This window comes from Sorghum bicolor, chromosome 8 (genome assembly GCF_000003195.3).
Source record: "Sorghum bicolor cultivar BTx623 chromosome 8, Sorghum_bicolor_NCBIv3, whole genome shotgun sequence".
Taxonomy (NCBI): Eukaryota; Viridiplantae; Streptophyta; class Magnoliopsida; order Poales; family Poaceae; genus Sorghum; species Sorghum bicolor.
In genome coordinates this window covers 34,604,039-34,748,217 of record NC_012877.2, presented here as the reverse complement: position 1 = coordinate 34,748,217, position 144,179 = coordinate 34,604,039, and the positions used below count along the sequence as shown (strand labels likewise).

At 44.3% G+C, this 144,179-nt stretch overlaps 1 protein-coding gene and 2 long non-coding RNA genes across 9 annotated transcripts in view; 2 read left to right on the top strand and 1 right to left on the bottom strand.

Annotated features, from left to right (window-relative positions):
• The window catches only part of LOC110429876, a 1,488-nt gene extending 86 nt beyond the window's left edge, over positions 1 to 1,402 (top strand). Inside the window, exons 1-5 of one of the 3 annotated variants that reach the window (XR_002447057.1) lie at positions 1 to 316; positions 431 to 520; positions 616 to 674; positions 1,184 to 1,248; positions 1,363 to 1,402. The exon at positions 1 to 316 is cut by the window's left edge and continues 86 nt beyond it. This is a non-coding gene — a long non-coding RNA (uncharacterized LOC110429876). Of the gene's footprint in view, positions 317 to 430; positions 521 to 615; positions 675 to 1,183 lie in introns of all 3 variants that reach the window. The other 2 variants (XR_002447056.1, XR_002447055.1) reach the window with 2 other exon arrangements.
• LOC110429800 lies at positions 30,670 to 33,749 on the bottom strand. Of its 5 annotated transcripts, none has more exons than XR_002446960.1 (7): positions 33,513 to 33,748; positions 33,149 to 33,443; positions 31,766 to 32,808; positions 31,546 to 31,663; positions 31,174 to 31,312; positions 30,982 to 31,051; positions 30,670 to 30,887 (listed from the first exon to the last, which is right to left on the bottom strand). It is a non-coding gene; the product is annotated as an uncharacterized LOC110429800 (long non-coding RNA). The 5 variants fall into 5 exon arrangements; XR_002446961.1 differs by having other exon boundaries at positions 31,174 to 31,663; positions 31,766 to 32,103; positions 32,700 to 32,808; XR_002446962.1 differs by having other exon boundaries at positions 31,174 to 31,663; positions 31,734 to 32,808; positions 33,513 to 33,749.
• Positions 45,061 to 115,133, top strand: LOC110437559 (uncharacterized protein K02A2.6-like; the record flags this gene model as incomplete). Its single annotated transcript, XM_021466031.1, has 5 exons — positions 45,061 to 45,335; positions 45,406 to 45,589; positions 113,277 to 113,673; positions 114,058 to 114,181; positions 114,317 to 115,133. Coding segments are annotated over exons 1-5 (1,797 nt in total), but the record flags the coding sequence as incomplete, so codon positions are not given.

Below are 144,179 nucleotides of genomic sequence, written 5' to 3'. Positions count from 1 at the left end.
CCACGCGAGCCCCGTCCTCGAGCGCCGCCCGCGACCGCTGTGATCTCGGGCGCAACTAGCACCGTCGCGGCCATCGAGACCGCGGCCACCTCCCCTTATCTCCGTACTCTTGCATCTCGAGTTCTCGACCTCAACGGCGGTGAGTATCACGATGATGGCGTTGCTGGGCCGGCAGATCGGGGTGGCGGCGGTAGCTACCGCGTTCATTGCCCTCGCGGCGTTTGGATCTGCCGCATCCTGGCTTAAATCCTTCGTGAAGTCCACTGTCTCCGCTCAGCGCTCATGACGTTCTTATCTTCTCCAAGTCATACTGCCAGTACGATCCCTCTCGTCCTTAATCTTTAGATGCTATCTCGTCTTTTTCCTTGCAGAGATGCAGATTCTAAGTTGTGTTTCTGGGTACGATTGTTGTGACGTCGCTCCAATCTAGCTTGTAGCGTCCCGGCGGCGGAGGTGGCGCGACATCCTAATGGAACGGGCACCGTGATGTCCGGCGGCGTGTGCTCATCCTCCCTTCCTGGTTGGAAAGCTTCACGATTGGATGTTTTCTCCCTATATGCTTTGTTTGATCTGATTAGTTGTTTTATACGATTTTGATCTCTATTCGGATTGCAGCGAGATTGCATTCGTCTAGCAGAGCATCATGTTGCCATTGACTTCTAAGCCCTTCTCAGGTATTGACAAATGCCTTCAATAGATATGTTTTGCCCATTTCTTCCCAATATCTGCATATCGAATAGGGTTCTCCTTGAATTCAGTGATCACATATTAAGCCAGCAACTTGTGATCAACATATACCACGATAAGAAGATTGTGATCATAATGAACTAGCAACAGTCAGTCTAATATAAACTGAAACTATTTTTTTCCTTCCTTAGCTATTTTTCCTATTCTTTGAATCTTGCTAGCAAAATTAGCCAATACTTACTAAGGTTATATGATGTAAATTTAATTTTCCATTACGGGATGTATAATCTGGCCGATGTTGGTGAAGAAACATTTGTTTACACGTTCATGCAGCACACATTTGGTCTGGCAATGTATGGTTATTGGTGTCACTTGCCTTCATTGTTCTCATCCCAATTTTGTCTCTAATTCAAAGATAGAAGTGCACATTTCGGAATCCATACAATATTCTGATATCTATTGTCTATTTTGTAACTTTATTTTTTTTATTCCGAAGGGTTAAGAATGAGGCTTGAGTCTACATATTTGTACGAAGTCCAGTATTGGTCACTGCAGTTGAAGGTTACTCTGATGTATATATTGACTACTGCCATTGAGTCCAGGTTTCTCTATTTTTACTACTACCATTGAAGTCAAATCAGGTTGTGTTGACACCGTTTTTGGGCACGTGTCTAGGATGGCAGGATAAGGTGGCAGTACGATGTTTACAAAGTGGGTTGCCGATGAGGATGGTTGCCGATGAGGGAGAAGTTGAACGTGACTAAGTCCACAGGCAGTAATATGGTGCCGATGGCTAGATAAGAAAGTCTGCCGATGACTATGGCAAAGGGTCTGCCGATGATGCAAAGAGGGAGTCCGGAAGCTGCCGGTCGTTATGTGGAGGAGTTTCGGTTTGTCACGAGGAATAGTTTTGTTATTTCCTTAATTATTTGCATCGTTTTGTATACGGATTCCGTGTAATTTGGAATTCAAATTCTAATCGTGTCTGGTTGTAGCTCTTTGAGCAGGGTATAAATATAGACCCTAGGGCCTTGTAATAAAAAATCAATCAATGAATCAAACACACGTTTTTACTCATATTCCAGCATTTACTTTTCAACGACTTCGTCATACTTTTTCCTTTTGTTACGAGTTCTTATGAATTCGTCGACTTAAGCTCGGCGTGTTCTCAAGTTCCGCGTGAGTACCTCTTAGCCGTGACATCCGGGCGCATCGCTGTTGTCAGGACTAAAGTATTCGAGTTATCACCTTTGCCGATAGCAAGGTCAAATCGGCTGGCACGCCTTAACGTTTGAATCGGGTATTAGCCCTTTGTGTTTGCAGATCAGTTTTGCATCAACACATCTTTTGGCACGCCCAGTGGGACAGGATTCAAGATCAAGATCAACATGTCGATCTCTGACCTCGATCAAGAGAACGCCATCCCCGTGACGGAGGCCAACCTCAAGGATGAGCAGAAGCAAGCTATTGCCCAAGCCATGGAAGAGTTCAAGCAGCAATGCCTGAGGTCTTTCAGCATAAACAGGAGCGGCGAAGTGGTCCAGAAAGATGCACTGCCGGCACCACGGCAGGTTACCTTTGACGCCAATCCTGGCAAGCTTCAAGATATGGTTGACTATGCCATCAATCGAGCGTTGATTAACCAAGCTGGTGTACTGTCTAATACGGTTTTCAATGCCGTGGCAAGAACTTTCAAGGAAGGACAAATCCCACCAGATTATGTGGGCCCCTCCCATCATCAGCCAACGGCACCAGAGGTCACGGCTCCATCGGCTGCCTTGACGACTGCAAGTGCACAATCTCCCGTCCCTCCAAGTACATCGGGGACTACTGGTGCACTATCTATGCCGATGACAACCAACCCACAAATTTCAGTTGGGCAGCATAAACTGACAACAGATATGTTGGCATCGGCAATGTCAGGGTTGACTCTTCCTCCCAACTGGTGGGGTTACGGTATGCCTCCAGAGTTGACACCGGGAACATCACAAATAACTGACATGAGGGGCAAAACTCCTATGACATCGGCACCTCCCAATGCGCCGGTGAACCAGAGTCCTCGGTATACCACAACTACTACTGCAAGGCCTCACACTGGAAATCCTCAAGATTCAATGTTCCAGATGCCCAACGCATCGGCAGAGTCAATGCTGATGCAACAGAGGTCTATGGCCCAGTCGGGGTATGTCAATTCAACGACGGTACCCAATTACCAATCATCGGCAGCACCTATGCCAATGAACGCTAATAATGGATGGCTTGGACAGCAAGCCTTTCCACAATCGCCCTAGCAGAGTTACCAGACTACAGGGTTCCAGCAAGGGTAGGTCTATCCCGGGTTCCAAGGTCAGGGGATTCCCAACCAGCCAATGAATTTTGGACAGCAACTCGGAGGACAGCCAATCGGTGGACAGCAGTTTGGTGGTCCGCAGATTGGAGGACAGGTGATCAATACAATGTTCTGTGCAGATCACGTCCCGAACAGACACGTGGAGGTTCGCCACCAAGTGCCAGATCCGCAGCCGCCTCATCGGCAAGATGCCGATGCATATTGGGCCGATAAGATTGCTGAAGTAATGAGGGAACAATTTGGGATAAAACCCAAAGTCAAAACTTATTCTTATCGGACACCGTATCCTCCCGCGTATGATTTGATCCCGCTTCCACATCGGTACAAGGTACCGGATTTTACAAAGTTTTCCGGGCAGGACGACACGTCAACCATGGAGCATGTCAACAGGTTCATCATTCAATGTGGAGAGGCTGGTAACAGGGACAAATTGAGGGTTCGTATATTTTCATCATCATTGTCTGGATCGGCCTTTACTTGGTTCATATCATTACCTCCTAACTCAGTAATTACTTGGGCCGATCTAGAGAAGCAATTCCACAAATACTTCTTCTCGGGGGTTCATGAGAAGAAGATCACCGACTTGGTCAAGTTGAGGCAACGTAATGATGAGTCGGTTGAGGGTTTTGTGCAGAGGATACGAGAGGTCAAGAATAAATGCTATAGCTTGGTTCTGGATGATCGGCAGCTAGCCGATTTGGCTTTCCAGGGTTTGTTGCCACATATCAGGGATAAGTATGCCTCTCAGGAGTTCGAAAGTTTAAGTCATTTGGTGCAGAGGATTTCTGATCAAGACATCAAGCCTTTCGAGCCTAAAAGAGCATGGAATAGGAAAGTGTCATTTGTCGATGAAGCAACAAGCTCAGATTCTGATGAAGAACCAGTAATCGGCTTGGCAGAGTGGGTAAAAAACAAGAAGCCGATGTCTTGTCCTTTTGGGCAGAAGGAACCAGAGAAGTTTGCTTTTGACACCGCTAAGGCTGATAGGATATTTGACTTTCTACTTCAGGAAGGTCAGATCAAACTGTCACCTAACCATGTGATCCCATCGGCAGAAGAGTTGAAGAGGATGAGATATTGCAAGTGGCATAATGCAACTTCCCATGACACCAACGAGTGCAAAGTATTCAGACAGCAGCGGCAATCGGCTATAGAGTCAGGGAGAATCAAGTTTGACAGTTCCAAAGCCCAGAAGCCGATGAAGATAGACCAACATCCTTTCCCGACAAACATGTTGGATGCTAAGGGGAAGGCTAAGGTCTTAACATCGGAGACAGCTGAGAAGAGTGCATCGGTAGATCCTCAGCATCAAGTTACTACTGCCGATGCAAGAAGTAAGGGCTTGGTCCAGGAAGGAACTAGCTCAGGAAGGCCTCCTCGATCTGGTATCGTCATAACTCATAGAAGGCCTCGAGAAAAATGGCAACAACGGGAAGATCGGTATCGGCGCCAGCAGGAAGATGATCGACGGGAAGAAGAAAGACGCCGACAGGAGTGGAATCGGCACAGGGATCATTGGAATTGTCCATTCTTCATCCATTGTTGGGAGGAAAATATCAAGCTTCCTAATGTCAGAGACTGCCCTGAGTGCAACGGTTATGATCGGTACGATGGGATCGATCGGCATTATCATGATGATGAACGGCGATTTAATGGGCCGATCAGAGGAAGGGTGTCAGTTCATGACCGGCTGGGGGGCAGATTTAGTGGGCACGACAGACTTAGTGACCGTGTCCAGTATTTTCCCAGGAACCAAGAAGAGCTCGAGGAAATGGCTGATGCGCGGGTTCCCGATGAATTCATATTTTGCAGGGATGCTAACACGCATCGTATGGAGTCAAGGGAGAACCGACGCCCGACGGCAAGGCAAAGGCCACTTCCTCCATGGTGCCCTGGAGGATTAACCAAGACACAGAAAAGGAGATTGCAACATGAAAGGCAAGAAGAGCTAAACAAGGGAGAGAACTCTGGAAGTCGGCAGCCATCAGACACTAAGAGGGAAGGTCCATCGGCAGGCGTCAACATGGTCTTCATGTTGCCGATGGAGTTTCTTGCACCAGCCAGTGATGATGAGTTGGAATTTTCTGATCAGATAGCTCAGTTGGCTCTGGATCCGATGACGGCTATCTTTGAGAAACCTGCCGATGACGAGAGGCAGCATCTTAAAGCTCTGTTCCTCGAAGAAAGGGTTGATGGGCAGCCAATGACCAAGATCCTAGTTGATGGTGGAGCTGCTATTAATATTATGCCGTATGCAGTATATCGGAAGCTTGGGAAAGGGGATCAAGATTTGACCAAGACCGATATGATGCTCAAAGACTTTGAAGGAAACGTGTCTCCAGTCAAGGGGGCGATATGTGCAGAGTTGACCATCGGCAGCAAAACCTTGCCGACAACTTTTTTCGTGATCAGCGGAAAAGGTGCTTACAACTTATTATTGGGAAGAGATTGGATTCATGCCAATTGTTGTATCCCATCTACAATGCATCAATGCTTGGTTCAGTGGGTAGGTGACAAGGTTGAGATTGTCCCAGGAGATTCTTCTTATGTTATCGCATCGGCAGAAGCGGATACTTACGAAAGGACCAGGTGCATTTCAGGAGAAGTTTGGGAGAAAGATTTTCTCAAAGTTGCCGATTATGAGATTCCACCGATCCAAGCAGTCGGTTCTGACGACGGTTTTTAATGGATAGATTCGCCGATGATGGAAAATTAGGCCAGGGATTCACATCGGCCGATGATTTGGTAGAAGTAGATATAGGTAGTGGTGATAAGCCTAGGCCTACTTTTATTAGTGCTAAATTAGATCCTGAGAGTAAGCAACAATTGACTAGTTTGTTAAAGGAATATAAAGATTGCTTTGCTTGGGATTATACCGAGATGCCTGGTTTAGACCGATCAATTGTTGAACATCGGTTACCCATCAAGTCTAGATTTCGGCCACATCAGCAACCAGCCCGCCGATGTAATCCTAACATTCTACCTGATATTAAGGCCGAAATCACCAAACTTATTGAAGCTAAGTTTATTCGGCAGTGTCGGTATGCCGAGTGGATTTCCAATGTTGTTCTGGTTTACAAGAAGAACGGGAAGCTTCGGGTGTGCATTGATTTCAGGAATCTCAATAAAGCTACGCCGATGGATGGATACCCAATGCCTGTCGCCGATCTACTGGTTGATGCTGCGGCTGGTCATCAGGTCATCAGCTTCATGGATGGTAATGCAGATTACAATCAAATATTCATGGCGGAGGAGGATATTCCAAAAACCGCATTCAGGTGTCCTGGTCATGTTGGGCTATTTGAATGGATAGTCATGACTTTTGGGTTGAAGAATGCTGGTGCTACTTATCAAAGGGCTATGAATTTTATATTTCATGAGTTCATCGGCAAGCTCATGGAGATTTATATTGATGATGTGGTGGTTAAGTCTGGAGATTTCTCAAAGCATCTTGCCGATTTACAAAAAGTGTTAGAGTGCACAAGGAAGCATGGATTGAAGATGAATCCCAACAAGTGTGCATTTGGTGTATCGGCAGGGCAGTTTCTTGGTTTCATGGTACATCAGAGGGGTATTGAAATTAGTCGAAGATCTATTGATGCCATCAATAAAATAGTGGCCCCTACCAACAAAACCGAGCTCCAATCCTTGATCGGCAAGGTAAATTTTATCAGGAGATTTATATCGAATTTGTCTGGTAGGATTCGTGCTTTCAGTCCTCTTCTTAAATTGAAAGCCGATCAAGAGTTTATTTGGGGAGAAGAACAGCAGTTGGCTCTGGATGAGATCAAGAAGTATCTAGTAAATCCTCCAGTTCTAGTTCCACCTCAACAAGGGAAGCCCCTCAGATTGTATTTATCTACCGATGGATCGGTTATCGGTTCAGCTTTAGTTCAAGAATTTGAAGGGAAAGAAAGGGTAATTTATTATTTGAGTAGGAGGTTGATTGATGCTGAAACCAGGTATTCGGCCATTGAGAAACTATGCTTATGCTTATATTTTTCATGTATCAAGCTGAGACATTACCTGTTATCGGCCGAATGCACTGTTGTTTGCAAAGATGACGTGGTCCGATACATGCTATCTATGCCGATTATGAGTGGTAGGATCGGTAAATGGATTTTAGCGCTGTCGGAGTTCGATTTGCGTTACGAATCGGCTAAGGCAGTCAAAGGGCAGATTATGGCCGATTTTGTGACTCAGCATTGCGGTCTAGTGGAAACCTTGGAAATTGTACCCTGGACGCTCTTCTTTGATGGATCTACCTGTGACCGGGGGGCAGGAATCGGCATTGTATTAGTTTCCCCTAAGGGGAGGAAGTATGAGTTTTCCTTGCCGATTGTTGCCACATCAACAAATAATCAGGCTGAGTATCAGGCTCTGATCAAGGGATTGGAGTTGTTAAGAGAAGTTCGTGCTGATGCTGTTGAAATATTCGGGGATTCTATGTTGGTTATAAATCAATTGGCCGGAAGCTATGAATGCCGAAGTGAAGTTCTCATAACTTATTTCGAGAGAAGTATGCAACTGTTAAAGGAATTCAAGGATTTCCGATTGGAGCATGTTCCCCGATTGCATAATGAAGACGCTAATCGGTTAGCTCAGCATGCCTCGGGATATCAGCCAATGATTAATGCGACATCGGCAGTCGGTGCCGGTGATTGGAGGAAAGAAATTATTGATTATCTAAAAGATCCATCCAAAAAAGTTGAAAGACGGGTTCGATTTCAAGCAACCAAGTATGTGCTCCTTGAAAATGAATTGTATTATCGAACTATCGACGGAATTCTTCTCCGATGCTTGGGTGATGATGAAGCTAGAAGTTTGATGGGGGAAATCCATGAAGGAGTGTGTGGAGCGCATCAGTCAGCTTTTAAGATGAAGTGGATGATTCGAAGGAATGGATATTTTTGGCCAACCATACTTGAAGATTGTTTTAAATATTTCAAGGGATGTCAGGGTTGTCAAAAGTTTGGTAATATCCAGAGAGCACACGCATCGGCTATGAATCCTATAATAAAGCCTTGGCCGTTCCGGGGATGGGCCATCGATCTGATCGGCCAGATTTATCCACCATCTAGCAAAGGGCATAAGTTCATTCTAGTTGCCACTGACTATTTCACTAAGTGGGTTGAAGCTATTCCTTTGAAGAAAGTCACATCAGCCAATATGATTGATTTTGTGAAGGAGCATATTATTTACCGAATTGGGATTCCCCAAACGATTACTACCGATCAGGGCACCATGTTCACATCGGGGGAGTTCGATGAATTCGCAATCGGTATGGAAATTAAAGTGTTGAATTCTTCTCCTTATTATGCTCAAGCCAATGGGCAGGCCGAAGCGTCTAACAAAGGAATTATCAAGCTTATTAAACGAAAGATTGAAGAAAATCCTAAGCGGTGGCATACATTATTAAATGAAGCATTGTGGTCTTATCGGATGGCTTGTCACGGATCGACCAAAGTATCACCCTATCAATTGGTGTATGGACATGATGCAGTGTTGCCTTGGGAAATTAAGGCTGGATCTAGGCGATTATCTTTTCAAGATCAATTAACTTCCGATGGTTATGCCACTTTGATGACCGATGAATTGGACGATCTAGCAGGGCATCGGTTAAAAGCTTTAATGAGTATAGAAGAAAATAAGAAGAGAGTTGCTAGATGGTATGATAAGAAAGTGAAGGCTAAACAGTTTGCCGATGGGGATTTGGTATGGAAATTAATTTTACCAATTGGGACCAAAAGTTCGAAGTTTGGAAAGTGGTCTCCTAATTGGGAGGGTCCTTATCGGATAAGTCGATCGGCTCCTGGTAATGCCTACATTCTAGAAACCCTCGAAGGAATTGAATTTCCCAGAGCATTAAACGGCAAATATTTAAAGAAGTACTACCCCAGTATATGGGTCGATGCATAGAAGTTTAGGTGCCGAACACTCCTATCGGCTGGATCCAAATGCTTGGGGACAAGACTTGGTGTTTCAAAAGTTTAGGTGCTGATAACAGTCCTATCGGCTAGACTAAAAGCTGAGGAAGCAGGAAAGCGCAGATATAATGCCGATGGAAACTCTATGTGTTAAGCAGCGTCTGGATTGCCGATATAGCGCGTAGCCGAATTTGGTTGGCTGCTTCTATCTCCTTGACGTCATCATCGGCAGAACCTTCTATCGGCTTCAGCTTCTTCTTCAGTTGAAGTGCCTTGCGACCATGAGCATTTCGCTCGTGCTCAAGAAGCCTGATGGTCTCTGGCAATTGGCTCTCTTCCTGTTGGGCTTGGGACAGAGCGTTCTCTACTTCCTTGAGCTCCGCCAACAGGGATTCTTTTCTTGCCGATAGATCGGATATCTTCTGCTTCAGCGCGTCTCCAGAAGATCTCAGGATACCGATGTTCTTGTGCTTCTCATCGGTCAAAAGCTTCTCTTTCCTCATTTCATCGGAGAGTTGAGTCTGAGCGGCTCTATCGGCAAGACGCCGAGAAGCTCTCTGGTACTGCAGCTGGCGACTCTCCAGATGAGCGGCTTGGAACAGGATTTCTTCAACATCGGCTGGGATTTGGCCTCTGAGAGTTCTGAATAGGGTCTTGATAGGGTCGGAATCATCAACCAATTGCGCTGTGTCCTGGTGAAGGAGAGCTGACAATTCTTCCAGCCTGACCCTGATCTCTGCCGATGTGATGCCGACCGTCTAAGAAGAGCTTGCTTCTTCACCTTCTTCTTCAGAGAGATCGATGGCGAAGGAGAACAGGCTATCGGGAGAATCTTGTTCCTGGGAGGGAAAGCAAAATTAGCTCATACTCAGAGAATCGGCAAATAGTGCTAACGGTAAACGGTGACTTACTTGCTTCAAAGCGATCTCTTGTCTTTGACTGAGAAGTGCTGACGGAGCTGCAGGCTGATCGGCCAAAGATGCCGATGGAGCTACAGGTTGATCGGCTGAGATTGCCGATGGAACGATATCAACTGAAAGAAGACAAAAGGAGTTATGAGACTAAATAAGAATAAGTTCATCGGTAGCGATATTGTTAAAGTATGTTACCTGGAGGAGGGACAACGGTTGTCTGAATCGGGAGAACTGCCGATGGTATAACTGGACCCACCGGGCCAGTTGTTTGTTCACCCATGTCAGCTGATGTATCTTCTGTTTGAGATCCTTCCTGTTGGGGTTCTTCTATCTGTGGTGCTTCCTGCATAGGTGGGGGAGATGGTGCTTGCTGTGGCTGGGCTTCTGAAGAAGAAGGAGAAGACTCCACCGGAATTGGAGATACCGGAGGAGGAGGGGGAGTTGCTACCTTCTGGCGCTTTGTTCCAGTCTTAGCACCCGTGGTGCCCTTTCTCTTGGGTTGGCTAGACTGGGGGCATCGGTACTCTCACACCTGGCTTTCGCCGATGCGCCGGTTTGCTGCAATAATGAACAACAGTTTATAAGCATAAATATAGCCGATATAAAGATAGTCAGCATAAAGGAAAAGATTTGACAAATTGCCTTGAAAGCCCGCGCAAGAGTGGGAGCAGCTACCGTTGGTGATGTCTGGGTTCTTCTGGTGGTGACTTTCCTGAGGCGTACATCCCGATGCACGATGGAAGCTAGAGTGGGAGCATTGTGGTCGATTGAGGAAATCGGGCCTGATGGAAACAAGTTGATCGGCCTGCCACTCCTGCTAACCAATGGAGGAATATTGTCAACCTGCAAAAAGAATACAAGGGTAAGCTGCCGATGGAGGTAATATTGAGAAAATGAAACGTTGGTTTGAGTTACTTACAGTGTCATCAGGAACTTCGTATTCGGAGTCAATCATGCCGCGGTATGAAAGTGCCGATCTGCAGAATAGATGCTCTTTCCATTCTGCCCACCATAACTTGTATGCGTGAGTGATAAATGCAGCCGAAACCCATTCTGACAGATCTACATCTATATCGGCGTTTGGTGGTAGTTGGGCTGCTCGAGTCCACTCAAGAAGGTTGTTGATAGTTTCTCTGGGTTTTATCACATCGGCATAAGGAAGTGCAATCGGCAACTGGCCGAAAGCTACCTGGCGAGCTAATGCCGATGGATTGTAAAATTCGTAAGTTTGAGGGGAGGTTTTTGTGCTACCAAAGAAATTCACTGGAATGATTCTGGGAGTCACAATTGCCATCATCACCTCATTGTCCCTATCGAGAGCTTCATCAAATGGATTGAAGGTCAGAGGGAGCATGCTATCTGGGTCATCATAAGCCAACCATGGTCGTTCGTCTCTGGTCAAACCCTCATACAGAGTCTGGAAGAATCGGCCGATCTGATCTGGATTACCCCCTGAACCAGGCAGAACTATGACAGCTTCGCCAAAGTTCAAGGGGGCGCGTGTTGCCGATTCCTCTTCACCCAATACATGGTTTTCAGCTATATCTCTTGGGAAACGCTGTGTGAACAGGTTGAAGTTGAGACGCTTGTGCAGATGCAGATTGAGCCACATGTTGACAAACCACCAGGGGCCTCCCAAGTTGCCAGTGGATTGGCCGAGCAGAAGTTTCTGGGCTACTTGTTGGAGAAGGTGGTAAGCAGCGCCAAGCAAGTATCGGCCGAGAGGGAATCGGCCACAGTTAGCCAGTCTTTCTGCTGCCGATAGGTAGACATAAGTCGGTCCTGCCGATCGACCACAGAATACAAACTTGTCCAGCCACATGTTCAGAAAGGTGGTTTGTTCCTTTATGGTGACAGATCCTTTCCCACGGTACTTCTGAATGTACCCCGACCAACCGCCGATAGCGCGAGTCTCCACTTTGGCACTAGGGGCAGTATCAAAAAAGTGGGTGCTATCGGCAGAAGATATATCTAGACCAGTAAGCATGGCTACATCGGCAAGAGTAGGAGAAGCAGGGCCGTGGCCAAAGGCAAAAGCATTGAGGGTGTCTGACCAAAAGTAGGATGCAGCTATCAGCAGTGACTCGTTCCTATGCATATCGGCAATGGACAATCTAATGCATTGGGCTAGATTCCTTTCACCCCACTGAACTTCATTAGAGTTGCTGACCCTCAAGAACCAGTCTTTCCACCCTACAGTTGGGCTGGGCCAAGAGCGGAAGGTGTCCTTCCACAGATCTAAGGAAAAATTTTCGGCTCTGAAGGGGATCCTGTTGGTTTCTGCGTTGATAAGGTCAGTTGGATCTGGGTCCCCTAGAGGGCCGAGGCATTGAAGGTGTGGTTGATCGGTGGGGATGACAATTTTGTTGGACAATTCCTAGTGATTTTGGGCGTAAAAAGAAATACAAAGAGGAAAGAAAAGGAAGATGTTCAGTAAAATGAATTGCGAGTGAACAGGGATATGAAGAAAAATACAGAAGACGGGGTGGAGATTTGACCTCAGGGACGACGAACCCGACGGCCATCTTGCTGCGAAGGAAGCGTTTGAAGGCGCCGAAGTTGGTGAAGAGGGGTACTTGTCGGAGACCTTAGGAGTTTTTGGTGGCGCCGCCGCTGGAAAAGTAAAGTTGGGTAGTAGAATGGTGTGATGGGGAAGGAGTACCCAAGAAGGAACTATTTATAGGACAAAATGGGCAAAGGCAAATCCGACTTATCTCTTTGCCGCATCCGAGAAATCCGAGGGTACTCAGGTGGATATGGTAACTGTTCGCACGGTAATCCAGGGATTGTGCAGGTGATTTGACGGGAAGCGGTCATTATCTGAAGATATTTTACTGTGCGATATCTCCTGGTCGGTCCATCGGCAATATTCTATAACGGTCATATTGCCGATGGGCGGATAGAGGGGAAGTAACCGTTTGTGCGAATATCCTGGTCAGAACATCGGCAGATCTTTGTAACGGTATTGTTGCCGATGTACGACTGAGAAAAATGCCCGTTTAGGAAGTTGGGGATTTCGAGGAATCTGCGGAGGAATAGGATCAGAGTTGTTCAGATTGAGGTTGTCGGTTACCAGATTAGGAGCATTAATTGCGGGAAAAGACATCATTACTGCAGAGAATTTTGGAGCATTAATAGTTTTATACTCCGAAACTGGGGGGCATGTGTTGACACCGTTTTTGGGCACGTGTCTAGGATGGCAGGATAAGGTGGCAGTACGATGTTTACAAAGTGGGTTGCCGATGAGGATGGTTGCCGATGAGGGAGAAGTTGAACGTGACTAAGTCCACAGGCAGTAATATGGTGCCGATGGCTAGATAAGAAAGTCTGCCGATGACTATGGCAAAGGGTCTGCCGATGATGCAAAGAGGGAGTCCGGAAGCTGCCGGTCGTTATGTGGAGGAGTTTCGGTTTGTCACGAGGAATAGTTTTGTTATTTCCTTAATTATTTGCATCGTTTTGTATACGGATTCCGTGTAATTTGGAATTCGAATTCTAATCGTGTCTGGTTGTAGCTCTTTGAGCAGGGTATAAATATAGACCCTAGGGCCTTGTAATAAAAAATCAATCAATGAATTAAACACATGTTTTTACTCATATTCCAGCATTTACTTTTCGACGACTTCGTCATACTATTTCCTTTTGTTACGAGTTCTTAGGAATTCGTCGACTTAAGCTCGGCGTGTTCTCAAGTTCCGCGTGAGTACCTCTTAGCCGTGACATCCGGGCGCATCGCTGTTGTCAGGACTAAAGTATTCGAGTTATCACCTTTGCCGATAGCAAGGTCAAATCGGCTGGCACGCCTTAACGTTTGAATCGGGTATTAGCCCTTTGTGTTTGCAGATCAGTTTTGCATCAACAGGTTGCAATGTGTATATTGACTTTTGTTCCTTTACAAATGCAGTGGAAAAAATCAGTTTCAATTTCATCTCATAGGGCAAAAGAAATAGCCATAATGACAGGACCACTGCAACAAGAATTATATTATTTTTCCTGGTTTACAGCTATCTTGTACGCATTGCCAATTTGTTTGAGATGGAGTACATGTTTATACATTCTCCTGTTGGTAAAGAACAAGGTAGAAAAAATGGACTCCTTTTCACTTTTAGACTACATATGTTTCCTATGTTTGATGATGGATTAGCAATTGGTGAACTGCTACAGTACTCATTGCTGGGAACTGAGAAGGTTGCTGAAAGTGACCTTACTGAACATATTCTTATGGTCATGGAACTGACTTGATGGTGCATGACGTGAATGAAATATCTGGACAAGCATAGGCTAAGAGAAGTTCAATCAGCAATCAAGGTTTGTGGTATATATAATTTTCTTTAAGGCTATTGAGTGAGTTTTTTCTTTTTGGAAATTGGGACAGTGGAGATAAACTTTTGGATGTAGATTGCCGTTGATGAGTACTGATTATCTGCTCTACTGGCAGCAAAAATTTGGATGGAATGTTATCTCACATTGTAGGCAAAGGACAAGGCTTGTTTCTTTTTGGGTGCTTCAGTGCTTTTCTACTATTCTGATTCTGATAATCTGAATATCTGCTCTTCCCAGAAACCATCTTGTGTGAGCTCTCTGATTTTCCCCAAATTAATTTAGTTCATAATACAGGTTTTGCACAATAAGAGATCCGGCTGCATAGATATGTTTGTATTTTGTAAGCCTATTTTTTGTGTTAGTTTTTCCATTGCTCTGAGCTATCTGTATTAGCAGGGGCAGAAGGGAGATTGGTAATCTATAGACAGCATGTGCAAGTTTCACCATGTGCTGAAAACAATTGCTGAAAACATGCGGACTAGCTGCTTAAAAAGCACAAACCAATTCTTCAAAAAACCGAAGTTATAAACATTTTCGGATTAAGGTGCCATTAGATGCCTACATTCTACTTTTCCATTTATAAATTCATATGTCCAACATAGGCATTTTGATATGGCATGCTTGGTCATCAGAACTTTTTCATAATAACTTTATTCATAATTTGGAATTTCTTTGTCTATCTTGTTAGTGTACTAGCAAAAAATAGTACTAAACTGCAGGGCTTATACCTCAGTGTAGTCATCTGATTCTTTAGAATGTGCCATAGGAGATGAAAGGGTGGAGGAAATCTCCTTAAGCTGTTGCAGTTTACCTTTTCTGTTTCAGCTCAATTAGTTTCCATTCTACTTTCCTTACTTCCTTTTTTTTTCTTTTTTCATGTTTTGACCAACTCATGTGAAGATAGCTTTGTGACATAATGGCTTTATGCCATTTAGACCTGGTTTTCAAGCTAACATGACAATGCGGGCAGGAACACTGCAGTGGATGGAGTGTTGGCCTGCTCTAAGGTGGTCGGGCATTACTTTTGTTTTTCTATAGATGGTGAGACAATATTTTGATCTCGGGCATCTACCTTTTTTCCCTTCAATTTTAAGATTTGTCAAAGCTATTCATACAGAATGAGTTGTGATGTATTAAGAATTGTCAAGACTATCCATGTAGAATGAGCTGTAATTTGATCAACTTTATAGCAAGTGGTGAATTTGAATAGTTAGTATCTTCATGTCAGATATATTTTAATCTAAATGGACAGTTGGGAAATAACAAAGAACACAGGAATATATTCATATTTTAAGTTTTTTTTTGATAATTGTTTAGGGGCCTGCGATGTCTCATTCTCTGTGACAGTTAATTTATAAGCTTTGTTTTTTAGATTAAATGTCACTTTAATGTTGATATTTAATTTTACATCATTGTTATTTTATTGTGCGATCTATGTGTTTTTATTATAAAAGTTTAGTTATCCCGTAGCAACGCACGGGCACGCTACCTAGTATAGATAAAAAAGTAACTAATTGCATAGTTTGTCTATAATTTATGAGATGAATCTTTTGATGTAGATAATAAAACAGATAAAAGTTACAAAATTGACAATAACCCCGTTGCAACGCACTGCTCGATGTCCCTCATTGCCACATCATCTCTGTCGCTAGTTTGCTGTTCCCGTCCCTCACCCCTGCACTTCTCTCCCAAACTCAGTCCTTTCTCTCTCTCTCTTCTCTCTCTCCAAAAAATTAATTTGGTGCGGCTCTTATCTGCCATCGCAAGGTGTGGTCACCAACGACTCATCTGCTTTCTCCCTCCACCAAATCCAGCATAGCGGCGAGCGGGCAAAGTGCTTTTAAATTTATAACTTTCGGCGTTGTCGTAACAGTATTTTGTAGTTTCGCACACTTTATACTCAATCTTATGACTCTGGTTTGGATTTGTTTCTCTCCCCTTAATGTTGAGATATTAGCTTCAGTATATCAGTTGGCCGTTTCTTTTTACAACAATTAGAGAGTTTTTATTCGCCTGCTCGACGTGCGCGGTAGGCGGATCTCCGGCAACCTGACCTCCATCGCTTGGGGCGACATCCAGGCGGCTGCGGGGTCTGCGGACCAAAGTTGGGGCCGCCTCTTCTTCCTCGTTGTCGTCGTCAACAATTCTGATAAGCCGGCGCCGCTTGGGCGCTCGGGTGTCCGAGGTCGACCCCTGGCCCATTATGGCAAGAGTCAAGTCTTTGATGCACTTTCCTACAGAGGCTACCACCTACAACAGGCGCTGTCGCCTTGACAGGATACGACGTAGACTGTCCTATGATCCTTCGTCGTGTGTTGACGATGGTAACTGCGCTTGTCCTTAGCCTTTATGCTAACTAATTTCATAAGGACTGATTGCAATGAAAAATATATTTGCCCTTTAATTCTTCTATTCTGGGGTGTATAGCTGCTTCCAGAGGCCCATCAACTGCCCCATTTTCACTTGATAGGGCGTATGTCGATTCATTGAAAGGTGTGTCCCTGCTAGCTTGTGTAGTATGGTTCCGGGGTGTTATGTGTTCCCTAATTGTTTTCTTCTGGTTCGGTATCATGTAGAGATGTATCCAGAGAGGTCGTACTACGGCGGGCCAACAAATGAGTGCCCATATTGTGGTGCTATCTTTTGGTTTCAAGAATGTGTGAAGAGTGCCTCTGCTGTCACAAGGCGAAAAATAGTGTACAATCTTTGTTGTAAAGGTGGTAAAATTAATTTCAAGTCTTATAGGAACCCACCTAGACCTCTGTCTGACTTGCTTCGATTTGATGGAGATGCACGTACAAAAAGATTCATGAGACAAATTCGATCGTACAATTCCCTTTTTGCGTTCACCTCCTTAGGAGTAGCTGTTGATAAGACGATAAACAATGGCACTGCACCTTATGTGTTCTAGATAAATGGTGTGGTCCATCACCGAATTGGTACACTATTACCACAGCGGGGATCCCGGCCTAAATTTGCGCAACTATATATATATGACCCCGAACATGAGACTCAAAATAGATTGCACATGTTTACAAACGATGACTATGCTGCTTGTTGGGTATTCTTAACATCATTACCAAAAGTAGACTTAGTTTTCTAATTCTGATAACAGTGCCAAAAATGCCAAACCTATCCCTCATACCACTTAAGCCAAGTTGTCATCCCCAGCATGACATGAGAGACGCGGTATTGAAATATGCAATTGCTCTTCTAAATAAATAATAAATGGGACTCCAAGCGCACAGATTAATACCGATGTAGCATTTTAACCGGGAAGTATTCCAGGTATCGTTATTTATATTTTTACCACTGGGAAGGGATTAGCAACCATCAATATTGATTATAGAATGGAATATGAGATTGAGTATCTTTCATTGCATGTATAATTGAGAACATTTATCTAACTCTTTCATACAAGGGTAAGTGTCACATAAAAGATATATGAAGTAATGAATAGTGACAAAGATAATTAATCTGATCAGCATAACTTAGCCACATAATAAATATGATAAGCACCTCAATTAGATATTCTAGAAAGTCATTAGTATAGAATTAGAACGAACTACAAGAATATTTCCTAAGTTATTCTCAACTATATAGTCTAGCATTATCATAGTTAGTGCAAGCATACTTAGCAATCATTGCAAGACAAGACTACGCCCATGCATAGTGATATTAACAAGGTAAATGAGAAACATAGCAATCACTCTCCTGTAATAATATTGCTCCGCTAGCCCAATACACGAGAGGGGGACTATATAAGAATCAATGAAGCTGTCACTATCACGAACTACCCCACGATCTGGCATATTGGGTACAATCGCAGATAAATACAGTATAAGCACCATGCCTACACAATATCTATCATTTACCTATGGATCCGATGGATAAACGCTATACGATCCTAAACATGTATAATCTTGAATATTAACAAGTAGAGCAAAGTCATAAGCAATATATTGAAGTAGAACAAAGTCATATTCATAATATTGAAGAACAAAGATGATTAGAAGAACAATTAGAAGAACAATTAGAGAATTACCAGGAATCCTCTTGACAGATCCGGAAACCAATCGAAGGTTGACTCCTTCTAGTTCTAATCCTATGTAGCTATGCTAATCTAGATGTCTAATTGATGTGGTGGCTCTAGGCTTGATCAGAGGCTTCTTCTCCCTTGAGGAATAATGAATTAGGGTTGAGAGGCTCTCTCCTCCAGGGGCCAGGGGGTTCGGTTTTATAGTCCCTTCAAGTGAATATGGGCCGTTGGATCAAACCGACATTGATTGAACGGTTATCCTTGATCCTTTAGGTCAGTGGAGATTGATCCCGAAAGAGAGTCCTGTTTGGAGTCCAACAGGGGGCGGGCACCCAGGTCAACTGGGCGGGCGCCCAGTGCCTGGCTACGTTCGGCCTCCGCTTCCTTCCCATGGCTTCTGGAGTCTTCTAGATGTAAGATAATTACGCGGCACGTTGATATCTCTATGTAATCCCGACATGTGGGCCTTTCTTCCGTATTTTCTGATAACCCCCTGCAGAAATAGACAAACACCAAAACTCGTGGAATTCTGTCAGATAAAACCCTAAGTCTGGATGTCGATTTCATTTGGATCCTTTTCTTTGTTTATTTGATAATTAAATTTGATACTTAAGGACCGTCAACACTGCTGACCAACCAGAACCAGCCATAGCGATATCACTTTTAAACATGCTAAACGAGCATAATCAGCTTGTCAAGGCATTCCGATGTGCTAGAGAGCGTCTAGAACAGGAAGGTGATCAAAAGCTAACACTACGATTACTTGGCTGCAACACAAAACATGATGTGCAGTATAATTTACCCTCGAGTGGTGAGATAGCTGCTATAATTGTAGTGATTACGCCGCTCATGAATACACCTATGTCGTTCTTGTGCATGATAAACAATATGGGTTAAAACATGTGTCCTGTCTACACCCATCCTATATGGCCTTGCAGTATCCACTATTGTTTCCATATGTTGAGCATGGCTTCCACCTTGGCATTAGATACTCAGACATTGATTATAATGATGAGACAAGCCGTAAATATGTCATGATGCTTGAGTTTGTGCGACGTCACTTGCATTATAGATTAAATGAGGCGAACCCTTACACTTGTTACGGTAGACTAAGTGACCAATTGATTGTCGATGCATATTCAACGATTGAAGGCTCTAGGCTAAAGTACATAGCAGACAACCAAAGAGACTAAAGGTCCGAGTCTGTGCAAGGAATATCTGATGCTGTTGATAAGGGTCTAACCAATGCTGATTCCGTTGGAATAAGAGTGATCCTACCTGCCAGTTTTACTGGTGGCAGGCGATATCAAGTGATGAATTACCAAGATGCGATGGCCATTTGTAGAGTGTATGGCCCTCCTAACCTATTTGTTACCTTTACATGCAACACCAAGTGGAGAGAAATAGCTGATGCCTTGCGCTTTGAACCTAGACAACAACCATGCGATCGTTCTAATGTGGTTGTGCGGGTCTTCCACATGAAAGTTGATGAGTTCATGGCAGATATTAGGGAAGGTAGGACATTTGGTCCTGTCCGTGCAGGTAAGACATAGAGCAAATTGTTATCTCTTGTGTTCTCTGCTGGTGTTCCTTACGTTCGACCTTTCTTATGCAGTCCTATATACTGTTGAGTTCCAAAAGCGTGGCCTACCTCATATACATTGTCTTGTTTGGTTGGTTGCTTCTGGTTCTGAATTCAGTGCCTCCACTATAGATGGCTTCATTTGCGTTGAGATCCCTGATCTTAGCATTGACCCACTAGGCTATGTTTTGGTTGATGAATTTATGATACACGGTCCATGTGGCCATTACAACAAGAAGTGTCCATGCATGCGAGAAGACAAATGTTCAAAAAACTTTCCTAAATCCTTCCAAGATGAGACTACATTAGATGACTTTGGGTTTACCATTTATAGACGAAGGGATGATGGTAGGCATGTTATTAAGAATGGGGTTAAGTTGGATAATAGGAATGTTGTTCCATACAATTTGCACCTATTAAAGAGATACAATGCGCATATAAATGTGGAGTGGTGCAACAAATCAAACATGATTAAATACCTATTCAAATATGTCACCAAAGGAAATGATAGGGCAAAGGTTTATTTTGAGGTTACTGCAAAAACTACAAACGCATCGCCTGGACCTCAATTAGCCCCACGTAATGAGGTCCAGGAGTATATGGATGCTAGATTCCTATCTTCTTGTGAGGCTCTATGGCGTGCTTTCGAATATGACATCCACTTTAGGGTGCCTCCTGTAGAGCGACTGACTGTGCATCTTCCTGGCCTCAACCATATACGATATGAATCTGGCACCAACTTAAGAGCATTGCTAGACAGTCCTGCAGCAAAGAACACAATGCTGACTGGGTGGTTCGAGGCTAATTCGAAGTACATAGAAGCTAGGCACTTGACTTATTGTGATTTCCCAAAAGAATGGTCTTGGGACGCATCTAAGCAATGTTGGAGGCAGTGGACCCCTTGTGCTAAAATTGGACGTATATACTATGTGCACCCTGCTGCTGGAGAGCTGTACTACCTATGCATGCTTCTAATGATAGTTAAAGGAGCGACAAACTATGCTGATATAAGAACGTTTAACAATAATGTATATCGTACATTTCGCGATGCGTGTGATGCAAGGGGTTTACTTGAAGGTGATAATGAGTGAAACCTTTTGTTTGATGAGGCGGTAGTATCTGCATCGGCATATCAGCTAAGACAGTTGTTTGTTACTGTTGTTCTATATTGTTCTGTAGGTGATGTTCGTGTTTTGTTTGATAAATATTGGCTTTACTTTACGGATGATATACACCGCAGGCTTAGAGACGCTCTTGGAAATCCACACTATGTCGTTCCACACGAACAACTCATGACCTTACTTATACAAAAACTTACACATGTCTTTGCGTGTATTGGTGGCAACATAAATGATTATAACCTACCAAAATTGACGACACATTATGACAGCATGTATGATAATAGGCTAATCAATGAAGAACTAGATCATGAACCACTGATGTTGTCTATGCATGCCGCGTCTTTAGTTACACAGTTAAACACAGAACAGAGACATGTATTTGACACGATAACCAACCGAGTTTTGAGTGGCTCACCTGGGTTTTTCTTTGTGTGTGGCCATGGTGGTACGGAGAAGACTTTTTTGTGGAATGCTATAATCGTGAGCTTAAGGTCCGAAAAAAATAGTACTTGCAGTGGCGTCATCTGGTGTGGCTTCTCTGCTGCTACCGAGAGGACGTACTGCACACTCAATATTCAAAATACCTTTCGACCTAAATGATGCTGCTACATGTAGTGTGAGAAGGGGTACTATGCTTTCTGAACTTATACAGGTAGCTTCCCTGATTATATGGGATGAAGCGCCTATGACGCACCGACGTTACTTTGAGGCTCTAGAAACGGCTATGCGAGATATCCTTTCTAAACATGATCCTGCAAAATCGATCATACCATTTGGTGGCAAGCCTATTGTTCTAGGAGGTGATTTTCATCAGATTTTACCGGTTGTGAGGAAAGGCTCACGATCTGCCATAGTTGGTGCATCCATTACAAACTCTAGACTTTGGCAACATGTTGTTCTATTAAGACTGCACACAAACATGCGACTTCTTAACCCCTCTTTAGAAGAGAGCAAACGAGATGAGCTAGAGCGATTTAGCAAGTGGGTCCTAGCTATTGGTGATGGTACTGCTCCTGCTGAAAGGAAAGGAGATGAGTGTGAGGCTTCCTGGGTTACTATTCCTAATGATTTGCTAATACATACCACTGGTGATAAAATTGCAGCAATAGTGTCTGAAGTATACCCATACTTTTTGATGAACTACAATAGTCTTGAGTATTTGTCTTCACGTGCTATTGTCTGCCCGAATAACATTACAGTTGATGAGATTAATGATTTCATTGTCTCGCTCATCCCTGGTGATAGTGTGCACTACCTAAGTTGTGACACTATATCAAAAATCATCAGAACACATACCAGATTTTGATGTGCTCTACCCTACCGAGTTTTTGAATTCTATTGATGTGAATAATTTCCCTTGCCACAAACTTGTATTAAAGAAAGGTGTCATATTAATGTTTTTACGAAACCTGAATCAGAATATGGGGCTCTGTAATGGCACAAGGCTGCTTGTTACAGAGCTTGGACAACGCTTGCTGCAGTGCATAATACTGACAGGGTCTAAGATTGGTGAAGAGGTTTTTATACCAAGAATCGCCCTTAATGTTGACGGTCCTTAAGTATCAAATTTAATTATCAAAATAAATAAAGAAAAGGATCCAAATGCAACCGACATCCAGACTTAGGGTTTTATCTGACAAAATTCCACGAGTTTTGGTGTTTGTCTATTTCTGTAGGGGGTTATCAGGAATTATGGAAGAAAGGCCCACACGTCGGTTTACATAGAGATATTAACGTGCCGTGCAATTATCTAACATCTAGAAGAGTCCAGAAGCCACAGGAATGAACGAGAGACCGGACGGGCTTGGGGGCAGGGCGCCCGCCCTGGCCTCAGGGCCAATCAGGTTCAACTTCACGGATCATGCTCCACCGACCTAAAGGATCAAGGAAAACCGTGCGATTAATGTCGGTTTGATCCAACGACCCACATTCACTTGGAAGGACTATATAAGCAGACCCCCTGGCCCCTGGAGGAGAGGACCTCTATCCGTCTGAACCCTAATTCATTATTCATCTTGGGAGAAGAAGCCTCTGATCAAGCCCTAGAGCCACCACATCAATTAGATCTCTAGTTTGGCATAGCTACATAGAATTAGAACTAGAAGGAGTCAATCTTCGATTGGTTTCCGGATCTGTCAAGAGGATTCTTGGTAATTCCTCTATTGTTCTTCAATTGTTCATCTTTGTTCTTCAATATTATGAATATGACTTTGTTCTCCTTCAATAAATTGATTATGACTTTGCTCTACTTGTTTATATTTGCAATTATATTGTTCTTAGTTTATCATAGTTATATGCTTGGCTTAGTTAGATTGGAATTATATACATGTTTAGGATCGTATAGCGTTTATCCATGTGTACAGTGGGTAAATGATAAGTATTGTGTAGGCGTGGTGCCTATACCGTATTTATCTGCGATTGTACCCTATATGCCAGATCGCGGGGTAGTTCGTGGTAATGACAGCTCCATTGATTCTTATATAGTCCCCCTCTCGTGTATATGGCTGGCAGAGCAACATTATTACAGGGGAGTGATTGCTATGTTTCTCATATTCCTTGATAATATCACTATGCATGGGCGTAGTCCTGTCTCGCAATGATTGCCAAGTATAATTGCACTAACTATGATATGCTAGACTTTATAGTTAAGAATAACTTAGGAAATATTCTTTTAGTTCATCCTAATTCCATGCTAATGACTTGCTAGAATATCTATTGATGTGCTTATCATTATTATATGTGGCTAAGTTATGCTGATCAGATTAATTATCTTTGTCACCATTCATACTTTATCTATCTTTTATGTGACATTTATCCCTGTATGAAAGAGATAGATAAATTCTCTCAATTATACATGCAATGATAGATACTCAATCTTATATTCCATTCCATAATCAACATTGATGTTTAGCAATCCCTTCCCAGTGGTAAAAATATAAATAACGATACCTGGAATACTTCCCGCTTAAAATGCTACATCGGTATTAATCTGTGCGCTTGCAGATCTCAATTATTATTTATTCAGAAGAGCAATTGCATATTTCAATACCGCGTCTCTCATGTCATGCTAGGGATGACAACTTGGCTTAAGTGGAATGAGGGATAGGTTTGGCATTTTTGGCGCCGTTATCAGAATTAGAAAACTAAGTCTACTTTTGGTAGTGACGTTAAGAATGCCCAACAATCATTTTTGGCGCCGTTGCCGGGGAAGGTTGATTACTAATCAGGAATGAATATGGAATTTTGAGTCATCATTCGCACACTAATATGATTGAGATTGTCAATTCTCTCATACAGGTTTACCCCGATATTTTTCTATTTTATTTTATGCAGGGTAATGTATGAATAGAAGACATCTTCCAGGAAATTTTGTTGACAATCCCGAAGCGTTATTCAGGAAAAACAAGAGCCAAGCTCAAGAAGAGATCGTCAACACTTCAGCACGAAGCTTCATCCAATCAAGAAGATCACCGAAGTTTCACCCGGAACTTGTCTTCAGAGTTCGAAGTCATGGTGAACAAATCGATCCGCGAGTTCTCAACTCCCACTACGGACAACATCCGCACTGGACCTGCTGCAGAGATCAACGGCATCTTTAAGCTCAAGCCTGGACTTATCAACATGGTGCAATCCATCCAGTTCTGTGGGAAGGCACACGAAGATGCTAGTGCTCATCTCCAACACTTCCTGGAGATTTGCAGCACATTCACCATATCAGGAGTCCCCAGAGATGCTATACTACTTCGCCTTTTCCCATTCTCACTGTTGGGGAGAGCGAAGCAGTGGTTCTATGCTACAAAGGAGAAGAATACTACATGGGCACTCTGCTCCACGAACTTTCTACCTAAGTTCTTTCCCATGGGCAAGACCAATGCTCTCCGTCGGAAAATTACATGTTTTCAGCAACAACATGATGAATCTATTCCAGAAGCATGGGAGCGCTTCCCAGACTTACATCCTAGAATGTCCCCATCATGGAATGGAGAGCTGGCTACTGATGCGGACGTTTTATCATGGGCTCGGCGATAGTGCCCGAGAGACCATGGATGCTGTAGCTGGAGGAGCATTCCTATCACTCACCATACCACAAGCCACAGCTCTTGTGGAGAAGATGGCATCCAACCAAGGTTGGAATGAAGAGAGGACCCAGACACGCAAGAGAGGTGGAGGTATGCATCAACTCAAGGAGGTAGACATGCTGTCTGCAAAGCTAGACCTGCTCATGAAGAAGCTCGACGATAGAGCTAGAGATAAGAAGAAAGTTATGCACGTCTACGACTCTCACATGACTTGTGAAGAGTGTGGAGATACTGGACACTCAGGCAATCACTGTCCTAAGATGCTTGAGGATGTGAACTACATCATCATCATCAACAACAACAACAACAACTACAACCGTCCTCAACAAAATCAAGGTTGGAATCAACAGAGGCCTAACTACTCAGGTAATTATCAAGGTAACAATTCTTACAATAATAGTAATAATTTTCCACCTCTAAGAGAGTTAGCGTCTAATCAAGGAAAGCTAATGGATAATCTATCTAAGAAATTAGCATCCAATGATAAAATGCTAGAAAATATAAATAATAGAATGGATAATTTCTCTATTGCCATCAAGAATTAAATTAGCTTTAATAAAATGATTGAATCTCAGTTAAATCAAATAGCTGCTGCTGTTCCTGCTACTAACCCCGGTATACCATCACAACCGGAAGGATTAGAATCTGCAAATCTTGTAGACATGTTTGATACAGGTAACTACTGGAGTAACCCCATCACTAAAGTAACTACTGACCTTTTGCCGGTCAAGAGAGGCGATCCAGGACGCCCCGTCATCCCGATCTCCATCGGCATGGTGGACTTCCCAGAAGCACTCTGCGACTTTGGCTCTAGCGTCAACATTATGCCCAGGGTACTCTATGAAAAATTCCTTACATATCGTTTATTGGAAACAACCATGTGTTTGCAGTTTGCAGATTAGACGCTAAGTTTCCCAAAGGGAATATTGAAGAACCTCTGTGTCCAAGTTGGTACCTTGTACGCCCCAGCAGACTTCGTGGTGATAGAGACCGGTAATGATGAGAGGGCACCCATCATCTTAGGGAGGCCATTTCAGAACACCTCAGGAGCTGTCATCTACGCCAGTGCTGCCAAGATCAGTTTCTACATCAAAGGAAGAAGGAGACATTTTCCTTCAAGAACAAGACTACACAAATCCTAGAGCAATCCCGACATGAACCAACGAAGAGGACCAATAGGAGGAACAGGAACAAGCAAGTGTGGACCAAGTCAGCTAAGATGGTCACTGCAGTTCAAGGAGGTCAAGATCATCGACTTAAGTCACCATTTCTGACCAAGAAAGATGACCCAGGTATGCCAAGCATCTATTTCTCCATTAATAGGTATAACTTCTACAAGACATTTTGCGACACCGGATCGGGCGACAACATAATGGCCGCAGTCACCTATCAGCTCTTGTTCGGAACCATGCCCCTAAAACCGACATACATTCAGCTCCAGATGGCAGATGAGACATTCCGAAAGGTTGAAGGTATAGTAACTGACATCCCTGTCAAAATAGACGATCATTTTATCCATATAGACTTTCAGGTTATTGACATGGGAGAAGACGAGTACGATCCACCCATCATCCTTGGGAGACCATTCCTCAGCATCGTTAAAGCAATCATCTACATTAGAACTGGAGAAGTCCACATGCACTTCCCCTCAGAGAAGGTACGCCGCTATTTTACTGACCATAACTATATAGTTGAAGACTCTAAGCAGGTCAGGACAAGAAGAAGACGACGCAACTGCAACCAGAGGAGGCAAATCATCAAGGACGGATGGACAGACTACGAAGGAGAAGTGGTAAGGTCTGAAGACATACAGCTGGAACAGAACTGTCCTGAGGAGACCGTAGCACCGAGTCGGGTGTGGAGAGAAAAGATAGTTATACACGAAGAGGAGGCGCCGCCGGAACCACCGACTACGCCATCCAGTGAATCCCAGGACGACTGAGAAAACGGAGAGTCCCGTTCGAAGGACTTAAAAACACCGAACGCCTTGCCAAGAGGTAAACTTGGTAGTTATCCTTTTCTCTTCAATTATTTAAAATAGTTTCTTAGTTAATCAGGTTCATATCATCTCGAAAAGAAAATAAAAATGTTAAAAAATAGTAAGCCCCATGTGAGTATACAAGTGGCATAAAACCCATAACTACATTCACTGTAGTGGCATAAAAATAAAATAAATAATTTTTTGTGCTATATAAAAATGAAAATATAAAAATAGAGAGTAACATTTATTGAGGAGGCTCAACATGATAAAGGCTAGATATTTATGCTAACACCTAATCAGTTCCACAAAGCTTTGTTGTCTATTTGAGCTCCACAGAATTCAAGAATCAAGAAGACTAGCAGACGGAGGACATTCTAATCGCTGTCAGGGTACTGCCGACTTTCAAATACACCTCTGCCACATGCTAGCTACATCAGAAGAAATTACGTCAAAATTCAGCTTGGGAGAGAGCACCCCCATTTATCCCGCTAAGTATTTCTATCTACATTTATACTTATACTATATTAAAATATAAATATACATAACTATGAAAAACCAAATAAAGATTTTGTGCTTATATATATATATCTTTTTGCTTAGTATGCTTAATTAATAAATAAAGTGGCTATGCTAAACTGAATCTTAATAATAAAACTCTAGCATAGATATGATGAATAGTTGCTCTGCCTAATTTTTAAAATTTGAAGTTCTCTCTCTAGTTTAGACATAACTGTTATAATTTAAATCTTGCTCTAAACATGAACTTGTGGGAAGAGAACTTGAGCTGAAGTCTAAGTTGTTAACAGATATGATATAGAAAGGTTGAGCTGCTGCTTATCTGTTCCTAGAGATGCTAGAATTCTGGAAAATTTTATCTTTGAAAATCTTTAAAATAGCACATGATGAGTTCCTGTATGATGAGAGTTTGAATTCCTACCACAGCCATATATACATGCTTGCTAAGACTTTGAGCCACACATTTACTTTTTACTGCTTATGAGCATTGTGTGTGGTCAAGCTATGTAGACCCTTAGGAGCTTGTCATGTGGTTAAATCAAGATTCACTTGCACATTCACTCACACATGCTGCTTCTACTCCGGAAGTACGCATCCACATATATCCACCCATTTCCATCTCCATAACCACCCAAAAGAATTCTACTCCTAATCCGGAAGAGAATAGCCAAAAATATTTCTATTTTTCCCTATGAAATAAATGCTCGAGTTATCTTGGTTACTGCCACTTGCTATATTATTTCAGGAGATGAGTGCTCTAAAAAAAGAGAAAAAGAGAAAAGAAAAGATACGAGGAAATAAAAAGGGGCAAGTGCCCGGAACCTCGAAAGAAAGAAAAAGTGAGACGAGAGGTAAAAATGGACAAGTGTCCGATAGTAGAATTAGGGGTACAAGATACCTACTTGAGAGAAAAGTAAAAAGAAAATATAGAGAATCTCATTCTCCTCAAAAAGTTTCAAAAGAGCAAGAAAGGTATGTATCCCCTCAAAAGAGCAAAAGTAGAATTAGACTTTCACCATTGTTATCACCATCATCACCATACACTATTCATTTGCCACACATGCACATCTTGATTTGACTTATTGACTTGTTTCTTTGGATCCATGGTTTGACTATGCAATAAATGTCTTGTAAGTATGTATACTTTATCTCCCACCTATGAGCTCCAGATATCAAAAGCATTATTAGAGTTGGATGAGAGAGAAGGCAATGTCACTATGCTTGATACCACAAATACTACATACTTTGAGAGAAGGCATATACCATCACTGCCTTGGTAAGGATCCAGAAATACTACAAAAGAGAGATCTGAGAGAGTCATACAAGGAATCTCTGAGTTTTATTTGAAAATCTGCAAAAACTCCAGAGCTATAGCTGATCAAAGAAAAGAGACATGGCACTTTACTAGACCGTGACAGAAGTGACAGTTACAAGTCCCATGGTGAAAGGTAAAATGAGTAAGTTTTAAGTCTTGACAGTTTACTCTAACTCAGAGATAAGACCTCATTTGAAAGCATGTGTACCGTCAACTTTTAAAGGCAATACAACAACTTTTGATTCATCACTGAGATTATCCTTGCTCAGGGACGAGCAAGAGGTAAGCTTGGGGAAGTTTGTTGACGGTCCTTAAGTATCAAATTTAATTATCAAAATAAATAAAGAAAAGGATCCAAATGCAACCAACATCCAGACTTAGGGTTTTATCTGACAAAATTCCACGAGTTTTGGTGTTTGTCTATTTCTGCAGGGGGTTATCAGGAATTATGGAAGAAAGGCCCACACTTCGGGTTTACATAGAGATATTAACGTGCCACGCAATTATCTAACATCTAGAAGAGTTCAGAAGCCACGGGAACGAACGGGAGACCAGACGGGCTCGGGGGCAGGGCGCCCGCCCTCCCCCCTTGGGCGCCCGCCCTAGCCTCAAGGCCAATCAGATTCAACTTCGCGGATCATGCTCCACCGACCTAAAGGATCAAGGAAAACCGTGCGATTAATGTCGGTTTGATCCAACGGCCCACATTCACTTGGAAGGACTATATAAGCAGACCCCCTGGCCTCTGGAGAAGAGGACCCCTATCCCTCTGAACCCTAATTCATTATTCATCTTGGGAGAAGAAGCCTGTGATCAAGCCCTAGAGCCACCACATCAAATAGACCTATAGTTTAGTATAGCTACATAGGATTAGAACTAGAAGGAGTCAATCTTTAGATTGGTTTCCGGATCTGTCAAGAGAATTCTTGGTAATTCCTCTATTGTTCTTCAATTGTTCATCTTTGTTCTTCAATATTATGAATATGACTTTGTTCTACTTCAATATATTGACTATGACTATGCTCTACTTGTTTATATTTGCAATTATATTGTTCTTAGTTTATCATAGTTATATGCTTGGCTTAGTTAGATTGGAATTATATACATGTTTAGGATCGTATAGCGTTTATCCATGTGTACAGTGGGTAAATGATAAGTATTGTGTAGGCGTGGTGCCTATACCGTATTTATCTGCGATTGTACCCTATATGCCAGATCGCGGGATAGTTCGTGGTAGTGACAGCTCCATTGATTCTTATATAGTCCCCCTCTCGTGTATAGGCTGGCAGAGCAACATTATTACAGGGGAGTGATTGTTATGTTTCTCATATTCCTTGATAATTTCACTATGCATGAGCGTAGTCCTGTCTCGCAATGATTCACTTCAAGAATCCTGGGCTTCTGTGACAATCAGAATATGACGATCAGAGCCAGTTTCCTGTCACTGTCTGTCTATAGTGACAAACTAGTTGTCGTCACAGAAGAAGGTGGGTCACTAAATAGCTTTTGTGACCACCAGATGACATCGTCATTGATACAATGACAATAGTTCTCTTGTCATAGATATAGTGACAGGACAAAATCGTCACAAGTATTGAACATAAAATATATAGTGACATGGCCCATGTGACGTGTTAAATGACGTGGCAAGTGACGTTGCAATCCACACTAGGCCCACATAGCATGGGCTTTTTTATTTTCATTTACGATCAGCCCAAATCGCACAAATATTTTCGGTCCAACTACAAATTGACATTTCTTTTTTTAATACAGCCCAAAATTACAATTCTAGCCCATATTGTGGGCTGGCACAGTTAAAATTTAGTCACACATTATAAACCACATAACCAATCATATATAATTATTATATTATAATGTCGAGCCCATATACATCAAGTCAAATACATGACAATATGCTCATATTACAAAGTCACCAATTGTGGTACATTTGCATAAATAACAAACACCAAACCAGGCCAGGCTGCCATAAGATGCAAATAAGTAATAAATTTGGAAGTCAGGTCAAGCCACACATAGATCTCTTATTCCTTGCCTGCATCCAAGTTAGAAAACATACATCCATTAGAAAAAAGACTGCAAGAGAAGAAAGATATTTGGAACAGACGAAAAAACAATATTAAGCACACCTTATCTATGCCTTCTTTGGTCACATCAGCAACAAGCAGTACAGAAGTTTCTGTATATCTTTATTTCTCTCTGCCAAATGTGGCAAACTTTATATAGCATGTACCAAAGTAAAAAGATACTTGCATATACCATAACCCATTTTCTAGATACAAGCTACATGGCATTGAATATAAATTTAAGCAAGGGATTACCAAGTTGGAAAATGATTGCAACAACCTGTGCAATCTAAGGCTAGCAGCTAGCAACTGAAATTCATTTTGCATACTGCAAATCTAGTATTCATTTGAGATGCCACTGCCACCAGCCCACCACAGCCCATATAGACACTCACTAGTGAAGAGGCGCGCCAACGCGTGCACATACACAAGCACAAGAAAAATTGGGCACAAAGACAAAATATGGTGAGCAATATGGTACACAGATACACTCTGAAGATGTGTATATAACAAATGTGTTTTTGTGCCCCTAGACATTTTACAATCTCGTATTTATGCTCTGAAAAATAGAAAGAAACACTTGACTTGTTGTCACTTTTTTCTCATTATCTAGACTTCGGATCTAACCTGGATGGTAGAACAACGATGGCTATTCAAGTCTAGCCTGGATGAAGTTCAGTTTGTAGAGTTAAGAGTTCCACCTTTATCACTTCAACTGCAGCCATTCTTTTTTTGTAATCCCACCCTGTAGGAATAAACAAAATCTAATTAAGTGTGTAATGTTGAAGTTCTGGGCCTTCTGTTCTGATCATTACTTGGGTAATGATGTCATCAAAGAGACGTAAACCTGTTGAGGTAAGTGTGGACTGAAGTTGCTATCACAACAGCCTCAGTGTCACACTACTTGGTAGCCGAATCAGAGGAGACACCATCACCAGGACTTTTAGTGGCCGGTAATGATTCTCCTGTTAGCACAGACCACAATAAGAGGAGACAAAAAATGTGAGATCAAGACACCCAATAGGATGAAATAAAGTGTGAAAGTGACTGAATGTCAAAGATATAAAGGACCCCATTGCTCTACAATGGATCTTCGCGAAGGATCCGAGCATCTGCAGGAATGATATGTTTAAGTTTAATGCTGATTATATGTCCCCAGGCGGCCCAAGGGCCATCACGAAGTGCCTATTCACCAGTAACAAACATTAGTTCAGATTTGAAATATGCGTCATAAAGAATTCAAAATAGATATTCTAGAATTTTGTTCAGCAGTAATCATTTGTATGCACTTAAAATGATTATCTAGTAGGATTCTGTATGCACATAAGGATAGTTTTCCCTACAACATTAGAAATACTACTGTATTTTGGCTTCCTTATTGCTTATGCTGTCAAATTGCCGATTATACCTTTACGTACATGGTTACCAGATACCCATGGGGAAGCGAGAAGCAATGGCGCTAATCCATAGTTATCCTCCCAAAGTAATTTTGTAGTTTGTGTGGACAGTTTAGATAAACAATAGCACTGTTGATTTTTTTTATTGTGGCACTGTTATTTTTTGAACATGCAGAGCAAGCACTCAAATCTGCAAGGGTCTGAAGTATGAAGCAGTCTGTAAATGAAATGCTTATCCTATTATAATTACCTTCTTTTCTATCCTTGTGCAAGTAACTGGTCTGTGAATTAATTCCGAGCAGATCATATGAGGAAAGGAACATTGTTTGTAGCAGTAAACAAAACTAATATACACACAGATCAGGCTTGTGAAGGAATTCATACCTAAGAAGGTAATTATCCATCTGAACACAGCTAATATGGTTGAGCATGGCACCTTGACTTGCTTTGTTGGAAATGATGCACCCGAAGGTTACTATCCATCTGAATATACCTAATATGATTCGAACATAGAAGCATTACATCTGTTAGTTAATTTACAGATAGTCTTACACTTGTACTAAAACATCTCATGCCCTGGAAACAGCAATTGTTGAAGGGAAAAAATCGTACCAACAAAGTAACCAACAATCTACTCCAAGTGTTCAGTCAAACCAGAATAAAGGTACAGAAAAAATCTTGAAGGAAAAAGGAGTCAATTAAATCTTTCTTTTTACATGCTGTTATGAAAAGCTCAATATATCCTCTATTGGAAAAAGACAACTTACTCAGAACACATGAATAATGTTCAAAACAACATGCTGCTAATAAAAATTAAAGAAAAAAAGCAATACCTCAACAGGGAAATCCTGGCCGCATCTACAAAAGGCACCTCAGATTGCGACGCCCGGCCAGCAAAGCCCGTCGGAGGAACCAGTAGACGCCGAATCAGATCGACACTTTCGACCGACCAACCATCCTTTGCACAGGCAGCCACCATGGTGAAGTAGTGGCAGTCCAACAGAAGACGTCGTTGGATCTACCGGCCTTGGTCGGATCGAGGACAGGCGACCCTCTCCGCAACGCCCTCGGCTGGATCAAGGACAGACGACCCTCCTCCACCATGTTCCCCTTCCACACCATCTTCCCCTATAACCACAGGGGGGTCAGCACTAGAACGAATGCTTGGAAATGCAGATGCGTGATGTAGTACACTACCTTGGAATTGAGGCGTGGTCAGATCTGAGCTCACATTCTCAACTGGTGGCAGACGGCAGCACCACTACCGAGTCCTCACCACCATACCTACCTAGGACACTGGAGCCGTGCGTCAACACCTCAGATGGCCAAGGCCGCAGCGCCACCCCTGTCGACCTAGGCCATGCCACTCGAGAGAAGGCCGCGGCGTCTGGTGAGGAGGGAGGGGCGGCCTCTAGGGTTTCTGCTGGGAGGACGGAGGGATGCTATTTTTATACAGCGTGAGAGTATTGCTTGCCGTCCGATTGCAAATCAACGGCCATAAGATCATGGGCCAAACGCAATTGGGCCGACCTCTCATTATATTGTTGGGTTGTTTGTTTTTTAATTTTTTTGTAGAAATAGATTTAATTAGTTCTAAAATACAAAACATAATATATGATCCTTATACAAATCACAAATTTTACATGAATTTACCCCTTTTGTTAAAATCATTTGAATTTTTTATGGGATCATTATACACTAAAATCACGTTGACATGCAAGTATGTAGATTTTTCTAAACAATTTTAGATATTATCACATTTATTCTATGGTAATTCAACAGATAATTATAATAATAACTAAATTTAGTCAGAAAATTCTTGAAATCAACATAAAAATATATTTTGAGTCCTTTATTTTTCATTTGAGGTCTTTTATTGGCTAGTTTGACCTAGTTTGACCACTCAAATTTTGAAATTTCAATTTTTCACGGCTATGCGCACGTTTTCGGGACCCTAGACGGCCCCAACTCAAAAAGTCATGAATAGCAAGTTTGTTCAACTCATCAAGATCTACGTTTGATACATTGGACAATTTTTCATTTGACAAAGCGTTACGAAAGTGCAGTTCTAAATCCACAAGTCCCGCATATAGTTCATAAAGTCTATGTGTGATTCAAGACTGTGGCTAGAGTTTACAAACACTTTTTCAAATCCAAAAATGTCCTATGTATGAAATGTGTACCTTGATGAGCTCTAACTACCTTGTATTCAAAAGATTTTCATTTGAGGTCATTTAGTGTCTTGTTTGACCAGGTTTGACCAAGTCACGCCTTGGATTTTCGAAAAATGTGACTAGAGTTTACTAGATCTTTTTCAAATACAAAAATGTACTATGTATCAAAGGTAGACCTTGGTGAGGTCTAACTCCTTTGTATTCAAAAGTTTTTTATTTGAGGTCTTTTATTGGCTAGTTTGACCTAGTTTGACCAAGTCAAACATTGGTTTTTTCAGAAAAAACACTTTGACCGGACCTTAGATGGTCCCAGCTACAAAAGTCATGAATACAAAGTTTGTCCAGATCATCAAGACACACATTTGGTGTAATGGTCAACTTTTCATCTGAGAGGATTTGGACCACTCAAATTTTGAAATTTCAAATTTTCAGAGCTATACTCACGTTTTCGAGACCCTAGACGGCCCCAACTCGAAAAGTCATGAATAGCAAGTTTGTTCCACTCATCAAGATCTACATTTGATACATAGGACATTTTTGCATTTGACAAAGCGTTATGAAAGTGCAGTTTTAAATCCACAGGTTCCGCATATAGTTTCATAAAGTCTATGTGTGATTCAAGACTGTGGCTAGAGTTTACAAATACTTTCTCAAATGCAAAAATATCCTATGTATGGAATGTGTATCTTGATGAGCTCTAACTACCTTGTATTCAAAAGATTTTCATTTGAGGTCATTTAGTGTCTTGTTTGACCAGGTTTGACCAAGTCACGCCTTGGGTTTTTGAAAAATATGACTAGAGTTTTCTAGAACTTTTCTAAATGCAAAATTGTACTATGTATCAAAGGTAGACCTTGGTGAGGTCTAACTCCTTTGTATTCAGAAGTTTTTTAGGTCTTTTATTGGCTAGTTTGACCTAGTTTGACTAAGTCAAACATTGGATTTTTCAGAAAAAATACTTTGACCGGACCCTAGATGGCCCCAGCTACAAAAGTCATGAATAAACAAAAAATACATATTGAAAAACCTATTAAATGAATAAACAAAACAAAAGCCAAAACTAAAAAGAAAATTGGGGGTATGGATCTCCAGCCGGTGGCGTCTATCGTGGAGAAAGGGATACGATTTTGGCCGGCGCAGAGTCCCGCAGAAGGGCGTGGACTGTAGCCAGCAGCTGACCTGCAGCCTGATGCGTGCGAATGTGGTCAGCACACTGAGATGCCAAGTTTCGGATCTCTTTTTGCCAGCATCCAAGCTCCAGAATACAAAAACTGTCGAACACTCCCCTCTTATAGAAAAAGGGATTGGTCTTCAGTGGCTATCGCAGTTGGCTTAGGATGAAAACGTCGCAGGTCCCAGGTTCAAACCCTGTGGCTGCCGACATTTTGTTGTTTTTTTTTTATTTTTTTATCCAATCATATATGGGGCTATAACTATGGTGTTTTTTTTTGAATTTTTTTCATCCAATCCTACATGGGGCTCTAACTAGGGCATACGGTAGTGTGCACCAATGACTAAATAGGATAACGTAATATTTTAAAAATAATTATAATAGATTTATATTTATAATGATCAATTATTGTTACAATCTATCATCACAAATACCAATATTTTGGTGCTTTCTTTTAAAATTTTCTTCCTCCAATCCTACGTGGGACTAGGAGTTAACTAGGACGGAAATAATTCACCTAGGACATATGATAGTGTGCACCAATGGCCATGTGGGATAACAAGATATTTTAAAAATAATTATAATAGATTTATATTTTATGACAACTAACTATTGTCACAATCTATCGTCATAAATCCCATGCAGCTAGATGCTATGACGTTGTTTATGACGAAGACACAGTTTGGTCATAAACTTTTGTCATCCACTAAACAGTCGTCATAAACAGCCTGTGTTTATGACAGATAGGTGTTCTGTCATCTGGTAATCGTCATAGAAGCCCAGATTTCTTGTAGTGTATTGCCAAGTATAATTGCACTAACTATGGTATGCTAGACTTTATAGTTAAGAATAACTTAGGAAATATTCTTGTAGTTCGTCCTAATTCCATGCTAATGACTTGCTAGAATATCTATTAGGTGCTTATCATTATTATATGTGGCTAAGTTATGCTGATCAGATTAATTATCTTTGTCACCATTCATACTTTATCTATCTTTTATGTAACATTTATTCCTGTATGAAAGAGATAGATAAATGCTCTCAATTATACATGCAATGATAGATACTCAATCTATATTCCATTCCATAATCAACATTGATGTTTAGCAATCCCTTCCCAATGGTAAAAATATAAATAATGATACCTAGAATACTTCCCGGTTAAAATGCTACATCGGTATTAATCTGTGCGCTTGCAGATCTCATTTATTATTTATTCAGAAGAGCAATTGCATATTTCAATACCGCGTCTCTCATGTCATGCTGGAGATGACAACTTGGCTTAAGTGGCACGAGGGATAGGTTTGGCATTTTTGGCGCCGTTATCAGAATTAGAAAACTAAGTCTATTTTTGGTAGTGACGTTAAGAATGCCCAACACTTAACACTACAGATGTGAAGTGGACCTTCACGCTACAAAGGAGACAGTTTCCGGTATGAATATGCTATGCTATGACAATAAATAAGAGCCAGGGGCAGACCCTTTCAAGGGTTGGCCTTTACCTAAAAAACCTGTGTTTACACATGGCCAACTCTATGTGGCTGTTTCACGGTCGACTTCTAGAGGTGGCCTGAGAATTTTGATTGAAAATACTAATGGTTCATGTGGCTCAGAGACTCGAAATGTTGTGTATCGAGAGGTCCTTGATGCCGCTTATGCGGCGTCAGCCTAAAACTTTTGGGATGTGTTAGATTTTGGGCCTTGTTGTATATACGTGCTTTTGAAAATGTTGGCTTGCCACCTACATCTCTTATTTTGTGTTGGTTGTATTGGTTCACATGATGTGTATGATGCCTTTTAGACCAAGGTTCCCCTCTTTTGATCTAATCTTAATCTCGCGTATGAAACTTATTGTGACGTGACTGTTGTACTAATTCTACATCTCATTCTGTGCTTGTAGATGGGAGATAGGCTGATTCCTGGCCTTATGCCTGGAAACTGCAGTGAGACTATATGTGTGCGTGCCTCTAGGTTCCGGAACTTCTATGATCCACATGATGAATCAAAGTTGCTGCACAATGACCTGGTTTTGATTGATGAGGAGGTATGTTTTGTCACTTGTCTTCCTGTGCTCACAACATGTATGCTGATTATAAGATTATGTATATTGATGATAAGTTGTAAGATCCTTAGTTTTTACCATAGCTGCATAGTTTTTTTTTTACTATGGAACGTAGCTGTAAAATATAAAGTTACATGACATGCTGATCTCCACTTATTTTATGCAGGGAAACTGCATGCATGCACAGATTTACCCACCAGACCATGAGCAATTCAAGCCTTTGATAAAGGAAGGCTGTGTGTACAACCTGTCATACTTTCGGGTCAGGAAATCTGGATAGTACAAGCCAGTTGATAATGATCACATGATCAATTTTACAAGGTGGACTTCTATGGAGGAGGTCATTGACATCCCACCAGCTTTTCCTATGTATACCTATTCCCTTACTCCAATGTATCAGCTACCACAGCGTGTTGAGGTCAACAAATTCTTCACAGGTATACCTCTATATGCATAGAGATTGTGGTCTTAGCAAACCTACACAAAAAGCTTATGTGTGGTTATTCACCTATGCAGATGTCATTGGTGTAGTCACTACGCTCTCGAATGTTTCATCGATGCGGAGCAGAACACGCCAAAATGAAGTGCTAAAGAGGACGGTCACTATTTGTGATGCAAGGTCGGTCGCCCAAAAATATTACTCATTAACTCTTTAATGGATCCTTGTATATTATGATCGTATACACTATACTATGTATGGCTTCTTAATTCATGAACCATGGATGACAATGGTGCTTCACTGGATATTATCCTTTGGGGTGAGTGAGCAACTGTGTTCCCAGCTGAACAGGTCCATAGAGATGGAGAGGCCACCCCACAGACCGTGATATTTGTTGGGACTCTTGTGAAGTGCTTTGCAGGTATGTCTATTGTGTTACTATGTGATTGTTGCTATGAATCTACACCTAAATCCACCACTTGTTTCAGATGTAGTGTCATTGTCTGGGGGATCGTCATGCAAGTGGTACATAAATCTTGAAGTGCCTGAGGCAAAGGCCCTTGCAGCAAGGTGACATGCTCATCTAGATATTTATCAATTACATCTGCCATCGCCCTCTAAACCTGATCTAAATAAGAACAATGTCTCTAGCCCCACTCTAAACTATCATAATCTTGATGAACAGTGTGGCAGACATCTATCAACCAGTCAAATGGGATCAGCATATGGCTTCCAGTGAGCCTGTGGCTTTTGCTGCTGCTGAACATAAAAAGGTCCCCGACATCAAGATGCTCCATCCATTCAAGTACAAGGTCATATATTTATTCTTTCGTCTCATTTGTCTATGCTAATTCATAGCCTAATTAACATAAATTTCAAAATACGTCTCTACAGAAGACAAAGTGGCTGGTTACAGTGACAGTACTGAAGATTGATAAATCATGGTGGTATAATGCATGCAAGAAGTCTCTCAAGACAGCAAAACCTTTTCGTGACTCTTTCAAATGCACTGAGCCTAGGTGCGGAACTGTTGGTGTGCCTATCCCAAAGTCAGGCAAATGCTTCTACCTTTGTCTACGACTTGTTAATGGATGGCTTGTACCATAGGTAGAAAAGTTTTTGCTAATTGATCCTGCCTTTGCTCATAGGTACAAGTTGTGCATAGTTGCTGGAGATGAGACAGGTGAAACTGAGTTTGTCATTTTCGGACGGATTGCACAGCGTCTCACCAGAAAACCAGTTGATACTCTGATCGCAGATAATCCAACTGGTTTCATTCCAGATGAGGTCACAAAGCTACTGGAAAAGGTGTTTGTGTGGAATGTCACCTTCATAGAAAACACAATTACTACTGCGATTGTCTCTTTTCAAGTCAATACTATCGTGGCTCAACTAGATGGTGACAATGCTCTTTCAGTGACGCCAACAGGGTCACAGTCATCATCTCTCATGCTCTCTAAGGATGCTAGCAGTAGCATGCAGAAAACTCCTCAGAAAAGTTTCACCAGTGTTCTACCTTTGCCACCAGCTACCTCAGAAGCTAGCCATGCATCCAGTGACACACCAATCAAAATGCCTTTGTTGATCCCTGGAGCACCAGCTACACCGGACAGTTGCAAGGCCACTGCTGAGGATGAGGTAGGTTGTGCATGTTCATTTCAATACATGTTTTCTTGTGTATCTATCCAAAGTTGGCTTGTTACACAACTCTACCATATGTGTAGAATGCTATACATGATGGCAACATACTTGCTTTAACTTCAGGGATGGCTACTCCAAATCCTACTGATGCTCCAACAACTCGTCTTGTTTCACCTATGCCTAAGGTAGAAACCGCACCCGTTCATCCATGCCTTTCAAGCCTACCTGTTTACTAGGTTATAACATCTGTGGATTCTTGGATTGTGCAGGCTGTTGATGGTTCTAGCATTAACAAAGATAGTCTTGACAATTCTGAAATCAAGACACAGAAAAGTGTGAATAAGAAAAGGTTAGCACTACTGAAAACTAATATTTTATATATTTGCATGCCTATCGCATGGTGTCCTTACACTTATGCATGTGGTTGTTTACTTCTAGGACCCGCCCATCACCCAAAAGGACTGCAAAGAAACTTTTCTCGGATCAAGATACCATGGATGACTATAGAGCCTAGGTACATCCTTCCTTTTTCTATATGGTTTTGTGATTACATTTTCTTTCTAGGCTTTGTTTTCAACTGTTGCTACTCCTTCCATGTGTATATGATTTTCTTGGTCAATGAAAATAAATAATCAGAGTATCTATGGGAAAGATTGTTAATACATAGTGTTCCTTTCATGCTGGTATTTTCATATTTACATGGCGTGTGCCACTTGTGATAGGAAGATTTTCTTACTTCTCTTTATGGCTTTACACATCATGCCTCACGGTCTCTCCTGTTTTTACAGTGCAGCGACTGAGGATAACTAATCAGCAAAGGAAGGTCAAGGTGCTTTTGCACCTACCAGTAGCAGCGAAGTGCTCATTAGCGTGTATTTGAAACCTCGCTTGCAACTGATGTTCACTGCTCTTTTAGTTTCTCTATAGCTTTATATATCTGCTCTAACGATCACCCATGTATTTGGATCAGCATTCTAAGGTACCGGACTATAGTGTTCGGTAGCCGTGAATTCCGATCAAGAACTGTAATGGACCAGTATGTAATGTATTGCCGGATAGAACTCTAATGGCTACGGCAGCCATGCATATAGTGAAGGATTGTGTAATCTGTTGCTGAATAGAACCATAACAGCTGCGATGGCTATGCAACTCATGTTTGTGAATGCTCTATCTCTGCTAGATTACTCTATTGCTGATTCTATTTTATATCTTATCCATATATTTCTTTTCATAAATTGTTTTCCTTAAATCATTGTAGGGTGCCCGAAGGGCGCCTGATGTTCTAGTAAATTTCTAAAATAGGTCTGTCACATAAATGGCATAGAGAACAGGTCAGTGCTTTGTGTAGCTCTGAAGGCCTTCTATTTTCTACAAAGAAAAAACATATGATTACTAAGTTAAAATGAGCAAAGATTTTCTTAAAGATGCATGGATGTGCAGCTGTACCAATTTTTGCCCGTGTCATTAAGCAATAACCATGTGGAAATAAGATTTTAGTGCACTACTGATGTTGGAAGTTAAATTGTAGTTTTCTTTGCTGCATTCCAATTAGAACTAGGGATAGTACTTGCCATTCCACCTAAGGAGATCCATGCCTCACCATTCCATCATGTATCGTGCATCCTGTTACTTATCTAGCTATCTGAAGTTTTGCTTTAGAAATAGTTTGCAATTCCAAACCCCGACTGCGCACCACCCTGCTGTCTCTTCCTTGATGTGAGGTGAGATATTTCTTTCATCACCATGCAGCTACGCTTGTTTGCCTTTTTTTTCTTTCTATTTTTCACATGCTAATTTGCTCCTGCACTAAATGAATCTCATAAAAATGGAAGATATTATAATCATGTCTTGGAGCAATGCCATAAATGCATAAACATGCCTAACAAAATCTACATCAAATTTTAGCTATCCTTTTCTTTAAAGAAAAGCAAGAAATTTTCTTTAAACGGAAGAAAGAAAGAAAGGCAACAATGAATTTACTAATTAGACTAATCAGTGATTGGAACTGTCCACAGGGATTATCAAGAAAGAAAAAGCTTGCTTAATTTCAAGAACTTTGCTATTTGGATTAAGTGTCACTTCAATATTGATATTTAATCTGTGTGTTTTTAGTATAAAAATTTAGTTCTCCCGTAGCAACACACGGGCACGCTACCTAGTAGTTATTACAACTAGAGTCGAAAAGTAGCGGAAGCAAAGTAATTTTGAAACTAACAATGCCCTTATTTCAAATACATGCCAGTATCCAGGTCAACTCCAACAAAAGCAGTAAAGATGAGGTAACTAAGAAAGATTCTGCCCATGATCTCACCCCTCCACTATGGTAGGAGTCATTGTCGACGAAAGCTGGTCGGCAGTCTACCTTGGGGTATACCCACGGTAGTAGTTTATCGGTAGACGGTGCGCAAACTACGAACTCGATGGTGACGCAAGATACGGACAAGCTTTTTATCCAGGTTCGGCCGCCGGGTTGGCGTAATACCTACGTCCTGCGTCTGGTTGTATTGATTTGTGTTGAGAGAATATGATGTCCTAAGGGGGGTCCCTTGCCTCTCCATATATAGTCCGGAGGGCAGGGTAACACATCTGGAAGCTAATCCTAGTCGGTCACAATTACCATAGATAGTTCGATATCAATTCCTATTCTAACCGACTAGAATCCTGCTTGATCTTCACGTCTTGTTTCCTTGCGCGAAACTCCAGGCTGTCGGATCAAACCTTGAGCTTGTCTCGTAATGGCCAAACCCCCTGGCCCAAATCTGGCCGTAAGGGTATAGGGGTTTATACCCCCACAGCTAGTCCCCGAGCACCATGTATTGTGAAGTAACACGCCGTCTTGAGCTTCTTCGACCAGTGAAGCTTGACGTCTTCAATCAACACGAAAGTTGCCCAAGCAATTGCAACGGTATTTTGACCAAATCTAAAGATATTTGATCAAAATCTTCATCGAAGAAGCCAATTGTTCGAAGAATGCATGGTGCTCTTGAGAAAAAATATTTCTTTTCCGGTGAAGTGTGCCCACTTTACTTTTATGAAAAGTATGGATCCTTAAAAAAGCGAGCATAGTCACCGCAAGGTGAAGTGTGCCCACTTAGTCCCCGAGCCTGGTAGTAGGTGACGTAGGCACGTGGTGCCAGGGTCAAAAGAAAATTCCCCAAAGGAGTTTTGAAACTGAGATGCATCGCCAGATGCATCGTGCCGATGTAGTCCCCGAGCTTGCTGGAAGGCGAAGTATGAGCCTTGTAGCAAGGTCTAAAAAATTAAAATTATCCAGTCCCCGAGCGTCTCATGCTTATTTACCATCGAATAGACTTATCAATTTAACGAACTGGTCAACCAGTCCCCGAGTGTACAATGCCCGGAGAACGGTACAGCCCGCTGATTCCCAAACTGATAGACTAGTCGACCAGTCCCCGAGCATCAACCGCTCGGTGGTCGGTGCAGTCCCAACAAATTTGACGACCAATCCCCGAGCACTAAGCGCTCGTCAGTCGGTGCATTCCTTGAAGTTCCGAGTTTGATGGACTGGGCGACCAGTCCCCAAGCATCAAGTGCTCGGTGGTCGGTGTAGTCCTTGAGGTTCTGAGTTGATGGACTGGGCGACCAGTCCCCGAGCATCAAGTGCTCGGTGGTCGGTGTAGTCCTTGAGGTTCCGAGTTGATGGACTGGGCGACCAGTCCCCGAGCATCAAGTGCTCGGTGGTCGGTGTAGTCCCCAGATTGTTGACTCTCTACCATTTTTGTCTGGTTGTTTGGATGAATTTTACCACTTAAAAGTTGACGTGACGAGACCTCCTGACGAGATGTCAGATGTCGGCATGAAAAGTTGCGCCCAGCAACTGTACAGCCGCCCTTTGCGTGTTTTGAGAAAAGGAAACCATCAATTTGTACGAAAAACTCCGCCGCATTAATTGTTGATAATGATTGAAAACCGAAGCGCCGCGTCCGCCGTATGGCCCGCCCACTTCCCAAGAATGCGGGAAGTGGGAGGGGTGGAGTTGCGATTTATAAAATCGTCACATTAACCCCGCATTGCTTACCCTGCCATTGCCTTCGAGCTTTCCACTCTTGCCTCCTTCAATCCCCTACACCTTCCAAACTCAAAATCGCTCCCACACCTCCAATGGCGAAGAGCGACTCTAAGAAGAGGGCCGAGCTGATGGCCAAGGAGTGGAAGAAGTCCCGCAGCACCGCAAAGTCTCTCGGTGACCTCGTCGATATGGGGCTTCTGCACGGCCCGGAGCTCGGTGGCTGGAGAGCGCCGGAAGGAGAGAGCTTCCCCGACCCCCGTGCCAGTGAGATAGTGGTGTTTGAAGACTTTGTTAAGAGGGGTTTTGGGATTCATGTTCATCCCTTTCTTCAGGGTCTTCTTCTGTATTATGAGATCGGGATTTGCAATCTACACCCGAACTCAATCCTTCTTATTTCTACTTTTATCCATTTGTGCGAAGCCTATGTTGGCATAGAGCCGCACTTCGACCTCTTCCGCTATCTTTTTTGTTTAAGGAAGAAGGGAGCAGTTGGAGGCTCCAAGGTTGCAGGTGGAGTATACCTCAACCTTCGCGACGGGATGAAGAACCGCTACCTGCACTGTCCATGGAACACTTCCCTGACCGAATGGTACAGGAAGTGGTTCTATATCAGGGAGGAACTGGGTAGCTCCACGTTCTGCGACGTGGGATACATCCCTAAGAAGAGGGTAAGCTCGACCGACCGCCCGGAGTTCGACGGTCAAGTGGCGGACCTCATGAAGCTGATCGACTGGTCGCGCTTGGACGGGCTTGGCGTGGTCGGCAACTTCATTTGTCGTCGGGTGGTGCCCTGCCAGAAGAGGGTGCACTCGGCGTACGAGTACGCCGGAAGCCTGGACCCGACCAGGATGCGACCTGAAGTCTTGGAGAAGGCGGAGGTGCAGCAGCTATTGAATGAGCTGTTCAACTTCGCGGACGGGGGCTTCGTCCGTGGTAGTGATCGGGTGCAAGCCTTCAAGTTGGGGCGACCAGCACCTAAGGTATTTAACTGTTTATTTCTCCTTAGTATTTGCTATTGTCAGTTGCCAACTTGTATTTGCTACTTTTGCAGATCGGAGATGTTGACCGGTGTACAGTGTATGCGTCACTGGCACCCGGGATGGAGAACCCTGCGGGGGAAGATCCGCCGGAAGAGGACGCTGCTCGATGTACTCGGTACACCAGCAGTGAGGAGGAGCAAGCCCGCCCCGTCCCGACCACCGAGGAGAGAGTGGCGGGGAAAAGGCCAATGCCGGCGGATCCTTCGCCGGCGCCGACGCTACCGGCGGAGAGCAGCCAAGCGCCAAAGCGCCATCGGTTTGTTCGGATTACCGACGACGACGACGAGGAGGAGGCCGCACCGTCGCTGGTCCGAAGGCCTCATAGCCGTCCGGACACCATGCCGACCACTGCTGATCGGGTGGCCAACGACCCTCCTGCGCCTCGCGTCGCGGAGACGGGGGCACAGGTGCCGGCCGGCAGGGCTAGGAGGAGATTCACTGCGGCCCACCGCCGATTAGACCTGTAAGTGTTTGACTTACGTAGTTTGGCCTCTTCCTTTTTTTTTAAAAAAAATAGTACTTTGTTCCTTTAGCGCGGCGTCAGATGTGAACCCCGACCACCCCGCCAGACAGGGGGTGGTCGAGCCTACTTGCGCTACTGAGGACGCGGCGCCGCAGACCGAAGAGCAGCCCGCGGCTGTGGCCGTGCCTAAGAGCACCGAGGAGCTCCCAGCCGCGGCACGGACTACGGCGAGCGGCCCGACAAGGGTCGAGGAGGTTACGGGGATGCCTCCCCCGAGTAATGGCGTTGAAAGGGAGGGCAGAGCTCCGACCTCTCCCTCCGTCGAAGGGAGGGAGGTCCCAACGCCGCCCCGGGCAGGAGCCACTTCGACTGCAGGCTCCTCGGGCCTGGTCCAGGGGCCTGTAATGCCTGCGACCACCACCGGTGGCGACGCAGCGGGCGAGGGAACCCAGGCGGCCTCCGACGACGAGGTGGAAGAAATTGAAGGTCGTCCCCGTGATGGCCGCCAACACGTATATGTGTGGCGCCAACGCGGGGACCACTTTATCGGGCATGAGGAGCTCGCCGAGACAGAAGAGGCCGCAAGGGTGGAGCGCGCGGCCAAACGTCTCGTGGACGAAGTCAAGGTAAGTGATTCTTTGCACTGCTGTATATTTTGTGCGTTGTCTTGCTTGGTCGACATATATTCGTTTTGTAGGGCGCAATGAGAACGGCGAAGTACCGGAAACGGTGCTTCGACCAAATAGAAGGCATTGTGTCCGAGAACAAGCACTTGGCCGTGGAGGTGGATCGGCTTCGGTCAGAAGTTGGAGAAAAGGTATCCGAGATGAGCGCTCAGGAAGAGCACCGTCTCGAGCTTACCCGGCGCTTGGCCGATTAGTTTCGGCAGCGAGAAGGTTAGTCTCGCACTCCGAGGCAGCTGCTTGTAGCTGCGTTGGTTAACTCCGCTGACCAGAGGACTTATTCATGTAGGTTTGGAGGAGGAGGTCACACGCCTTCGACAGGAGAAAGAGTAGCTCAGCCAAGAGCTTGCCAGTGCGCTGGAGGCCGGGCGCCGAGCAGGGGAGGAGTTGGGTCGGAAGGACCGGGAGTTGTCTGGTAATACGCGCCGCCCCGTTATCTGCCGCTTATCGCTATTTTTGATATGTTGAAAATAACATCTTGCTTGACTTGCAGAGCTCAAGGTGAACGCCAAGAAGCACCTGGACGAGCTGGTCAGGGACCGGGACTCCTGGAAGGTCAATTGTTGTAAGATCTGGAAAGGAGTGTCCCCGGTCCTGGACTTGATCAGCCCAGAGCTCCCGGAGAGCCAGCCCCGCGCGCCGAAATTGACGCCAGTTGAAAAGGCGCAACGGGCATGGGACTGGCTTCAGCAGTTCGTGAAGGACGCTGGGGAGTTTGCTGGTGCGCACATCGTTAGCATGGTGCGCGCCCACTACCCCCTGGTCGATTTGACTAGGCTGGAGAAGGGGTACCCCAAGGAGGTCCGCCCGCAGGAGGCGGACGAGCTTCGGGGTGGTCTGCTGGACTTGTCGTCGACGGTGATCAGCGACATCAATCTATGCGGAGCGGCCACTCCCCCCGACCAGGCGGGTTCAGATAGGTCGGCCAGGGAGCTGTCGGGCGCGTCTATAGCGGGAGATGGGCGGTCGACGCCTGCGGTCTCGACCAGCCAGGCGCCGGTTTCCCCGACCCCTTCGTCCGGGCAGCAAGGCCAGGCGGGTGATCAGCCCGAGCAGTAGGCCAGTAGGATAGTCTGTAGGAGTAGACTAGTGTCCGCCCGTCAGGGTGTTTATTGTAAACTTTATATGTAAAGTTTGTAATAAAGTTTTGAATTTGTCATGACTACTATTTTGAGCGCTGTGAAGTTGTCTGAGTGACGTGTCACTGTATTTGATTCATGGTCGTTAAGATTTTCCGTCGCAGAGGATATTGTTGTTCTTCGCCGAAAGCTCTGCGTGTAAACAAAGTATAGCCAAAAAAAGAAAAACTTTTATTACTGCCAACTATAAGAGACTTACAAGCAAAAGTTACTAGAACTTATGGATAAAATCGGCGCAGTTTGTCTATGTGCCAAGAGTTAGGCACGCGTGTTCCGTCTGGATACGCCAATCTGTAGGATATAGGTCGTGTGACTTCGGCGACCACAAAGGGTCCCTCCCAGGGAGTGGATAGCTTGTGCATTCCTTCCTGGCTTGTTTTCCACCTGAGTACCACATCGCCGACCACGAAAGAACGGTCCTTGACGTTCCTGTTATGGTACCGCCTGACTGCCACAAGATACTTTGCTGTTCGGAGACAAAAATTTAGACGCTTTTCCTCCATGCAGTTGATTTCGAGTTCTCTGGCGCTGTCGGCTATTGACTGGTCGAAATTTTCAATCCTAGGAGAACTAAAGGTTATGTTAGACGGTAGGACTGCCTCGGCGCCGTAGACCATGAAGTAGGGTGACACTCCCGTGTTCCGACTAGTCTGGGTTCGGAGACCCCAGACCACAGCTGGTAATTCTTTCATCCATCGACCAGGTGCTCTGTCGTTCTCGGTGTACAGCCTTTTCTTGAGGGCGTCAATGATCATTCCGTTCGCACGCTCGACCTGACCATTTGCCCGTGGGTGTGCTACTGACACGTATTTTATGACTATGCCCCTGTCATCGCAGAAGTCCCAAAATGCGGTGCCAGTAAACTGAGTACCCAGGTCGGTGATTATGCTGTTCGGGATCCCGAATCTGTGTATGATTTGATTGAGGAATTCCACAGCCTTCTCGAAGGTCGCTTTTACCAGTGGCATGTATTCGATCCATTTTGAGAACTTGTCGATTAATACGAAGACGAACTTGAAGTTACCAGGGGCCGGTTTAAATGGACCGATCATGTCGAGTCCCCAGCAGGCAAAAGGCTAGGATGACAGGATAGTTTGAATCTCATGAGCAGGTACGTGGGTCCTTTTAGCGAAGAACTGGCACCCCTCACAGTGTCGGACCAGTTTTTCGGCGTCGTTGACCGCGGTTGGCCAATAAAATCCTGCTCGGAAAGCTTTCCCGACCAGCGTTCTGGATGCAGCGTGGTTGCCGCAGGATCCGGCATGTATGTCTTCGAGGAGTTTGATGCCATCATATTGAGATATGCACTTGAGTAGTACCTCGGAGTTTGCATTTTTTCGCATGAGTTTGCCGTCCACCAGTATGTAATTCTTTGATCGTCGAATGAGGCGTTCGTTCTCTGTTTTGTCCTGGAAACCCGTACCATCTGATATATACTTGATGAACGAGGCGCGCCAATCACGACCACTGGTTGTCGGAGTGGCATCGTCTATGAGCATGGCTTCCGTGGGTTGGTTTTCGACCAGGCCAGGGCCCACGCTTGGCTCATGGATGTCCTGGACGAAAACACCCCGCGGGATTGGGGCCCGAGATGACCCGAACTTCGACAACGCATCAGCTGCCTGGTTCTTATCCCGGACCACGTGGATGTACTCTATGGCATAGAAGTTGGTTTCCCATTTGCGAATTTCTTTGCAGTAGAGATCCATCTTCTTGTGGGTCGCGTCCCACTCCTTGTTGAGCTGGTTGATAACTAAAGCAGAGTCGCCATAGACATAGAGGCGTTTGACTCCCAACTCAACGGCTAGCCTTATGCTGTGCAGGCATGCTTCGTATTCGGCGACATTGTTTGATGCCGGAAAAAGGATCCTAAGGACGTAACACAGTTTGTCCTTGTTAGGCGATACGAAGAGTATCCCAGCGCCGGCACCGTTGATGTTCAAGGACCCGTCAAAGAACATTGACCAGTGGTCGGAGACGTCGGGAACGGGAGGCTCGTTGAGATCCGTCCATTCAGCAATAAAATCGACCAGGGCCTGAGACTTGACTGTGGTGCGGCTCTGGAATTCCAGGGAAAATGGGCATAACTCCATCACCCATTTTACAATTCTGCCGTTGGCGTCTTTATTGCGCAGAATGTCCCCAAGAGGAAAACTGGTGGTTACCAAGACTCGATGGCCGTCGAAGTAGTGCTTCACCTTCCTTGACGTTATTAGAATAGCGTACATGAGCTTCTGTATTTGTGGATACCTGGCCTTGGATTCGTTTAGGACTTCGCTTATGAAGTAAACGGGTCTCTGAACCTTGTAGACGTGACCTGGCTCATCTCGCTCGACCACTATTGCCGTGGAGACAACCCTGTCGGTTGCAGCAATGTAAAGGAGTAGGTCTTCATTGGGCTGAGGTGCTGTAAGAACAGGCGGGGAAGTGAGGAAAGCCTTAAGCTGGGTGAACGCAGCGTCGGCTTCCTCTGTCCAGGAGAACTTTTCCGACGCCTTCAAGAGTTTGAAGAATGAGAGGCCTTTTTCTCCTAGTCTTGAGATGAAACGGCTGAGCGCGGCCATACACCCGGTGAGCTTCTGAATATCTTTGACATTTTTAGGTGGTCGCATGTCAAGTACTGCTTTTACTTTTGAGGGATTCGGCCGTATGCCGTCGCGACTGACAACGTTGCCGAGCAGTAGACCAGAAGGAACACCGAAGATGCACTTCTTGGGGTTAAGCTTCCACTTGTATCTATTAAGCGCCTTAAAGGTTCGGTCTAGGTTGTCGATTAGGGTGCTTGCATCCCTTGTTTTGACGACCACGTCATCGACATAGGCCTCGACGAGGTCATCACGAATCTCGTCGTGGAGGCATTGCTGGATGGCCCGTTGATAGGTGGCTCCGGCGTTTTTGAGTCCGAATGACATGGTCGTGTAGCAATATGCGCCGAAAGGAGTAATGAAAGATGTTTTTATCTGATCGTCTTCCTTTAGCGAGATCTAGTGATAACCAGAGTAGCAGTCTAGAAAAGAGAGGAGTTCGCATCCGGCCGTTGAGTCGACCACCTCGTCGATGCGAGGGAGACCAAAAGGATCTTTAGGACAGTGTTTATTGAGATCAGTGTAATCAACGCACATTCTCCATTCATTATTCTTTTTGCGTACAAGAACCGGATTGGCAAGCCAATCGGGATGATACACTTCTTTTATGAATCTGGCTGCTAGAAGCCATGTTATTTCTGTCCTAATAGCCTCCTTTTTGTCACGAGTGAACCGTCGCAGCTTTTGCTTGATTGGTCTTGCGGTCTTCGAGACATTTAGGGAGTGCTCGATCAGGTTTCGTGGGACGCCGGGCATGTCTGCGGGTTTCCATGCGAAAACGCTCACGTTGTCCCTTAGAAACCTGATGAGCGCGTCTTCCTATTTGGGATCCAGATCGGCCCTGATGAGGGCCATCTTCTCGGGGCTGCCGTCGACCAGTTGAACTTCTTTATGCTCCTTGGATTTTGAATTCTTCCTGGCGGTCTCCTGCTCGGGTAGTCGGAGTTGGTCGGGAGGCAGCTGTGCGGCTTGAGTCGCTGTTTCTGCCATCTGGATTGAAAGGTCAATTGCTTCGGTGATCTTGAAGCTCTCTTCTTCGCAGGTATATGCGGTGTAAACATTGCCTCTGACGGTCAGGACGCCCTTCTCCGTAGGCATTTTGAGGACCAGGTATGAGTAATGCGGGACCGCCATGAATTTTGTCAACGATGGTCGGCCCAGTATGGCATGGTAGGTCCCATCGAAGTCGGCGACCACAAAGTTGACGAACTCTGTCCGAAAGTGGTCGGGCGTGCCGAATTGGACAGGCAATGTGATCTGTCCGAGGGGCACTGAACTCTGACCTGGCAAAACTCCCCAGAATTGAGCATCATAGGGCTTTAGTTGTGCCGGAGATATCTTGAGAGCGGGCAGGCTGTTGCGGAAGAGGATGTCAATAGAGCTTCCTCCATCCACGAGGACGCGCTCGAACCTGATGCTGTTGATGCAAGGGTCCAGGATTAGAGGGAAACGACCTGGCTCTGGTATAGCAGCCCATTGATCCTTCCTGCTGAAGGAGATCTCCCTGTGCGTCCACGGGGGAAATTTTGGGTCTGCGATCAGACCGTCGGTGCTGTCTATGTTGAGACAGGCTCTCTTTAGTAGCTTTCTTTCCCGCTTAGATTCGATGGAGACCTTGCCTCCGAAGATGGAGTGGACCATTTTGGTGGGACTGACATATTGATGTCGGGGGTCCCTGTCTTGGTCCTCGTCCTCGTCTTCGTGGTCATGCCCGTCCCGTTTTCCATTTTTCTTGGCAGAGTCGTCTTGGGCGGCCCGGCGTGTATAGATGTTTTTGAGGACGCGACACTCTTCCATAGTGTGATTAGACTTTGGATGCAGTTGGCATGGTCCCTTCAACGTTTTGTTGTAGTCTTCTTGGTAGTCCCGTCGCCCGTTGGGACGCTTGACCGTATTCACTTCATGGTCGTGGTCGCGGGGCACTTTCCTCTGAAATCGTCATGATTGTCGCGCCGCCTATCCCAACCTTCTCTGTGATCACGGTTGTCGGGGCGGCGGTGGTTCCTGTTGTCGAAACGACCGCGACTGTCGTCTCGGCGGGGAGGCTGGTCGGGACCTCTTGCATCGTCCCGGATTAGTTTTTCTGCGTCGCCGGCGTCGGCGTAATTTTTAGCCGTGGCGAGGAGCTCAGCCATCGTTGTTGGCCTTTTACGCAACAGCTTGTTCCTTAGTGCTTCATGGAAACGCAGGCCTTTGATGAAGGCAGAGATGGCCTCGTCGTGGGAAATCTTCGGGATCTTAAGGCGCATATCCGAGAATCGTCGGATGTAATCGCGCAGAGGTTCATTTTTGCTGTCCCTGATCCTTTCAAGGTCATACTTGTTTCCAGGTTGCTCGCATGTAGCGATGAAGTTGTCAATGAAAGCCTGGCGTAGCTCTTCCCAAGAGTCGAAGGAGTCCTCGGGTAGGCCAAGGAGCCATTGATGTCCAGCCTGGTCGAGGACTACTGGAAAATAGTTGGCCATGACGTGCTCATCTCCCGCTGCTGATCGGACGGCGATTTCGTAGAGAGTAATCCAGTTCTCTAGATTTTCCTTGCCATCGTATTTTTTGAGTTTCTCAAGCTTGAAATTGCGGGGCCACACGACCTGGCGGAGATGCGAGGAGAACTGTCTCAGGAATGGGGGGCCGTGTGTTGCATCGTACTCGATACGGCGCAGGTTTTCGTGAACTGCTCTCTCCGTGGCGCGCCTGTTGATGCGGTCCCGGGCATCTTTGGGAGGGATGTTATATCGAAGATCCCTGTGCTGGTTTACTTCTTGACCACGCCTGCGATTCTGCTCGGCGGTGGCCATCAGCGTCCCGACCGCCATCGTCACGTCGTGAATCTTTTCGATGGTTGTCGGGGGAACGGCTGCGGTGATGCCTGCTGGGCTGTGGTGAGGTCCTGCTACGATGAGTCTGGTCGGAGGTGGCTTCCGTATAAGAGACGACCTGGACTCTCTTGAGAAGAGTGGCTGTCTGTCCCATCGCGGCGATCAGGTGCGCTCGGACACTGGTTCGGACCCCCTGGCACTCAGGGGTATCAGGGAGCCGATCCAAATTAGCCATAGCGACAGCCACATTGGCGCTCGGCGTTTTGTAAACTTGCTGATCTCCGACCAGGTCAAAAGCGTCGCTGAGATTATGCGGCGGGATTTGACGTTCCTCATCCGCGCGTCGTCGGGTGCGATCGACGTTACGCTGCTCGCGGAGCTGCCTCTGCTCGTCTGTTTCTCCGTCAACGACTGGCTCGTCGGCGCTGACGTTGAAAACGATGTCTCCTCGCCGCGGTGGAAAGACCGGGAAACGAGGGAAGCCCGGAGGATGTGAAGGGAAATCCAGGTCGTAGTCCTCGTCTTCGAAGTTTATGACCTCGGTGGGGACGGAACCAGTGCTCGAGTTTGTGCTGGAGGCCTGACCGTCCCGTAGTTCTCGGATCGTCACCATGTTGACGTGGTGACGAGTTGGTCGATCGTTCCGTTTTGGCAGCCAACCCGCCTTGTTGAAAAAGGATTGGACGTGCCGTGAGTAGAGAGAGGCCGAATTGTTTAGACCGCAAGGGTAATCCTTCTCCGGGTTAACTTCGAGCTTGACGAATCGTCCCGTGGGAGTTGAGGTTATTGTCAGAGACGTTCTCAGCCGTTCGTGTGTAACGACACGAGTTGGCCTGTGGGAGTTGAAAAAATCCGCTAGAGCGGCTTGATCGGGCTGACGTAAGATCCCATCTACTAGTTGGGAAGCTTCGAGTATCTTGGAGTCGGCGCGATCAAGTGCTTGGAGAAGATCCGAGCAGTCGATCTCCTTCCCCTTGTAGCGTGGGAGTGGTGGTCGGGCACTCGGTGCCGTCATCCGAGTGGTCGGAGGCGACGTCATCCCAGATTGGATCTGGGTTTCTTCCGAAACCGTGGTCGTGAGACCACCGCCGTGCGTCGTCCACGTGATCTGGCCGACAGTGAACGTGAGGCCTTCGGGCACGGCCGCGGAAGCTGGAACTATGACCATCTTGTTCGTCGGAGAAGTTGTACGCACACCCCCTACCTGGCGCGCCACTGTCGACGAAAGCTGGTCGGCAGTCTACCTTGGGGTACACCCACGGTAGTAGTTTATCGGTAGATGGTGCGCAAACTACGAACTCGATGGTGACGCAAGACACGGACAAGCTTTTTATCCAGGTTCGGCCGCCGGGTTGGCGTAATACCTACGTCCTGCGTCTGGTTGTATTGATTTGTGTTGAGAGAATATGATGTCCTAAGGGGGGTCCCTTGCCTCTCCTTATATAGTCCGGAGGGCAGGGTTACAGATCTGGAAGCTAATCCTAGTCGGTTACAATTACCATAGATAGTTCGATATCAATTCCTATTCTAACCGACTAGAATCCAGCTTGATCTTCACGTCTTGTTTCCTTGCGGAACTTGTAACATCTCCGATGTTATGGTTACTAAAAACGGATCATATCATCATGAGCATTGCAAAGCATATTTGTTAAGCACATTAGTATGCATCAACTTAAAACAAGTTTACTTTGATTGCTTGAGCTTAGGGAGGTAGAGTGTGCTTATGTGGTGTGTTGATGCTTGTGTGGTTGCTAAAACCCTAGGGTGGAAGATTTCCGAGAGCTAGGGGGGGGGGAACCCCGATTTCTGGACCCTAGATTTGCCCCTTTTTCACAATTTAAAAACCAAACAAAATTTGAGGTTGAGTTCAAAAGCAAAGTTGTAGATCTTGTCAAGATGTACAACTTTGGTGTTTTGAGTTTTTGAAGTTTCAATACAAAATTCAAAGTAATTTTGAAAATACAGATTTCCAGAAAGTGTCCCCTTTTCCAACTTAAACCCCCAATTCAAAATCCATTTGGAATTTTGAAAAGTGGTCAACATGAAAGTTGTAGAGCACAAAAAGTTGAGCAACTTTCATGTTGGGAGTTTTTCAAGTTGTTATGCAAAATCAAAAGTAATTTTGGAAATCCTGTTTTGTCCCCAATTCAAAAATTTGAATTTCTTTGAATTGAGTTTAATTTCAAAACTGTTTGGCCAAATTAGCTATTTTCTACTCAGAATCAGCCCTGGCCACCAAAAGATGATTTGTAGCTTATAAAATTTGGAACAACTTTTGTTTTCACACAAATTTGACTCCAGTTCAAATTTCGGCTGAATTTCACAAAGTCCAGAAAAGAGGGGATAAGGGTCTCCTACAGTGACCCGATAGGGATCACCGGCTCCCTGTCCAGCACGGCCGCCGCGCGCGCAGCGCCGCGTGCGCGCGCGCAGGCACGCAGCCTGCCTGCCTGCTAGCGTCGCCAGGCGACGTGGACGCCCCAGGCTCGTTCCCTTCTCCCCTTTGAGCACCAGCGTGGGCGCCGCCGCGCGTTTCCTCCGCCCTGAGCCAGAGAACCCCGACGAGCTCCCCTCTTCAATTCACCATAACCACTCCTTCCCGAGCCAAATTGAGCAACCCAGCGTCTTCGTCACCTTCGTGCGGACCCAGTGCACCCCCAAGCTCCCTCTCTAACCCCCTCAAACGCCCGAGCTCCTCCCTCTTCTCCAACTCCGGCCGAGACCGCCGCCGCGGAGCTCTTCCCGTGGCCACGGTGTTCCAGTGAGTATCACACCCCGCTGGCGACTGTTTCAAGTTCCTTCCGTGCCCTGGTTGCTCATGCTCTCGCTCATTCTCCTTGAATGTGAGCAGGATCGCTGGAACAAGCTTGCCGGAGCCAGAGCTCCCGCCCGACGACACTGCTTCCGTCGCCAGCGGCTTCAGCTGCTTCTCCGAGCCTTGCAGCGTGAGCACCACCCTCCCCAACCCCTATGGAAGCTCGCTCGGCCGTCGGCTTGCACTCTACCGGGCCCTAGCGGCCGGCCGAGGGTCGGCCATGGCGGCTGCCCGCCCTTCTCGTGACCGAGGTGGAAGAGGTAGGGTAGAGCGTGGGTAGGGGGTGTCCACAGTGTCGCGGAGTTGAAGTGAAGCCGATGCGCACGCGCACTCCGGCCGAGACCCTCGCCAACGGCGGCCGGAGCCGTGGCCGAACCGCCGTGCGCGGTGAGGACGCAGCTGACGGGTGGGGTCGCCCCGTCAGCGTCCCGTAGAAAGAGGGCCTGACGAGCGGGACCCGCTCGTCAGTGACCGCTCAGAGAGAGGGGGGCAGCGCGCGCAGCTCGGTTGTGGGCTGAGCGCGCATGGGCCGGCCTGCGGGCCAAGATCCAGGCCGCCCACTGTGCAAAGATCTTTTTCTTTTTCTTTTTATGCAATTTTTGTTTGATGTTTGAAATTATGTGATAAATTGTGTGCTAATCCAAAAATGATGAAAGTTTTTGTATAGGTTCCATGAAGTGGGTAGAACACAAGAAAAATAGTGGATTCTGTTTTCTGGTAGTTTACATGTCTGTAAAAATTTGCTCTTTTAATTAGTGAATAAAACTTCTAGGAATTTTAATAATTTATTTGTATGTCCAAAAATCACGAAAAATTGTGGGGAGCCTCTGAATATTATTCCCTGGCTCCACACCAAATTTGGTGGCATTTGGATAATTTTTGATTAAAATACTAATAAATCCTTATTTAGCACTTAAATAATAATTCCAAAATAATTAAATAGTGATTATTTAGATCCTCATAATTAGGGTTGAGTGATTTTGGGATTGTGGGATGACCTGAGGTCATTAACCCTAATGACCTTTGGCATTTTATTATTATTTAGCCTTAATGCTTAATTACTGTCATTAGTAGTTAATTAAGAATTAATTAAGGTAAATAGGATTAATAATTAACTAATTTAAGATAATTATGAATTAAATAAAGTCTTAGTTTACAGATGCAACCTCTTGGGTAAAAACATTAAGATATTAAACAACTTTACTTATTGATTATGCTGTATTGCATCAAGAAGGCAAGTTGTACTCGATTTGGTCCTTCTTGCATATTTGTCATACGCATATCATGAGCATTCATCATTTTGCGTATAGTGTCCGTGACCGAAGGAGCGCCCGTTGAACCGAACCCCGAGGTCGGTGCTCCGTTCGAGGAAGTCGGATCCGAGACTTGGGAAGTCTCCGAGGGTCCCTCTCTGCCCTGCAACCAAGGCAAGCCCCAGATGCATTAACCCCTCCTTGGATGTTTTAAATCTTTATCACTTATGAATTGAAAATGCTGCATTAGATAGTTGAGAATTGGGTTAACCTACTTGCTGCATTTACTGCCTTGATATTTGTATCTTGTCCTTGGCACCTGTTTTACTTTAAAAACTGCGTAGTGATGCTTAGCCCTGCTACTAGATAGGTTTTCAAGCAAAGTTTGAAGGGTTGTTGTGGAATACACTTATGATCAATGATGTTTCAATTTGAGACCGGTCGGTGGACTTGCTTTAAGAATGGAGTCTTAAAGTAGTGTCTCCAACTGTGTCGATTAAGGACCGTTCCGTTGATGGCCTGCTGGGTTGAGAATTTATAGTACTAGCCACTTGCCCTCGGTAAGCCCGGTCTTGTGATCCCTCGACGCGAACAGCTACTCGCGCACTGGGAGTGGAAAGATGGCGAGAGTAACGTGTGCCCACCTTACGGATCTGAGATGACCAGAAAACATCTAGATCGGCTGTAGGATGGTGGGGTACTGTGCTCTCGGGTGCCGCGAACCTGGTCAAATTTGGGGAGAGCCTGACTTGGGTTGATATATGCAAGATTTGGTTCTACATATGTCGGGTGGTTAGGAACTCCAGCTGGATTGCTAAGCGATTCGAATCGTCGTTGCTCCCCGATTGGGAGACTCAATTCCTTCGACCCTCATCGTAGTTAAATATGCAACTGAATGATAAAATGAGAAAGGGAAAAATGTCTCATGAGGTTCGGATCCCAATTCCCGGACTCATAGCGACATGAAGCTATGGCCATCGATAAATAATACTTGGTGTTAGAACTAGGAACTCACGGATTCGTCTGTGGGGAACAACTAGTTAAACTGTCCTCGAACTCCTCGGCCTCTGCGGGAGAGGAATTCGCGGTTAAAACTTGAAAACAAGGATGCACTACTAGTAAGCTTTTAGCAAAACATTTTGGCTCCTTGCTCAGCCACCCCTTGTCTACCCTAAGCCTGCATCCCTAAGTTCTCCTCTTTTCCCATCGGGTAAGTCTTGTTGAGTACTCCCGTACTCAGGGTTTCAATACCCCTGTTGCAGGTGAAGCACAGGAGCCGACTTGCTTCGGACCCTGTTGTGTGACCGTCGTCGAGGTTGACGACGAAGAAGAGTGAGCGTGACCCATGGGCAGGGTCTGTAAATTTGTACTGTCTGTACTAAAGTTTCAGTTGCTCCGCTGGACCAAGCTTGTAATAACACTCTACTATTTGGAAGAACTCCTTTTGTAATTTAAGTTATGTAATACTTCCGCTGTTTTACTCTGAAATATTATTTTAGTCTTGTGTCGTTTGAGTTACTGCTTTATCTTCGCAACGAATGATCCTGGTGTTAAGGTGGCCACTTGCTATCCTGTAAGGGCGAAAAGAAGCAGTTCTCGTTGTTTGACCATTACTAGTGGTCAGAACGAGCCAGCTTGGTACGCCACAGGTAGCAGTGGAATGAGCGTCCAGCGATGCTCATCGGACTTCTAAGGTGGGAGGACTCCCGGCATCACCGTCAGAGGTCCTTAGGACAATGGCAGGTGCCGGTGGGCCCAAACACTTAGGGGGTTCTGCCACAGAACTCCAGGCTGTCGGATCAAACCTTGAGCTTGTCTCGTAATGGGCTAAACCCCCTGGCCCAAATCTGGCCGTAAGGGTATAGGGGTTTATACCCCCACAGTCATCCAACTCTTGTAGTAGCCATGATACATCACAACCTGCAACAAGTGGGAATAAACCCTGAGGACAAGAAGATACTCAGCTAGACTTACCTGTCATAAACTAGGAATAATATCACACCAAGGAGTATGCAAGGCTTTATTGGTGGGGCTAGCTTGACAACACTTTTTGCATAAAAAGCTTAAGTTACAAGTAAGTGACTTTTGAGGTATTTAGCTCAAGTTAATAATCATTAACCTGTCATCTACATTAGCACCTGTACTAGAGCAATCACTTGATTAAGATACAACAATAGTACCCATATTCGATGTGGCATTTCCAACATCATCATCATACCATAACCATCCAAGTGTTCCATAAACATTACTACGATAACGGGGCTCAAGTCAAGTGCTCACTGTCCAGGAGCGATGACGATTTGAATCGATTTCTAACCAGCTGTTGATTTATTCCCCACACAAACGACACTCACCAGCCAAAGTGAGCTACAAGTCACCATATTGCACTATCCAGAACCAATTTGTGGATTCGACAGGCATCGCCCATACTCGAGGACCATTTCGGCGACCGAGGTATCCAAGGTATACCAAGGTTGCGCGCCGCGCCCTCGTCAGTTTCCTCAACCATCACCAATACAATGCATGCATCAGGCCAATTCTCGGCCTGGATAGTGTTCAGGCTTCATGGTCCGAACAACTTATCCTTGCAGTTAAGTGTGGGGCATGCGTTCAACATGACAAGAGGACCATCAACGATCGGTCCTTAATCGACATAGGTGGGGATAGATAGGCACCTAAGACCTCCATGCCTTGTTGCTTCTCTATCATCGTCCCGCCCGGTCTCTAATTATCCATCATCATCACTTGGTTATCTCCATGATAACATCTATAGCCAACTTATCTAGGTATCCACCTATCTGGCTCAGGTGACAGGACATCACCTGGCTTCTACCGGTCTAAATGACTAAGCATTTAGATTCGATCCTGAATCTACATAGGGTTATAGGTATATTTGCTAGACAAGGAGTGATATATGCAGCAAGGGTTTCACTCAACTCCTATACTTAATGCAACAATATATATATAACATATATTCTCAGTTGCATTCAAAAGTAGTGGGAGACCTATAATGCTCTGGGTCTTGCCTAGGATTGATACAGAGTCAGTTCAGTTAGTTGCTCCATCTTGGTGACATCTAAGGTCACACCACTTGCTTAGTCCTTCCACCTTCGGGATGGGTCCACCAAACACCATCTTTGAGTTTGATTCCACATAATGTCCTTCGCATGGTTCATCTAGCGTACCTAGATGAGATGCAAGATGCAAGTGCATGAATATGCAGAATAGCAACACAAGATGCATCTCATAAAAGTATGCAAGACACAAGCATCTAAGTTATTTAACTAACATCACATAACTAAATATAGAGAGCAAACATATCAAGAATGACACTTGTTTAACAAGGTTACAAGTGTATTACTTAATCACCACTAAAGACATGGATCACACTTAGCACACACAAAGTAAAGTAATCAAGCATTCATGTATTTTCAGCAAATGTGGACATACATGGAGCAGCTCAGTAAATAAATCATAATTGGAGTTACACAACTCCAAAAATTATGCAACAGGAAATTCTGGAAAGATTATAAAATTATCTACAATTCATTGGTAGTCATCTTAGCATGATTAACAAGTTAACCAAGTCAAACATGCATAACCATAGAATCTGGTCCAGGAATTTCCAGAGAATAAGCATTTCAAAGGATAAACTTCATACCACTGTAGCTCTCAAACCACTTAGCCAAATGACATGAAACTTTACCACAAGACAGATTAGTAATTTATCTACATCTTTTCTATATACAAGTTTCACAGTAAACATCATTTGTATCATGGAATTAGTTGCATAAATAAAACTGCTCATGCTGCCCAAACAGTAGAGGTACAATTACAAACAGAAAACTAATAGGCAATTCAAAGAAGCATAACTGGAGTTGTATACATCCAACAAACATGATTCTTATCTTTATTGAAAGCTTATAAAGTTACCTACAACTTTCTTATTATCATCTAAAGATGATTCCACAGTTAACAAAGTCAATTAACTCCATGGAGACATCTCTGTCCAAAACAAAAACAGAATCTGTCATGCCACATTAAACAGCTATAACTTGAGTTTCACAAGTCCATAAATTATAGCTATGTACTTTATGGAAAGCTTACTAAATTGTGAACAACGTTTTTATAAACACCTAGAGCTAATTCTTCCACTAACAAGGTCATACATTACAAACAATGCAACTCTGTCTATTTATAGACAGAAACTGAAACAGTACTTTAAACCACTATAACTAAACATATGCTTAACCAAAAATTGTACTATTTAGCTTTCTGGAAAGCTTATGAAAAGTAATAAAACTCATATGTTTTCATCATGGCATGATTCACAACTTAACTGAGCCAAACAATACAAACATGCAGATCTACTCAGAAATAGGAGCAAAGCAACACAGGGCATTTGTTATTTTTATAGCTCTTAATCTATCATTTATAAATACATGAAACTTTTACCAGACATCAAATATCATATGAAAAGCATGTCACAATAATTTCACATTTATTTGAGCAATACTACTGCAGTTATGAAAAAGATAAATACAACAAGCAGTTAAAACCTAACTGCATAAATCTATTTTTACAGCTAAAACTTCAAACTAAAACATGTAATATTATAGATCTACTGCAAAGGATTCCAAAAAGTCTATATTTGCTATTTTATGACGTTTCTACAATTTATTATGATTTTCCAAAGTTCAGCCATATGAACTAAATCTGCAGGCATTATTCATATGAGTCATGACTTCACATCTGGAACCCTGATTTTCTTCGAATTTAAACCCGAGGTCCCTCACATGAATCAGAACAGAGGAGGACCGTCGGGCTCTCGTTTTCCAGCGAATGGAGGCCACACCGGCAGCAGGAACATGGTGGCGGAGACTTCACGGTCCCGTGCGCAACCGAGGGCTTCTGTGATGCGGCCCGGAATGGCTTGTGGGTCACCGGCCATGTGAGCGTCGGCATGGAGCAGAGCAGTGGCCATGGCATGAGAAGGCGGATGGCCAGCCGACGGTTGGTGCGGCTGTGAGCTCGGCCTGGAGGGGTGAGCCTATGCCATACCATGACGAGGGCAACGCAACAGCGCTCTCCATAGGACAGGGGGGAGTTGGGCGGCAAGCCACAGAGCAGAGCACCGGCGGCCATCGTGGCTCCGCTCTGCCATCACAGAGCGAGGGAGAGAGCGAGCCGAGGGTGGAGAGGGATGAGGAAGGCGCTATGGTGCCTCTCCAGTTTGATAGCCGAGCGTGGGGGCTCCTCGGCGAGAAGCAGAGGAGGAGGGGGTGCGCACTTGGGCATGGCAGCCACGTCCTCACCACGCGTCGCCCATTGAAGCGTTTCGTCGAGCACGTGGCGTGCGTCGGAGTAGCGAAGGTGGGAGGCAATTTTGGGCCTCTTCCTAGCAAAATTAGGAGATGGGCCACAAAGGACGTTTGCTCACCTCCTGATGCTCTACAACTTTGATTAAGGATGCTCAGTAATTAGATCAAGAGATTATGAGATAATTAGATGCCAAGTCACGAGTGTTAGTGTATTGATGGTGATTAGCAAAACCAAGAATTGATAGTCCAATCCATGGCAAACTTGATGCAACTTTTTACATGACCTTCTCTAAACAATTGTCCACAACTTTTATTGTTGGACCAACTTGAGTTGCTTAACAAAAACATGAGAACACAGCATGCCAACGGGTCAACGTCCGTTTAGCAATAAAGTAAACTTTTACTGGTTTGGGAGCTATTTTTGAAGATCCAAATGAACTCCAAATTTGATGACACTTGATCCATTATTTCCACCAAGAAGGGTACTCCAACTCATATTAAGGAATCCAATTGAGTTACCATATGAATTTGGATAATAAAAGGTCACAAAAAAGTTAACTCACTACGGTACTTCTAGGGACTTAGAATTATTTCTCAGGGCTGAAAACAACAGCTGATTCGAACTTCGAGCCTCTGTTTGAACTATTCGCAAGCTGATTTAGTTCTTGGCCCTAGAACAAGATTTTCTCTATAGAAGCTAAGCTAAAACATTTATTTAAGGTTAACCATGATAACTGCAATAGAAGTAAAACTTTCACTTTGGTCAAAGCAGCAACTTGATAAAGCTCAAAATAGTGTTTTAGACCAATTGAAGCATCTTCTTGACATAAGCTCAACATGAAACCTTCATGAATTTTGTTGTATAGTTTATCTAGAGTCATTTGGGTAAGGTTGTAAGGATTGGTTGATGACCCATGATTCTATTGCCTTAATAGAGCCATTCCAACAAGGATATAACTTATCATTTCATGTGACTTCTTGATTCCAAACTTCACCAAACTTTTCTAGAGACCAACATAGATAGGGATGGATATAAGACACATGAAAAAGGTTCCACTAGCATCACCCAAGCATATCTTTTGAAAAGGGCCTATATGTAAGCAAGGGTGCATCATCCAGGTCCAAGTTGGGGCTTATTGTCGTAGATTGACTGTGACCTCTTTGTTACCATTGAAGTTGTCATGTTTGATCTCAAACCTAGTACTTAGCAAGTGACAAACACCTGGGGTGTTATAGTGGGGTTTCTAGGTAGGGGTTGTTTATGAAGGTGTTAGTGCAACTGGTCAGAAGAAACGTGTTAAGGTGACCATGCAAGATTACTGTCGACATAGACTTCACTATAGGAAAAACCAACCAAACCCTTTTTATGTTATGGTGCCTTGTATATGCAAGCTAAGATTGATGCCCGTGCTTCTATCAATGATAGCTTTGGTACTTCAGAATCAAAGAAAACTACACATAGAGAGCCTACAAGGTATAGTAGATGTTATTGATAAGGGTTGCATAGATGGAGCTGAGATTGGTAAGAAAACTATGTCGCCGGCCTCACATATAGGTGGTAGAAGATACATGATCCAGAGCTACCATGATGGGATTGCTATATGTAAAGTGCATGGCCCCCTGATTTCTTTGTTACATTCACTTGTAATCCAAAGTGGCTAGAAATTTCTGCGGCGCTGTCGTTTGAGCCTGGCCAAAAATCAACAGATAGGGTAGATCCGTAGATATAGTGGTTAGAGTATATAACATGAAGCTTGAAGAGCTCCTCAATGATATAAAGACCGGGGCTATGTTTGGCCCAGGTAGTGCTGGTACGTTCTTTTATTGACCTTATGTTTCTTTTATGTTGGTGGAGTCCCTAGTGATGCTCATGTCTTTGATGACTTTCTATGCTTTCTTTATGTAGTTCTTCATACTATTGAGTTCCAGAAGTGTGGTCTACCACATCCTCACATCATTGTCTAGCTCACTTAGGACACCTCACACCCCACACCTGTTGTCATAGATAAATTCGTAAGCGTTGAGGTTCCTGACCCCCTTACAAATCCTCTTTCCTATGTGTTAGTTGCCGAACACATGGTTCATGGTCCATGTGGACCTAGTTATGAGACCTGTCCATGCATGAAAAATGGTAAATGTTCCATGAGATCCCCAAAACCATATTATAGTGAGACGACTGTAAGTGATGGTGGGTTTGCCTCGTATAGGAGATCTAACAATGCAATGTATGTGGAGAAAGGTCACAAATGGTTAGATAGTGGATGGGTTGTGCCTCCTAATATTTTCCTTCTGAAAAAATACCAAGCTCATATCAATGTAGAGTTGTGTAATAAAGGTATCGTCATTAAATATCTTTTTAAATATGTGACCAAAGGTCCTAATAATGGTAAAGTTTATATCCATAGGTTGAGAAATGGAGAAGTGGCTCCTTATGATGAACGAACCAAGACGATCAATGAAGTGAAGGAGTATCTAGAATGTAGATGCATTTGTGAGCAAGATGCCTACTGGCGCATATTTGGTTTTGATATTTATAAGCACTATCCATCTATGGAAAGGTTGCCTATGCATCTTCTAGACGATAATTGTATAGTCTATGAAGAGAATGCTGATATGGGTGAGATCACTGACCAAGAGATCCTTCGTAGAACAATGTTAACCTAGTTGTTTGTGGTGAACCAATGCAGTGCTAGAGCCCTAACTTATTGTGAACTCCCTTTAGAGTGGACATGGAATACCTCTTCTAGGTCCTGGGACCGTAGACAACAAGGCAGCTATTGGTGCAAAAGTTGATCTGCAAACACAAAGGGCTAATACCCGATTTAAACGTTAAGGCGTGCCAGCCGATTTGACCTTACTATCGGCAAAGGTGGTAACTCGAATACTTTAGTCCTGACAACAGCGATGCGCCCGGATGTCACGGCTAAGAGGTACTCACGCGGAACTTGAGAACACGCCGAGCTTAAGTCGACGAATTCCTAAGAACTCGTAATGAAAAGGAAAAAGTATGACGAAGTCGTCGAAAAAGTAGATGTTGGAATATGAGTAAAAACGTGTGTTTCATTGATTGATAGATAGATCATTACAAGGCCCTAGGGTCTATATTTATACCCTGCTCAAAGAGCTATAATCAGATACGATTAGAACTCGAATTCCAAATTACACAGAATCCGTATACAAAATGACTTAAGCAACTAAGGAAAACATAAAACTATCCTTCCGTGACGAACTCGAACAACTCCACAAACCGATCGGCAGCCTCCAGGCCCTCCCTCCAAATCATCGGCATACTCCCTTGTCATCGGCAGATCTCCTTGTCGTAGCCATCGGCACAGACATGTCACCGCTTATGGACTTGATCACGTTCGTTCATCCTTCCATCGGCGACCATCTCCGTCGGCAACTCTCCCTGCAGACCAAACACCACTGCCTTATCCTGCCGATCTATACTTTCACCGATTATGGACACGTGCCCAAAAATGGTGTGAACACATGCCCCCCAATTTCGGAGTATGGAATCATTAATGCTCCGAAATTCTCTGCAGTAATGATGCCTTTTTTCCACAATTAGTGCTCCTAACCTGGCAACTGACAGCCTTAATCCGAACAACTCTGATCCTATCCTTCCGCAGATCCCTCAAAATCCTCAACTTCCTTAAACGGACACTTCCATCTGAGCCGTGTATTGGCAATATTACCGTTACAAGGGACTTACCGATATACTGACCAGGACACCTGTATCTTATCTTTCCAAACGGCTATCTCCATATTTCCCCCAAATCGGCAATATGACCGTTACCAGGCACTGCTGATGGATCGACCAGGAGATCCCGCACAGTAAAATATCTCTGGATAACGACCGCTTGTCAAATCACCTGCACAATCCCTTGATTACCGTGCGAACAGTTACCATATCTACCTGAGTACCCTCGTATTTCGCGGATGCGGCAAAGAGATAAGTCAGATTTGCCCTTGCCCGTTTTGTCCTATAAATAGTTCCTTCTCGGGTACTCCTTCCCCATCACATCATTCCATAGCTCCAACTTCACTCCCTCGGCGGCGGCGTTATCCAAAAGCTCCAAGATCTCCGACGAAGCCCCTTCTTCACCAACTCCGAAGTCTTCACTCATTCTCTTTGCGACAAAATGGCTGTCAACTTCATCATCCCTGAGGTCAGTTCTTCACGCCATCCCTCGTACCCTTTTTTTTTCGCACTCCTGTTCATCCGCAGTCTTACTGAGAATTTTCTCTTCCCCCTTTTTTTTCTTTTCTACCTCCAAAACCACTAGGAATCAGCTAACAAAATTGTCATCCCCACCGATCAAACACACCTCCAATGCCTTGGCCCACTAGGGGATCCAGATCCAACCGATCTCATAAATGCAGAAACCAACAGAATCCCTTTTAGGGCAGAGAATTTCTCTTTGGATCTGTGGAAGGATGCTTTTCGTTCCTGGCCCAGCCCTACCGTGGGATGGAAGGATTGATTCCTGAGGGTCAGCAACTCTAATGAAGTTCAGTGGGGTGAGAGAAATCTAGCCCAATGTATTAGGTTGTCCATTGCCGATATGTACAGGAACGAGTCACTGCTGATAGCTGCATCATACTTCTGGTCAGACACGCTCAACGCCTTTGTCTTTGGCCATGGCCCTGCTTCCCCCACTCTTGCCGATGTGGCCATGCTCACCGGGTTAGATATTTCTTCTGCCGATAGCACCCACTTTTTTGATACCAAACCCAGTGCTAAGGTAGAAACCCGCTCCATCGGCGGCTGGTCAGGGTATATCCAAAAATACCGCAAAACAGGCCCTGTTGACATAATGGAGCAGACCTGCTTTCTGAACATGTGGCTAGACAAATTCGTGTTTTGTGGTCGATCGGCAGGACCAACTTCTGTTCATCTAGCAGCAGCGGAAAATCTGGCCAATGGTGGCCGATTTCCCCTCGGCCGATACCTGCTTGGAGCGGCCTATCACCTCCTCCACCAAGTAACTAAGAAGCTCTTGCTTGGCCAGTCTATCGGCAACTTGGGAGGCCCTTGGTGGTTTATCAATATGTGGCTCAATCTGCATCTACACAAGCGCCTTGAATTTAACCTATTCACACAGCGTTTCCCAAGAGACATAATTGAAAATCATGTGTTGGGTGAAGAGGAATCAGCAACACGTGCTCCCTTAAACTTCGGCGAATCTGTCATAGTTTTGCCTGGTTCAGGGGGTAATCCAGATCAGGTCAGCCGATTCTTCCAAACTCTGTATGAGGGCTTGGCCAGAGATGAGCGAGCATGGTTAGCCTATGATGACCTAGACAGTATGCTTCCCCTGGTTTTCAACCCATTTGATGAAGCTCTTGACCGGGATAATGAAGTGATGATGGCAATGGTGACTCCCAGAGACATACCAGTGAATTTCTTTGGTAGTGGGAAGACCTCTCCCTAGACTTATGAATTTTACAACCCATCGGCACTAGCCCGTCAGTTAGCTTTCGGCCAGCTGCCGATCGCACTCTGCTACGCCGATGTGATAAAGCCCAGGGAAACCATCACCAGTCTTCTTGAATGGATTCGAGTAGCCCAGCTGCCATCAAGTGCCGATACCAATGTAGACCTATCAGAGTGGGTCCCAGCCGCCTTTATCACTCAGGCATACAAGCAGTGGTGGGCAGAATGGAAGGAGCATCTATTCTGCAAATCGGCCCTCACATACCGCGGCATGATCGACCCTGAATACGAAGTTCCCAGTGATGCCGTAAGTACTTTCAAACCGATGTTTCAATTCTTTCAATCTTATTTCCATCGATAACTGACCCTTTGTGTGACTTTTCAGATCGATGACACTCCTCCATCGGTCAGCAGGAGTGGCAAGCCAATTGACTTGTTTGCATCAGGCCCAGTTTCCTCAATCGGCCACAAAGCCCCTACCCTGGCTGCTATCGTGCATCGGGGTATACGCCTCAAGAAGGTCACCACCAGGAGAACTCAGACATCACCATCGGTAGCCGCTTCCGCCCTAGCGCAGGCTTTTAAGGTAACTGCTAAACCTTCTCACCTATACCGATCTTACTTTGTCATCGACTGTATTGGTACTGACAAATTCCTTTTTCTGTAACAGCAAACCAGTGCATCGGCAAGAATCAAAGGCAAAGACGCCGATGCCCCCCAGTCCAGCCAGCAGAAGAGAAAAGGCACCAAAGGTACCAGAGCGCAATCGATGCGCCGGAAAGTGGCAACTCCTTCTCTTCCTCCGGCATCTCCTATTCCGGTGGAATCTTCTCCTTCTCCTCCAGAAACAGAGACTCAGCAAGTACCATCTCCTCCTCAACCGCAAGAAGTACCACAAGCAGAAGAACCCCAGCAAGAAGAACCTCAGCTAGAAGCACCCCAACCAGAAGACACGCCGGCCGATGTGGGCGAACAAACTACCGACCCAGCAGGTTCAATCATATCATCGGTAGTTTCTTCAATTCAGACAAGCATTGTCCCTCCTCAAGGTCACATATTTTTATAACATCATTGCCAATGAATTTGTTCCTTTTCAGCCTTATAACCCTCTCTGTTAACTTTCAGCTGACGTAGTTCCATCGGCAGTTTTGACCGACCAACCCTTGGCCCCATCGGCATCTTCAAGTCAAAGGCGAGAGATTGCCTTGAAGCAAGTAAGCCATCCAGTCTTCCACCAGTATTATTTGCCGATGCTTTGATCATGGAATGACTCATTTTGTCCCGTTTTCTTTCTCAGGAACAAGACTCCACCGACAGCCTATTTTCCTTCGCCATTGATATCTCCGAAGACGAAGGTGAAGAGGCAAGTTCTTCCCGAGCAGTTGGGATTGTATCAGCGGAGATCAGGGCTAAGCTGGAAGAGCTATCGGCTATCCTTCATCAAGATACAGCTCAACTGGTCAATGACTCCGACCCGGCCAAGGTTCTGTTCAAGATCCTCAGAGGCCAGATTCCTGCCGATGCTAAAGAAACCCTTTTCCAGGCTGCGCATCTAGAAAGTCGCCAGCTGCAGTACCAGAGAGCCACTCGGCGCCTTGCCGATAGAGCTGCTCAGACCCAGCTCTCCGAGGAAATGATGAAAGAGAAACTCTTAGCCGATGAGAAGCACAAGAACATCGGCACCTTGAAATCCTCAGGCGATGCATTGAAGCAGAAGATCTCCGACCTATCGGCAAAACGAGAAGCCCTGTTGGCAGAACTCAAGCAAGTGGAGGATGCCCTATCCCAAGCCCAACAGGAAGAAAGTCAACTGCCAGAGACCATCAAACACCTCGAGCAAGAGCGAAACACCCATGGTCGCAAAGCACTGCAGCTGAAGAAGAAATTGAAGCCAATAGAAGGTTCTGCCGATGAAGATGCCAAGGAGATAGAAGCAGTCGACCAGATCCGCCTACGCGCTATATCAGCCATCCAAGCGCTACTAAGTATGTGAACTCTTCATCGGCAACACACTTGTCTCTTCCCGCTCTTCAGCTTTCTTGATGTTCAGTCTAGCCGATAGGACTGTTATCGGCATCTTTTGAAACCTTAGGTCCTGCTCCAAACATTTTAATCCAGCCGATAGGAGTGTTATCGGCATTTAAACTTTTATGCATCGACCCATATGCTGGGGTAGTACTTCTTTAAATACTTGCCATTTAATGCTCTGGGAAATTCGACTCCTTCGAGAGTCTCTAAAATGTAAGCATTACCAGGAGCCGATCGATTTATCCGATAGGGACCTTCCCAATTAGGATACCACTTGCCAAACTTTGAACTTTTAGTCCCGATCGGTAGGATTAACTTCCATACCAAATCTCCATCGGCAAATTCCTTAGCCTTTACCTTCTTATCATACCATCTGGCAACTCTTCTCTTATTCTCTTCTATATTCATCAAAGCCCTCAACCGATGCCCTGCCAGATCATCCAATTCGTCTGTGATCAAAGTAGCAAAGTCATCGGCAGCCAATTGATCTTGAAAAGATAGTCGCCTAGATCCAGCCTTAACTTCCCAAGGCAATACCACATCATGTCCATACACCAACTGATAAGGTGAAACCTTGGTCGATCCATGACAAGCCATTCGATAGGACCATAAAGCTTCATTTAACAATGTGTGCCACCTTCTAGGATTTTCTTCAATCTTCCGTTTAATAAGCTTAATAATTCCTTTGTTGGACGCCTCGGCCTACCCATTGGCTTGAGCATAGTAAGGAGAAGAATTCAATACTTTAATCCCCATACCGATTGCGAATTCATCAAACTCCCCTGATGTAAACATAGTACCTTGATTGGTAGTAATTGTCTGAGGAATCCCAAATCGGTAAATAATGTGCTCCTTAACAAAATCAATCATATTAGCCGAGGTGACTTTCTTCAAGGGAATAGCTTCAACCCATTTAGTGAAATAGTTGGTGGCAACTAGAATAAACTTATGCCCTTTGCTAGATGGTGGATAAATCTGGCCGATCAAATCAATAGCCCATCCCCAGAACGGCCAAGGTTTGATAATAGGATTCATAGCCGATGCAGGTGCCCTTTGAATATTGCCAAACTTTTGACATCCTTGACATCCTTTGAAATATTTGAAGCAATCTTCAAGTATGGTCGGCCAGTAATATCCATTCCTTCTAATCATCCACTTCATTTTGAAAGCCGACTGATGTGTTCCACATACCCCCTCATGGATTTCCCCCATCAAACTTCTAGCTTCATCATCACCCAAGCATCGGAGGAGAATCCCATCAATAGTTCGTAGTACAATTCATCTTCGAGGAGCACATACTTGGTGGCTTGAAACCGAACTCGCCTTTCAACTTTCTTGGATGGATCTTTCAAATAATCAACAATTTCTTTTCTCCAATCATCGGCACCAATTGCCAATATTGCATCAATCATAGGCTGATATCCCGAGGCATGTTGAGCCAACCGATTGGCTTCTTCATTATGCAATCGAGGAACATACTCTAATCGGAAATCTTTGAATTCCTTCAATAATTGCATGCTTCGCTCGTAATAGATTATGAGAACTTCACTTCGGCATTCATAGCTTCTGGCTAATTGATTTATAACCAGCATAGAATCTTCGAAGACTTCGACAGCATCAGCATGAACCTCCCTCAATAACTCCAATCCCTTTATCAAAGCGTGATACTCAGCCTGATTATTTGTTGACGTGGCCACAATTGGCAGAGAAAACTCATATTTCCTACCCCGAGGGGAAAAATACTATGCCGATTCCTGCCCCCCGATCACACGTAGATCCAAGGTACAATTTCCAAGGTTTCCACCGCGCCGCGATGTTGAGTTACCAAATCGGCCATAATCTGCCCCTTAACAGCATTAGCCGATTCATAACGCAGATCGAACTCCGACAGTGCCAGAATCCACTTACCGATCCTGCCACTCATAATCGGCATGGACAACATATATCGGACCACATCATCCTTGCAAATAACAGTGCATTCGGCCGACAACAAGTAGTGCCTCCACTTGATACAAGAGAAATATAAGCACAAGCACAGTTTCTCGATAGCCGAATACCTGGTCTTAGCATCAATCAACCTCCTGCTTAAATAATAAATTACACGCTCTTTCCCTTCAAACTCCTGAATTAAAGCCGAACCGATGACCATCCTATCGGTAGACAAATACAATCTGAAAGGCTTCCCTTGCTGAGGTGGAATCAAAACCGGAGGATTCATTAAATACTTCTTGATTTCATCCAGAGCCAACTATTGTTCCTCCCCCCAAACAAACTCTTGATCGGCCTTTAACTTAAGAAGAGGGCTGAAAGCACGAATTTTACCAGACAAGTTAGAAATGAACCTTCTGATAAAATTTACCTTGCCGATCAAGGATTGAAGCTCGGTTTTGTTGGTAGGGGCTACTATCTTATTGATGGCATCAATAGATCTTCGACTGATTTCAATTCCCCTCTGGTGCACCATGAAACCAAGAAATTGCCCTGCCGATACACCAAATGCACACTTATTGGGATTAATATAAATCTCAATAAAATCTCTACCAGTTTGCCGATGAACTCATGAAGTATAAAATTCATGGCCCTTTGATAAGTAGCACCAGCATTCTTAAGGCCAAAAGTCATGACTATCCACTCAAACAATCCAACATGACCAGGGCACCTGAACGCAGTCTTCGGAATATCTTCTTCAGCCATGAATATTTGATTGTATCCTGCATTGCCATCCATAAAGCTAATAATTCGATGCCCAGCCGCTGCGTCAACCAACAGATCGGCAACTGGCATTGGGTATCCATCCATCGGCATAGCTTTATTGAGATTCCTGAAATCAATGCAGACCCGAAGCTTCTCGTTCTTCTTGTAGACCGGAACAACATTGGAGATCCATTCGGCATACCGACACTGCCGAATAAACTTAGCTTCAATAAGTTTGGTGATTTTGACCTTAATATCAGGGAGGATGTTAGGATTACATCGGCGAGCTGGTTGTTGATGTGGCCGAAATCTAGACTTGATAGGCAACCGATGTTCAACAATTGATCGGTCCAAACCAGGCATCTCAGTATAATCCCAAGCAAAGCAATCTTTATATTCCTTTAACAAATCAGTTAACTGTTGCTTACACTCAGAATCTAACTTAGCACTAATAAAAGTGGGTCTAGGTTTATCACCACTACCTATGTCTACCTCTACTAGATCATCGGCCGATGTGAATCCCTGGCCTAATTTTCCATCATCGGCGAACCTATCCATTAAAAACTTTCGTCGGAACCGACTGCTTGGATCGGTGGAATCTCGTAATCGGCAACCTTGAGAAAATCCTTCTCCCAAACTTCTCCTGAAATACACCTAGTCCTCTCATAGGTGTCCGCCTCTGCCGACGCAATAACATAAGAAGAATCTCCCGGGACAATCTCAATTTTGTCTCCTACTCACTGAACCAAGCATTGGTGCATTGTAGACGGGATGCAACAATTAGCGTGAATCAAATCTCTTCCCAATAGCAAGTTGTAAGCACCCTTTCCACTGATCACAAAGAAGGTTGTCGGCAAGGTTTTGCTGCCGATGGTCAACTCTACACATATTGTCCCCTTGACTGGAGATACGTTCCCTTCAAAGTCTTTAAGCATCATGTCGGTCTTGGTCAAATCCTGATCCCCTCTCCCAAGCTTCCGATATACTGCATATGGCATGATGTTGATAGCAGCCCCACCATCAACTAGAATCTTGGTCATCGGCTGCCCATCAACCCTCCCTTTGACGAACAGAGCCTTGAGATGTTGTCTTTCGTCATCGGCAGGTTTCTCAAAGATAGCTGTCATCGGATCAAGAGCCAATTGAGCTATTTGGTCGGAAAATTCCAATTCATCATCACTGGATGGCGCAAGAAACTCCATCGGCAACATAAAGACCATGTTGACATCTGCCGATGGACCTTCCCCCTTGGGATCTGATTGCTGCTGATCTCCAGACTGACCAGAGTTCTCACCCTTGTTTAGCCCTTCTCGCCTTTCGCGCTGCAACCTCCTTTTCTGTGTCTTGGTCAACCCCTCTGGACACCATGGAGGAAGTGGCCTCTGCCTTGCTGCTGGGCGATGATTTTCCCTTGACTCCATCCGATGCGTATTGGCATCCCGGCAAAATATGAATTCGTCGGGAACTCGTGCATTAGCCATCTCCTCAAGTTCTTCCTGGTTCCTGGGAAAATACCGGACATGATCACCAAGCCTGTCATGTACACTGAGTCTGCCCCCCAGCCGATCATGGATGGATGCTCTCCCTCTAATCGGCCCATCGAAGCGCCGATCATTATCACGATAGTTCCGATCGGACCTGTCGTACCGATTGTAACCGTTGCACTCAGGGCAATCTCTGACAGTAGGAAGCTTGATATTCTCCTAACAGCAATGGATGAAGAACGGGCAATTCCAGTGATCCCTATGCCGATTCCACCCCTGTCGGCGTCTTTCTTCTTCCCGACGATAATCTTCTTGCTGGCGCTGGTACCGATTTTCTCGTTGCTGCCAAGTTTCCCGAGGTCTTCTGTGAGTTATGACAATTCCAGATCGGAGAGGCCTTCCTGAGCTGGTTCCTTCCTGGACCAACCCCCTTCCCCTCGCATCGGCAGTAGTGACTTGATGCTGAGGATCCATCGATGCACTTCTTTCAGCTGCTTCTAAGGTTAAGACCTTGGCTTTTCCCTTAGCATCCAACATGTTCGTTGGGAAAGGATGTTGGTCAATCTTCATCGGCTTCTGGGTCTTGGAGTTGTCAAATTTGATTCTCCCAGATTCTATAGCCGATTGCAGTTGCTGTCTGAACACCTTGCACTCGTTAGTGTCATGAGAAGTTGCATTATGCCATTTGCAATATTTCATCCTTTTCAATTCTTCAGCCGATGGGATCACGTGATTAGGTGACAGTTTGATCTGGCCTTCCTAGAGCAGAAAGTCGAATATCCTATCGGCTTTAGCGGTGTCAAACGCAAATTTCTCCGGTTCTTTATGTCCAAAAGGACAAGACATCAGCTTCTTGTTTTTCACCCACTCTGCCAAGCCGATGACTGGTTCCTCATCAGAATCTGAGCTTGTTGCTTCATCAACGAATGACACCTTTTTGTTCCACGCTCTCTTGGGTTCAAACGGCTTGATGTCTTGATCAGAGATTCTTTGCACCAGATGACTTAAGCTTTCAAACTCCTGAGATGCATATTTGTCCCTGATGTGTGGCAACAAACCCTGGAAAGCCAAATCGGCTAGCTGCCGATCGTCCAGAACCAGACTATAGCACTTGTTCTTGACTTCCCGTATCCTCTGTACAAAACCCTCAACCGATTCATCATTACGCTGCCTTAATTTGACCAAATCGGTGATCTTCTTCTCATGGACTCCAGAAAAGAAGTATTTGTGGAATTGTTTTTCCAGATCGGCCCAAGTAATCACTGAGTTGGGGGGTAGTGATATAAACCAGGTAAAAGCCGATCCAGACAATGATGATGAAAATAGACGAACCCTTAACTCGTCCCTGTTACCAGCTTCTCCGCATTGAATGATGAACCTGTTGACGTGTTCCATGGTTGACGTGTCATCCTGCCCAGAAAACTTAGTAAAATCCGGTACCTTGTACCGATGTGGAAGCGGGATCAAGTCGTATGCAGGAGGATACGGCGTCCGATAAGAGTAAGTATTGACTTTGGGTTTTATCCCGAATTGGTCTCTCATTACTTCAGCAATCTTATCGGCCCAGTATGCATCGGCATCTTGCCGATGGGGTGGTTGCGGATCAGGTGCCTGCTGGTAAACCTCCACGTGTCTGTTCGGTGCACGGTCTGCACGGAACAATGGGTTGATCATCTGGCCTCCAACCTATGGACCACCAAGCTGTTGCCCGCCAATCTGCTGTCCGCTGACCTGCTGCCCGAGATTCATTGACTGGTTAGGGATCCCCTAATTCTGGAACCCGGGATAGATCTATCCTTGTTGGAACCCTGTAGCCTGGTGACTCTGTTGGGGCGTCTACGGAAAGACTTGCTGCCCAAGCCATCCATTGTTAGCGTTCATCGGCATAGGCCCTGCCGATAACTGGTAATTGGGCATCATCATTGAATCGACATACCCTGATTGAGCCATAGACCTCTGTTGCATCAGCATCGAGTCTGCTGATGCGTTAGGCATCTGGAACATTGGAGCTTGAGAATTCCCAGTGTAAGGTCTTGCAGTAGTAGTTGTAGTGTACTGGGAACTCTGGTTCATCGGCATATTGGGAGGTGCCGATGCCATAGGAGTCTTGCCTCTCATATCAGTCGTCTGCGATGTACCCGGCGTTAACTCTGGAGGCATGCCGTAACCCCACCAGTTGGGAGGAGGGGTTAACCCTGTCATTGCCGATGCTAACAGATCTGTGGCAAGTTTAATCTGCCCATCTGAAGTCTGTGGATTAGTTGTCATCGGCATAGACTGTCCATTGGTGACTCCCAACATGCTTGGCGGAACAGGAATGTCCATACCCGCAGCGGCCGTAGCAGCCGATGGAGCTGTGACGACTGGTGACTTTGGCTGGTGATAAGTGGGGCCTACATAATCTGGTGGCAATTGTCCCTCCTTGAAAGTTCTTGCCACGGCATTGAAAACCGTATTAGACAGTACACCAGCTTGATTGATCAAAGCACGGTTGATAGCGCTGTCAACCATCTCTTGAAGCTTGCCAGGATTGGACTCAAAAGTAACCTGCCGAGGTGCCGGCAGTGCATCCTTCTGAATCACCTCACCGCTCCTGTTCATGCTGAAGGACCTCAGGCATTGCTGCTTGTAATCTTCCATGGCTTTAGCGATAGGTTGCTTCTGCTCATCCTTGAGATTGGCTTCCGTCATGAGGATGACGTTTTCTTGATCAAACTCAGAAGTCGACATATCGATCTTGATCTTAAATCGGTCCCACTGGGCGTGCCAAAAGATGTGTTGGTGCAAAAGTTGATTTGCAAACACAAAGGGCTAATACCCGATTTAAACGTTAAGGCGTGCCAGCCGATTTAACCTTACTATCGGCAAAGGTGGTAACTCGAATACTTTAGTCCTGACAACAGCGATGCGCCCGGATGTCACGGCTAAGAGGTACTCACGCGGAACTTGAGAACACACCGAGCTTAAGTCGACGAATTCCTAAGAACTCGTAATGAAAAGGAAAAAGTATGATGAAGTCGTCGAAAAAGTAGATGCTAGAATATGAGTAAAAACGTGTGTTTGATTGATTGATAGATAGATCATTACAAGGCCCTAGGGTCTATATTTATACCCTGCTCAAAGAGCTATAATCAGATATGACTAGAACTCGAATTCCAAATTACACAGAATCCGTATACAAAACGACTTAAGCAACTAAGGAAAACATAAAACTATCCTTCCGTGACGAACTCGAACAACTCCACAAACCGATCGGCAGCCTCCAGGCTCTCCCTCCAAATCATCGGCATACTCCCTTGTCATCAGCAGATCTCCTTGTCGTAGCCATCGGCACAGACATGTCACCACTTATGGACTTGATCATGTTCGTTCATCCTTCCATCGGCGACCATCTCCATCGGCAACTCTCCCTGCAGACCAAACACCACTGCCTTATCCTGCCGATCTATACTTTCACCGATTATGGACACGTGCCCAAAAACGGTGTCAACAGCAGCGGTAAGATAGGGTGGTTATACTACATACATCCTTCGGTTGGTGAGAGGTATTTTCTTAGGATGTTGCTCCTTGTTGTGAGAGGTGCTAAGTGTTATGAGGATACTAGAGAATATAATGGTGTTCTGTATCCTACAGTTAAGCTAGCTTGTAACGCTTGTGGCTTGCTTGGTGATGACCAGGAGTGGCATGATGCTTTTGATCAGGCGGCTGCTTGGGCAACATCCTCGTAGCTTTGCAAATTGTTTGTTACTATGCTTATGTTCTATGAGGTCAAGGATGAGTCTGCTTTCTTTGAAAAAGGTTTGGAGGTTGTTGGCTGATGATATTCAGTATCATTGCTTTTTAGATTCATGATATAGATCTTAGAGACTACTTGCTTGATGATGTTTCTGCTCTTTTTCCAAGAAATAAGGCTAGGTTACGTGACCATGATCTACCTGAAAAGATTGGTAATTCAGAGAGTGTTTCAGGTAATAGGCTTATTGAGGAGGAACTGTCATATGATCCCCATCAGCTAATGGTAGACGCAGATATTTTGGTTGGGCAATTAAATACAGAGCAACTTAGTGTGTTTAGAACAATCATAGATACTGTTGTAAATAATAGGCCAAGTTTCTTTTTTGTGTCTGGCTATGGAGGTAGTAGAAAAACTTTTCTCTAGGGGACTATAGTTGCTTGGCTACATGCCCGCAAAAAGATTATGCTTTGTGTTGCTTCCTCAGGTGTTGCTGCTCTCTTGCTGCCTGGAGGTAGGACTGCTCATTCATGTTTCAACGTACCCTGCGATGTAGATGTTAGTTCTCTCTGTGACATTAGACGTGGGTCAATGCTGTGTGAGCTAATAGAATCTGCATCGCTTGTTATTTGGGATGAGACCTTGTTGACACATCATCATGCATTTGAGGCTCTAGATAGAACCTTTAGGGATGTATTAGCACATCGGTTAGAAGAAGCATTGGGTTTGGTTTTGGTTGCAAAGTTGTTGTTCTAGGTGGTGATCTATGACAGATACTCCCTATCATTGAAGGTGGCGATAGAGCCCAGGTGGTCAATGCTGCCTATTGACAGTCCTTAAGTACTAAAATTAATAATCAAATAAACATGGAAAAGGATCAATATGCACCAAACATCTAGAATTAGGGTTTTATCTGACAGAATTCCACGAGCTTTGGTGTTTATCTATTTCTGCAGGGGGTTATCAGAGAATATGGAGAGAAGGCCCACATGTCATGTTTACAACGAGATAATTACGTGCCGTGCAATTTTCCTCAATCTAGAAGAGTCCAGAAGCCACGGGAACGAACGAGAAGAGGATCGGGCTCGGGGGCAGGGCGCCCGCCCACCCCCCTTGGGCGCCCACCCTGGCCAGGAGTTGGATCAGGACTCTGTTTCGGGACTAAACTCCACGGACCTAAAGGATCAATCTAAACCATACAATCAATGTCAGTTTGATCCAACGGCCCAAATTCACTCGAAAGGACTATAAAACCAAGGCCTCTCCACCCCGAGAGAAGAAGAGAAGAAATCATTATTCAGAGGCAGCCATCAAAGTTAGGGTTTACAGCTTCTCTCCCACAGAGAATTAGCATTAGCTACTCCCTAATCCTTCAAGTTTAGAGGTTTGATTAGATAACAATTAGAGAAGAAGAGCACTACGCTCTGGATTCGGATCTTCAGTAATAAAGATTGGTATTATTCATATCTTTCTCTAATTCTTTGTTCTAATTGCATTATGTCTCTAATTATTATGTTCTTAGTTTGCTCTAGTTCTATATTTGATATAGTTATGATTGATAATGAGTTTATGTATAAGTTTGCAAAGCGCTTAGCTCTTGACGCGAGGGAGTTAGGTGACAGATCACATGTGAGCGTGGTGCTTAGATGTTATTTTTCCTGCAAATGTATCCTATTGCCGGGTCGTGTGGTAGTTCGCGATAGTGACAGCTTCGTTGATTCTTATATAGTCCACCCTCCGTTGATAGGACAGGCAGAACCGGTATTGTGGAGTAAGTCTTGCGATGCTCTGTTTTACTTTAGCAATGTTCCTTATACATGAATGAAGAGTCTTTTATGCTATATATAATCTTGTAGATAACTAGAGTAGATTATGACTTAGTAGATAGTAGATAACTTAGAATCCATTCTCTAGCTAATCCGACATCACCTACATATATGAGGAGTAGTCTATTTTCTAATCGCTGTGTTATTTATCCCTTAAACTTATAATTCATTATCATTATCTTTATGGTTTACCCCCTGCTAAAGTAAGTGACTGTGTGACGAGTTTCTTATTAATAATCATGTTCTTGCATGTTTATCTCTAGTCTATGCCTTGATAGATTTTGCCCTTATTTTAATTTCATCTCTTTTGTTCTCTTAAGCAAAATTATAAATAATGATACCTGGAATACTTATCCTGGTGAAATGCTACAATGAGGTGTTTTATCTGTGCACTTGCAGATAGAATAAATTATTTTCTAAAGAGCCTTTACATTTATAAATACCTTTGTACACTCTGGCACCATGCTGGGGATGACAACCTAGTATCTTATTGAGGATTGACTTTGGGTACATTCAACTCTTCATGATCAGAACCAAAGCAATCAAGAGAAGAAGAAGCTAGCTACCAATTGCTGAAGCTATGGCACAAAAGACCTTGCAAGAATTCTCTGCTCCAAGCCTTGAGAACATTCCAACTGGTCCAAGATTTGTAGTAGAAGAAGGAGTACCCGAGTTTGAGCTCAAGTCAAGCCACATCAATTTGGTGCAAGCTACACAATTCAGTGGAAAGGCACATGAAGATGCTAGTGCACACTTACAGAATTTCTCAGAGATTGGAAGCACAATCCACATCAACGGAGTTGACAAAGACGTCATATTGCTTCGCCTTTTCCCATTCTCACTAGAAGGGAAAGTGAGGAAGTGGTTCTACACTCATCAAGATAACATCAACAACTGGACGAACTTGTCTGATGCCTTTCTATCAAAGTTTTTCCCTATAGGCAAAACAACTGCCTTAAGAGGAAATATTGTCAATTTCCAACAATAGAAGACAGAAGCCATTTCAGAAGCATGGGAGCGTTTTCAAGGATACATATCAGATTGTCCTCACCATGGAATGACCACATGGTTACTTATGCAGACCTTCTACCATGGATTAACCCAGAAGGCTCGTGAGTGCCTATATGCATTTGCTAAAGGATCATTCTTGGAGCTTACAATTGGAAAAGCAGAGATACTTTTGGATAAGATAGCAGAAAATCAAAGCTGGTTCCAAGATAAAGCTCAACAATGTCATCAAACTGAAGAAATACCAGAAGAAGTAAATGCATTATCAATGAAGATGGAAAATTTGCTCCATTGGATTGACCAGAGGGCCAAGTTCAAAGAAGATCAAAGGGCCATTGAGACAACATACAAATATCAACTAACTTCGAGTCAACCCAATAGCAAAGGTATGAATTCAGGTAAAACTTTCAAGCAACTTTCATTAAAAGAGATAATTGCTCAACAGACCAAAATTAATGATGAAGTTAAACTAGGGCTAGATACAAATGAATCATCTCTAAAAGATATAAACAATAAAATGGATTTTCTATTAACTGCCTTTGATGAGCAAAACACTCTTAATAAAAGGGTAGAGCTTAAATTAATAAAGCTAGCTGCTGCACTGCCTGTTGCTACTAACATTGAGCAGGTAAAGAATATAACTACTAGAGGAGGCAAAGCCACCAGAGATCCCCCATACCCAAAAGAGAAACAAAGAACATCAGCACCAGTGCAATCAACAGTGATAGAAGAAGAAAGCCTAGTTGAAGCAGAAGATTTGCTACAACCACCAAGAACTGTAGAAATGAGGAAAGATTTTTAAGACACCAACTATTTGCCATTTCCCAGAAGAAACAGAGGACGACAGTCGGATGAGCAGTTTGGTAAGTTTGTAGAGGTCATTCAGAAATTATATGTCAACATACCTCTGCTGGATGCCATACAGGTACCTACATATGCAAAGTACATCAGAGATATTCTTAACAAGAAGAGACCACTGCCCACCACTGAGGTTATCAAGCTGACAGAAGAATGTAGTGCGGCCATCCTCAATAAACCACCGAAGAAGAAGAAGGATCCAGGATGCCCCTCTATTGACTGCTCAATCGGAAACCAACACTTCAACAATGCACTTTGTGATCTCGGAGCAAGTGTCAGTGTGATGCCAGCATCAGTCTACAAAAAGCTTGAGCATGCAACCCTAGAACCAACATCAATGTGCCTACAACTAGCGGATCAATCGGTTCGACATCCGTTCGGTATCGCCGAGAACATTCCAGTCAAGATCAGAGATTTCCTGGTGCCAGTAGGCTTCGTGGTACTGGACATGAGTCCTGACTCAAAAGTGTCCATCATCCTTGGAAGGCCATTTCTGAGCACTGCCAATGCCCACAATGATGTCGGGAAGGGAGAAATCAAGTTCAACATAAACGGGCAAGAAGAACACTTCACATTCAAACCCAGACCAGAGAGAGACCCTACAGTGAAGGAAGTTCATGAAGAACCACTGGAGACACCATCTCCGGAGGAAGGTAATTCAGAAGATTAAAGATTTGGAGGTCCAGCTTGGGGGACATAAAAATCCCAAACCCTCACCGGGAGGTAAATCGGTATTTATCCGCATTATTAATTTTCTCATATTTAAATTCTTGCATTAGTCATATATATTCATAGCATTATTATAATAATCAAAAGCCCCATATAAATAATATTCATGGTGTGTAACAACCCATATTTATTAATTATTGTGGAGGCACAAAAATATTTTCCATTATCATTTTAATTAAGTTTCAATTCTCATAGATTTTCCTGCATTATATTTAATTATAGCAAGCTTCTAGAAGCATGACCCACACTCCTTGGGTCCCACATGTCATACACCACACCTCACATACATCCCATCACATTATTTCATCCACCAACATATCTCCACTAACCAGCACTTTTCCACCGGCCAACCACCACCCATGATACATTATTTTGCGTGAGAATTAAGCAGAGAAAGGAGTGGAGAGAGGGCAGCCAGGATGGGCACCAAAGGTGGGCGCCCGCCCTGCCCCCTCTTCCTCCTACAAATATCCACCTTCTACCTCCATCTTCTTCACACAAACATTCCAGAAACCACACAAGTTTCAGTTTCCAGAAGGAGCTCTTGTAGTGAAGAGAGAAGAGAGTAGAGAGGAAGAGAAGAGTGGGAAAGAAGTTGGTAGTTTTTGAGTGAGAGAGTGAGTTTCACCTAGTAAGTATTGATCCCGCTGTCTAAGCGGAAGTAAAAGTTGTTTAGGTGGAGGTTCTGCCAAAATAGAAACTTGTCTTGAACGACTAACCCCTGGACTACTGACATTCCAGATAGCTGACCACTAACATTTTCTCTCACATTTTCCACTAGTTGTGTTTTTGCCAACTTTTGTTTACAGGATGTTTAAGAAGGTAAAGAACGCAGGGAAGGCTCTCAAGAACATTGGTACAAGGAGTTCATCCCGACACTCCTCACACTCATCAGAGATGAGCGTCGACCCGACACCCACACAAGCTCCGTCATCTTCATCTAATCAGCAAGTCAAGGTCCTTCTCAAGATAGGAGACCTTGGACTAAAGACCCGAAGAGTGAAAGAAGTATATCAACAATTGAAGAACAAAGATTTCATTCACACCCCTACTCTTGATCCAATCTTACTACAAGAAACAGGTATGGACACTGAATTCGACTTAATTTTTCAGATGATAGGTTGGACATATTTTTGGAATATAACTGAGCTAGGTTCTCATCTTCTCACCCTCGAATTTCTTTGCACCTTACAATACTATGAGGGGGGAATTGTTTTTCGGATGTTCAAACAAGAGATTATGTTGTCTTGGAGAGAACTAAGTGACCATCTTGGTTTCTCTTCAAGATGCATCCTGAACATTGACTCCGACCTACCAAACTTTGAGAGACACCAGTTTTGGAGAGAAATATCTAGAGATAATTTTTATAGTCAAGCCCGAACCAGTGACATGGAAGACCCCACTCTTAGGATGTTCCACAAATGGCTTGGGTACAATCTTTTCTATCGTGATGATATTAGGAAAGTAAGAGTAGGAGATTTACAACTTTTATATGCTGCTATTAATAAAGTACCCACTTCATCTGTTACACTTTTGGTTTCTCATTGGCTTAGTGTACCTAGTCTTCAGGGACCAGTAGGATGTACTTCACTTATCACTCGTCTAGCCTCTAATCTTCACTTGCTAGAAAACTCATCGTTGGACTTCATAGATGAGTTAAGAATTTATCATGGCTATGACACATTTAGACAGGCTCGGATGCTAATGAAAGAGGGGAATGTAATGTATATGCTATATGATGATAAAGGCAAGATTCGGTTACCTAACCAGAACCTTGGCCTCTACGTTGTTCAAAATTTTTTGATTGAGATTGCAGCAACACCGGTGAACCAGAGAGCTCCACAACGAGTGGCATCTAAAAGGATGACCACCCATCGCGAACGCACCTGGTATGGAGCTAAACCCGGGCCAGAAGAAGCAGCGCACCTACATAATTGCGACTACAACCCTTGAGTTCTTCGAGACCCGTGGGTTCGACATGCGCAACCACAAGAGCCAACAGAGGAGACATGGCCGGAGAGCCAAGATCACCAGTGGACAAACCCGCCTTTTCATACGGGCAGGTACTCCACTGATCCATATGGAGCTTCAGGATCCAGACCTCCGCCCCAATTTGATGCAGGACGATACTCCGACGCCTCCTACGCTTTCACGAATGACTACTATCAAGAGGTCGGTGCTTTCTTCACCCGTACCGACAACACTCTCCTCGACATCCAGAACACGCAAGCAGAACATGGACGTCTCCTGGAAGAGCAACAAAAATGGAACCAGGACCATGCCGCTGCAGTACAAGAGCTGAGACAAGATACAACAACAATGAACGACAACATCACAACCATGATGCGGTTCTGGAATATCGGGTAAGGCCGGCACCAACATCCAGCTTGGGGGTGTTCCTCTCCAATTTATCAAGTAAGTTTTTATTTGCTCTTCTTTATTCTTTTCTATTTTAGTATTTTATCTTAAAAGAAAAAACTTAGAAAACCAATAAATATTTTCTTGCTTTAATTTACTGCATTCTATAAACATGAAAACAAAATAAAAAGAGTGTGTAGATAAGTGTGCTTTATTTTCCTGCGAAGTTTAATCTCTAGAAAAATAAAAAGACCAAAAAGATGCATGATGGAAATGATGAACAGTTGCTCTGTTTGCTTGCTTTCAAGTACCTAGCTTTTATATTAGTGTTCTTCCAGGAATTACTAAAAACTGAAATTATTATTTATGGGAAGCATAAAACTAAAGTCTAGGTAGGAGAAAGACATAATATAAAGTTTGAGCTGTTGTTTATCTTGTTCCTACTACACTAAGTTCTGGAGATTTATTTTGAAAACTTACAAATCACATGATGAGTTCCTAGCATAACAAAACTACCTACTACAGCCATACTTGCTATAACATCTTTTACTTATATTCACATTGGGTTTGATTGAGCTGTGTAGACTCTTAGGAGCTTTTCATGTGGTTAAATTAAGATATTCACTTGCACACATCTACTACACCATCCACCACCATTCATTAAAATTGCTAAAAAAAGATTATTATCACTCACTGTCCCAAATATTATTATTCTCTCTCTCTAAAAAGATTCAATGTAAAAGAGGCATGGGTTATGCAAAAATATGCGAGGAAATAAAAAGGGGCAAGTGCCCGGAACCTCGGAAAAGAAAGAAAAAGAGTGAGACGAGAGGTAAAAATGGACAAGTGTCCAGAGTAGAATTAGGGGTACAAAGATGCCCACTTGAGCGGAAAAAAATGGACAAGTGTTCGACAGTAGAATTAGGGGTATCTACTACCCACCTGAAAAAAAGAAGAAAAAGATAGCCCATGTTCTCCTAAAGCAAAGATCAAAGAAGAGGAGAGATAGCAATATGAGGAGCAATGAGAAGTAAGTTTTATTATCACATTATTACCATTACTATCATTGACTCCACCACACATGCACATCTTAATTTAATTATATGCTGAGTTCCTTTAGATCCATGGCTCGATTAGACAACATATGTATGAGCTGTTTCTCACTCCTATGAGCTCCACTTAAATATTCCATTAGCTATAGGTAAGTGACATTTTGGTAAGGATCCACAAATACCACATATAGAGAGACTTGAGAGAATCATTGTTGGGAACTCTGAGTTTTATTTTGAAAACTTATGAAAAACTCTGGAGCAAAGGTGAAGTATAGACAGGAGGAATAGTGCTTGAATTAATTATTTTGTCTTTCAATTACTTAAGACTCAAGTGCAGGTACTAAGCTCCATAACACTTCACTCTAATCTAGAAGAATTTTTATGTAAAAGCATGTGTGTCTATTAGGAAAGAAAACATCGAAGCAACTTCTGATCCGTCTGAGTTTAGCTGTTTGCTCAGAGACGAGCAAAGGGTAAGCTTGGGGTAGTTTGTTGACGGTCCTTAAGTACTAAAATTAACAATCAAATAAACATGGTGAAGGATCAATATGCACCAAACATCTAGAATTAGGGTTTTATCTGACAGAATTCCACGAGCTTTGGTGTTTATCTATTTCTGCAGAGGGTTATCAGAGAATATGGAGAGAAGGCCCACATGTCATGTTTACAACGAGATAATTACGTGCCGCGCAATTTTCCTCAATCTAGAAGAGTCCAGAAGCCACGGGAACGAACGAGAAGAGGATCGGGCTCGGGGGCAGGGCGCCCGCCCACCCTCCTTGGGCGCCCGCCCTGGCCAGGAGTTGGATCAGGACTCTGTTTTGGGACTAAACTCCACCGACCTAAAGGATCAATCTAAAGCATACAATCAATGTCGGTTTGATCCAACGGCCCAAATTCACATGAAAGGACTATAAAACCAAGGCCTCTCCACCCCGAGAGAAGAAGAGAAGAAATCATTATTCAGAGGTAGCCATCAAAGTTAGGGTTTAGAGCTTCTCTCCCATAGAGAATTAGAATTAGCTACTCCCTAATCCTTCAAGTTTAGAGGTATGGTTAGATAGCAATTAGAGAAGTAGAGCACTACGCTCTGGATTCGGATCTTCAGTAATAAAGATTGGTATTATTCATATCTTTCTCTAATTCTTTGTTGTAATTGCATTATGTCTCTAATTATTATGTTCTTAGTTTGCTCTAGTTCTATATTTGATATAGTTATGATTGATAATGAGTTTATGTATAAGTTTGCAAAGCGCTTAGCTCTTGACGCGAGGGAGTTAGGTGATAGATCACATGTGAGCGTGGTGCTTAGATTTATTTATCTGCAAATGTATCCTATTGGCCGGGTCGTGTGGTAGTTCGCGATAGTGACACCTTCATTGATTCTTATATAGTCCACCCTCCGTTGATAGGACAGGTAGAACCGTATTGTGGAGTAAGTCTTGCGATGCTCTGATTTACTTTAGCAATGTTCATTATACATGAATGAAGAGTCTTTTATGCTATATATGATCTTGTAGATAACTAGAGTAGATTATGACTTAGTATATAGTAGATAACTTAGAATCCATTCTCTAGCTAATCCGACATCACCTACATATATGAGGAGTAGTCTATTTTCTAATCGCTGTGTTATTTATCCCTTAAACTTATAATTCATTATCATTATCTTTATGGTTTACCCCCTGCTAAAGTAAGTGACTGTGTGACGAGTTTCTCATTAGTAATCATGTTCTTGCATGTTTATCTCTAGTCTATGCCTTGATAGATTTTGTCCTTATTTTAATTTCATCTCTTTTGTTCTCTTAAGCAAAATTATAAATAATGATACCTGGAATACTTATCCTAGTGAAATGCTACAATGAGGTGTTTTATCTGTGCGCTTGCGGATAGAATAGATTATTTTCTAAAGAGCATTTACATTTATAAATACCTTTGTACACTCTGGCACCATGCTACGGATGACAACCTAGTATCTAAGTGGTGTTAGCTAGTGTCAACACTGCCATAGTTAACTCTCCTTTATGGACACGTGCCAGAATTTTGTCCCTAACCATAAATATGAGGCTACATAGTTCTAGTCTAGATGCAGATGCATAGAGAGAGCTCACTGAGTTTAGCAGTTGGGTTTTAGATGTGGGTGAGGGTAAGGTTGGTAGTATGAGAGAGACGAATGAGAATGAGGGGGCATCGACTAAAATACCACATTGTTGGGGATTCTCCCACTTTCCCCCCAGATGCTCCTGATGAGAAGGTTAGGTGCAAAGGTCTAACCTTCGCGCCTTGCTATAACCTTCAGACAACAATAGGGCAGAGGTCTTGAGAAAGGTTGACGCTAACTTAGCCAAACTCTATGAGATGCATGTGTAGAAGAGGATCAACCGGAGGTGGAGGACCCCTGGAGCCGAGCATGGATCCTTCGACAACGGGATGGCAAAAGATCAAAGACTACCAGCGGAGGAAGGGCAGAGGCCTGAGCCAGGTGTAGATCCTTCAGAAACAGGATGGCAAAGGATCAAAGACTACCAGTGGAGGAAGGGCGGAGGCCTGAGCCACTTAGAACATACCATGAGTCTCTCCTAGGCCACGATAGGACATAGATGCCAGCCCAAGAACTTGTAAAATAGTCGTAGGGAGGAATTACTCAGATAACCTTAAGAGTGACTACCCCAGTGGCAGAATATACTGGCATATTCCACCACTATCATGGGGCAGTATGGTAATGAGTTGTATTCAGAATCGAGCCCTATAAAGAGGTTGTAAATGCATTCTAAGCAGTTAGTTGGAAGCCTTAAATTCACTCCTGTTTCCCAACGTGTCATGTTCCATCCCACACACGGTAGGTTGTGCCCTTGCAGCATTGAGTAGGGGGCCATTCTCCCTATTCTAGTGCGAGACTTCCGCCTCTACCAGGTCGGAGGTCCTCCACTGACCCGTTGTTGACGAGCTGCGCCAACATTGGCACCCACTATGGGGCTAGAACCCACAACCACAAGGTTAAGAGCCTTGCGCTCTATCAACTGAGCTAGGAAAACCGCTGCATGACCTACACCCTCCATGCAAGGGGCCATAGAGGTAGGCTGAGGTGCAGTGTGCGCAATTCTAACACCATAACCCCAAACCCGAAAGAAAAGGAACAAATAGCGGAAGACCAATCTCCACGGCAATAGGAGCAACCTCTGCCACTATCAGTTGGAGCGCAAGAGCTCAGGTAGCTGCAAGAGCAATAGAAAAGCATGTAGCAAGAAAGAGATAAGGTAGCCGCAACTTTTGTAGCTTTGTAGCAAGCAACTTAGTCATCCACCCAAGCAGCCAAAATCTGACAGGAGCTGGCCATCCTACATGCAGAAATCCAAAGCATGCAACCTTCACTCCAACCATCACCCAACCCAAATAGCAACAATCTTGCAAGCCAAAATAACAATGAAGCCTCAGCCAAGCACCTAGTTCCTGGTGGAGGCCTGACCCTCCAGCACAATAGGAGAACCATCGATACTAGGTCCCCATTATCCGAGGGCATACAAGCTTTGCCATGGCCAAATGAATACAAGCCAATAACTCTCCCAAAGTTCAATGGAAGAACAGATCCACATCAATTCCTCATGAGTTTCGAGGCAGCAGTAGCTTCGGCAAGAGGAAATGACACAGTCCTTTCCAAGTCCTTTGTAATAGCAGCCGAAGGAGACGCCCTAGCCTGGCCCTCCATGCTAAAGCCAAGCATAATATATTCATGGGAAAACCTCTAGGATAAGATACTAGCAAATTTCAAAGGATTCACTAGCAAGTCTCTAACATCCACGGATTTATTTTAGTGTACGGAGAACTAGTGGAATCCCTAAGAGATTGCTTCTAGAAATTCCATCAACTCAAAGCGAAGGCACCCGATGTTCCAGAGGAAGTGGCTATTGAAGCAACAATCAAAGGTCTCTACGTTGGACCTTTTGTAGGGCATTTGGCCTGAGAAAAGTTAATGCACGACCTATACCTAGAATTTGAAAAATAGTGCAAGTCAGATAATGACCTTCACAAAAGACTTGAAAAGCAGAACCAAAACAAACAATCTTAAGTCAACAAGAATAGTCAAAGAAGCAACAAAGCTCCAATGATTATTCAGCGTAGATCAGCAAAAGCAGATTCAGCAAACTCAACAAGCAGCTCAGCCATTGTCGATATTAGTTACGCACACGAAAGAATCAAAGAGAAATAATCCGCAAGTGCACGGATATCGGTGAGCACTTCACCCAGGAGATAAGTATAGAGTATCGTATTTATTTTTTACCACTAGGAGAAAGCATGCAAAAGACTAACCTTTTATCCTACCTACTAGCCACGGGTTGCAAGACAATATAGCGAGATATAAGCGATATAGAGAGAACTCTTTCTTTAGTGTTCTTCAAACCTATGGTAAGTGTGTAGATATCGTTCTAAGGGGAGTAACTAGAGAAAGGAGACACCTCAGAGAGTGCTTAACCCTAGTAACATATACCCTACCTTACCTCCTAATGAGACGTGGATTACTGAGACCCAAGAGGATTGTCACTTCCTCGAAAAGGCTACCACAAATCTGGCCAAACCGGGAGTATCTACGAGTATTCCTAGCCCAAGCACCATGCTTACGCTATGAATAAGTACTATATTCCATACATGAAGCGAATAAAGTAAACTCGTAAACCAAAGAACAATAACTTACTAGTATCTGAAGTGTAATTGCCGAATAATTCTAGAACCAATCCTTCGGTTAGGAGACTTAATCCCGAAGATACGAAGAAGAAGGCACCGACAGTACAGGCTTCCTCAACTCCTATCTTTACCCTATGCTCTCTTAATCTCTCTTGTTGCTATCACCCTAAAGAGACAGATCCATTTGAGGGACCCCTATTTGTCTAACTCTCTCTGGAAAATATGAATTAGGATTTTAGAGTTACATCTCAGGGGGGTTAGGGTCTTTATTTATAGCCCTAGGAATCACCACAACCCTTGGATCAAACTGACTTAAACGTGCGCTTAAGATTAATCCTCAAATTCGGTGGAGGCAGGATCCGCAAGGTTCACTCCAATTGGTAGAGAGCCCTAGGCGGCCGCCCCTATCAGGGTGGGGTGCCGGCCCCTACCCTATGATAGGTGGGTCCCATCTTGTAGGTGGTGGATCTTGGAGTCTTCTAGATTGTTCCTGAGTTGACATTCTGGTCCTCTCTCTATATAAATCTGACATGTGGACCTTCTTTTATTATTATTCCAGTAACCCCCTGCAGAAATAGACAATCACCAAAAGTCATGGAATTCTGTTAGTGATAACCCTATATCTACTGAGTGTTTGCAAATATGTCCTTTTTCATGTTAAGTTGACGGTTAAAATTAGGAGTTATCTACCATCAACAATCTCCGGTGTTGTATTTGGCACAGACGACCTCCCCCTTCTTGTTGGTCTTCACTCCTAACAACTCTTCATTGTTGATTGGTGGCAGGATGTTAGTCCCTGCCGGTAAAGTGATGATAGGGCCCTTCGGCGAAGCTCCTTCCATGAGGAGAGGCTTGGTGCCAATGGGCTGAGCATAATAAGAGCGTGTATAGCAATGTGGTTGTGGTGGAATAGTGGCTATCGGGATAGGCTCATCTATGAGAATGATATCTTTGCACTCAGGTTCATCTAAGGGATGGTGTTGAGATTGATCCCATATGGAATTATTCTCTTCTCTGAATTTTCTTTAGCCATTGCTGAGTAGAGAGGCATAGCTAGCTTCTAAGCAAGAGGAGAAAAAAGCTATGATGGGATGAGATTATACCATAAGCATGGGTTGCTTATATATGGGTCTGGAAAAGTATTTTCCGAAGGTAAAATGATGAAAGATGGGAAAATTTCCAAAGATATACTTTTTATAAACAAGGAAGGTCTCAGGATGTAAATGGAGAAAGGCGGCAGTGAATGCCTGTTGATGGTAGATAAGTACTCCTTTTAACCGTCAACATAGCATGAGAAGGGATTAAAATGAGAATATTATCTAGTTATAGGGGTTATCACTAATAAAATTCCACAAGTTTTTGTGATTGTCTATTTCTATAGGGGGTTATCGGAATAAGAACAAAAGGATGTCCACATGTCAGATTTACATAGAGAGATCACATGAAACGTCAACTCAGAAATACTCCAGAAGGTTGGGGAAGACACCACCTGAAAGGTGGGGCCCACCTGCCGTAGGGCAGGGGCGGCCGCCCCACCCTGTGAGGGGCGGCCGCCTGGGGCTTTCAGCCAATGAGGGTGAACCTTGTGGATCCTGCCTCCACCGACTTTGAGGATTAATCTTAAGCGCATGTTTATTTCAGTTTGATCCAAGGGCTGTGGTGCTTCTTAGGGGGCTATAAATAAAGATCCTGCCCCACCTAGAGGAGAGGAAAAAATAGAAGAGTTCTTTATTCTCTGAATTAGACAAAAAGGGGTCCCTTGAATGGATCTGTCTCTATAGGATTCTTAGCCATCATCTCAATTAGATCTCTATAGTTCTTTAGCATAGGTACATAGGATTAGATCTAGAAGGAGTCAAGTTAATCTTAGAGTCCAGATCAATCTTCAGTTCTTTGTATACTCTTATTCTCTTTGTTATATTTGTATTAGTTCTTGCTACTATGAATATGACTTTGATCTATTTGAATATATTGGAATTGACTTTATTCTACTTGCTTATGTTTTTAATTATATTGTTCTTAGTCTACTTTGATTATATGCTTAGCGTAGTTAGATTAGAATTATGTTTATGCATAGGATCGTATAGCGCTTACTCATTAGGTCGATGGGTAAGTGATATATATTGTGTAGGCAAGGTGCCTAGACCATATTTATCTACGATTACCCCTTGTAGTCTAGAGCTTGAGATAGATCACGGGAGTGATAGTCCTATTGAGTCCTTTGTATTCCTTCTCCCGATTATAAGGATTGTAGAGCACCATTATTACAGGGAAGTTCTTGCAATGTTCATGATCTTTCTTGCTAATATCACAATGCATAGATATAACCTTTTCTAGTGATGATGCTAAGTGTACTTGCACTAATCATAGTATGCTTTTACAGCATAGTTAGTATTCTTAGGATTTATTCTTGTAGACTCTCCTAAAACCATGCTAGTGGTATAGACTTAGAGTAATGTAATTGAGATGATTATCATGTTTATCTTATGGCTATGAACTCTTATTTATCTTCTATCACTTATTATTCATATTCATATTTATCTTACGTGACACTTACCCTATATGAGAGATAGATAAAGACATGGTTAAGGTCTCCATGATTACATGCAGTGCTCATTGCTCATTATCCAATGCAAGTTCCTTCCCAGTGGTAAAAATATAAATAATGATACCTAGAATACTTCTGGTTAAAATGCTACATCGGTATTATCTATGCGCTTGTGGATTATTTAATTATTTATTTCTATTCCGAGAAAAGCATATAGATTTAATACCAGCACTTCTGCACCATGTTAGGGATGACAACCTAGCTTAATTGATGTTAAGTAATTTTGACGCCATTGCTAGGGATAGGTTTCAGAGTCTATTTTTAGTAGTTGCGTTAAGAAGTGTCAACAAGCATTTTTGGCACCATTGCCGGGGATGGTGAAAGCAATGAAGGATAATGAGCATCACTGCATCAACACATGGATTGAGCACCATCCACCCTTCTCACTCATACAGCTTTACCCTTGTCTTTTTGTCTATTTTTATCATATGTAGGGTAATGTATGAACATGTTTGATCTCCCAAAAAACTTTGTTGATAATCCAGAGACATTGATCAGGAAGGCTGTTGACGGTCCTTAAGTACTAAATTTAACCATCAACTAAACATGCAAAAAGGATCAATATGCACCAAACATCTAGAATTAGGGTTTTATCTGACAGAATTCCACGAGCTTTGGTGTTTATCTATTTCTGCAGGGGGTTATCAGAAAATAGGGAGAGAAGGCCCACATGTCATGTTTGCAACAAGATAATTACGTGCAGCGCAATTTTCCTTAATCTAGAAGAGTCCAGAAGCCACGGGAACGAACGGGAGACCGGACGGGCTCGGGGGCAGGGCGCCCGCCCTCCCCCCTTGGGCGCCCGCCCTGGCCTCGGGGCCAATCAGAACCAATCTCCTCGATCATGCGCCACCGACCTAAAGGATTAAGGAAAACCGTGCGATCAATGTCGGTTTGATCCGACGGCCCAAATTCACTTGAAAGGAGTATATAATCAAGGCCTCTCCACCCCAGGGGGAGAGAGGAGAAATCATTATCAGAGGTAGCCATCAAAGTTAGGGTTTAGAACTTCTCTCCCACAGAGAATTAGAATTAGCTACTCCCTAATCCTTCAAGTTTAGAGGATTGATTAGATAGGAATTAGAGAAGTAGAGCACTACGCTCTGGATTCGGATCTTCGTTAATAAAGATTGGTATTATTTCATGTCTTTCTCTACTACTTTATTCTAATTGCATTTGTCTCTATTTATTATGCTTTTAGTTTGCTCTAGTTCTATATTTGATATAGTTATGATTGATAATGAGTTTATGTATGAGTTTGCAAAGCGCTTAGCTCTTGACACGTGGGAGTTAAGTGGTAGATCACATGTGGGCGTGGTGCTTAGATGTTATTTACGTGCAAATGTATCCTATTGGCTGGGTTGTGTGGTAGTTCGCGATAGTGACAGCTTCGTTGATTCTTATATAGTCCACCCCCCGTTGATAGGACAGACAGAATTTGTATTGCGGAGTAAGTCTTGCGATGCTCTGATTTACTTTAGCAATGTTCCTTATACATGAATGAAGAGTCTTTTATGCTATATATGATCTTGTAGATAACTAGAGTAGATTGTGACTTAGTAGATAGTAGATAACTTAGAATCCATTCTCTAGCTAATCTGACGTCACCTTACATATATGAGGAGTAGTCTATTTTCTAATCGCTGTGTTATTTACCCAAGAGCTTATATTTCATTATCATTATCTTTATGGTTTACCCCCTGCCAAAATAAGTGACTGTGTGATGAGTTCCTCATTAGTAATCATGTTCTTGCAAGTTTATCTCTAGTCTATGCCTTGATAGATTTTATCCTTATCTTCATTTACCCCTTGTCCTCTTAAGCAAAATTATAAATAACGATACATGGAGTACTTACCTGGTGAAATGCTACAATGAGGTGTTTTATCTGTGCGCTTGCGGATAGAATAGATTATTTTCTAGAGAGCCTCCATATTCATAAATACCTTTGTACACTCTGGCACCATGCTGGGGATGACAACCTAGTATCCAAGTGGTGTTAGTAAGTGTCAACAAGCATTTCTGGCGCCGTTGCCGGGGAGCACAAAAGGGGAACACAAAGAAGGGAGACGGTAAGGAAAGTCAGGAAATCAGTCAAGGTTATTCATATAAAATATTAGACTAGATTATAGAGAAATAATTTCATAAAACAGCTACTAAGTGAGAAATCATAACAAGGCACCTCTGCTTTGGCAGGTTCACCATGTTGTTTTTCTATGTTTATATTTTTATATAGGGTATATCAGGATTGACTTTGGTACATTCAACTCTTCATCATCAGAACCAAAGCAATCAAGAAAGAAAGAAGAAGCTAGCTACCAACTGCTGAAGCTATGGCACAGAAAATCCTACGAGAATTCTCTGCTCCAAGCCTTGAGAACATTCCAACTGGTCGAAGATTTGCAGTAGAAGAAGGAGCACCCGAGTTTGAGCTCAAGTCAAGCCTCATCAATTTGGTACAAGCTACACAATTCAGTGGAAAGGCACATGAAGATGCTAGTGCACACTTGCAGAATTTCTTAGAGATTGGAAGCACAATCCACATCAACGGAGTCGACAAAGACGTCATATTGCTTTGCTTTTTTCCATTCTCACTAGAAGGGAAAGCGAGGAAGTGGTTTTACACTCATCAAGATAACATCAACAACTCGACGAACTTGTCAGATGCCTTTGTATCAAAGTTTTTCCCTATAGGCAAAACAACTGCCTTAAGAGGACATATTGTCAGTTTCCAACAGTAGAAGACAGAAACCATTTCAGAAGCATGGGAGCGTTTTCAAGGATACATATCAGATTGTCCTCACCATGGAATGGCCACATGGTTACTTATGCAGACCTTCTACCATGGATTAACCTAGAAGGCTCGTGAGTGCCTAGATGCATCTGCTAAAGGATCATTCTTGGAGCTTACAATTGGAAAAGCAGAGATACTTTTGGATAAGATAGCAGAAAACCAAAACTGGTTCCAAGATAAAGCTCAGCAATGTCATCAAGCTGATGAAATACCAGAGGAAGTAAAAATATTTTCAACCAAGATGGAAAATTTGCTTCATTGGATTGACCAGAGGGACAAGTTCAAAGAAAATCAAAGGGCCATTGAGACAGCATACAAATATCAACCTACCTCGAGTCAACCCAATAGCAAAGGTATGAATTCGGGTAATACTTTCAAGCAACTTTCATTAAGAGAGATAATTGCTCAACAAACAAAAACTAATGATGAAGTTAAACCAAGGCTAGACACAAATGAATCATCTCTAAAAGATATACACAATAAAATGGATTTTTTAACTGCCTTTGATGAGCAAAACACTCTTAATAAAAGAGCTTAAATTAATAAAGCTAGCTGCTGCACTGCTTATTGCTACTAACATTAAGTAGGTAAAGAACATAACTACTAGAGGAGGCAAAGCCACCAGGGATCCCCCATACCCAAAAGATAAACAAAGAACATCGCACCAGTGCAACCAGCAGTGATAGAAGAAGAAATCCCAGTTGAAGCAGAAGATCTGCTGCAACCACCAAGAACTAGAGAAATAAGGAAAGATTTTTATGACACCAACTATTTGCCATTTCCCAGAAGAAACAGAGGACTGCAGTCGGATGAGCTGTTTGGTAAGTTTGTAGAGGTCATTCAGAAATTATATGTCAACATACCTCTACTTGATGCCATACAGGTACCCACATATGCAAAGTACATCAGAGATATTCTTAACAAGAAGAGACCACTGCCCACCACTAAAGTTATCAAGCTCACAGAAGAATGTAGTGCGGCCATCCTCAACAAACCACCAAGAAAGAAGAAGGATCCAGGATGCCCCACTATTGATTGCTCAATCGGAAACCAACACTTCAACAATGCACTTTGTGATCTCCTAGCAAGTGTCAGTCTGATGCCAGCATCAGTCTATGAGAAGCTTGAGCATACAACCTTAGAACCAACATCAATGTGCCTGCAACTAGCAGATCAATCAGTTCGACACCCGTTGGGTATCGCTGAAAACATTCCAGTCAAGATAAGAGATTTCCTTGTGCCAGTAGACTTCGTGGTAGTGGACATGAGTCCTGACTCAAAAGTATCCATCATCCTTGGAAGGCCATTTCTGAGCACTGCCAATGCCCACATTGATGTCGGGAAAGGAGAAATCAAGTTCCACATAAACGGAAAAGAAGAACACTTCACATTCAATCGCAGACTAGAGAGAGACTCTACAGTGAACGAAATTCATGAAGAAGAACCACTGGAGACACCATCTCCGGAGGAAGGTAATTCAGAAGATTAAAAGATTTGGAGGTCTAGCTTGGGGGACCTAAGAATCCCAATCCCTCGCCGGGAGGTAAACGGTATTTATCCACATTGTTTAAATTCTTGCAAAATTAATTCTTGCATTAGTCATATTTATTCATAGCATTATTATAATAATGAAAAGCCCCATATAAATAATATTTATGGTGTGTAACAACCCATATTTATTAATTATTATGGAGGCACAAAAATATTTTTTATCATTTCAATAAGTTTGAATTCTCATAGATTTTCCTGCATTATATTTAATTATAGCAACCTTCTAGAAGCATAACCCACACTCCTTGGGTCCCACATGTCATACACCACACCTCACACACATCCCATCACATTATTTGATCTGCCAATATATCTCCACTCACCAGCACTTTTCCACCGACCAACCACCACCATTGAACTATTATTCTGCGTAAGAGCCAAGCAAAGGAGGGAGTCGAGAAAAGGCAGCCAGGACGGCCACCAAAGGTGGGCGCCCACCCACCTATAGAGGGTGCCCGCCCTGCCCCTCCTTTCCTCCTATAAATTACCACTTCCTGCCTCCAACTTCTTCACACAAGTATTCCAGAAAACCACACCAGTTCCAGTTTCCAGAGAAGGAGCTCTTGTAGTGAAGTAAGAAGGGGAGTAGAGAGGAAGAGAAGAGTGGAAGAGAGGTTGGTAGTCTCTAAGTAAGAGAGTGAGGTTCACTTAGAAAGTAGTGATCCCGCTGTCCAAAGCAGAAGTAAAAGTTGTTTAGGGGGAGGTGCTGCCAAAATAAAAACTTGTCTTGAACGACTAACCCCTAGACTATTGACATTTCGGACAGCTAACCACTAACATTTTCTCTCAAATTTTGCACTAGTTGTGTGTGTGTCAACTTTTGTCTATAGGATGTTCAAGAAGGTGAAGAACACAGGGAAGGTCCTCAAGAACATATGTACAAGGAGTTCATCCCGACATTACTCAGAGATGAGCGTTGACTTGACACCCCCACAGGCTCCATCATCTTCATCTGATCAGCAAGTCAAGGTCCTTCTCAAGATAGGAAACCTTGGACTCAAGACCCGCAGGGAAAAGGTAGTTTACCAGCAGCTAAAGAACAAAGATTTCATTCACACCCCCACTCTTGATTCTATCTTGCTACAAGAAATAGGTATGGATACTAAATTCGATTTGATTTTCCAGATGGTGGAATGGACAAATTTTTGGAACATAACTGAGCTGGGTTCCTGTCTTCTCACCCTTGAATTTCTTTGCACTTTACAATATTATGAGGGGGGAATTGCTTTTCGGATGTTCAAACAAGACATTATGTTGTCTTGGAGAGAATTGAGCGACCATCTCAGTTTCTCTTCAAGATGCATCTTGAACATTGACTCCGACTTACCTAATTTTGAGAGACACCAGTTCTAGAGAGAGATATCTAGAGATGAGTTTTATAGTTAAGCCCGAACCAGTGACATGGAACACCCCACTCTTAGGATGTTCCACAAATGGCTCGTGTACAATCTTTTCCATCGTGATGATATTAGAAAAGTAAGAGTAGGGTATTTGCAATTTCTATATGCTGCTATAAATAAAATACCCACTTCACCTGTTACACTTTTGGTTTCTCATTGGCTTAGTATACCTAGTCTTCAGGGACCTAGGGTGTACTTCACTTATCACTCGTCTAGCCTCTAATCTTCATTTACTAGAAAACTCATCATTGGAATTCATAGATGAGTTACGGATTTATCATGGCTATGACACATTTAGGCAAGCTCGGATGTTGAAAAAAGAAGGGAACATAATGTATATGTAATACGATAATAAAGACAAGATTCGGTTACCTAACCCGAACCTTGGCCTCTATGTTGTTCAAAATTATTTTATTGAGATTGTAGTGACACCGGTAAACCAGAGAGCTCCACAACGAGTGGCATCTGAAAGGATGACCACCCATCGAGAATGCACCTGGTATGGAGCTGATCCCGGCCGGAAGAAGCAGCACACCTGCATTATTGTGACTACAACCCCTCGAGTCCTTCGGGACCAATGGGTTTGACATGCTCAACCACAAGAGCCAACACAGGAGACATGGCCGGAGGGTTAAGATCACCAGTAGACAAACCCGCCTTTCCATACGGGCAGGTACCCCACTGATCCATATGGAGCTTCAGGGTCCAGACCTCCGCCCCAGTTCGATGCAGGACGATACTCCGACGCCTCTTATGCTTTCACGAACGACTACTACCAAGAGGCCGGCGCTTTCTTCACCCGTACCGACAACACCCTCCTCGACATCTAGAATACACAAGCAGAACAAGGACGACTCCTCGAATAGCAACAAAAATGGAACCAGGACCACGCCACTGCAGTACAAGAACTGAGACAAGACACCACGACAATGAACAACAACATCACCACCATGATGCGATTCTCGAACATTGGGTAAGACCAACAACCACATCCAGCTTGGGGGAGTTCCTCCCCGTTGTATCATAATTTACTGCATTCTATAAACATGAAAACAAAATAAAAAGAGTGTGTAGATAAGTGTGCTTTATTTATCTGCTAAGTGTTAATCTCTAGAAAAAAAATAAAAGACCAAAAAGATGCATGATGGAAATGATGAACAGTTGCTCTTTTTTCTTACTTTCAAGTACCTAGCTTTTATATTAGAGTTCTTCCAGGAATTACCAAAACTGAAATTACTATCTATGGGAAGCATAAAACTAAAGTCTAGGTAAGAGAAAGGCATGATATAAAGTTTGAGCTACTGTTTATCTTGTTCCCACTACACTAAGTTCTATAGATTTATTTTGAAAACTTACAAATCACATAGTGAGTTCCTAGCATGACAAAATTCCTACCATAGCTATACTTGCTACAACATCTTTTGCTACTTATATTTGCATTGAGTTTGATCGAGCTGTGTAGACCCTTAGGAGCTTTTCATGTGGTTAAATTAAGATATTCACTTGCACACATCTACTACACCATTGTTGACAGTAGCTAACACCACTTGAATACTAGGTTGTCATCCCCAGCATGGTGCCAGAGTGTACAAAGGTATTTATAAATATGGAGGCTCTCTAGAAAATAATCTATTCTATCCGCAAGCGCACAGATAAAACACCTCACTGTAGCATTTCACCAGTAAGTATTACAGGTATTGTTATTTATTATTTTGCCCAGGAGAAAAAGGATTAAATGAATGAAGATAAGGATAAAAACTATCAAGGCATAGACTAGAGATAAACTTGCAAGAACATTGATTACTAATGAGGAACTCGTCACACAGTCACTTACTTTGGCAGGGGGTAAACCATAAAGATAATGATAATGAATTATAAGTTCATGGGTAAATAACACAGCGATTAGGAAATAGACTACTCATATATGTAAGGTGATGTCGGATTAGCTAGAGAATGGATTCTAAGTTATCTACTATCTACTAAGTCACAATCTACTCTAGTTATCTACAAGATCATATATAGTATAAAAGACTCTTCATTCATGTATAAGGATCATTGCTAAAGTAAATCAGAGCATCGCAAGACTTACTCCGCAATACAAATTCTGCCTGTCCTATCAACGGAGGGTCTACTATATAAGAATCAACGAAGCTGTCACTATCGCGAACTACCACACAACCCGGCCAATAGGATACATTTGCAGGTAAATAATATCTAAGCACCACGCCTACATATGATCTACCACTTAACTGCCACGTGTCAAGAGCTAAGCGCTTTGCAAACTTATACATAAACTCATTATCAATCATATCTATATCAAATATAGAACTAGAGCAAACTAAGAGCATAATAAATAGAGACATAATGCAATTAGAACAAAGTAGTAGAGAAAGATATGAAATAATACCAATCTTTATTGATGAAGATCCGAATCCAGAGCACTAGGCTCTACTTCTCTAATTGCTATCTAATCAATCCTCTAAACTTGTTTGATTACGGAGTAGCTAATTCTAATTCTCTATGGGAGAGAAGTTCTAAACCCTAACTCTGATGGCTACCTCTGATAATGATTTCTCCTCTCTCCCCCTGGGGTGGAGAGGCCTTGATTATATAGTCCTTTCAAGTGAATTTGGCCCGTCAGATCAAACCAACATTGATTGCACGGTTTTCCTTGATCCTTTAGGTCGGTGGAGCACAATCCAAGAGTTTGGTTCTGATTGGCCTTGAGGCCAGGGTGGGCTCCCAAGGGGGGAGGGCGGGCGCCCTGCCCCCGAGCCCGTCTGGTCTCCCGTTCGTTCCCGTGGTTTCTGGACTCTTCTAGATTAAGGAAAATTGCGCGGCACATAATTATCTCGTTGTAAACATGACATGTGGGCCTTCTCTCCATATTTTCGGATAATCCCATGCAGAAATAGATAAACACCAAAGCTCGTGGAATTCTGTCAGATAAAACCCTGATTCTAGATGTTTGGTGCATATTGATCCTTTTCCATGTTTAGTTGATGGTAAAATTTAGTACTTAAGGACCGTCAACAAACTCCCCCAAGCTTACCCTTTGCTCGTCCCTGAGCAAACAACTAAACTCAGATGGATCAGGAGTTGCTTCGATGTATTCTTTTCTGACAGGCACACATGCTTTCACATAAAAATTCTTCCAGATTAGAGTGAAGTGTTATGGAGCTTAGTACCTACACTTAAGTCTTAAGTAATCGAAAGACAAAATAATTAAGTCAAGCACTATTCCTCTTGTCTATACTTCACCTTTGTTCTTGAGTTTTTTCATAAGTTTTCAAAATAAAACTCAGAGTTCCCAGCAATGATTCTCTCAAGTCTCTCTATATGTGGTATTTGTGGATCCTTACCAAAATGTTACTTACCTATAGCTAATGGAATATTTAAGTGGAGCTCATAGGAGTGAAAAACAGCTCATACATATGTTGTCTAATCGAGCCATGGATCCAAAAGGAACTCAGCATATAATTAAATCAAGATGTCCATGTGTGGTGGAGTAAATGATAGTGACGGTAAAAATGTATATAAGTGATGATAAAGCTTACTTCTCATTGCTACTCATATTGCTATCTCTCCTCTTCTTTGATCTTTGCTTTGGGAGAACATGGGCTATTATTATTATTTTTTTCTTTTTTTTCAGGTGGGTAGTAGATACCCCTAATTCTACTGTCGGACACTTGTCCATTTTTTCCGCTCAGGTGGGTATCTTTGTACCCCTAATTCTACTCCGGACACTTGTCCATTTTTACCTCTCGTCTCACTCTTTTTATTTCTTTCTTTTTCGAGGTTCCGGGCACTTGCCCCTTTTTATTTCCTCGCATATTTTTGCATAACCCATGCCTCTTTTGCATTGAATCTTTTTAGAGAGAGAATAACAATACTTGGTACAGTGAGTGATAATAATATTTTTAGCAATTTTAATGAGTGGTGATGGATGGTGTAGTAGATGTGTGCAAGTGAATATCTTAATTTAACCACATGAAAAGCTCCTAAGGGTCTACACAGCTCGATCAAACTCAATGTAAATATAGTGAAAGATGTTATAGCAAGTATGGCTGTGGTAGGAAGTTTGTTGTGCTAGGAACTCATCATGTGATTTGTAAGTTTTCAAGATAAATCTCCAGAACTTAGTGTAGTAGGAACAAGATAAACAGTAGCTCAAACTTTATATCATGCCTTTCTCTTACCTAGACTTTAGTTATATGTTTCCCATAGATAGTAATTTCAGTTTTAGTAATTTCTAGAAGAACTCTAAAATAAAAGCTAGGTACTTGAAAGTAGGCAAACAGAGCAACTGTTCATCATTTTCATCATGCATTTTTTAGTCTTTTATTTTTCTAGAGATTAACACTTAGTAGGAAAATAAAGCACACTTATCACCACACTCTTTTTATTTTGTTTTCATGTTTATAAAATGTAGTAAATTAAAGGAAGAAAATATTTATTGGGTTTTCTAAGTTTTTTCTCTTTAAGATAAAATACTAAAATAGAAAAGAATAACTAAGAAGGGCAAATAAAAACTTACTTGATAAAACAGGGAGGAACTCCCCCAAGCTGGATGTGATTGTCGGTCTTACCCAATGTTCCAAAATTGCATCATGGTGGTGATGTTGTCGTTCATTGTTGTGGTGTCTTGTCTCAGTTCTTGTACTGCAGTGGCATGGTTTCTGGTTCCATTTTTGTTGCAGTTCCAGGAGTCGTCCATGTTCTGCTTGCGTATTCTGGATGTCGAGGAGGGTGTTGACGTTACGGGTGATGAAAGCGCCGGCCTCTTGGTAGTAGTCATTCATGAAAGCATAAGAGGCGTCGGAGTATCGTCCTGCATCGAATCGGGGCGGAGGTCTAGATCCACTCCATATGGATTAGTGGAGTACCTGCCTGTATGGAAAGGCGGGTTTGTCCACTGGTGATCTTGGCTCTCCGACCATGTCTCCTGTGTTGGCTCTTGTGGTTGCGCATGTCGAACCCATGGGTCCCGAAGGACTCGGGGGTTGTAGTCGCAATAATGCAGGTGCGCTGCTTCTTCCGGACCGAGATCAGCTCCATACCAGGTGCATTCTCGATGGGTGGTCATCCTTTCAGAGGCCACTCGTTGTGGAGATCTCTAGTTTACCGGTGTCACTGCAATCTCAATTAAAAAATTTTGAACAACATAGAGGCCAAGGTTCGGGTTAGGTAACCGAATCTTGCCTTTGTCATCGTATTACATATACATTATGTTCCCTTCTTTTTTCAACATCCGAGCTTGCCTAAATGTGTCATAGCCATGATAAATTCATAACTCGTCAATGAATTCCAATGACGAGTTTTCTAGCAAATGAAGATTATAGGCTAGACGAGTGATAAGTGAAGTACATCCTACAGGTCCCTGAAGACTAGGTATACTAAGCCAATGAGAAACCAAAAGTGTAATAGGTGAAGTGGGTACTTTTTTTATAGCAGCATATAGAAGTTGTAAATCTCCTACTCTTACTTTTCTAATATCATCACGATGGAAAAGATTGTACCCAAGCCATTTGTGGAACATCCTAAGAGTGGGGTGTTCCATGTCACTGGTTCGGGCTTGGCTATAAAACTCATCTCTAGATATCTCTCTCCAGAACTGGTGTCTCTCAAAATTGGTTAAGTCGGAGTCAATGTTCAAGATGCATCTTGAAGAGAAACCGAGATGGTCGCTCAGTTCCCTCCAAGACAACATAATGTCCTGTTTGAACATCCGAAAAGCGATTCCCCCCTCATAATATTGTAAAGTGCAAAGAAATTCAAAGGTGATAAGACGGGAACCCAGCTCAATTATGTTCCAAAAATTTATCCATCCCACCATCTGGAAAATTAAATCGAATTCAGTATCCATACCTGTTTCTTGTAGGAAGATAGGATCAAGAGTGGGGGTGTGAATGAAATCCTTGTTCTTTAGCTGCTGGTAAACTTCCTTTTCCCTGCGAGTCTTTAGTCCAAGATCTCCTATCTTGAGGAGGACCTTGACTTGTGGATCAGATGAAGATGACGGAGCTTGCGGGGGTGTCGGGTCGACGCTCATCTCTGATGGGTGCGAGGAGTGTCGGGATGAACTCCTTGTACCTATGTTCTTGAGGGCCTTCCATGCGTTCTTTACCTTTTTGAACATCCTGCAAACAAAAGTTGACACACACACAACTAGTGGAAAATTTGAGAGAAAATGTTAGTGGTTAGCTGTCCGGAATGTCAGTAGTCCAGGGTTTAGTCGTTCAAGACAAGTTTTATTTTGGAAGCACCTCCCCCTAAACAACTTATACCTCCGCTTTGGACAGCGGGATCACTACTTACTAGGTGAACCTCACTCTCTCACTCAAAGACTACCAACTTATTTTCCACTCTTCTCTGACTCTCTACTCTCTTCTCACTTCAGTACAAGAGCTCCTTCTCTGGAAACTGAAACTTGTGTGGTTTTCTAGAATGCTTGTGTAAAGAAGTTGGAGGCAGGAAGTGGCCATTTATAGGAGGAAAGGGGGACAGGGCGGGCGCCCACTGTAGGTGGGTGAGCGCCCACCTTTTTGCCCATCCTGACTGCCTTTTCTCCACTCCCTCCTTTGCTTAATCTTTAAGCCAAAAAATAATTCAATGGTGGTGGTTGGTCGGTGGAAAAGTGCTGGTTAGTGGAGATATGTTGGTGGATCAAATAATGTGATGGGATGTGTGTGAGGTGTGGTGTATGACATGTGGGACCCAAGGAGTGTGGGTCATGCTTCTAGAAGGTTGCTATAATTAAATATGATGCAGGAAAATCTATGAGAATTGAAACCTATATGATAATGATAATGAAAAATATTTTTGTGCCTCCACAATAATTAATAAATATGGGTTGTCACACACCATAAATATTATTTATATGGGGCTTTTGATTATTATAGTAATGCTATGAATAAATATGACTAATGTAGGAATTAATTATGCAAGAATTAATGATGCGGATAAATACCGATTTACCTCCCGACGAGGGTTTGGGATTTTTGGGTCCCCCAAGCTGGACCTCCAAATATTTTAATCTTCTGAATTACCTTCCTCCGGAGATGGTGTCTCTAGTGGTTCTTCTTCACGAACTTCCTTTACAGTAGACTCTCTCTCTGGTCTAGGCTTGAATGTGAAGTGTTCTTCTTTTCCGTTTATGTTGAACTTGATTTCTCCCTTCCCGACATCAATGTGGGCATTGGCAGTGCTCAGAAATGGCCTTCCAAGGATGATGGATACTTTTAAGTCAGGACTCATGTCCAGTACCACGAAGTCTATGGCACAACTAAATCTCTGATTTTGACTAGAATGTTTTCGGCGATACCCAACGGGTGTCGAACTGATTGATCCGCTAGTTGCAGGCACATTGATGTTGGTTCTAGGGTCGTATGCTCAAGCTTCTCGTAGACTGATGCTGGCATCACACTGACACTTGCTCTGAGATCACAAAGTGCATTGCTGAAGTGTTGGTTTCCGAACGAGCAATCAATGGTGGGACATCCTGGATCCTTCTTCTTCCTTGGTGGTTTATTGAGGATGGCCGCACTACATTCTTCTGTCAGCTTGATAACCTTAGTGGTGGGCAGTGGTCTCTTCTTATTAAGAATATCTCTGATGTACTTTGCATATGTGGGTACCTGTATGGCATCAAGTAGAGGTATGTTGACATATAATTTCTGAATGAACTCTACAAACTTACCAAACTGCTCATCCGACTGTAGTCCTTAGTTTCTTCTGGGAAATGGAAAATAGTTGGTGTCGTAAAAATCTTTCCTCATCTCTCCAGTTCTTGGTGGTTGTAGCAGATCTTCTGCTTCAACTGGGCTTTCTTCTTCTATCACTGCTGGTTGCACTGGTGCTGATGTTCTTTGTTTCTCTTTTGGGTATGGGGGATCCCTAGTGGCTTTGCGTCTAGTAGTTATGTTCTTTACCTGCTCAATGTTAGTGGCAACAGGCAATGCAGCAGCTAGCTTTATTAATTTAAGCTCTACCCTTCTATTAAGAGTGTTTTGCTCATCAAAGGCAGTTAATAGAAAATCCATTTTACTGTGTATATCTTTTAGAGATGATTCATTTGTGTCTAGCCTTTGTTTAACTTCATCATTAATTTTTGTTTGTTGAGCAATTGTCTCTTTTAATGAAAGTTGATTGAAAGCATTACCTGGATTCATACCTTTGCTATTGGGTTGACTCGGAGTGGGTTGATATTTGTATGCTGTCTCAATGGCCCTTTGATCTTCTTTGAACTTGGTCCTCTGGTCAATCCAATGGAGCAAGTTTTCCATCTTGGTTGATAATGCATTTACTTCTTCTGGTACTTCTTCAGTTTGATGACATTATTGAGCTTTATCTTGGAACCAGCTTTGGTTTTCTGCTATCTTATTCAAAAGTATCTTTGCTTTTCCAATTGTAAGCTCCAAGAATGATCCCTTAGCAAATGCATCTAGGCACTCACGAGCCATATGGGTTAATCCATGGTAGAATGTCTGCATAAGTAACCATTTGGCCTTTCCTTGGTGAGGGAAATATGATATGTATCCTTGAAAACGCTCCCAAGCTTCTGAAATGGTTTCTGTCTTCTACTGTTGGAAACTGACAATATTTCCTCTTAAGGCAGTTGTTTTGCCTATAGGGAAAAACTTTGATACAAAGGCATCTGACAAGTTCGTCGAGTTGTTGATGTTATCTTGATGAGTGTAAAACCACTTCCTCGCTTTCCCTTCTAGTGAGAATGGAAAAAAGCAAAGCAATATGACGTCTTTGTCGACTCCGTTGATGTGGATTGTGCTTCCAATCTCTAAGAAATTCTGCAAGTGTGCACTAGCATCTTCATGTGCCTTTCCACTGAATTGTGTAGCTTGTACCAAATTGATGAGGCTTGACTTGAGCTCAAACTCGGGTGCTCCTTCTTCTATTGCAAATCTTCGACCAGTTGGAATGTTCTCAAGGCTTGGAGCAGAGAATTCTCGTAGGATTTTCTATGCCATAGCTTCAGCAGTTGGTAGCTAGCTTCTTCTTTCTTTCTTGATTGCTTTGGTTCTGATGATGAAGAGTTGAATGTACCAAAGTCAATCCTGATATACCCTATATAAAAATATAAACATAGAAAAACAACATGGTGAACCTGCCAAAGCAGAGGTGCCTTGTTATGATTTCTCACTTAGTAGCTGTTTTATGAAATTATTTCTCTATAATCTAGTCTAATATTTTATATGAATAACCTTGACTGATTTCCTGACTTTCCTTACCGTCTCCCTTCTTTGTGTTCCCCTTTTGTGCTCCCCGGCAACGGCGCCAGAAATGCTTGTTGACACTTACTAACACCACTTGGATACTAGGTTGTCATCCCCAGCATGGTGCCAGAGTGTACAAAGGTATTTATGAATATGGAGGCTCTCTAGAAAATAATCTATTCTATCCGCAAGCGCACAGATAAAACACCTCATTGTAGCATTTCACCAGGTAAGTACTCCATGTATCGTTATTTATAATTTTGCTTAAGAGGACAAGGGGTAAATGAAGATAAGGATAAAATCTATCAAGGCATAGACTAGAGATAAACTTGCAAGAACATGATTACTAATGAGGAACTCATCACACAGTCACTTATTTTGGCAGGGGGTAAACCATAAAGATAATGATAATGAAATATAAGCTCTTGGGTAAATAACACAGCGATTAGAAAATAGACTACTCCTCATATATGTAAGGTGACGTCAGATTAGCTAGAGAATGGATTCTAAGTTATCTACTATCTACTAAGTCACAATCTACTCTAGTTATCTACAAGATCATATATAGCATAAAAGACTCTTCATTCATGTATAAGGAACATTGCTAAAGTAAATCAGAGCATCGCAAGACTTACTCCGCAATACAAATTCTGTCTGTCCTATCAACGGGGGGTGGACTATATAAGAATCAACGAAGCTGTCACTATCGCGAACTACCACACAACCCAGCCAATAGGATACAAAAAACTTTGATACCTCTTGCCCATTAGGAAAAACTTTGATAGAAAGGCATCTAACAAGTTCGTCTAGTTGTTGATGTTATCTTGACGAGTGTAGAACCACTTCCTCGCCTTCCCTTCTAGTGAGAATGGAAAGAGGCGAAGTAGTACGACTTCTGTTGGGTATTCTTAATGTCATTACCAAAAGTAGACTTAGTTTCCTAATTTTGATAACAGCACCAAAAATGCCAAACCTATCCCTCATACCTGTTGATGCAAAAGCTGATCTGCAAACACAGAGGGCTAATACCCGATTTAAACGTTAAGGCGTGCCAGCCGATTTGACCTTGCTATCGGTAAAGGTGGTAACTCGAATACTTTGGTCCCGACAACAGCGATGCGCCCGGATGCCACGGCCAAGAGGTATTCACACGGAACTTGAGAACACGCCGAGCTTAAGTCGACGAATCCCTAAGAACTCATAATAAAAAGGAAAAATAAGACGAAGTTGTCGAAAAAGTAGATGCTGGAATATGAGTAAAAACTTGTGTTTGATTGATTGATAGATAGATGTCTCGATTACAAGGCCCTAGGGTCTACATTTATACCCTGCTCAAAGAGCTACAACCAGACATGACTAGAATTCGAATTCCAAATCTGTGTACAAAACGATTTAAATAACTAAGGAAAACATAAAACTATCCCTCCGTGACAAACTGGGACACCACCAGGGATCAATCGGCAACCTTCAAGTCTTCCTTCCATGTCATCGGCAGACTCCCCATCGGCAACGGTTAACCCTGGCCATCGGCATAAACACATCACCATCCACAGACTTAGCCATATTCAGCTGTCTTCTGATCGGCAACCATCCTCATCGGCAACCCTTTTGCAGACCAGTGACCATTACTCTGTCTTGTCGATCCACATTCTACCGATCCTGGACACGTGTCCGAAAACGGTGTCAACACATGCCCCCCAATTTCGGAGTATGAAATCATTAATGCTTCGAAATTCTCTGCAGTAATGATGCCTTTCCGCAATTAATTCTCCCAATCTGGTAACCGACAGCCTTAATGTGAACAACCCTGGTTTGATTCCTCCGCAGATCCCTCGAAATCCTCAACCTCCCAAACGGACATCTCCACTTTAGTCGCCCATCGGCAATTTTACCGTTACAGAGATCTGCCGATGGACTGACCAGGACGTCCTGTTTAGTAAAGTATCTTATCCTCCCAAACGGATATCCCCACTTTATCCGTCCATCGGCAATATGACCGTTACAAGGCGCTGCCGATGGACCGACCAGGAAATCTCGCACAGTAAAATATCTCTAGATCACGACCGCTTCCTGTCAAATCACCTGCGCAATCCCTTGATTACCGTGCGAACAGTTACCATATCTCCCTGAGTATCTGTTGACGGTTCTTAAGTATTAATTTTAATTATCAAATAAACAAGAGAAAGGACCAATATGCAAACAACACCTAGAATTAGGGTTTGATCTGACAGAATTCCATGAGTTTTGTTGTTTATCTGTTTCTGTAGGGGGTTATCAGGAAATATGGAAGAAAGGCCCACATGTCAGGATTACATACAGATATCAACGCACCGCGTGATTTTCTACCATCTAGAAGACTCCAGAAGCCACGGGAAGAAGACGGAGGCCGAAAGGGGCCAGGCCCAGGGCGCCTGCCCTGGTGACCTGGGCGCCCGCCCCCTGCTGCATCCTGTTCAGGACTCTCTTCGCACGGGATGTTCCACCGACCTATTGGATCAAGGAAAACATTGTACCACCTCGCCTACCGACCCAAAAACGCATAGAGGAGGAGGACTATATAAGGAGACCCCCCTGGCCGCTGGAGAAGACAAGAAATTATCATAGAGATTGAGGGGTGCCCTCGAAGGAAAACCTCTTCTCTAATTAATATTTCTTTTTAGGCTTAGCAACCAATGTAAAAGTAGAAATAGATCTTCTAGTTTCTACTAGATTGAGACAGATAGAGTGTAGGTGTAGATTGGAGGAAGCCCGGCCTGTCGGTGTCTACTCCAAGCTTGTACCTGCGGGATCAAGTTCTCCTAACCCGAAGCTTGCTCCTAGGATTCTTCAGTAATTCAACTTCTAAATTCTAGTAAGTTCTTGTTTTATTGTTCTTATGGCTTATGAGTTTACTTTAATCTCTTCGCGTAGAGTTTAGAGTAATCATTGCTGGCGTAAACGTGGTGTTTAGGCTGGGGTACTCATAGATATTCCCTGACTAGCTGGACCGTGGTAGTAGTGAGGAACGTGACAATTCCGAGTTACCTTTGCAGACCATATCTCGTTAGCAGGAAGGATAGGGTTTATAGGTGCGGGTTGAACATCCTTTGTGGTGTCTAGATTCCATTAGCCTCCCCATTAGAACAGTAGATCATCCTTACCAAGGTTAGAAGGAAACTACGGTTGCAGTCTTCTCTATTGATCACTCACATCGAGAGACATTCTTTGTGCCTAAAGGGTTAGTAGTAATAGACCGGTTAGTCAGATGCACTCTTTCTCCTAGTGGTAAAAAAATAAATTCGATACTCTGGATAATTTCCCGGGTGAAGTGCTCACCGATATCCGTGCGCTTGCGGATCAATTCCTTATCGCGTTCCCAAATATCAACAAGCATTTCTGGCGCCGTTGCCGGGGAGAAAGACGGTTGCTGAGATAACCTGAGTCTTACTACTAGCTTGTATCTATACTTTTATCTTTTGTTATCTTTTATATTCTTTATTTATTTTCTTTATTATTACCTTATGGAAAACCAAAATTCTAAATCGATCCATGAGTCTGCAATCCCTTCAGTAACTGACCTTTTACCATGGGAATCATCACTGCCTATCCAAACATCCCAATATAAGTTAAGTTCTAGGTTGATTGCCATGATTCAAAACCTATCTTTTTCGGGAAAGGAAGACGAAAACCCTTACCTTCATATTAGAGATTTTGAGCAAACATGTGATTGTCTTCGTATTGAAGGCATTTCTGATAAAACTTTACGTTGAAAGCTTTTTCCTTTTTCTTTAAGGGGAGAGGCTAGACAATGGTACAGTCAGAAGGTAAGTCAACAACAAGGTGAATGGGGAGTTTTACGAGCCAACTTTTGTCTAGATTTCTATTCCCTTGACCGTATAGCCAACCTTAGACTCGAAGTCCTATCTTTTAAACAAAAAGATAATGAAACTTTGGGAAAATCCTGGAAATGTTTTTCTGATCTTTTAGAATCTGGTCCAAACCTTAATCTTGAAGACCCTGTTCTTTTATTTCACTTTTTTTGAGGTCTTCAGAAAAATCACAAACAAATGCTACACACAATGTCTAGAGGTTCTTTCTTTCGCATCCCTACTGATGAAGCTAGAGTGATCCTAGATAGAATCCTAGAAGCTGAGATGGATAATACCCTTCATGATGAAACCTACGAAGCCGAAGTAGACAATCTTCTAAATTCTTCATCTACTTTAGCTATCCCAAGTTCTGAGTCACAAGAGGAAGAAATTCCAACACCGGACTTCATGCTGGATATAGAATCCGATCTTTTTGCCGATTTTGGAAATATTTCAAACTACCATTCTATAGACAATCCCCAAAACGGCTAGTTTAGCATTTATTTACCAAGTGAACAGCAATTAAGAGAGCTTATCTCAGTAATGAGTAGCGAATGGTTGGAGGAATCAGAGCTTTCCTCTGATGTGATCCGTTTGGACACACCCTCTATAACTATACGCTGTGCTTATAATTCTGATCGATTTAATGCTTTCTATAATCCTGTTGTGGGGATCAACATCATGTCTGAATCTTTTGCACTTAAACTATTTAAAAATCTTGTCTTAACCCCTACAACAAAGGTCATAAAGGAATCTTCGGGACGATTAGTCCCCAGTTTTGGAATTATTAATGTCCTACCTCTTACGATAGAAGGCTCCATGGTTCATTTGAACTTCTATATCTTTGATACATGGGACTTCGACTTGTTGATAGGACAACCTTTTAGAAGACTCCTTTATGAAGGTCATACTGGAAAGCTACACATTTCTTTTGGAAAAACTTTTAAATTCCCAATAACAATTTCACACTCCTTGAACAATAAGGCCGAATCATATCTTTTGCCTGATCCTATGGAGGAGGTAAAGGCTGCATCTCTAGAGCTTTTAGATGAACCAGACTTAGAAGACGAAAATCCTTTCTTCATAGAAGAAGAAGCCGAACCTTCTGAGCCTAAACCCTTAGATGTGTTTGCAGAAGCACCTAGACCCCCCATAGAGCTTAAAACTTTACCACCCGGTCTTATCTATGCTTTCCTAAACAATAATCCAGAGTTCCCTGTAATCATTAGCGATAAACTCACTCAGGATCAAACTCTGCGATTAATGACCATTCTTGAGAAACATCACTCGGTGTTCGGCTACTCACTCCAAGATCTTACAGGAATCAGTCCTATGATTTGCACCCATCGTATTCCCACAGATCCTTCTGTTTCACCCTCTCGAGAACCCCAACGTAGACTTAATAACACTATAAGAGAGGTAGTTAAAAAGGAAGTTATAAAGTTGCTGCATGGAGGGATTATATATCCTGTGCCGCACAGTGAGTGGGTAAGCCCAGTTGTGCCTAAAAAGGGAGGCATGACTGTTATTATGAATGAAAAGAACGAGCTAATTCCGCAACGCACCGTCACAGGATGGCGGATGTGCATAGACTATAGAAAACTAAACAAAGCCACGAGAAAGGATCACATTCCTTTACCTTTCATAGATGAGATGCTAGAGCAGTTAGCAAACCATTCGTTCTTCTATTTCTTAGATCGATATTCAGGGTATCATCAAATCCCGATCCATCTTGATGATCAAAGCAAAACCACTTTTACATGCCCATACGAAACTTATGCTTACCGTAGAATGTCTTTTGGGTAATGTAATGCACCAGCTTCTTTTCAAAGATGCATGATGTCTATATTTTTTGATATGATTGAAGAGATTATGGAAGTTTTCATGGATGATTTCTCTGTTTATGGAAAAACTTTTGATAGTTGTCTTGAAAACTTAGACAAGGTTTTGCAAAGATGTGAAGAAAAGCACTTAATCCTTAATTGGGAAAAATGTCATTTTATAGTTAGGGAAGGAATAGTGCTGGGACACTTAGTGTCTGAAAGAGGAATTGAGGTAGACAAAGCTAAAATTGAAGTAATTGAACAACTACCTCCACCCGTGAACATAAAAGGAATTCGAAGCTTTCTTGGCCATGCTGGTTTTTATCGTAGATTCATAAAAGATTTTTCATTCATTGCTAGACCACTTACTCTTTTGCTAGCCAAGGATGCTCCTTTCGAATTTGATGATGCATGTCTAACATCTTTCAATTTATTAAAGAAAGCACTCATCTCTGCACCAATCATTCAACCCCCTGATTGGTCGTTGCCTTTTGAAATTATGTGTGATGCTAGTGATTATGCTGTGGGGGCAGTATTGGGACAAACTAAAAATAAGAAGCATCATGCAATTGCTTATGCCAGTAAAACTTTGACAGGAGCTCAACTTAATTATGCAACCACTGAAAAAGAGCTTCTGGTTGTTGTCTTTGCCATTGATAAATTTAGATCTTATTTAGTTGGAGCTAAAATAATTGTTTACACTGATCATGCTGCACTAAAATATTTGCTCACTAAAAAAGATGCTAAACCTCGCCTGATTAGATGGATCTTATTACTCCAAGAATTTGACTTAGAAATAAAAGATAAAAAGGGAGTAGAAAATTCTGTTGCTGATCACTTGTCTAGAATGTACTTTAAGAGTCCACAGGAAACCCCCATCAATGATTCACTCCGGGACGACATGCTCTACGGGATTAACAGGTCTGACCCCTGGTATGCAGATATTGTTAATTTTATGGTTTCAGGGTATGTACCACCAGGAGCAAACAAAAAGAAGCTTATTCAAGAAAGTCGTTCACATATATGGGATGAGCCATACCTCTTCCGAGTATGCTCTGATGGCTTACTTAGGAGATGTGTGACCACTAAGGAAGGATGGAAGATCATCGACAGATGTCATTCATCACCATATGGAGGTCACTATGGAGCATTCCGTACACATTCAAAGATCTGGCAGTGTGGATTCTACTGGCCTACAATGTATGAAGACACGAAGCAATATATCAGAAGATGTGGGCCATGTCAAAGGCACGGAAACATAAATACAAGGGATGCAATGCCACTCACCAACAACCTTCAGATTGAGCTCTTTGATGTCTGGGGAATAGACTACATGGGTCCATTTCCCCCATCAAAGAAGTGTGAATACATCTTGGTGGCAGTTGACTATGTCTCTAAGTGGGTAGAAGCATTACCTTGCAAGCATGCCGACAACGTCAGTTCAAAGAGGATGTTTGAAGAAATTATATTTCCAAGATTTGGAGTCCCCAGAGTAGTGATAAGTGATGGAGGAGCACACTTCATCGACAAACGCTTCAAGCAATATCTATCAAAATATGGAATCCGTCACAACGTCGCTACCCCCTATCATCCTCAGACAAGTGGCCAAGCAGAGACTTCCAACAAACAAATCAAGAATATTCTTCAGAAGACAGTAAATGAAATGGGAACGGCGTGGAAAGACAAGTTCCCCGATGCACTCTGGGCATACCGGACAACATACAAGACCCCAATTGGAATGTCTCCATACCAATTGGTGTACCGGAAGACTTGCCATCTACCTGTTGAACTAGAGTTCAAAGCACACTGGGCCATAAAGAGATGGAATATGGACCTAGATGTTGCTGGAGATTATAGAAGAATGCAACTATTAGAATTGGAAGAATGGCGAGAGAAAGCATATCACAATTCAAAGATCTACAAAGAAAGAGTCAAAGGGTGGCATGACAAGAGAATCAAGAAGAAGGAGTTCACACTCGGAGATAAGGTATTACTTTTTAATTCCAGGGTAAAGCTTTTCAGGCATGGAAAACTCCGGAGCAAATGGGAAGGATCATTCAAGGTAATTAATTCATCATCCCACGGAGCTATCACACTTCAAAATGACGAAGGTACGTTATTCAAGGTAAATGGTCAACGTCTTAAATTATTTTTAGAGCCCAATAAAGAATTAGAAGAAATAGTCGTAGTCCACTTTTACCTTCCCATGGAGAATTAGAGCCCAACCTTTTTAGTCTGATGTTTTTGGGTCATATATATATTTTTGTAAATAATTTCGCATCTAGAAACGCGCTCGAGAAAGTGGGCCCACAGAGGGGCCAGAGAGAAGGTGCGCGCCCAGATCAGGTGGGCGGGCGCCCAGCTCCTGTTCCCCCTCGGTCCCGATTTTCTCTATTATGGAAAATGCACTTATGGTAATCTGAATAATCCCTCGGATGGAAAGTTTCGCACGCACCTCGACGGGAGCAACCCGAACAACCCATAGAGGCACTTTTTGACCCCTATATAAACAGACCCCTGACCTCAGTTTTCAAACACCAAGCCACCAAGCCTTCTCTCCTTCAATTAGAGCTTGATTAGTTCCTTGTTGATCCAATGGCCGAGAAGTACCACGATGATTGGGAAGTCGTCCCCTTCAACCTCAACATGGACCCTGTGGAAAACCCCGATGCCCGTGCTCTCGTCCCGGCCAACACAGAGCGACAGCTAGAAGCCATGCCATTACGCCAACGCAGCTCTGCCCAATCTTACCATGCTCAACCAGTTCTCACCGCACCGCCACAATCCCTTCTCCTCAAAGGATCATCATCCAAGATGAAGACCACCATCAAGGTGCCAACCGGCACAAGGATCCTTCCACCTAGGCCCAATGAGAGGGTCGTTGGAGTCAAGACCAACCGAAGCGGCGAGATCAGCAGTATTCGCTACACTACGGAGGAAGAAAGGCCTTACTCTGAAGGGATTAGAGCAGCCAAAGTCCGTTTCATCCCTCCAAAGGCAGCCCCGAAGCATGCTCTCAATGCTTTTGAGACACCTCCCAAGCGTCGCAAGACTATAATGGATATTGATGAGGACGTTGGCAGACTAGACAGAGTTATCATAGACCTCCAGTCCTCGATTAATTCCCTCACTAGGCAGCTCTCTAACCACAACACCATTATACTAGGCCTTAGGCAGGATCTTGCTAGTGCCAACAAGAAGATTAAGGAATTAGAGCGCCGCTAAGTTATCTAGATTAGACCTTGAGGCAATGCATCTTAGTTATCAGTTTGCTATTAGTCTTTTGTAATAAATGCCTCAAGATTAATAAAGAGTATTATTATTATTATTACTATGTCTTGTGTGTCTCTACTTTATTTTTGTGCAAGAAAGTAGAAAACAAGTATGGGGGAGATCCCTCGACCTGCTAAACACACTCCGACTACACCACTCCACGATTCAGGTACACACTCTGCACACTTTACTTAACACGTACACATATCTTGGATTATGCAGAATATTGTTTCCGACATGATAAATTAAAAAGATTAAAATATTTCTAATCATGGTTAATCTCAATCTGTGATATTTCCTGAAAACTTGCAACTATTATAAAATCATTTTAAGACCTGTGTTACTTAAGTCAATATGGAATATGTGATGGTAGAGTATGAGTTTCTTATTCTTGATATCATTGTTACTTGGAGAATTTATTTCAAAATATTCAAAATTCTAGCTACCATCCTCAGTGTTTTATATGCCTGATAAAAACTGAAAATGTTAATTATGATTATAAAAGCTATCTACTCTGTATTGAGTTTGTTCAAAGTGAGTTAGACCCTTGTTGAGAGATTTATCATGCTCCTAAGATCAAGACATTTATTCAGAAAGATTCACTCTTCCGAAGTATTATTGCATTAGAGGCATGGGCTATGCAAAAATAAAGATATTTTGAGGAAATAAAAAGGAGCAAGTGCTCGACAACCTCGTAGGAAAAATGGACAAGTGTCCGGCAGTAGAATTAGGGGTACCTCGGTATCCACTTAAAGAAAAAAAGAAAAAAAAATGATAGCCCATGGTCCCTCTAGTAAGCAATATGCCAGCAAGAGTTGACAAAGGTTTTTAATTTTCAAAGTCTTTGATCTAAGAGTATGACATTTCCCTCCTCGGATCCCGTTTTGATCAGGCAATAAATGCAAAGTAAGTATGCTTGAGAATTTGTGCAAATTAAAACAACCTCAGTGAGATATATAAAAGATAATGAGTGATCTGAGAAGAACCTATGAGGATAAAAAGGTATGCTAACTTTCTTTCAAAAATATAGAAAAACTCCAAGTGACAGGATTGAGAAGAAAGGATCTTTACTCTTAACCATAAACTCTCCTGACTATGGTACACAGTGGACTTTTAACACCCTGCAGTTATAAAAAGAATGTTTTAAAATGTTTATCCCAGATATTGTTCTTAACCATCCTTTTCTCGAGGACGAGTAAAAGCCTAAGTATGGGGGTATTTGTTGACGGTTCTTAAGTATTAATTTTAATTATCTAATAAACAAGAGAAAGGACCAATATGCAAACAACACCTAGAATTAGGGTTTGATCTGACAGAATTCCACAAGTTTTGTTGTTTATCTGTTTCTGCAGGGGGTTATCAGGAAATAAGGAAGAAAGGCCCACATGTCAGGATTACATAGAGATATCAACGCACCGCGCGATTTTCTAGCATCTAGAAGACTCTAGAAGCCACGGGAAGAAGACGGAGGCCAAAAGGGGCCAGGCCCAGGGCGCCCGCCCTGGTGACCTGGGCGCCCGCCCCCTGCTGGATCCTGTTCAGGACTCTCTTCGCACGGGATGTTCCACCGACCTATTGGATCAAGAAAAACATTGTACCACCTCGCCTACCGACCCAAAAACGCATAGAGGAGGAGGACTATATAAGGAGACTGTAACACCCTAAAAAAAATTTTGCTCTTTTTTAAATTAGGTGAAAAATTATTTATTTAGGAATTATTATGCTCATGAAACATAGGAAAATAATATTTTCATTTAAATAAAATTAATCATAGGACTTAGCAACTTGTTGTACATTCATGCTGGAGTATATTAAATTTTGTCTTGTTGACTTTTGGTTTGAATTTAATTGCATTAAAATTCTCTTCAAAAGAAAGCTTTAGAAAAAAATATGGAAAAAAAGGAAGCACCCTGTACTTCCCCTCTCGGCCCAACCCCGTTTCTTCACACCCCCGCTACCCAGCTTTCCCTGCCCCGGCCCAATTCGCTGCGGCCCAGCAGCGCAGGCGCGCTCCCTCTCCCCTCTCGCTTGGCCCGCTGACGGCCGGGACCCCGCGCTTCTCTGGCTGACAGTCCGACCCCACGCGGCAGCGTCCCACTCCTCCTTCCTATCTTCTTCCCCAACCGTGAAGGACTGGGACTCTGCCGATGGAGAGCACCCTCGTCCCGGATTCCACGGGATACGGTTTCCTTCACCATATCGCAGCTATATGAGGTCCCGGCTCTCTCTCCGTGATTCAGTTTCGTCGCCATGGATGCCCAGCCGCACGCTGCGAGCCGCTAAATCCCATCGTAGAGCAGATCTCGCCTGCCGCCGTGGTGTACATCCCCTGCTGCGCGGAGGTCGCCAACAAACCGTGTGCCGGGTTTCGCAGCTAGGAGACGGAGCTTCCGAGCCCCTTCCCATGTTCTCTCCCGATCCCAGTAGCCCGTGCGATATCGCCGAACATCGCAGGGGGTTCTCGTTCGCGGATCCGCGCGGCACGTCTTCCCCGAGGTCAATCCGCGCCTTGAAAACCGCCTAGGTGAACTCGCGGTGAGCTCCTCTACCCCGTGGTGTTTTCCTTTCGCGAAACGGTGCTCGGAATCGAGAAGCCCGTCGTCGCCGGCGAACTTCCGGCCATGGAGCCGCCGTGAAGCTCCTGGGCGCCGCCGGCCGAAACCCACCCATCCCCTGGATGCGTTCTGAACCCTCGGATCAGGATCCAACGGATGAAAACAGAACTTACCCCTTCGCTGGTTTTTATCTTAAAGAGCCCCTGTGTTTTCTCGGAATAAACCCGCGGTCCCTGGCGCCTTTGAGAAATTACGTTTTGCTGTTTTGAAAACGTAAACCGCCACAGTTTGAATTAAAATACGTTTTCAGTATTTACAGTTTTGCCACTGATTTTATAATGCTCATAAAATATTCATTTTAACTCCGTTTTTGTCCATTCAAATTCCGTTGGATTCATATTTACGATCTCTACATGTTAGAATTATTAGTTTACTGTTTTGAAACTTTTTAATTCTGCAGTAGCATTTAATTAATTATTTCTCTATAGGAAATCTTAGAAAATTCATATCTTCTCCGTTTTAATTCCGATTTTCGTGAACTTTACGTTTGTGTGATCGTAGTGCTGCGTAGAATATTTTTATAAACTTTTATATTTGTTTTACCACTGTTTGGTGTATTGTTCTAATTATAGCTTGTCTGCTTCGTGTATGATTGTCTACATTGGATTGCGTGTTGTTGATTGATGATTGGGATTAGACGGTGAGCCGTACGTTGGTGCTCAAGATCAAGCCTTTGAAGACCAGCAGGCTCAGGAGGGCTTTGATTAAGGCAAGTATAACTAGGGATCATCCTTGTTACCTATACACAATTAATACAATATTTATCATATGCATGTGTCCACCTTGATGACCTTAGCAAAATCATAGATGATTGTTATTCTGAATTCCTTGTTACCTATTTGGATATGCATTTGGGTAGTTCTTGCTAGTGCTTGATTAATAATCCATGATCTTGTAACATGAATATTTGGATATACAATAAACAATAAAATAAGCTTTCTAGCAACTTGAACATAAAGGGTGGAAAGAACTCAAGCTTTTGCTAGATTGATCTTGACCCTCCATAAGGACTTATCCCTTGGCAAAAGCTGGGACAATTCGTACAACCATGAGGGCTATATGGCTCTGGTTTTAGCTCAGTATGAGGACCTTTTTCTAGCTTGTTAGCGGTTACCTTAAATGGCGTAAGAATGGCTAGACACGTTGGGTATAGTGTGGCCTCTGTCCATGTGTATAGGCTGCGAGTTATGTGCCATGGAAGGGGGCTCTATATCTGCCTGCCGAGTGAATCTAATGGCCCTAACTTGTTAGACGAAACCTTTGAAAGGCTTCATAGTGATCCCTGCCGACCTCCCTTGGAAGGGGGTTAAGAGACTCATGACCTCGGGCGAAAGGGTAAATCACGACTCATGGGTAAAGATGTACAACCTCTGCAGAGTGTTAAATCTGGTATACTAGCCGTGCCCACGGATACGGGCGGCCCGGAAAACTGACGGAATAGATGGACACTGATGAACATGATTAATGATGATAAAAGATGGTTTATTATGTTGTTTATATGTGTTATTCTTAATTCTTGTATACAATTGATCATGTGGTTATGGGATTTAATATGCTACCTTGATATTTGCTATCCAATAATTAAATATGCTATCTACATATAAAAGCTAAATGCAGTCAAACCAGTGTCAGCTAATTGAGCCTCATGAACTCCTGGTTATAGTTGTTGAGTACGATATGTGCTCACTCTTGCAATTTCCCCCACACCTCAGGAGAAGTTTTGGGCTTGTGATCAACCAGTCAGTTTGATCCTGTGGAGAGGAGTTAATACCCGAAGTTTGGAGTTGTCTATCCGCTGTTTGATACTGAAGGTTATTCCTTTTATATTAAGTACGTTATATATTTATGCATTGTCTTTTGATATTACCCCTTATTTGTAGCTATATGTGAGATTTGACTTCTAAAACTCACATATGGTGCATATCTGGTTTTGTCCTTAAAATCGGGTATTACAAAGTGGTATCAGAGCAATGCTGGCTGTAGGACGCAAGCCTAGTTAGAAATTGGTCGTCTTAAGGTTTTGGAATTGTCATAAAATCCTTGCTCTATAAACCTTGGTACTTTCATCCATACTATATCCCTATCCTTGCTATTTGTCTCTACCTTGTTGCTTATTTTAAAAGTACTTGTTCTCACCTTCACTCCTTGATTTGGTATGCTTTTAGAACCTTTTCTTATCACCTTCTTGCATCTTTGAAATATAAGTTTTACGATCTCTACCCTTACTATGAAGAGAACGATAGTATCGCAAGTTGAGTGAAGTGTGAACCTTCGATGCTCAGTTGGTTTGTTATTATGTTTATGCTTGATTTGGATCTTTGTAATGAGTGCAATGATTTTGTGGGATTTCTCCACAATATCATTTAGTTTATAGGCCTAAGGCATAAGGATTAATGAAATAAGTAGTTGGGTATGGCTATCTCTTGTTTCTATCCCTTGCTGATTTCTGGAGCAGTTTGCAATAATGCTGGTGTATCTAAAGGTCCGATCGTGCAAAGTTTATCAAATTTTTCTGGGAACAACTAGACTTCAATATCTTTCTCTGACCACAAGAATCACCCTCATAGCTGTTATGGTTTGGAAGTTACAAAAATCACAAAATGATACATATGTTCTGTCAGGAATCTGGACCAGTTTTGGTTGCCTAATATTTGAGACCAATATAACTACAGAATTTGGAAAAGTGTTCTATAGAAAAGATGTAGACAATTTGATAATCTTTCCAACGGTATAAGATGGAACTTATTTGGATAAGTAGAACCTGAGATATGATATTTACAATTGGATGTTTCTGTTCTGTATCAAAGTCTGGGCAGTTTTGGTATTCCCCATTTTCGGCCAACTTGAAGTCAGAAGCTGGGAAAGAGTTGTATACGAAAGTTGTAGAGGATTTCATAAGCTTTTAAACAATATAAGGATCATCTGCAGATGATTTAAGGAGCTCTAGATATAATTTCTGGAAGTTACTGCACCTTGGCTGAGACATTATTAGGAAGGATATTATGTTTGGTTATTACCTATGCTTAAAGACAGAACCTAAGGAGGACTTCTACATGAAAGTTGTAGGGAATTTCATAAGTTTTCTAACGATATAATCTGCAACTCTATTGGATTAACGGAATAAGAGTTATACCTGTTTTACTACGCTGGTATTTTTCATATCGCGAGGAAATTTCAGGATACCTGTTTGCTCCACTGCACATAAGTTCTTTAGGATGTTAGAAGTTCTCAATGTTAACTTGTCTGGAAAGTATGTGTGGGGGTATAAACCCCTATACCCTTGCGGCTAGACTTCGGCCAGGAGGTTTGGCCCATTATGAGACGAGTTCAAGGCTTGATCCGACAACCTGGAGTTTCGCGCAAGGAAACAAGATGTGGAGATCAAGCAGGATTCTAGTCGGTTAGAATAGGAATTGATATCGAATTATCCATGGCAATTGTAACCGACTAGGATTAGTTTCCAGATCTGTAACCCTGCCCTCCAGACTATATAAGGAGGGGCAAGGGACCCCCCTAGGACATATCAGATCATTATCTCTCAACACAATCCAATACAACCAGACGCAGGACGTAGGTATTACGCCAACTCGGCGGCCGAACCTGGATAAAAAGCTTGTCCGTGTCTTGCGTCACCATCGAGTTCGTAGTTTGCGCACCGTCTACCGATAAACTACTACCGTGGGTATACCCCAAGGTAGACTGCCGACCAGCTTTCGTCGACAGTGGCGCGCCAGGTAGGGGGTATGCGTGCAACTTTTCCGGCGAACAAGATGGTCACGATCCCAGCTTCCGCGACCGTGCCCGAAGGCCTCACGTTCACCGTCGGCCAGATCACGTGGACGACGTTCAGCGGTGGCTTCGCGACCACGGTTCCGAAAGAGATCCAGATCCAATCTGAGATCACGCCGTCTCCGACCACACGCATGACGGCACCAAGCGACCGACCACCGTTCCCACTCTACAAGGGAAAGGAGATCGACTGCTCGGACCTTCTCCAAGCACTCGATCGCGCTGACTCCAAGCTACTCGAAGTTTCCCAACTAATAGATGGAGTTCTGCGCCGGCCCGACCAAGCTGCTCGAGCGGATTTTTCCAAAACCCGCCGGCCAACTCGTGTCGCCACACACGAACGGCTGGGAACGTCTCTGACGGTAACTTCAACCCCCTCAGGACGATCCGTCGAGCTCAAGAAGGAAGACTATCCTTGCGGCCTGAACAACTCGGCCTCTGTTTACTCACAGCATACCCAATCCGTTTTCAGCAAGGCGGGTTGGTCGCCGACAAGAAACAATCGTCACCACGTCAACATGGTGACAATCCGAGAGCTGCGGGACGGCCAGGTTTCCAGCACCAACTCAAGCACCGGCTCCGTCCCCACCGAGGTTATAAACACCGAAGACGAGGACTACGACCTGGATTTTCCTTCACACCCTCCGGGTTTCGACCGGTTCCCGATATTCCCCCCCCGGCGAGGGGATATTGTGTTCAATGTCAGCGCCGACGAACCAGACGTTGACGGAGAAACGGATGACCAGAGGCAACTCCGCGAACAGCGTAACGCCGATCGCGCCCGACGACGTGCGGACGAGCAACAACAAATGCCACCAAATAATCTCAACGATGCCTTTGACATGGTCGGGGACCAGCCAGTCTACAAAACGCCAAGCGCCAACGTGGCTGTCGCCATGGCTAACCTGGATCGGCTTCCTGATACCCCCGAGTGCCAGGGAGTCCGGACCAGCATCCGAGCACACCTGATCGCCGCAATGGGACAGACTGCCACTCTGCTCAAAAGAGCCCAGGACGTCTCTTATACTGGAGCCGCCTCCGACCAGACTAATCATAGCCGGGCCTCACCCAGCAGGCGTCACCGCAGCCGCTCCCCCGACAACCGTCGAGGGGACTCACGGCGCGATGATGGTGGTCGGGACGCCGATGGCCGCCGCAAGCAGAACCGCGTACGCGGCCATGGAGAAGACCAACACAGGGATCTCCGCCACAACATCCCTTCCAAAGATGCCCGGGACCGCATCAACAGGCGCGCCGCAGAGAGAGCAGTCCATGAAAACCTGCGCCGCATCGAGTACGATGCAACGCACGGTCCTCCGGGCCTGAGACAGTTCTCCCCACACCTCCGCCAGGTCGTGTGGCCCCGCAATTTCAAGCTCGAAAAACTTAAAAAATACGACGGCAAGGAAAATCCAGAGAACTGGATCACCCTCTACGAAATCGCCGTCCGATCAGCGGCAGGGGATGAACACGTCATGGCTAACTACTTCCCCGTAGTCCTCGACCAGGCTGGTCATCAGTGGCTTCTCGGCTTGGCCGAGGACTCCTTCGACTCTTGGGAAGAGCTACGCCAGGCTTTCATCGACAACTTCATCGCCACATGCGAGCAGCCTGGAAACAAGTATGACCTTGAAAGGATACGGGACAGGAAGAACGAACCTCTGCGCGATTACATCCGACGATTCTCGGGTATGCGTCTCAAAATCTCGAAGATTTCTCATGACGAGGCCATCTCAGCCTTCATCAAGGGCCTGCGTTTCCACGAAGCGCTGAGGAACAAGCTGTTGCGTAAGCGTCCAACAACGGTAGCAGAGCTCCTCGCCACGGCCAAAAATTACGCCGATGCCGATGACGCAGAAAAACTAATCCGAGACGATGCAAGAGGTCCCGACCAGCCCCCCCGGCGAGATGACGGTCGTGGTCGCTACGACAGCAGAAATCACCGCCGCTCCGACAACCGCGATCACCGAGAGGGGTGGGATCGGCGGCGCGACAGCCGCGATGACTTCAGAGGAAAGCGCCCTCGCGATTACGACCACGAAGTAAATACGGTCAAACGTCCCAATGGACGACGGGACTACCAAGAAGACTACAACAAAACGTTGAAAGGACCATGCCAACTACATCCAAAGTCCAATCATACCATGGAAGAGTGCCGCGTCCTAAAAAGTATCTATACACGGCGGGCCACCCAAGACAACTCCGCCAAGAAAAATAACAAGGGCGATGGGCACGACCACGAAGATGACGATGAGGACCAAGATAGGGACCCTCGACACCAATACGTCAGCCCCACTGACGTGGTCCACTCCATTTTCGGGGGCAAGGTCTCCACTGAGTCCAAGCGAGAAAGAAAGCTGTTAAAGAGAGCCTGCCTCAACATAGACAGCACGGACGGGCTGATCGCAGATCCGAAATTTCCCACGTGGTCCCACAGGGAGATCTCGTTCAGCAGGAAGGACCAGTGGGCCGCTATCCCAGAGCCGGGTCGTTTCCCCCTGATTCTTGACCCCTGCATCAACAGCATCAGATTCGAGCGCGTGCTCGTGGACGGGGGAAGCTCCATCGACATCCTCTTCCGCAGCAGCCTGCCCGCCCTCAAGATATCCCCGGCACAACTAAAACCTTACGACGCCCAATTTTGGGGGGTTTTGCCAGGTCAAAGTTCAGTGCCCCTCGGACAGATAACATTGCCTGTCCAATTCGGCACACCCGACCACTTCGGGACGGAGTTCATCAACTTCGTAGTCGCGGATTTCGACGGGACCTATCACGCCATACTGGGCCGCCCATCGCTGACAAAGTTCATGGCAGTCCCGCACTACTCATACCTGGTCCTTAAGATGCCCACGGAGAAGGGTGTCCTAACCGTCAGAGGCAACGTCTACACTGCGTACACCTGCGAAGAAGAAAGCTTCAAGATCACCGAGGCAATCGACCTCTCAATCCGCATGGCGGAAACAGCAAACCAAGCCGCGCAGCTGCCTCCCGACCAGCTCCGATTACCCGAACAGGCGACAGCCAGGAAGAACTCAAAATCCAAGGAGTACAAAGAAGTGCAGCTGGTCGAAGGCAACCCCGAGAAGACAGCCCTCATCGGGGCCAACCTGGATCCAAAATAGGAAGACGCGCTCGTCAGGTTTCTAAGCGACAACGTGAGCGTTTTCACATGGAAACCCGCAGACATGCCCGGTGTCCCACGAAACCTGATCGAGCACTCCTTAAATGTCTCGAAGACCGCAAGACCAATCAAGCAAAAACTGCGACGGTTCGCTCGTGACAAAAAGGAGGCTATTAGGGCAGAAATAACACGGCTTTTAGCAGCCGGATTCATAAAAGAAGTGTATCATCCCGATTGGCTCGCCAATCCGGTTCTTGTACGCAAAAAGAATAATGAATGGAGAATGTGCGTTGATTACACTGATCTTAACAAACACTGTCCTAAAGATCCTTTTGGTCTCCCTCGCATCGACGAGGTGGTCGACTCAACGGCCGGATGCGAACTCCTCTCCTTTCTAGACTGCTACTCTGGTTATCACCAGATCTCGCTAAAGGAAGAAGATCAGATCAAAACATCCTTCATCACACCCTTCGGCGCATACTGCTACACGACCATGTCTTTCGGACTCAAAAACGCCGGGGCCACTTATCAAAGGGCCATCCAGCAATGCCTCCACGACGAGATTCGCGATGACCTCGTCGAGGCCTATGTGGACGACGTGGTCGTAAAAACAAAGGACGCGAGCACCCTAATCGACAACTTAGATCGAACCTTCAAGGCACTCAATAGGTACAAGTGGAAGCTCAACCCCAAGAAATGCATTTTCGGCGTTCCTTCCGGTCTACTGCTCGGCAACGTCGTCAGTCGCGACGGCATACGACCAAACCCTTCAAAAGTCAAAGCCGTACTCGACATGCGACCACCGAAAAACGTCAAGGACATTCAGAAGCTAACCGGATGCATGGCCGCCCTCAGTCGTTTCATCTCAAGGCTGGGAGAAAAAGGCCTCCCTTTCTTCAAACTATTGAAAGCGTCAGAAAAATTTTCTTGGACAGAGGAAGCCGACGCTGCGTTCACTCAGCTTAAGACCTTCCTCACTTCACCACCTGTCCTCACAGCGCCTCAACCCAATGAAGACCTACTTCTTTACATTGCTGCAACCGACAGGGTTGTTTCCACGGCAATAGTGGTCGAGCGAGATGAACCAGGTCACGCCTATAAGGTCCAGAGACCCGTTTACTTCATAAGTGAAGTCTTAAACGAGTCCAAGGCCAGGTATCCACAAATACAGAAGCTCATATACGCCATTCTGATAACATCAAGAAAGCTGAAGCACTACTTCGATGGCCATCAAGTCCTGGTGACAACCAGTTTCCCTCTCGGGGACATCCTGCGCAATAAAGACGCCAATGGCAGAATCGTGAAATGGGCGATGGAATTGTGCCCATTTTCGTTGGAGTTCCAGAGCCGAACTACGGTCAAGTCTCAGGCCCTGGTCGATTTCATTGCCGAATGGACGGATCTCAATGAGCCTCCCGTTCCCGATGTCTCAGACCACTGGTCAATGTTCTTTGATGGGTCCTTGAACATCAATGGTGCCGGCGCTGGGATACTGTTCGTATCACCCAACAAGGACAAACTGCGTTACGTCCTTCGGATCCTTTTCCCGGCGTCAAACAACGTCGCCGAATACGAAGCATGCTTGCATGGCATAAGACTAGCCATTGAGCTGGGAATCAAGCGACTATATGTCTATGGCGACTCCGCCTTGGTCATCAACCAGCTCAACAAGGAGTGGGACGCAACCCACGAGAAGATGGATCTCTATTGCAAAGAAATTCGCAAATGGGAAACCAACTTCTACGGCATAGAGTACATCCATGTGGTCCGGGATAAGAACCAAGCAGCAGATGCGTTGTCGAAGCTAGGCTCATCTCGAGTACAGATCCCGCGGGGTATTTTTGTCCAAGACATCCACAAGCCGAGCGTAGGCTCCTCTCTGGTCGACAAGCAACCTGCCGAGGCAATGCTCATAGACGACGCCACTCCAACAACCGGTGGGCGTGACTGGCGTATCCCGTTCATCAAATACATATCGGATGGGACAGGCCTTCAGGACAAAACAGAGAATGAGCGTCTCATCCGACGGTCAAAGAGCTACATCCTGGTCGACGGAAAACTCATGCGGAAAAACACAAGCTCCGAAGTATTGCTCAAGTGCATACCCCAAGATGATGGTATCAAGCTCTTAGAGGACATACATGCTGGATCCTGCTGCAATCACGCCGCATCCAGAACGCTGGTCGGAAAGGCTTTCCGAGCAGGCTTTTATTGGCCAACCGCGGTCGGCGACGCAGAAAAACTGGTTCGACATTGCGAAGGATGTCAGTTCTTCGCTAAGAGGACCCACGTACCCGCCCACGAAATTCAAACCATCCCGTCGTCTTGGCCCTTCGCTTGCTGGGGGCTTGACATGATCGGGCCATTTAAACCAGCCCCGGGTAATTTCAAGTTCGTCTTCGTGTTAGTCGACAAGTTCTCCAAGTGGATTGAATACATGCCCCTGGTCAAGGCAACCTCCGAGAAGGCTGTGGAGTTCCTCAATCAAATCATACACAGATTTGGCATCCCGAACAGCATAATCACCGACCTGGGCACTCAGTTTACTGGCACCACCTTTTGGGACTTCTGCGATGACAGAGGCATAGTCATAAAATACGTGTCAGTGGCACATCCACGTGCCAACGGTCAAGTTGAACGTGCTAACGGAATGATTGTTGATGCCCTAAAGAAAAGGTTGTACACCGAAAACGACAGAGCACCCGGACGATGGATGAAAGAATTGCCGGCAGTGGTCTGGGGCCTCCGAACTCAGACCAGTCGAAACACAAGGGTGTCTCCCTACTTCATGGTGTACGGTGCAGAGGCGGTCCTGCCGTCTGACATACACTTCGGATCTCCTAGAATCGAACACTTCGACCAGGCGACCGCTGACAACGCCAGAGAACTCGAAATCAATTGCATGGAGGAAAAGCGTTTAGATTCTTGTCTCCGAACAGCAAAATATCTCGCGGCAGTCAGGCGATACTACAACAGGAACGTCAAAGAGCGTTCCTTCGTGGTCGGCGATCTGGTACTCCGATGGAAAACAAGCCAGGAGGGAATGCACAAGCTATCCACTCCCTGGGAAGGACCCTTCGTGGTGACCGAGGTCACACGACCTACGTCCTACAGATTGGCATACCCAGACGGAACACGAGTGCCTAACTCTTGGCACATCGACAAACTGCGACATTTCTATCCATAAAGTTTTAATCACTTTCCTTTGTAAGTATCTTACAATTTTTTGATAATGAAATTCTCTATTTTCTGCCTATACCTTGTCGCACACAGCACTCGGCAAAACTCCTGCAATGGACGCTCTTAGCGACTACCAAGACAAATACGGTGACACGTCACTCAGATATTCTTACAGCGCTCAAAGTAACAGTCATGACAAAAAGCAAACTTTATTACAAACTTTACATACAAAGTTTACAATAAATACCCTGACGGGCAGACACTAGTCTATTCCTACAGACTACTCTACTGGCCTAGCCGCTCGGGCTGATCACCCGCCTGGCCCTGCTGCCCGGACGAAGGGGTCGGGGCCACCGGCGCCTGGCTGGTCGAGACCGCAGGCGTCGACCGCCCATCTCCCGCAACGGACGCGCCCGACAACTCCCTGGCCGACCTATCTGAACTCGGCTGGTCTGGAGGGGTGGCCGTTCCGCACAGATTGATGTCGCCGATCACTGTCGACGACAAGTCCAGCAGACTCCCCCGAAGCTCGTCCGCTTCCTGTGGGCCGACTTCCTTCGGGTACCCTTTCTCCAGCCTGCTCAAATCGACCAGGGGGTAGTGGGCGCGCACCATGCTGAGGACGTGCGCGCCGGCAAATTCCCCGGCGTCCTTCACGAACTGCTGGAGCCAGTCCCACGCCCGTTGCGCCTTCTCGACCGGGGTCTACTGCGGCGCGCGGGGCTGGTTCTCCGGGAGCTCGGGACTGATCAGGTCTAGGACCGGGGACACTCCTTTCCAGATCCTACAACAGTTGACCTTCCAGGAGTCCCGGTCCTTGATCAGATCATCCAGGTGCTTCTTGGCGTTCACCTTGAGCACTGCAAACGAAACAAAGCGTTACTTTCGGCATACCAAACAAACAAAAGGGCGACAAGCAGCAACTAACACGGTGGCACTCATTACCAGATAATTCCCGGTCCTTTCGACCCAATTCCTCTCCTGCTCGCCGCTCGGACTCCAGCGCACCAGCGAGCTTTTGGCTGAGCTGTTCCTTCTCTTGTTGGAGGCGCGCCACCTCCTCCTCCAAGTCTGCGTGAATCATAAACTGGTCAGTAAAGCAAACTGCAAAAGTACGTAAAGCTGCTCGGAGCATGTGACCAACCTTCTCGCTGCCGGTACTGATCGGCTAAGCGACGAGTGAGGTCGAGACGACGCTCCTCTTGGGCACTCATCTCGGCCACCTTCTCCCCGACCTCCGACCGCAGACGGTCTACCTCCGCGGTAAGGGCCTTGTTCTCGGCCATGACGCCTTCAATCTGGTCAAAACACCGTTTCCGGTACTTTGCCGTTTTCATTGCGCCCTACAAAGCGAGCATATAACAACCATGCAAGACAGGGCATAGAATGTACAGCAGTACAAAAAGTCGCTTACCTTGACTTCGTCGACGAGGCGCTTGGCCGCGCGCTCCACTCTGGCGGCCTCCTCTGTCTCAGCGAGCTCCTCATGCCCGATAAAGTGATCCCCGCGTTGGCGCCACACATACACGTGTTGGCGGCCATCACGGGGACGACCCTCGATCTCTTCCACCTCGTCATCGGAGGCCGCCCGGGTTTCCTCCTGCGCTGCGTCACCCCCAGTGGTGGTCCCAGGTAGTACTGATCCTCGGACCAGACCTGGGGAGCCTGCAGTCGAAGAGTTCCCTGCTCGGGGTGGCGTGGAGACTTCACTCCCCCCGGCAGGAGGCGCGGTCGGGGATCTTCCCTCCTCTTCTGTGACGCCGGCTGGGGAACCTCTTCAGCCCTGGTCGGGCTGCCTGTTGTAGTCGGCGCCGCGGTCGGGAGCCCCTCCGTGCTCCCAAGCGCGACTGCAGCGGTAGGCTGCTCTGTGGTCTGGGGGGCCGTATCTTCAGCAGCGCGGACTGGCTCGCCCGTCCCCTGGCTGGCAGCCTGGCCGGGGTCGACATCCGACGCCGCACTACAGGAACAAAAGTGTAATTTCAAAAAAAAAAAAAATCAAAGAGGAGTCCAAAATACGTAAGTCGAACACTTACAGGTCTGATCGACGGTGGGTGGCGGTGAACCTCCTCCTCGCCCGGCCGGTCGGCACCTGCGCCCCCGTCTCGACAACTTGCGGTGCAGGGGCGTCGCTGGCCACTCGATCAGTAGCGGCCGGCGCATTATCTGGGCGGCCCCGGGGCCGTCGGACCAACGACGGCGCAGCCTCCTCGTCGTCGTCGTCGTCGTCAACGATCCGCACGAGCCGACGACGCTTCGGCGCTTGGCTGCTCTCCGCCGGTAGATCTGCCGGCAGCTCCGGTGTCGGCAAAGGATCTGCCGGCAATGGCCTCTTTCCCGCTACCCTCTCCTCAGAGGTCGGAACGGGGCGGGCTTGGTCCTCTTCACTGCTGGTGTAATGAGTACACCGAGCAGCGTCCTCCTCTGGTGGGTCTTCTCCCGCAGGATTTTCCATCCCCGGTGCCAGTGATACATACACTGTGCACCGGTCGACATCGCCGATCTGCAAAAGCAACAGAGATGAGTCAGCTGCCGACGATATACGAATGATAAAACAAAATAATCTGTTACATACCTTTGGTGCTGGTCGTCCTAACTTGAAGGCTTGCACCCGATCACTGCCACGGATGAAGCCTCCGTCCGCAAAGTTAAACAGCTCGTTCAACAGTTGTTGTACCTCCGCTTTCTCCAAGATCTCTGGCCGCATCCTGGTCGGGTCCACGCTTCCGGCATACTCGTACGCCGAGTGTACCCTCTTCTGGCAGGGCATCACCCGACGACAAATGAAGTTGCCGACCACGCCAAGCCCGTCTAGGCGCGACCAGTCGATCAGCTTCATGAGATCCGCCACTGGACCGTCGAACTCCGGGCGGTCAGTCCAGCTCATCCTCTTCTCAGGAATGTATCCTACGTCGCAGAACGTGGAGCTGCCCGGTTCCTCCCTGATGTAGAACCACTTCCTGTACCATTCGGTCAAGGAAGTGTTCCATGGACAGTGCAGGTAGCGATTCTTCATTCCATCACGAAGGTTGAGGTATACTCCACCTGCAACCTTGGAGCCTCCAACTGCTCCCTTCTTCCTCAAGCAAAAAAGATACCGAAAAAGATCGAAGTGCGGCTCTATGCCAACATAGGCCTCGCACAGGTGGATAAAAGTAGAAATGAGGAGAATTGAGCTCGGGTGCAGATTGCAAATCCCGATCTCATAGTACAAAATAAGACCTTGAAGAAAAGGATGAACAGGAACACCAAAGCCCCTCTTAATGAAATCTTCAAATATGACGATCTCACCGGCGCGGGGGTCGGGGTAGCTCTCCCCCTCCGGTGCCCTCCAGCCGCCAGGCTCCGGGCTGTGCAGAAGCCCCATATCGACGAGGTCACCAAGAGATTTCGTGGTGCTGCGGGACTTTTTCCACTCCTTGGCCATCAGTTCGGCCCTCTTCCTGGAGTCGCTCTTCGCCATTGGAGGTGCGAAAGTGGGCTTGAGTTAGGAAGATGCGGGTGGTTGAAGGAGGTGGCAGCGGAAGGCTTGAAGGCAATGGCAGGGTAAGCAGTACAGGCGGAACTGTCAGGCTCTTATAACCCGCGACTCCACCTCTCCCACTTCCCGTATTCTCGGGAAGTGGGCGGGCCATGCGGCGGATGCGGCGTTTCGGTTCACAATGATTATAGACAATTAATGCGGCGGAGTTTTCGTACCAATTGATGGTTTCCTTTTCTCAAATCATGCAAAGGGCGGCTGCACAGTTGCCAGGCGTAATTTTTCATGCATCCATCTGACACCCCGTGAGGAGGTCTCGTCGCGTCAACTTTAACTGGAAAGATCTTTTCAAAAAACAAAAAGACACATATGCCAGAGAGTCAAGAATCCAAGGACTGCACCGACCACTGAGTACTCGACGCTCGGGGACTGGTCGTCCAGTCTATCAGCTCGGAACTTTAAGGACTGCACCGACCACCGAGTACTCGATGCTCGGGGACTGGTCGTCCAGTCTATCAGCTCGGAACTTTAAGGACTGCACCGACCACCGAGTACTCGACGCTCGGGGACTGGTCGTCCAGTCTATCAGCTCGGAACTTTAAGGACTGCACCGACCACCGAGTACTCGACGCTCGGGGACTGGTCGTCCAGTTTATCAACTCGGAACTTCAAAGACTGCACCGACCACCGAGCACTCGATGCTCGGGGACTGGTCGTACAGTATAGCAACGCAGAATTCTAAGGAGCGCACTTGGTGCTTGGGGACTGGTCGTCATACTATTATACACCCGGGGACTGGTCGATTAGTCTATTCAATTGCAGACGAGCATGATATGCTCGGGGACTGGTAAATTCAATTTTTTAGACCTTGCTACAAGGCTCATACTTCGCCTTCCAGCAAGCTCGGGGACTACATCGGTACGATGCATCTGGCGATGCATCTCAGTTTCAGAATTTCTTTGAGGACTTTTCTTTTGACCCTGGCACCACGTGCCTACGTCACCTACTACCAGGCTCGGGCACTAAGTGGGCACACTTCACCTTGCGGTGAATATGCTTGCTTTTTGAAAGACTATACTTTTCAAAAAAGTAAAGTGGGCACACTTCACCAGGAAAGAAATCTTTCTTAATTTAGAGCACCATGCATTCTTCGAACAACTCGCTTCTTCGATGTCAATGTTGATCAACTGTCTTTTGAGTTGGTCAAAGAACTGTTGCAACTGTTTGGGCGACTTTCCCACTTATTGAAGACGTCAAGTCTCACTGATCGAAGAAGCTCAAGACGGCGTGTTACATCACAATACATGGTGCTCGGGGACTAGCTGTGGGGGTATAAACCCCTATACCCTTGCGGCTAGACTTCGGCCAGGAGGTTTGGCCCATTACGAGACGAGTTCAAGGCTTGATCCGACAACCTGGAGTTTCGCGCAAGGAAACAAGATGTGGAGATCAAGCAGGATTCTAGTCGGTTAGAATAGGAATTGATATCGAATTATCCATGGCAATTGTAACCGACTAGGATTAGTTTCCAGATCTGTAACCCTGCCCTCCAGACTATATAAGGAGGGGCAAGGGACCCCCCTAGGACATATCAGATCATTATCTCTCAACACAATCCAATACAACCAGACGTAGGACGTAGGTATTACGCCAACTCGGCGGCCGAACCTGGATAAAAAGCTTGTCCGTGTCTTGCGTCACCATCGAGTTCGTAGTTTGCGCACCGTCTACCGATAAACTACTACCGTGGGTATACCCCAAGGTAGACTGCCGACCAGCTTTCGTCGACAGTATGCAAGCTACCTTTCTTGATCCCCTAGTTGACTTTTCTTAAGGGGGGTAGCCCAATTAAAGAACTACAAGGAGAAGAAGTGGTTAATAACTGGAACATCTACAAGGACATCAAGAGCTTGGTATGTTGGTTTGTTTCAAGATATCATTCCACTTGGAGTGTGCTAATACCAATGGAGGTTTATGTCATGGCTGATACTCATGGATTGAGAGTTGTGAGGATCAGATGACACCAAAGTTTACGAAGTTATAATTGGATGCGAGAGTGAAACAACTTAACTGTGACAAGAGTACCGATAATTAGAACTTAGTGATGAAGCTAACATTGGATCAAGAGACTCGGTACAAATGAATTTAAAAGACTATGATGTGTAGCATCTAAAAAGGATAGGAGAATTAGTTCCTAATGTCCCCCAACCCACCTCGTCTTAAGGGGGTAGTACGTTGATATCACTAGAAGATGCATTTTAAACTATCACGAAGTGATAACTGTCTTCCGAGATATCTTATGGTTATGTGCACGCAAAGGAGTGGCCTATGCTACTCAGTGGAAAATTTTCTTAACCGCACCATGAGGGAAAAGAATCGAGTATCAAGGTGGTCCACTCCTACATGAGGAGGCAAATCTATGCTAAGTTATCACGACTTTGAGTTGTAAGTCAAAAGGTTAGAATTCAAGATGGACTTTGATCAATGATGGATAATAAACATCCTATGGAAACTTTGTTCATAAGTTATGATCCCGAGACATAAGTGTTTGCAGTTGGAATGCAAGTTGTGAAGTTGAAATAGTGATCAAGATCTTTTCCTGTTTCTCTTTTAGAATCCGTGCTCTTCCGAATCTCGAGGACGAGATTCATTTTAAGGGCGGTAGATTTGTAACACCCTAAAAAAAATTTTGCTCTTTTTTAAATTAGGTGAAAAATTATTTATTTAGGAATTATTATGCTCATGAAACATAGGAAAATAATATTTTCATTTAAATAAAATTAATCATAGGACTTAGCAACTTGTTGTACATTCATGCTGGAGTATATTAAATTTTGTCTTGTTGACTTTTGGTTTGAATTTAATTGCATTAAAATTCTCTTCAAAAGAAAGCTTTAGAAAAAAATATGGAAAAAAAAGGGAAGCACCCTGTACTTCCCCTCTCGGCCCAACCCCGTTTCTTCACACCCCCGCGACCCAGCTTTCCCTGCCCCGGCCCAATTCGCTGCGGCCCAGCAGCGCAGGCGCGCTCCCTCTCCCCTCTCGCTTGGCCCGCTGACGGCCGGGACCCCGCGCTTCTCTGGCTGACAGTCCGACCCCACGCGGCAGCGTCCCACTCCTCCTTCCTATCTTCTTCCCCAACCGTGAAGGACTGGGACTCTGCCGATAGAGAGCACCCTCGTCCCGGATTCCACGGGATACGGTTTCCTTCACCATATCGAAGCTATATGAGGTCCCGGCTCTCTCTCCGTGATTCAGTTTCGTCGCCATGGATGCCCAGCCACACGCTGCGAGCCGCTAAATCCCATCGTAGAGCAGATCTCGCCTGCCGCCGTGGTGTACATCCCCTGCTGCGCGGAGGTCGCCAACAAACCGTGTGCCGGGTTTCGCAGCTAGGAGACGGAGCTTCCGAGCCCCTTCCCATGTTCTCTCCCGATCCCAGTAGCCCGTGCGATATCGCCGAACATCGCAGGGGGTTCTCGTTCGCGGATCCGCGCGGCACGTCTTCCCCGAGGTCAATCCGCGCCTTGAAAACCGCCTAGGTGAACTCGCGGTGAGCTCCTCTACCCCGTGGTGTTTTCCTTTCGCGAAACGGTGCTCGGAATCGAGAAGCCCATCGTCGCCGGCGAACTTGGCCGCCGTGAAGCTCCTGGGCGCCGCCGGCCGAAACCCACCCATCCCCTGGATGCGTTCTGAACCCTCGGATCAGGATCCAACGGATGAAAACAGAACTTACCCCTTCGCTGGTTTTTATCTTAAAGAGCCCCTGTGTTTTCTCGGAATAAACCCGCGGTCCCTGGCGCCTTTGAGAAATTACGTTTTGCTGTTTTGAAAACGTAAACCGCCACAGTTTGAATTAAAATACGTTTTCAGTATTTACAGTTTTGCCACTGATTTTATAATGCTCATAAAATATTCATTTTAACTTCGTTTTTGTCCATTCAAATTCCGTTGGATTCGTATTTACGATCTCTACATGTTAGAATTATTAGTTTACTGTTTTGAAACTTTTTAATTCTGCAGTAGCATTTAATTAATTATTTCTCTATAGGAAATCTTAGAAAATTCATATCTTCTCCGTTTTAATTCCGATTTTCGTGAACTTTACGTTTGTGTGATCGTAGTGCTGCGTAGAATATTTTTATAAACTTTTATATTTGTTTTACCACTGTTTGGTGTATTGTTCTAATTATAGCTTGTCTGCTTCATGTATGATTGTCTACATTGGATTGCGTGTTGTTGATTGATGATTGGGATTAGACGGTGAGCCGTACGTTGGTGCTCAAGATCAAGCCTTTGAAGACCAGCAGGCTCAGGAGGGCTTTGATTAAGGCAAGTATAACTGGGGATCATCCTTGTTACCTATACACAATTAATACAATATTTATCATAAGCATATGTCCACCTTGATGACCTTAGCAAAATCATAGATGATTGTTATCCTGAATTCCTTGTTACCTATTTGGATATGCATTTGGGTAGTTCTTGCTAGTGCTTGATTAATAATCCATGATCTTGTAACATGAATATTTGGATATACAATAAACAATAAAATAAGCTTTCTAGCAACTTGAACATAAAGGGTGGAAAGAACTCTAGATTTTGCTAGATTGATCTTGACCCTCTATAAGGACTTATCCCTTGGCAAAAGCTGGGACAATTCGTACAACCATGAGGGCTATATGGCTCTGGTTTTAGCTCAGTATGAGGACCTTTTTCTAGCTTGTTAGCGGTTACCTTAAATGGCGTAAGAATGGCTAGACACGTTAGGTATAGTGTGGCCTCTGTCCATGTGTATAGGCTGCGAGTTATGTGCCATGGAAGGGGGGCTCTATATCTGCCTGCCGAGTGAATCTAATGGCCCTAACTTGTTAGACGAAACCTTTGAAAGGCTTCATAGTGATACCTGCCGACCTCCCTTGGAAGGGGGTTAAGAGACTCATGACCTCGGGCGAAAGGGTAAATCATGACTCATGGGTAAAGATGTACAACCTCTGCAGAGTGTTAAATCTGGTATACTAGCCGTGCCCACGGATACGGGCGGCCCGGAAAACTGACGGAATAGATGGACACTGATGAACATGATTAATGATGATAAAAGATGGTTTATTATGTTGTTTATATGTGTTATTCTTAATTCTTGTATACAATTGATCATGTGGTTATGGGATTTAATATGCTACCTTGATATTTGCTATCCAATAATTAAATATGCTATCTACATATAAAAGCTAAATGCAGTCAAACCAGTGTCAGCTAATTGAGCCTCATGAACTCCTGGTTATACTTGTTGAGTACGATATGTGCTCACTCTTGCAATTTCCCCCACACCTCAGGAGAAGTTTTGGGCTTGTGATCAACCAGTCAGTTTGATCCTGTGGAGAGGAGTTAATACCCGAAGTTTGGAGTTGTCTATCCGCTGTTTGATACTGAAGGTTATTCCTTTTATATTAAGTACGTTATATATTTATGCATTGTCTTTTGATATTACCCCTTATTTGTAGCTATATGTGAGATTTGACTTCTAAAACTCACATATGGTGCATATCTGGTTTTGTCCTTAAAATCGGGTATTACAGAGACCCCCCTGGCCCCTGGAGAAGACAAGAAATTATCATAGAGATTGAGGGGTGCCCTCGAAGGAAAACCTCTTCTCTAATTAATATTTCTTTTAGGCTTAGCAACCAATGTAAAAGTAGAAATAGATCTTCTAGTTTCTACTAGATTGAGAGAGATAGAGTGGAGGTGTAGATTGGAGGAAGCCTGGCCTGTCGGTGTCTACTCCAAGCTTGTACCTGCGGGATCAAGTTCTCCTAACCCGAAGCTTGCTAATAGGATTCTTCAATAATTCGACTTCTAAATTCTAGTAAGTTCTTGTTTTATTGTTCTTATGGTTTATGAGTTTACTTTAATCTCTTCGCGTAGAGTTTAGAGTAATCATTGCTGGCGTAAACGTGGTGTTTAGGCTAGGGTACTCATAGATATTCCCTGACTAGCTGGACCGTGGTAGTAGTGAGGAACGTGACAATTCCGAGTTACCTTTGCAGACCATATCTCGTTAGCAGGAAGGATAGGGTTTATAGGTGCGGGTTGAACATCCTTTGTGGTGTCTAGATTCCGTTAGCCTCCCCATTAGAACAGTAGATCATCCTTACCAAGGTTAGAAGGAGACTACGGTTGCAGTCTTCTCTATTTATCAGTCACATCGAGAGACATTCTTTGTGCTTAAAGGGTTAGTAGTAATAGACCGGTTAGTCAGATGCACTCTTTCTCCTAGTGGTAAAAAAATAAATACGATACTCTGGATAATTTCCCGGGTGAAGTGCTCACCGATATCTGTGCGCTTGCGGATCAATTCCTTATTGCGTTCCCAAATATCAACAGTATCCTCGGATTTCACGGATATGGCGAAGTGATAAGTCGGATTTACCCTTGCCCATTTTGTCCTATAAATTGTCCCTTCTCGGGTACTTCTTCTCCATCGCATCATTCCACAGTTCCAACTCCACCTTCCTGGCGGCGGCGCGGTTCGAGAGCTCCAAGACCCCAACGAAGCCCTTGCTTCACCAACCTCGAAGCCCTCGATCATCCTTTCTGTGAGGAGATGGCCATCAACTTCACCTTTCCCGAGGTTAGTTCTTCACCCTATCTGTTGTACCTTTACCACATCCATGTTTATTCGCGATTTATTTTACTAAATATTCCTCTTTTTCTTCTTTTGTTCTTCTTTTTATCCCCAAAACCATTAGGATCTGTCCAACAAAATTGTCATCCCCACCGATCAGCCACACCTCCAATGTCTTGGTCCGTTAGGGGATCCAGATCCCACCGATCTTATTAACGCAGAAACAAATAGAATCCCCTTTAGAGCCGAGAATTTTTCTCTAGATCTGTGGAAGGATACTTTCCGTTCCTGGCCCAGTCCTACCGTGGGATGGAAGGATTGGTTCTTGAGAGTCAGCCACTCAAATGAAGTCCAGTGGGGCGAGAGAAAACTAGACCAATGCATCAGGTTGTCCATTGCCGATATGCATAGGAATGAGTCACTGCTGATAGCTGCGTCATATTTCTGGTCAGACACACTCAATGCCTTCGTCTTTGGCCACGGCCCTGCTTCCCCCACACTTGCCGATGTGGTTATGCTCACCGGCCTAGATGTATCTTCTGCCGATAGCACCCACTTTTGGGATACCAAACCCAGTGCTAAGGTAGAAACTCGCTCCATCGGCGGTTGGTCAGGGTACATCCAAAAATACAAACGAACGGGCCCTGTTAACATAAAGGAACAGACCGACTTCCTAAACATGTGGTTGGACAAATTTGTATTTTGTGGTCGATCGGCAAGCCCAACCTCCGTCTACCTGGCAGCAGCAGAAAGACTAGCCAATGGTGGCCGATTCCCCCTCAGCCGATACCTGCTTGGCGCGGCTTACCACCTCCTTCATCAAGTAACCAGGAAACTCCTACTCGGCCAATCCATCGGCAACTTGGGGGTCCCTGGTGGTTTATCAACATGTGGCTCAACCTCCACATGCACAAGCGTCTTGAGTTTGACCTTTTCACACAGCGCTTTCCCAGGGATATAGCCGAGGACTATGAACTGGATGAAGAAGAATCGGCAACTCGCCCTCCTCTAAACTTTGGCAAGGCTGCCATAGTTCTACCCGGTACAGGGGGCAATGCAGACCAGGTCAGCCGATTCTTCCAAACCCTGTATGAAGGCCTGACCAGAGAGCAGCGAGTGTGGATGCCCTATGAAGATCCACATACTATGTTTCCTTTGGTTTTCCATCCATTGAATGACGCTCTCAACAAGGATCATGATGTGATGATGGCACTGATCACTCCCAGAGCTGTACCAGTGAATTTCCTTGGCAGTGGGAAAACATCCAACTAGACTTATGAGTTCTACAACCCATCGGCACTAGCCCGTCAACTAGCTTTCGGCCAGCTGCCGATCGCACTCTGTTATGCCGATGTGATAAAACCCAGGGAAGCCATCACTAACCTCCTCGAGTGGATCTGAGTAGCCCAGCTGTCACCGAGCGCCGATACAGATGCAGATCTATCAGAGTGGGTTCCTACCCTCTTCATCACTCAGGCGTACAAACAATGGTGGGAAGAATGGAAGGAGCATTTGTTCTGCAGATCGGCCCTTTCATACCGTGGCATGATTGATCCCCAGTACAAATTCCCTAATGATACTGTATGTTTCTCCAAATCGGCGTTCTAATCCTTTTATTCTCATCCTCATCGGTAACTTACTTTCTGTGTTATATTGTAGGTTGATGATACTCCCCCATCGGTCAGCAGGAGCGCCAAGCCGATTGATCTGTTCCCATCAAGTCCGATCTACTCAATTGGCAAGAATGCTCCCACTTTGGCTACCATAATGCACCGAGGTGTACGCCTCAAGAAAGTCACCACCAAGAGGACTAAGACATCTCCATCGGTAGCTGCCTCTACTTTGGCACAGGCTTTCAATGTAAATTTTCAAACTTTTACATACCGATTTCATTTTGCATCTGTTACACTTGTACTCACAAATTTTCCTTTCTGTATCAGCATACCGGCGCATCGACAAAGACTAGAAGCAAAAGTGCTGATGCCCCCCTAGTCCAGTCAACCGAAGAGAAAGGGTGCCAAGAGCACCAGAGCACAAGCAAAGCGCCAGAGAACAGCAACACCTTCTCCTCCCCCGGTATCTCCAATTCTGGTAGAATCTTCTCCTTCCTCTCTAGAAACACAGACACAGCAGGTACCATCCCCTTCTCAGCTACAAGAAACACCACAAGTTGTAGAGTTCCAACCAGAGGGACCTTAGCCAGAAGATACATCGGCTGACATACACGAGCAAACTGCCGATCCAGCGGGTTCAATTATAGCATCGGTAGCTTCCTCCATCCAAACGAGTGTTGTTCCCCCTCAAGGTAACATTCTTTTATGAAATTATTGCCGATGAACTTACCTTTTTTGTCTTATAATTATTTCTGTTATTTTTAGCTGACATTGTTACATCTGCAACCCCAGCCGATCAGCCTATAATCCCATCGGCATCTTCCAATCAGAGGCGAGAGATTGCCCTGAAACAAGTAAGTCACCCTGTCTTTATCGATATTACTTGTCAACACCTGATCATGGAATGACCCACTTTATTTTCCTTTCAGGAACAGGATTCTCCTGACAGCTTGTTCTCCTTTGCCATTGACATCTCCAAAGACGAAGGTGAAGAAGCAAGCTCTTCTCGGGCAATCGGAATCACATCGGCAGAAATTAGGGCGAAGTTTGAAGAATTATCAGCCCTCCTTCATCAAGACACAGCCCAACTGGTCAACGACTCTGACCCGGCCAAGGCTTTGTTCAAGACCCTCAGAGGCCAAATCCCTACCGATGCAGAAGAAATCCTCTTTCAAGCTGCACATCTAGAGAGCCGCCAGCTGCAGTACCAGAGGGCTGCTCAACGTCTTGCCGATAGAGCTGCACATGCCTAGCTCTCTGAGGAGATGATGAAGGTGAAGCTCCTTGCCGATGAGAAGCACAAAAACATCGGCATATTACAGTCCTCAGGGGATGTGTTGAAGCAAAAGATTTCTGACCTACCGGCAAGAAGAGAGGCCTTATTGGCAGAACTCAAGCAACTAGAGGATACTTTGTCACAAGCCCGACAAGAAGAAAGCCAACTGCCGGAGACAATCAAGCTTCTTAAGCAAGAGCGAAATATTCATGGCCATAAGGCGCTGCAGATGAAAAAGAAGCTGAAGCCGGTGGAGGGCTCCGCCGATGACGACGTGAAGGAGATAGAGGAAGCCAACCAAATCCGTCTGCGCGCCATATCGGCAATCCAGGCACTGCTGAACACATGAGCTCTTCATCGGCGATACATCCTTCTCTCCCCTTTTGAGCACTGCTAGTACCTTAGTCTAGCCGATAGGACTGTTATCGGCACCTTTCAAAACACTATGTTCAGCTCCAGATACATTTTGATCTAGCCGATAGGAATGTTATCGGCACTTAAACTTTCATGCATCGACCCACATGCTGGGGTAGTACTTCAGGTATTTGCCATTTAATGCTCTGGGAAATTCAACTCCTTCGAGAGTTTCTAAAATATAGGCATTACCAGGAGCCGATCGACTTATCCGATAGGGACCTTCCCAATTGGGAGACCACTTCCCAAATTTTGAACTTTTAGTCCCGACCGGTAAGATTAATTTCCATACTAAGTCTCCATCGGCAAACTCCTTAGCCTTCACTCTCTTATCATACCATCTGGCAACTCTCTTCTTATTCTCTTCTATACTCATTAAGGCCCTCAGCCGATGTCCTGCTAGATCATCCAGCTCATCAGTCATCAAAGTAGCATAATCATCGGCAGCCAATTGATCTTGAAAAGATAATCGCCTAGACCCAGTCTTAACTTCCCAAGGTAACACTGCATCATGCCCATACACCAACTGATAAGGTGAAACTTTGGTCGATCCATGATAAGCCATCCGGTATGACCATAAAGCTTCATTTAACAATGTGTGCCACCTCCTAGGATTTTCTTCAATCTTTCGTTTAATAAGCTTGATAATTCCTTTGTTAGATGCCTCGGCCTGCCCATTAGCTTGAGCATAGTAAGGAGAAGAGTTTAACACTTTAACTCCCATACCGATTGCAAATTCATCAAACTCCCCCGATGTGAACATAGTACCCTGATCGGTAGTAATTGTTTGAGGAATTCCAAATCGGTAAATAATATGCTCTTTCACAAAATCAATCATATTGGCTGATGTAACTTTCTTCAAAGGAATAGCCTCAACCCACTTGGTGAAATAATCGGTAGCAACCAAGATAAACTTATGCCCTTTGCTGGACGGCGGATAAATCTGGCTGATTAAGTCAATGGCCCATCCTCAAAACGGCCAAGGCTTGATGATAGGATTCATGGCCGATGTAGGCGCTCTTTGAACATTGCCAAACTTCTGACATCCCTGACACCCTTTGAAATACTTAAAGCAATCCTCAACTATAGTTGGCCAATAATATCCATTCCTCCTAATCATCCACTTCATCTTAAAAGCCGACTGGTGCGCACCACACACTCCTTCATGGATTTCCCCCATAAAACATCTAGCCTCATCATCACCCAAACATCTGAGAAGAATCCCATCAATGGTTTGGTAATATAACTCATCTTCGAGGAATACATACTTGGTTGCTTGAAACCGAACACGCCTCTCAACTTTCTTAGACGGATCCTTCAAATAATCAATGATTTCTTTCCTCCAATCATCGGCACCAATTGCCGATATCACATTAATCATGGGCTGATATCCCGAGGCATGCTGAGCCAACCGATTGGCCTCTTCATTACGCAATCGAGGAACATGCTCTAATTGGAAATCCTTAAATTCCTTTAACAGTTGCATACTCCTCTCGTGATAAGTTATGAGGACCTCACTTCGGCATTCATAGCTTCCAGCCAATTGATTTATAACTACCATAGAATCTCCGAAGATTTCAACAGCATCAGCATGAACTTCTCTTAACAATTCCAACCCCTTTATCCAAGCTTGATAGTCAGCCTGATTATTTGTAGACGTGGCAACAATCGGCAAGGAGAATTCATATTTCCTTCCCTGAGGG